This window comes from Phodopus roborovskii, unplaced genomic scaffold (assembly GCF_943737965.1).
Source record: "Phodopus roborovskii unplaced genomic scaffold, PHOROB, whole genome shotgun sequence".
NCBI classification, from domain to species: domain Eukaryota; kingdom Metazoa; phylum Chordata; class Mammalia; order Rodentia; family Cricetidae; genus Phodopus; species Phodopus roborovskii.
The window spans coordinates 147443-291621 of record NW_026126606.1 but is presented as its reverse complement, the minus strand read 5'-3'; the positions used below and the strand labels follow the sequence as shown (position 1 = coordinate 291621).

Genomic DNA, 144179 nt, shown 5'->3' with positions numbered 1-144179 from the left:
GAGGACGCTCAGGGCAGTGTGGAGTGGAACTCTCTGGCTTCTCTTCTCTTACCTCCTTCACACATCTCCACAATCCTTCTGGACCGAGAGGCTCCAGAGTGGAGACATAGGACTCTGCAGCCTGCTGCTCCCTCCTTCAGGCTTGTGGACTCTTCTGGCTCTCACAGGATGAGAATAAACCAGGGGCTGAATTGGGGGTGATGAGCCAGGTGGGCAACAGCTTCAGCACCATTTGAAGCATGGCTGGGGTGGAAGAGCCCTTGGAGACACTTCCCCAGCTTAGCATCTGAGGCCTGGCAGGAAGGAAGTTACCAGAGGGTGGGCAGGAATTTACTAGAGGGTGGGTACCTACATGATGGGTAGTCACAGCTGGACCATTAGGACCCTTCTGAGTGTTTTGGGACAAACGGCAGAGCCTTCCACCCCCACACCAGGACTTTAGGATCCCAATCCTGCCTCTGATCTTTAATGACCCCTGATCCTCCCAGCTGTACAGTGTTCTAGGCCCGGGTAGAGTTACCACTGCTGGGTCCTACTGTCACACAAAGGGTTTTCCCTCTGCCATGGACATCAGCAGGCAGCTTCTTTTCTTTCCAGCCATTGCCCAACATCTGTCCTTGTACATCTGTGTCACATACGTCAGCGACTCCTCATTACCTGTCAAAGCCATCCAATCCCCACAGATGACGACCTCAGACAACCTTGTTCCTGTCCTGGTTCTTCAGCGGCACTGACCTCTGGCCAGGCCTCATCACCCAACCTTGTCATTCAATTCCTGTGTTGAATTGCTCTTCTCTGACCAGGTGACCTTGTGGTGACCTTAACACACACACACACACACACACACACACACACACACACACACACACACAGGTTTTTTAAGATAGGTTGCTTTTTTTTTTTTTTTAGTCCTGGCTGTCAGCTCTGTAGACCAGGCTGACCTTGAATTCACAGAAATCCACTTGCCTCTGCTCCCTAAATGCTGGGATTATAGTGCACACCATCATCAACCAGTGAAGCTGGCTTTAATCTTAAACTCACTTCAGTCACTTGTGCTTATCTCTGACCCCAAATTACCCCCTTAAAAGTTGATGGAGAGGTCTGGAGAGATGTCTGCTTTTGCAGAGGACCTGAGTTGGGTTCCCAGCATCCTCACAGCAGTTCACAGTCACCTGTAACTTCAGCTCTGGGAGATCTGATGCCCTCTTCTGGCCTCCCTGGGTACCTACACATGCATGCATAGACACACAGCACAGAGATACATGTAAATGAAAATAAATCTTTTTGAAAAATTGATGGGAAAGAGAGGGAAGAAGGAGGAAGGGAGGAAAGGAGAGAGAGAGAGAGAATCAGAGATGCCAGATACTCCCAGGCATCGTTGAAGTCCAGTGACCCCAAGTCCAGCTCTTCCCATATCTTCTCTTCACACCTCACTTGATCTCTAAACCTAAAGGCCCCTGCACCATAACTCAGGTTACTTCTCATCCCATCTGTGTCTCCACCAGGAGGGACTCTTCCAGGACCATCCTTCCAGGCATCTAAAGGACCTCCATTTACTCTCAGACTACTCCAATGTCACGCCATGCTTCATACTAGACTAATTGTCTGTCCTGTCTCCTTGCCCATCCACCTTGGATTTGCCTTGCTCTTCGTCTACCCTAGTTCAGGCCTCTCTACTTCATGCTGTCCTGGATTCAGACCCACACTCCCTATAGAAATATCTCAACCATACAGGGTGCGCCAAGAGCCTATTCCCTAACCTTGAAGCCCCACACGGGTCACAGACATCCCCACCCTGACTTCCTACCCTTGAAACTCCACTGTGCTCAACCGGCCTCCTTCTTAGGACGTCCTTCTTGTGCCAATAGGTCCTCTTCATTCCTCAGAGCCCTTTTCTCCACAGCCCTGCTCCACCAGGCCAGCAAGCATGAACCTCTCTGTGTCCCCATCAGCCCCTGCTCCTCTATATCCAGACAGCAGAAGCACCAGGTTCCAAGGGCTCCCAGTGTGCCTGGGTCTCCCTAGCTACTTGTCCTCTTAGCTCTGGCCATCTGTCACACAGGGGTGAGCTGAGAGTCTGAGGGCCCAGAGTCTGTGGCCTAGGCTGTGGATGAAAATGGGGGTCCAGAGAGGGGTCAGACGGCAGGAAGAATTCCACCTTTCAAAATTAGGAGCCTGAGAATGTGGCCAAACCTGCCCGGGGCAGCAGTTAGCGTTCCAATTAATTAGCGAACACTGTCAAAGCACTTTGAACATGAAACACGCTATATAAACATTAAGTATTATTATTAAAAAGTAAGCAGTTCTCTAATATGCCAGGCTGGAAAGCCCCAGGCTGGTCTGAATAAAAATGAACAAATGCAGAAAATGAAGCAATTATAAGGTGATATTTGGGGATTTGGAGAGGCTGAGAACCCCAAGTAGCAGTGTTTTGTGCGGGGACTTGGTGGGCCTCTCCTTTTTTCCTTAGCTACTTCAGATGGAGGCCTGGCTCCTAGTCCCAGATGGATAGATGGATAGGTGGACAGACAGCAGGCAGACCATGAGGTAGTAGCCTCATGGTGGTGGTGATGAGGGCAAGAGTCAATGTCAAGACAAAACTCTGAGGCTGGCAGGCTGCTTGGGGCTTTTGTGGCTGTGTGTGGCTGTGCTCTGGGCTTGGGTTTCCCTGCACATGAAATTGAGGCTCTGACCCTCTTTTTAACCCTTTATCTGAAGAAGGTTTGGGGCAAATGCCAAGGAAGGTAGAGGGAGGAGGTACTGTGGAGGGAGCTAGGCTTCAATTCTGCCTGTCTTTATAATGAGGTGAGCCCAAATACTCCCACCAGGGAACCCCATGTCCCTCGCACAGAATTACCACAGCTAAGAAGTGCACAGGAGATTTAGAAGTACATGGGAAAGTGTGGGTCATCACACAGAAACACATTTCTGCATGTCGTCTTTCAAGCTCCAATACTGAAGCCATATCTGATCCCTTTATGTTCCAGTTTGACTGTACAGTCGGAAGGCAGGACCCAGGGTTGTGAGCCTGGGTGTAGCCACACCTCTGCTTGCAGAAAGATGGAAACCCCACCCTACCGCTCCCATGAATGCTATGGCAGGTGCTGGGGGTGAGGAGAAATACACAGTCCCCATATAGACAACCTTGACGGAGCTGAGGGCCTGAGAGGCTGACAAAGGTCCTTTTACAGTTTCTTACCCCAGGGCATGGTAACATACTCTAAGACCCTGGTCACATGCCAGTCTAAGAAAAGACAGGGACTGAGAAGTGTGAAGTCATGAGTCCCTGTCCTTATGTGGCAGTGGCAGAAACACAATTCCCTGGACTGGGTGAACCCACTCAGCTGACTCTGTGCCTCAGTTTATGTATCTGCAAAATGGATACTTTGGACTTTAGGCTGTTAGGGCTCTTACAGTCTCCTGACTCCGTACACGGTCAGCATAAATCTGGAATTTAGACATCGATGGCCAGAGCCTTGGCCTTCTAGCTTCCCTTCTGGTCAGAATCAGTTATTTGAAGTGTTCCTAGCTTATGAGGGTTCTGTGCTGGGTCTCCATTGATGGAGAAGAGGAAGGACACTGCTCCTGGTGATACTTCGCTGGAAGCCCTGTGCCTTCAGCAGTCCTGGGAGGTGGGAGCCCCTGTCCCACTGGTAAGGGCTAACAGGGAGGAACATGACTCCTAATCTGTCCCATAACCCATGGCACAGCTCACAGCAAGCTGGGCCTTTATATATTTGTTTGATTGTTTATACAGGGCATCACATAGCCCAGGATGGCCTCTGTGCCAAATACTTTTATGTCAACTTGACATAAAAGTCACCTGAAAGGAGGGAACCTTGTGGAGAACATGCCTCCATAAGGTCTGGCTGTAGGGATTTTTTCTTTCTCTCTCTCTATCTCAGTTTTGAGACAGGGTTTCTCTGTATAGCCCCAGCTGTCCTAAAACTCACTCTGTAGATCAGGCTGGCCTGGAACTCACAGAGATCTACCTGCCTCTGCCTCCTGAGTGTCAGGATTAAAGGCATGTGCTGCCACCACCCGGTTAAGACAAACAAATTTAAAAGAGGCAGAATAACCCTGCTAGCTCAGTTAGTAGAACATGAGACTCTTAAAACAGGCAAAATATTTGGACATAAATTCACAGACAAGTGGTTTCACATGCATAGTAGATGTTCAACACCATTAGTCATGGGAGAAATGTAAATGTAAACCCATGCTGAGGTGACACTCCACAAGCGATTTCAAAGATTTGCAATTCTAAACGTCTATTGGAGCTCAGAAAAACTTAACTCTTAACCCTTACTTTGGTAAGCAAAGACCTTGCAGTTACAGGACAGTAGAAGGCTCTGTGAGCAGCCACCAAACCATGGCTTAGTTGGTAGAGTATTTGCATTATCATGCACAAAGCCCTGGGTTCAAGCCCAAGAACTGAATAAAACTAGGTATGGGGACATGCTGTGTATTAATCAGCTTTATATTACTATAACAAATTCCTGAGATAATCAACTTAGAAGGAGAAAAAGCTGGGCTAGAGATGGCTCAGCATCAGATGAAAGCACCAACCACCAAGCCTGATGCCCTGAGTTTGATCCATGGGATCCTAATGATAGACCTAATGATAGTTACCATGGCAAGTGTGTGGGACACACATTTGTGCACACACAGAGACAATAAATAAATATAGTACTTTTTTTTTTTTTTAAGAAAGAGGAGAGAGAGGCTGGAGAGATGGTACAGTGGTTAAGAGCACTTACTGGTTTCTCTGTGTAACAGTTCTGGCTGTCCTGGAACTCACAGAGATCTGACTGCCTTTGCCTCCCACATGCTGGAATTAAAGGTATGCCACCACTGCCTGGCTAAAAAGATTGTGTGTGTGTGTGTGTGTGTGTGTGTGTGTGTGTATGTGTGTGTGTTTAAAGAAAATGTCAACATGAAAACCTCTGTTATATTTGGGTAATGGGGGTCATATATGATATCCTTTTTCCCCTTTCCCTCTGCATATTTTGGAGTAGACCTATCAGTTATTCATCTTTCTTCTCTCTCTCTCTCTCTCAAAATTTTTTGAGACAGGGTTTCTTTGTGTAGCCCTGACTGTCCTAGAACTCACTCTGTAGACCAGGCTGACCTCGGACTGAAGAAATCCACCTGCCTCTGCCTCCCGAGTGCTGGGATTACTGCCAGGCCTGCCCTGCCATTCCTAACCGTGGATACAGTTTGAGCCTGAAGTGTCCCAGGGGCTACATATACAGACTTAGCCCTCAGCTCCACACTATTAGCAGACAAAGACAACATGAAGATTGGGGCCTAGTTTGAGATTTAAATCCAGATGTGGGCCTGTCTCTTACTGTGTCTTCTTTTCCTCCTCCAGAAATAGTACACTTGTTTCTGTCATGTGTGGCTGCCTTGATGACCTCAAATCCCCAAAGCAGTCAAGGCCAAGTGATTGTAGGCCAAAAGGACCTTTTTCTTCTTGGAAGTTAATTATCTCAGGTATTTTATCACAGCAATGAAAAGCTGTAATACAGATAATTAAAAAACAGTAGTGTGTGTATATATATGCATGATTTTTGCATATATGTATATGCATGTGTGTATGTATGTGTGTATACATGTGTGTGCATGCGCATGTGCATGCAAGTGCGCGTGCAAGTGTGTGCATGTGCTTGTGTGTGGAGCAGGATGCAGGTGGGGTAAAGCTTGTTTGTTTGCTTTGGTTGAGGGGCTGTAATAGCCAAGTTTCCAACAGGATGCGTCTCTAACAGGAAAAGTAAGCCATCATCCCCTGTATCCCTGGTAGCAGCCCCTCTGCTGGCCTCCCTAGCCTTGGAGGCGGAAGAGTAACAGACCAGACATCCACATTTTTGACAAAGGCTGTCCCCAAAAATATCTCTGTCACTACAAAATTACTGCGTTACCGGTAGGGATGGGGACAGCTGGTGAATTTACAGTGGACAGAACCTTCAAAGTAAAGAGAGAGGCCTTGACTTTTTAGGAAAACATTTTTAAAACAAATACCATAAACCTGGTGTAATGGTACATGCCTGTAACTTCAGGAATTTGAGGCAGGTGGATTACGAGTTCAAAGACAGTCTGGGCTATATAGCTAGACCCTATCCTAATATTATACTGATTGTAGCTACTAAAGAAATAATTAGGCTGTTCAGTGGCACTTGTTAAAACACAGTCCTGTTCTGTGGGCACAGGAGCTATTGCAGAGGGTCCTCTAGGCTGGAGAGATGGGGGCTTAGCTTTGACCACAGCTGAGGTGTATGGAAATATACAACCGCAGACGTGCATGTGAGTCACACACAGAAATGTGTCAGACATAGAAGGATCCTGATTAAACAGACCTAACCAGATTCTCATCACAGGTGGGCCTAGGTGATCAGACATGCCCTGGGGATGTAGGTAAAGAATGATGACCCCATCAAGGTCCCATCAAGTGTGCTCAGAGTTCAAGGATAGAGAGTGTTGGCCCAGCAACTTATCAGAGGTCTTTACTAATCCTGGCTTTTATGAGGTAGTGCGCAGGTGGGCCTCGGAGAAGGGTCAGATCTAGGCTAAAGTTTGGTCCCACAAAGAACCTCTGTCATCAAGTCATCCAGGAGCTCATGTCAGAAATGGACAGCTCATTTTCATAAAAATCAGCTCACAGCTGAGACACAGACTGTTCCAGATGCTTCCCTGGCTCTCCCACCTTAATTCTCGAGTCTCTCTGAGGTTGACCTAACCTCTCCTCCAGCATCTCCTGGCACACATGTGAACTTGGCTATCTGAAAGTGTGGTGGGGGCTGGAATGATGGCTCAGCAGTTAAGAATGCTTGCTGCTCTCGCAGGAGGTTCTGTTCCCAGCACCCAAATGGTGACTCACAACCACCTGCAACTCCAGTTCCGGAGTTGGCCTGAAGTGGCTGTTACTGAAATACCTCTCCTTAGGGCTCAGTCTAGGTGCCCCACTGACCTGGCATGTGCCAGGGACGTGAAAGTCTGGGACCTGGAGGGCTCAGGTGATTTATATCAGGTGTCCTTGTTGTCTCACACAATAGAGGGAGGAGGCATAGAGTAGAGGTGCCGCCATGCTGAGTGGATGCTGGTAGAGGCCCCCAATTCTTTCCTGTGTCCTGGAAAGCCACTGCCAGGCCTGGAGGCTATTGTTGCACTGATAGCAACAGCATTGGACCAAGTGAGGCTGTCCCATCCACACTTGGCAATATTCTTCAAAGCCACCGTGAAACCAATAAGGAAGGAAATGGGGGTAGTGCCTACAAGTCTCCTAGACTTGCGGGCAACTGAACATTTGTTATCATGTTCTGCTGACAAATTTGAATGTTTGAATCCTAAAAAGAGCTGTGGCCGGGGTAGTGAATCACAGAAGGGACCTATTTATCTGAACAAAGCCACCCTTTAGACCACTGGAGTGGCATTTCTCCCACCAGGTGAAAAAGCACCTCAAAAATGTCAGGTAAGTTTCCACCACACACCACAGACCAGAGAAGAGGATTGTGACATTGAGCACAAACAGTCCCCGGGGTCTTGTGGCACTGAGCACAGTTGCTGGGGTCTCGCAACATTGTTCAAAACAAGAGTGGCAGGTAGATCCAGGCCTTGCTCGCCACTAAGCTTTTAAAGGGGTCAGGGTCTCCTCCAAAAGTGATGCTTGTAGTCTCTGCCTCATCTTCCACTGTGACAAGGAGCCACTGATTCAGCAGCATGAGCCACAAGGGGAGTCTCCACCACACCCTACTCCATGGGCTTGTTCTTCTCTGGGACAACCACAGCTACACACAAAGGCAGCCAGAAGTCTAAAAGGAGGGCTTCTAGCCAGCTAGGAAGAAAGTGGGCCACCAAGTGGCTTTGCCTGGGGGATCCTGCCAGCATCACCCCCTCTGGACTGTGAGACTTTTCTAACACAGAACCTTTGTGGCTTCCATTCTCCATCAAGGGGATGACCCTTATTGCATTGAGTTGTCATAAAGATGCGCCAGGATGACAATTATGGAGCCCAGGTATCTTTGGGAAGACAGGAGGCCTTTTTGGCAGTGGCTGCCATTGCACTGGTAATTAATGGGAGCTGACCAAGAGCCCACCTTCCAGAGCAGTGCAGAGACCGAGTGTGGGGCTTTGCTTTGGCCCAGCCCTCTTTGGAAATTTACATCTCTTGTGAAGCTCCATTGTGAAACATCAAAACTTCGATGTGGAAGAGAGAAAGACAAGGGCAGACTCTGAATCAACCGTCGTCAGGTGTCTGCCCTTCAGAGGCACCGGCAGAGGGTGGGCCCCATGACTCACCACAGCGTTCCTTTTACTTTTCCTAGTGACCAATCTGATTTCCCCATCACACTATGGTGATTCACGGCGTGCTGTTGTGGTTATGTAACTGGGGTGTTTTGATCTGTCGAGGTTGTCTCTATCTCTGTGCTTATGTCTCCTTTGAGATGCTTCAGGAACTCTCATGTTTTACACAACTTGGTCCATGGTAACAAAGTTGTTGAAATGTCTTTCCCTTGAAAACTGAAAAACCTGCTCCCTCCATCTCCAGGAATCGAGCAGCTGATGTTGGATGGAGCCCTGGGTTAGAGCCAGGAGATCCTCCACTAGGCCTGGCCTGTCTGCAGACACCATCTGTGCTCCCCGTCTTCCCTGACCTTGGGTCATCCATCTTCAGTGAAATGTTGGACTGTATCAAACCTAAGCTTTGACATGTAAACAGTTTCCAATATTGCAAACATTTCTCCAAGAGTCTGGAAAAGAGTTCCAGAGATAGGAAATTTTATGTTTTCCATCCAAATCAAAGGTAGACGTGGAGACTAAGTTCCCAGATAGACCAAGATAATGTAGTGGAGTGGAGGAAACAACAGATTTCTGCTAGAGTAATTAAAAATAAACTCCTCTAGGGGTGCAAACAGAGTGCCCGTCATTTCCTCCATTCCTTTTGTGCTATAAATGATGAACTGAAGACTCAAAATGCAGAGGTGCCTCCAAGTGTCATTCTGACCTTCGAATTCAATGACTTGGCCAGACCAGGGGTGGGCTACATAGAGCTGGCTACTGCACACACTCTTGCGTGACTCTTCCCCAACAGGAATGCATATCCCAAGGTTGGTCAAAGTATATTAATTCCTTGGGCACACCATTGAACCTCCATTTTGTAATGAAGGCTCAGCAAGATGTGCATTTTTTTTTTTTAATTTCTAGTCTGTGGCATTTACTAGGTTTCTTAAATTGACATCAGCATCTTTCATCTGCTCTGAAAAATTCTCACACATATTTGTCTTTTCCACAGCAGTATCACCCTCTTCCCTCTTGCTTATTTTTCCAGAGTGTAGTTAGGTGTGTTTAGACTATTCACTGTCTTTTTTTTTTTCCTTTCTAATCTACTTTCTTATGATTGTCATCTTTTGGGCTCACTACTCTATTGTTTGCATAGTTTCTTCTGGCCTATTTTCCAGTTCACCGATTCACTCTTTATCTATATCTAATCAGCTGCATTTGATTCAATGTTCAGTTATTACATTATTTGTTTATTTATTTGGTTTTTCAAGACAGGGTTTCTCTGTGTAGCTCTGGTTGTCCTGGAACTCACTCTGTAGACCAGTTTAGACTTGAACTCAAAGAAACCTACCTGTTTCTGTCTCCCAAATGCTAGAATTAAAGGTGTGTGCCACCACCACCTGGATATATATATATATTAAGCTCAGCTAGGTCACACATTTGTGGTCTCAGAACTCAGGAGGCTAAGGAAAGTCTTGAGTTTGAGGCTAGCCTGGACTCAGTGAGATCATGTCTAAACAAAACAAAAACAGCTCAGCTCTATTTTACTATCTTTTTAATCAGCTTTTCATAATTTTGTTACCTGAATATACTGTAAAGTTCATGCCCTATCTTTTCACATAACTATTTTAAATTTTGGTATCTCTGATTCTATTATGTGAATTGTGTGGGGCTCAGTCTCTTGTTTCTCCCTCTATATTCTTTCCACCTCATTTCCCTGTTATTTCAACAGGACTAGGTATGGTGATTGTGACACCTGTCACAACAGGAGAGCACTTGCTCCCACTGTGAGCCTGGGACTGATTCTACTCTAGGCTCTCCATCATGTAAACTTGCTTCTTAACATGTATAGGTTATTCAGGTGAAGTCAGCTCAGACGCCAATCTGCACAAGGGACAGTGCTTTGACCATCTTTCTACAATGACCTTTTCTTCTCATCCCCTTGGGTCAAAGAGATTGGGAGGATTTGCATCTGGCTCCTACTAAGCCTGGTTCTGGAATCCAGCGGTGTTCTGGCATAAGGGCCAGAAGGTCTTCTCGTCAGTCAGTGTCTCCTGGGTTAATTTTCTTTGTCCAAGCAAGAGGTGAATCTGCCAGTACACAAAGTCTTAGATACCATAAGGAGGCCAAGTTCCTCGAAATGAAATACACGACATTCTGTTCAAGTCATCAGACATGGAAGATGCTTGCTCAGATTAAATATCTCAGAACTATAAAAGCTTCAAGCCAAATCTAGAGGATTTGGGGGTTTTAGGGACACAAAATGAGTTGGTTAAAAATCTTTTCCCCTCTGAGTAGTAAAGTCTGGCAACTAGGAACTTAGTATTATATTAAAAGAAAAAGAAAAAGAAAAGTCTGGAACCCACTCCTCAAAGTAGTCCTCCACAAGCGCACTGTGGTATGTATACACACACACACACACACACACACACACACAACACACAACACACACACACACAAACTAATAAGGAAGCTCAGAGGAAATCAGAAGTGTGGGCTCAGAAATGTCCTTGGGAAGAGACAGGGGTTCTGGCCTCTTTCCTTCTTGTTTTGTTTATTGTTTGTGGGGTGTCTCATGTAGTCTATGCTGGCTTCCAACCCAAGGCTGACCTTGACTCTTGCCTCTACCTTCAAGGCCTGTTATCATCATGTCATAGCCAGCTTTCAGGTCTTTGTAATTGCCTCTTGTTGTCCCTGCACTTTCCATCTCATAGTCACAAAGTGCCCACTATACGCCATGTCCATGTTTAAGGTGGGACCTAAGAGTGCCAGTCACCTTATTGTTTTTCTTCAAGTATCCCAGCAGCAAACCCTTCTAAAGGTGTCTTGCTGTCCAAGATTGGAGTGTGCGACTGGCCCAGGCTATTTGGAATCCTGGGGAAATACAAAGCCCTTTACAAAGGGGATTCACATTGACAAAGTGAGTGTAGACTCATGCCAAGGTTAACCCGTACTGGGTACCTTATCGCTCTGACCGCAGTCAGGGTGATGATGGAAAGGAAGATGAAGAAACTAAGAGGCCACAGGGCACAGCCTATGGTTGGGAACTGGCTGAGTCTACTGCTCAGCCCCCAGTAAATGCAGCATGGGGTCAGCTGGCTCAGCCTAGCTTGCAGAGTCTGTCTGTCTCTGTCTCTCTCCAAAGGAGATTGCCCTAAAAAAGCTTCTGCTTGGATGCAGATGAAGGTATGTAGGCAAAGAAAGCATGAAGTTCCCAGACCAGGCCTCTGGGTGATGAAACCATCAGCTTTTCCTCTCTCTGTGCCAGAGAGGCGTCGGCAGTGATACTGGAGTGAGAGGAGCTTCCTCCCTGTGGGCAAAATCACACCCATATGGCACTTGCTCTCCAGCTGGACTAACAGATGGGGCGAGGTCCAAGAAGACATACCTGCCCTACTTTGATGGTGACTTCTGCTAGGCACCCCGTGCAGTCTTACCCTTCTAGGTAGAGAAAGCGCTTGGCCTGTCTTCTTCAAGATTAATGGCTGTGACTATGAAAATCAGTTTGGCAGTTCCTCAGGAATCTGAGACTTGATCTACCTATACCACTCTTGGGCATAAACAAATGTAACACACCTTTACACAGTCAAAGTTAATATTCTGTATCATAAAAAAGTAACATCTTTGCCTAATTAAAATAATATTCCACAACACACCCCACCCACTCATGAGACTCATCATTCTAATGCCACATCTCCTAATCCTTTCAAATAGTACCATTCCTTAGTGATTCAGTATTTACATCTACGAGCCTATGGGAGCCATTCTTATTCAAACCAACACAAATCGGTTACATCTTTTGATTGTGGCCAAAGGGTTCCATGGGACCTCCCAAAGAATACAGGTTATTGCCAAGGCTATTGGTTGCTTTTCACAAAATGATGGCAAGGCCCTACTTTCTGATGTTGTAGAATATGGAGAAGGTTGAGCTGATGCCCAAAATAGAAGCTTCATTTCTACTGACTAGAGTTCATGATGCTGGATGGAGCTCTGCATGCTATCGGAGGAGAAAGTAATTATCAGTACCACCCAGTAATAAAACCTGTGGCCTGAAATGTCAACCTGTCTGTAAGATGTCCCAGTGCAACCACGGTACAAACATTATGGGAGTAACCAATCATGTTCTGGTGGATTAAAGGTCCACTCTATGAGATAGAACCCATACCTGACACAGATAGGGGAAAGCCTACTACAACTATTTGGCTAAGAAACTGAAATACAATGATTCCTAGTGACATTGCTATGCCCATAGATCAGGGCATTACACAACCATCATCAGAGAAGCTGCTCCTTGAGGTAGATGGAAATTAGTTCAGAGACCCACAATTAGACATTGTACAGAGAGTGAGAGACTCGGCTATAAATGGGATGTCTTCTCCAAACCCCCTCAAAGCTTGGGGAGGGGAGGTCTATGCTGAAGAGGAGGTGGAAAGAGGGACGAGAGCTGGCAGATGACTACAAGGCAGCAGCATCTTCCAGACACAAAGGGACTGATGCACGTATGAATTCACAGAGCATGTGGCAGCACACACAGACCTGCAAGGCAGGTGGGGTTCCAGCACTGGGATGGGGAAGTAGACGCAGGGTCCCACCCCAACCAAGATGCTATTTGTAACTGATACCCTGCTGGCAAAGAGAAGATCAGTGTTCTCCAATGAAGATACAGCTCACTCGAACCTTGGCTACAACTGACTTGGGTTCCTCCGTGAAGGCTGCCAAACTCTGTGTGGACATCACTCTTTCATGGACTCTTCTGGCCATGCACTCTGGATACACCTGCAGCACCCTGTCCTTGGCCTTCATAGCACTAGCCATCCTTCAGGTTACTTCTTGATGACCCAGCTTTCCTCTTAGGGTGGTGCCCACACAAGGGCTGGAACTAAACCTCTCCTAGTCAGCACTGGGGGAGCAGAGTGGCCATGTCCACAGGAGCCTCGGATGCCTATTTGTTAAACAAATGGAGGAATGAAAAATCCAATTCCACTGTGTGGAAAAGGAGTTCACAGCCTAGGAAATAGCTCATGCTATAAAACAAACAAAAAAGAAAGATACATGGTGTAGGTAAGACATCAGCTGGTAAAGGTGTTTGTGGGAAAAAAGAAACAACCCACTCCTGCAAGTTGTCTTCTAACTGCCACATGTATACATACACACACACACACACACACACACACACACACACACACACACACAGAGAGAGAGAAACACACGCAGAAACACACATAGACACACACACACACACACACAGAGACACACAGGCACACACACGCACAGACACACACAGTGTAATAAAAATAAATAAAAAAGAAATTCACATAACTGAATGAAGGAGGGGGATAGATTTATATGAAATATGATACAAGTCTAGAAGAAACACCCACAGGAAAATACTGGGAGAAAAGAAGGATGGAAACACAATAAAACACTGTCCATATCAATTATGAGTTAACTACAAGAGAGTTAAATATGTAAACAATCTCTCATAATTGGGGCTGGAGAAACAGGGCAGTGGGAAAAAGTGCTTTTTGAGCAAGTGTGAGGACCCGAGTTCAGAACCCAGTGCTCTGGTAAAACTTCAGTTGTGGTTATACGTGCACCTGCAGCCACAGCCCTGTAAAGGGTACAGACAGGAGAGACACTGGAATTGCTAGTCTAGCTGCAGTGTCTGTCAGTAAAATACCCAGTCTCATAGGAACATGAGTGACATCCATAGAGCCAGACATCTCTGGTCCTCCTCAGGCATGTGTGCCTACACATACATGAACACTATATACCATATACACACATAATAAGTAATCTCTAATAATCCCCAAATTCTCTGTAACATGCTTCTTGACTTCAAAATAAACCAGGTGGTAGCCCATGCCCGTGATCCTAGTACTCAGGTGGTCAAAACAGGAGAAGGAAGGGTCAGGTTCAAGGTAATTCTCAGCAATGTGGTGGTTTCAGCCTGGGTTATGTAAGACCCCATCTCAAGAAAACAGAAGGCAGACAATAAAAAAATGTCCACGCATACAAGGTGCCTGTGGGGAAACTGAGCACCTGCCAGATGTGTGCTGGGCATAGTATGTCAGGTCAAGAAGATAGCAGCTCACAGCAAGCCCGTGTAGTGAAAGGCACTAAAGCTCTGGTAACAGAGAAACCCCAAGGGAGGGATCAGGTGTGGGAAGACCCAGGATGACAGCTGAGCAGGTGGGGCCAGGCAGGCAGAGGGCTCCATCTAACAGAGGGCCAGACCCAAGGCACCGTGGGATGGGAAGTAGCCAAGGCAAAGACCTTGGCATAGAGGCCCTGCAAAGAACAGAAACTGAGTTTGGAGTACTGAGGGAGTGGGGTGTTCAAGCCGGGTGGACACTTGTGGATCTGTGTTCTGTTTTGTTTTATTGAACTAGAATCTTGCCGTGTAGCCCAGGTTAGCCAAGAACCTTCAGTCCTCATGCTTCGGCCTCTGGATACTGAGGTTACAGTGGTGTGCCCCCACCCTTGGAACTGATGGATTCTGGTGTTGACTGAGCAGCTCTGTGGAGGAGGGATGGAGCCAGGTGGCCAGGGAAGAAGAGCTGCAGGCAACATTAAGAGGGCCAGAAAGATCCCCTCAAACCACAAAGGCAAGATTGGGAGGAACAGCTAACACTTGGCTGTAGCATGTAAGAGACAGGGGTAGCAATGACCTCATATCCAGGCTCAAGAGCAGCCATTTCTCGTGCAGGACATAAGAGAGGAGCTTGGTCCTGCGTATGGAGAGGTTGCAGTAGAGGGCCTTCAGGGAGTGTCCTCACCATAAGGGCTGAGGAGACTATAGACATAGATAGGGCTTGAGAGTCATCATGAGGTTCCCAAGCCTAATGTCATTTAGGATGGTGCAGGGCATAGCATGGCTAGGGACTGAACTCGAAGCTCAGGCACGGGGACACTGAAGATGGTGGAAGAGGAGGAATTAAGGATAAAGACAAGCAGGTGTGGCCCTGTGGGAAAACTGACTGGAGGTAACTAGGGTAGGTGAGGTGCAAGGCTGAGTCCAGACCTTGCTGTGTCTCTGGACTTTGGTTCATGGACCTCAGGCCTGTCAAACAGTGGCTTTGGCTAGGTGCTCACCAGGGCCTATTGGTCATCAGAGCTGTTGCTTTTGCCCCATTTATGAGTGAGTACCTCCTACATGCCTAGTACTGTGCAACCTTCGTATACACAGCCACCTGTGGATCACAGTCTTGTTGGGAGAGCATCTTTGTTCTGTCTTAAAAGTGTGTATGTGTGTGTGTGTGTGAGAGAGAGAGAGAGAGAGGGCCTTGTGTGAGTGGGAGAGTGTATGTAGTTTATGTATGTGAGTGTGTGTTTGTATATGCAGGTGTGTGCATGAGTTTGTGTGTGAGTGTGAGTGTGAATGAGTGTGTAAGAGTGTGAGAATGAGTGAGTGCGTGAGTGTGTGAGTGTGTGTATGTGTGTGAGTGAGTGTGAGTGTTGTGTTGAGTGTGTGAGAAAGTGTGAGTGTGTGTGAGAGAATGTGTATGTGTATGTGTGAGTGTATGTGTGAGTGTGTGTGAGTTTGTGTGTGAGTGTGTGAATGTGTGAGTGTGTGAGAATGAGTTGAGTGAGTGTGTGAGTGTGTGTGTGTGAGTAGGTGTGTGAGTCTGAGTGTTGTGTGTGTTAGTGTGTGAGAAAGTGAGTGTGTGTGAGAGAATGTGTATGGGGGTGTGAGTGTGTGTGTAAGTGTATGTGTGAGTGTGTATGAGAGTGTGAGTGTGTGAATTTGTGTGTGAGTGTGAGTGTGTGAGTGTATGTATGAGCGAGTGTGTGTGAGTGAGTATATGTGTGAGTGAGTGTGTGTGAGTTTGTTGTGTGAGTGTGAGTGTGAGTGTATGTGTGTGAGTGTGTGAGTTTGTGTGTGAGTGTGAGTATGTGTGAGAGTGTGAGTGTGTGAGTTTGTGTGTGAATGTGTGTGATTGTGTATGAGTGTATGTGTGAGTGAGTGTGTGAGTGTATGTGTGTGTGAGTGTGTGTGTATGACTGTATGTGAGTTTGTGTGTGAGTGTGTGTGAGAGTGTGAGTGTGTGAGTTTGTGTGTGATTGTGTATGAGTGTATGTGTGTGTGTGTGTGACTGTATGTGAGTTTGTGTGTGAGTGTGTGTGAGTGTGAGTGAGTATGTATGAGAGTGTGAGTGTGTGAGTTTGTGTGTGAGTGTGTGTGTGAGTGTATGTGAGTTTGTGTGTGTGAGTGTGTGAGTGTGTGTGTGTGACTGTATGTGAGTTTGTGTGTGAGTGTATGTGAGATTGTATGTGAGTTTGTGTGTGTGTGTGTGATTATGTATGAGTGTATGTGTGAGTGAGTGTGTGAGTGTATGTGTGTGTGAGTGTGTGTGTATGACTGTATGTGAGTTTGTGTGTGAGTGTGTGTGAGAGTGTGAGTGTGTGAGTTTGTGTGTGATTGTGTATGAGTGTATGTGTGTGTGTGTGTGTGACTGTATGTGAGTTTGTGTGTGAGTGTGTGTGAGTGTGAGTGAGTATGTATGAGAGTGTGAGTGTGTGAGTTTGTGTGTGAGTGTGTGTGTGAGTGTATGTGAGTTTGTGTGTGTGAGTGTGTGAGTGTGTGTGTGTGACTGTATGTGAGTTTGTGTGTGAGTGTATGTGAGATTGTATGTGAGTTTGTGTGTGTGTGTGTGATTGTGTATGAGTGTATGTGTGAGTGAGTGTGTGAGTGTATGTGTGTGTGTGTGTGTGACTGTATGTGAGTTTGTGTGTGAGTGTGTGTGTGAGTGTATGTGAGTTTGTGTGTGTGTGTGTGTGTGTGAGTGTGTGTGAGAGTGTGAGTGAGTTGGGGGGGAGAAAGAGTGAACATATGATGTCCAGGGCACTTGTGGCTCCAGTTCTTCCCTTCCCCAGCAGCCATGTTGAATCATGGGTACACAGAAGGGAATCTTCCTAGAAAATGGCTTGGGCCACCCTTTCACCCTCAATCTGCAAACACCATGCTCAAGGCCAGCTCTGTCTTGTTCCAGTCACAGAAAGTGAAGCACTAATATTCCTCCAATGGTGGCCGGGGTGGGTCCTGCAAAGGTGAGAGCCAATGGTCCAGGAGAATCCCAGGCAAGTGGCTCCAGGCAGGAGGTCCCAGGTAAATGGCTATTTTGAGGTCTGTCCCACATGGTGGTTATTTTTCCTTCAGAGCACTCACTGGAACGCACAAAGCATTGCATAGTCGAGCTGCCAGCTGGCTACGTACTCTATACTATGGCTTCTCTGAATCTTACAAGATGTTCCATGCTGGTATGAATGGGTCTCTGGGCCCATACAGACAGTGGCACACAGTTATCACCCACATTTGGACTGCAGGGTGCTGGGCCTGGCCCAGAGTCACATAGTGTGTCAGGATTCCAACCCACAGTAGTCCAAGGAGTGCGCCTCTCCCTCTGTCAGTCATGAGCTAATGTGACTCTGTCACATGCTCCTCACAGTGGCCCATCACTAACAATCCAAGTGGCAGGGCTGATGTGAGTTTGTGCCCACAGGACAAGAACACCAGCCTGTCCAAGTTTCTCAGGGGCGAGAGGGGAAACTGAGGCCCCAGTGTTCCAGAGACTCCTTATGCAGTATCTGCCATTGAGCCTCTGAACACATTTATTCATGCCTTTGCCCAAGGTACTGGGGATTTTTTCTCCCATCTCCTCCCTCATCTTCCATAGCCAGCCTGAGCACCTGCGGAATGCTGGTCATCCTGGGATGGGCTTGCAAAGCCCAGAGCTCTGTCAGAAGCCTCCTGGAGCCAAGCTGCCTCTGTTTGACAAGCAGGGGCCTGTCCCAAGAAGACACCCCTGTGTACAGTAGATGATACACAGTTGGGGCTGAGGCTATGGACAATGTTGGTGCAGCATTCACAGGCTGTCGAGCTGTGGGCCTTCCTCCTTCACCCCAGCTCCTCCAGGACTCAGGCTCCTAATTGGCCACCAGAGCCAAGTTCAGCTCCAAGGAAGGCCATGTCTGGCACAGACCTTTGAAGACACAGTTCCTCCTAAAACCTTGGAGAAGCCAATTACAGCGGCAGGAGCGTTAATCACTGTAATAAGAGTAATGAGCGGATTTATTATAGCTGACGATGGGATTTTTTTTTTCCTTGAGAAAGAAAAGAATTCACTGATATTAAAGCCTGATTTAAGTTTTGCTTTAAACCTCTGAGAAATGGCTCAGGTCTGGGCTTCGTCTCAAGAAGAGGAAGGCAGGTAAGACACAAAGCAAACAGAGGCAGCTTTGGTGACCTGGCTCTCTCCGTTGAGACTCTTGTCCTCAGAAGTGAAATTGATGGGTCACAGGAGACAGGGAGGTGCTGGGAGGAAGTGGGAAGAGCAGACATGGGGCCCCAGACTGGCAGTCACTGTGTGTGCCGGCTCCCGCTCCTCAGCACCCCCAAGCCTTGGCTTCTCCATCCATAGAATGGGGATAATAATACCAACGCTTCAGGGTTTGGAGGAAAATTAAATGAAGCTACATTACATTACGTTTAATTAAAGTATGTGTACATGTCTGGCAAGCAGGAGACAATCCATAATATTAGCAGCCTTTCCTAATAGCAGGGGTGCCCTGAGGAAGAGGTCCAGGGCTTTAAATGCTCACTGGAGAGAGAGAGAGAGAGAGAGAGAGAGAGAGAGAGAGAGAGAGGGAGGGAGGGAGGGAGGGAGGGAGGGAGGGAGGGAGGGAGGGAGGGAGGGAGAGAGAGAGCGCACACCACAGAACATGAGTGTGGAGGTCAGAGGACAACTTGTGACACCTGGTTCTCTCCTTCTACCAAGTGGGTTCCAGAGATCCATCTCAGGTGGCCAGGCTTGGTGGCAGGTGCTTTTCCTGCAGACCCATCTCACTGACCCAGTTTTTGGCTCTCGCCTGTAAAAGCCTAGAGGTAAACAGACCAGAGCTATTGCTGTTTGCACTGTCTCCTGGGACTGTTGTTCTGCCAAGATCAGCAGGAAGCTGCTACCTCATGGTCTCATGTGGCTGCCAGTCTCTAGCAGCCCATTTCCTACTAGCAGGAAGTAGTAAGGGGGGTGGTAGGGTTTCCAGCTCTCTTAGAAGGGATGGCCCAGTTGTTGGTCATGTGGTCCCACTGGTGTCAAGGCATTCTGAGGAGTGTTGTATCTATTCCTGTAGCCGTGTGTCCAGTTACACTTGAGGTCCTCTTGCTGAGGAAGAGTCTGACACTTCAGGAAAACAGGCTGCTTGGGCCCTGTGTGCATGTAACAGACTGCCACATGGGCTAATGGGACAATGGGCGAGGAGTTCCTATGAGCATCCGCCCCTCCAGGGGCTCAGCCATACTTTCCCTCTGTGTCCTAGGCTGGCCCACCTTCTGAAGGGTCTCCTCCCATGAGCCTCTGGCACTTCCAACTCTCTTGCCCAAGTCACAGGGGAGCAAAGCCAGCTAGCTCAGTGTGTGGGATTGGGGACAGAGGCATTCTGTTGTTGTTGTTGTTTACACTGATTACTTGGCAACAGGGTGAGCCAGACAGCATGGATGACTTCAACACTAACATTTAAATTAAAAAGTAAAAAATCAGCAATGCTGTTTTTAGATAATGTTCACTGACGTGAAGAAATTTAATCACTATTACCATGTTTTCTCTTATAGGTGATGTTATTCCAGATATGACAATTTTTTTTTTTTTTGGAGACATGGTTGTTTTACTATATAGGCTGGCTAGCCCAGAACTGCAACATAAACCAGGCTGGTCTCAAATTCACAGAGAGGTTCCTGCCTCTACCTCCTGAGTGCTAGGATTAAAGGTGTGTGGCACCAAGCCTGTCCCTGAAGTCACTTTCATACATTGTAAAGAATCTAAAGTAAAGATGGGCATCTTCCCTGGCCCTTCCCCTATGATCTGGAGGTATTTTCATGTTCTTCTCCCTCTTGATTTTCCAGGTTCCTCAGGATCCCAGGCTACTTCCACGGCCATAAAAATGACACAACTTATATAAACACCCCGGAGCACAGTGAGGCAGGTGGGCAGAGCCCTGAAGCCCCCATTTCTTCACCCAGGGTCACGTTTAGGTTTGGGACAAACACCTGGGAACTCAGCTGTTCCTTGTGTCAGTCAGAAAATGGAGAGCACAGCCACAGGTCACGGCAGGCTTAGAGTGTGGGCCGCTGGTTCTGAGCCACAGAAGAAACACTCTAAATGAGTCCTCAGCAGGCTGGGTATGACCCGGTGAGCAGCGCTTTTCTGTAGACCCTCACACTCCTCAGGCCTCTGCTTTCCCCTCCCCCTTGGCTTGAGGAGGTGTGGGTATCATCCCAAGGGAAGACAGAGCTCAAAGAAGCTAGCAAGGCAGACGGCAAGGGGCCAGAGAGCTGGGTTCTGGTCTCAGTTTCCAGCCTCAGTCATCCTAACTGGACCACAGAGAGTTGGGGGCCTTCACCTCCAGAGCTCTTAGACCAGAACCGCAAATATCCTCCACTTAGAACTCAGATCCACTGATGCACAGAACAGGTTCACTCTGAGGAGACCACTGAACTCTTCACCTCCCTCTCTCCAGAACAGCCACCGCCCCTACACATTTGCCTCACATTCCGCACACCTGGGCCTCTGTCATCGAGCTGTAAGAAAGGGCAAACTTTTGGAGTGTGGGGAGGTGGCCTCCTGTCGAGGCAGGTGAAGGGGTGGGAATGCACAAGGTGGCTGGAAAGGGTTCAGGAAAGAGACTGGGCACTCGGTCACCTCCCTCTCCCATTTCTTCCTCCTTCTTCTTTCTCCTTCCTCCTCCTCCTATTCGTGTGTGTGTGCGTGTGCGTGTGCGTGTGCGTGTGTGTGTGTGTGTGTGTGTGTGTGTGTGTGTGTGTGTGTGTATCAGGATCTCACTCTGTAACCCAGGCTGACTTCTTTCTTCCCCCTCTCCTCCCCTCCCCTCCTGCTCTCTCTCTCTTTTCCCACCTCAGTTACAGATGCTGTAGTTCACAACTCCCCCCCATCTTCCTCCTGCAGTGGAATTCTATTCTCCTCCCCAGTCCGGGCTGCCCCGGCTGCAGGCAGACCCTACTTCCTCAGTGCTGAAGCGGCATGCCTTCCTCATTGGACACTACCTGCCTTGTCTTTCAGGGCATCCTTCATGACAGCCCTCTAATTTACTCAAGTGCCCCACTCTCCTGTAATCACTGGCTGCCTCCCCACACAGGCTTCCAGGAGCCTTTCTGTCTCCACCTTCCTCACGTCCCTGCAGGGCCCTCACAGCTCCGCATCCCAGGCTCCAGCCATCACCGGTACCCACTCAGGCTGCTTCACTGGGTCCCGACTCTGCTTCCTCCATCATGTCAGCTCCTGACCCCATTGGATGAAGCTATTCGAGGAACCCAGTGGAGCCAGCAATTTTGTGCTCATAATTATGTGTTATTTTTCTTAAACAGGGCTTTGGAAACAGAATAAGCCTCAGGGCCCAGGAAACCTGGACCCACCCTGTCTCTTGCTCTGGCAACTGTTACCCAGCAGCTCCTGAGGCTGCACCCCATGTTAGTGTTCCTGCTAAGAGGCCAAATCTGGGAATCGGACCTTAGGATGATACAGGATATTTTGGGATATATATTTGAATTTGAGGGAGCCATTTTCAGTTCTTGCTGAGCCTGGAGCAGGGGTGGGTCTCAGAAAATTCAACAGCTCCTAAAGCTGTCCTAAGCCATTGGTTTTCTGGTTCTTATTTGGGATGTTCAGAGAATGAAATTCACAGACCTCAAGAAGAGTTTTAAAAATTCTCTGACAGATGCATAAGTTGAGGGCAGGGAGCATAGCTCTTTCGTAGCAGGAGTTGTTTCCCGTGCATGGGATGCCCTCAAGATGTTAATCTGGGGGCTGTTGGTAGGACTGTTGGCAGAAACTGGGGTGAAGCATGGAGGTGGTCAGTGCAGTTGGGGAACCAATGAGGTGTTCAGGTGCTTCCTCTCAGGGTTCACCAGGCCTTCACTGTGGCCTCCAGGCAGGAATGCGAGATAACGAGGAACCAGATCTCTCAGCATCCTGGCCTCCAGCAAGGACATTCCAGAGCTGCCCCTTTGGAGTTTCTTGCCCTACTTGGATCTGTCCAGATTTCTCCCCAGTACACACATGTACTCCACCCAAAGACAGGGCTCACTACCATCAATACTCAAAACCTCCACTTTCCAGGATGTGCCTTATATACCATCCACCACTCTACATTCCCATCCTAGCTCCCGAGGCATCTCACTGGCCAGCATCCAGGGGAGGTAACCTCTAAGCTCTACAGAGTCCCTGGATCACAAGAGTGTCATTCATGGAGGGCTCTTGGGACCACAACTGATAGTTACTAATTAGGTAACTCATGGTGGTCCTTAGAAAATCAAGCTAACCAGGAGCTTGGGGTGGGGATTGGTAACATCAGAAACCATTGCCAGGAATACATACTATGTCCAGGAAGAGTGCTAACCTTCCTGAAGATTCCCTATTGTGCAAGGGCCATCCAGGTACTGTTCGAAGCCACAGAAGGAACAGATAAGCTTGCCAGCTCAGGGGCTTCCCAGAGGTGGGGCCCACAAGGGTGTGGCTCCACCATAAAATGGAACAGGGGCAAAACCCAGCAGAGATGTTGTGCCTTGCAGGCATCACTGGGCACTTGGGAGAAAATAGAAGCAAAGATGCCATTTTCTTTTATTATCAGAAGCCGAGCCTTCTATTGGTGCTTGGCAGGAACCTAGCAGTGTGTCCCTCACCTACTGCAGCAGCTCCCCAGACATACAGAATGAGAGCACCACCCAAAGATGAGTACCCAGGTTCCGTGCCCTGAATTATTCCAACACCCTAACAGGGCCTGGTACCCCTGGCTTCCTCTGAATAAGTCCTGGCCTCCTCGTCAGGGACACCTGTGACCCCCTTGCCCCACACACTAAGACAGGCACTGTGGCCTCCTCCTGACCTTTCTCTTCCTCTGGGCCAGTCCCAGCATTCCTCATGACTTCACTCTTCCCCGGTAGCTTCCTGACCCTTGTTGGGACAACACAGGTCCTCGCTCCACTTTGACCTTGAGAGTTTAGCAACAGGCTTCACTTCCTCCGGGAAGTTTATCCTTGACCCTTTTCCCTATGACTCAAAACCAACGTAAAGCCACTTCCCTCCCCTGAGCTCCTCCAACCCCCAACTCTATTTGTATCCTGTGAGGGAATTTTGGATTTGCCCTTTGATGACTGAACTGTGGGCCTCTCAAGGGCAAGGGTGCTGTCATCCAACCTCGTGATTCCATCCGGGGCACGATCATGGGGTGGACAGACCCTGAGTCACCAACACTCAAGGACCCTCCATGATTCAGCCCCTTAACAAAGCAAGATTTACAAATGTTTATCAAATGGATTATGTCTAGTAACCTCTTGGCCACAGGTCAAGTTAACACTGCACGAAGAAGACTCAAACTCCCACCCACACCTGGCCCTTCGTATCCCCATGTGGCATTTATCTTCACATGTATCTATGGAGATATTGAATCATATTACCTAATTTTAACTAAAGCTACTAAAAATAAAGAAATAGAGTTGGCTTAGTGGGAAAAGGTGCCCACTGCCAAGCTTGATGACCCAAGTTCAATCTTCAGGACCCATTTGGCCAAGGGAAAGAGCCAACTCCCTAAGAGTTGTCTTCTGACCTCCTCAAGGGTGCCATGGCAAGGATCCTGGTGCATATGGGCAGGCACACACACATACACACACACACACACACACACACACGCATTTCTAAAAATAGAGAAATGGCTTTAAAACAATTTAATAGGTTCCAGTGAGATGGCTCAGTGGGTTAAAATGTTGGCATCAAAACCTTGGCAGCCTCCGTCTGCGCACTGTGGCACCAGTGCCCCCAAATCATGAAAACTAATCTAATCTGGGCATGTGGCTTAGTGGCTACTAAAATGATAGGCCAAATAATTGGGGGGGGTCCCAAAAGAAATAACCCCAGTATCCAAGCTCAAATGAACAATAGGTGCAGTTTAAGAAGGATTTCAGCAGCGGTGGTGTTGTGGTGGGGGGCTGGTAGTGATGGTGATGATGTGGTGTTGTTGTAATGTTGTGGCGGTGGTGGGCTGGTGGTAAGGGCGGTGGTGGGCTGGTGGTAAGGGTGGTGGTGGGGTGGTGGTAAGGGTGGTGGTGGTTGTGGTGGCGGTGGCTGGAGACTTGGCTCAGCAGTTAAGGGTGCTTGCTGCTCTCAGTGATCAGCAGCCACACGGTGGCTTATAACTGTCGTAACTGCAGCCCCAGGGGAGCCGGCCTCCTTTGTCACCAGGCATGCATGCAGTGTGCAGACAAAACACCCATACACATAAAACAAAACGAATTAACTTAAAAAACACAGAAACTCTTATAAAGGAAAACATTTAACTGGGGCTGACTTGTATGTAGTTCAGAGGTTTAGTGAATTGTCATGGCGGGGAGCATGGCAACATGCAGGCAGACATGGTGCTGAAGAAGGAGCTAAGAGCTCTACATCTGGATCTGCAGGCAGCAGGAGGTCACAATGACACACCAGCTAGGCTTGAGCTTCTAAGACCTCCAAGGCTATACCCCAGTGACATACTTCCTCCATCAAGGCCATGCCTTCCAACGGTGACACTCTCTATGAGCCTATGGAGCCATTTTCTTTCAACCTACCACACTGTGCAAACATGAGGGCTTGCGTTTGGTCCCCAGAACCTACATATGAGGCAGGCATAATTGTATGAGCCTATAAACCCATTGTTGAAGGACAGAGGCTGGTAGATTCTGGGGGCTTGAGGGCCAGCCATTCTATCTGAATGGCCGGCTTCAAGTTCAGTGAGAGACTCTGTCTCAGAGAGTAAGGTGGAGAGTGATTGAGGAAGTACTCCCTGATGTCAGCCTCTGGCCTCCATATTGCACTGGTGAGTGCACGTGCCTGCACATGTGTGTGTGTGTGTGCGTGCGCACACACACACACACACACACACACACACAAAATACATGAAATTTAATTAATTAAGAAATTAACAAATAAACTATACTATTGAAGGCTAGGGCTGTAGTTCAGTTGGTAGAATACTTGCCCTGGGTTTGATCCCCAGCGTCACATAGAACTGGTCATAGAACCCTATACTGGTAATCCCAAAACTCAGGAGACAGGGGGATCAGAAGTTCAGGGTCATCCCTGTGTATATAGCAAGTTTTGTTGCCAGTCTGGGCTACATGAAGTCCTGTCTTTGAAAAGAAACAACAGCAGCCTACTACTCAAAAAGGGACCGACCAGAGGCATGGGTTATTCAGGTGGAAAGTGCAGCACGCTGGGATAACTCCACACTGCAATTGGGGCTGACAAGATTTGCTTTTGTGTCTAGCCTCCGAGGATGGACAGGGAAAGGAAGTATTTTCTCAACTGCAATTGACCTCTCCAGGGAAAAACAACATGTTATTGAAATACTCAGAGCCGTTGAAGTGGCATTTGACCTGGAATTTAGAAAGAAAAAAAAGTCACGATCCAGTTACAGAGATAGGACAGGAATCCATGGCCTTGTCCCTAAGGCAGGGGGAAGGGGAGGACACATACTCCATGGGGCTGTCCCCATGATAAAAACAGGAACTTATGCAGACATGAGTTTTTCCAATGCTTTGAAAGGAGGGAAAGAGGGGATAAAATATTTTGTTCCACAAATTAACAAATGATCAGGGAATAGAACATTAAAAAGATTTAGTGAGTGTAAAACAAATAAACCAAAGATTAACCTGTGGTCTCACTGACCTTTCCTCTTATGTCAGCAGGTGTGGATAGAGGGCAGTTCCCTGGATTTTGAAAACACACACTCATACACACACATGCACACACACACATGTACACACACATATGAACACATGGGCATGTCCACACACATATGCGTACACATAAGACATGCACATTCATACAAACATGCATACACATATGTACAAACATGGATATACATACATATGTACACACATGCACACACACATACATACATGCACACATGGGCATGTACACACACACACATACACACTCACAGGCACGCAGGGGTTCCTTCAGGGAAAAGTGGTGGGCTCATCCTAAGAAAGTCACCATTGTCATGAGGCTACAGCTCAGCTCTGGCTTCAGTCTCTAACATCATAAAAATGTAAAAGCAGGGGAACGCAACTGTTCCATTTGTATCATTGAGCAGTTTGAAAACTGTTAAGAAACATTACAGTGCTGTGTAAACAATTAACAATCAGTATGCAGTAAGAAAAAAATCACATCTGCACACCTAAAAAACTTGAGACCAACAATGATGACAAACTGGGAAGCCTAATTCTGACTTAGTAGACAGCAGGTGGGTTTTCAACATGGCTACTGAAACTATAAAACCTGAAGCTGGCTATGGTGGTGCTCACCTTCAATCCCAGCACTTGGGAGATAGAGGCAGGTAGAGCTCTGTGAGTTCAAGGCCAGTCTGGTTTACAGAGTGAGTTCCAGGACAGCCAGGGTTATATACAGAGACTATCTGAAAACACACATTGGCATTGGAATGGGGGACTCTGGTCACATCCTAAATCTCAGTACTTGGTGCCGGGGCAGAGGCAGGTGGACTTCTGTGAGTTCAGGGCCAGTCTGTTTTACATAGTGGAACCTTGTCTAAAAAGGGTGAGGGGAGATGGAGGGAGGGAGAGAGGGAGGGAGGGAGGAAGGGAGAGAGGGAGAGCACACTCAAACCTCTCTGATTAAATTGCAAAAGTAAAAGTGATAATGGGGATGGTGGGATGTTAATTAGTCACATCTTTAAAGGAAACAACGGGTGAATTTAAACAGCAATTCAATCTAGTGGACAACTGAGCCCTTCCTCCTTCAGTTATCTGTATCTTCGATGGGTGTTTTTTGGCCACAAAGACCATTCAAACCAATCTGAAATGAACCAATAACTTAGAAGTAGACCTTTAGATCCTTAAGCAAATCACCAAAGCGGGGCATCTCGCTAAAGAAGGGACAATCCCAAGTGGCGGTGTCCCACTAATGGAACCACTAATGAAGACACACATTTATTATCAGATGGTTTTACAACTCAGACCTTTAAGTCCCTCCATTTTACTGTAACTTCATAAATAGACCAGAGCAATAACTCATGTTCACAGTTTACAATAAAGAAACACATATAAATGTTGTTCAAAGAGATTGTTTTCTGGCCCATAATAATTTCTATCACAATTTTTAAAAAATTCATTAATAATTTAGTGTGAGCATGTCTTTGATAGATACATGCAATGCGCACATGCAGTACCTATAGAGGTCAGAGGCAATTGTGAACCACTGTGCAGGTCCTAGGAAGCCAACCCAGGTCCCATGAAAAAGCATCAAGTGCTGTGAATGCCTGGGCCATCTCTCCAACCCCACGTCTGCTTTTTTGCAGAGTGATTTGACCTCTCTCCTCGGGGTTGGGGTAGGGACAGTTTCTCACTTCACTTTGAACTCGGGCCTCTTTGGAGCAGAAGAATGCAGTGGACCTAATACTATGTAGTTTCTAAGACCTGACTCCGAGTTAGTCAACCCACCCAACCAGTTAGCAAATACAGTGCTGGTTATCCATCCATCCATCCATCCATCCATCCATCCATCCATCCATCCATCCATCCATCCCTGCAAGCTGAGTCTACACGAGTAGAACATCTCAGATGCCCCAGTCTACAAATGACAGCAAGCTAAGCTGTCTTAGTCAGCTTCACCAGGCAGGAACCTGGAGGCAGGAGCTGATGCAGAGGCCAGGAAGGGGTGCTGTTTACTGGCTTGCTCAGCCTGCTTTCTTTCTTTCTCCCCCTTCTCTGCTCCCCACCCCATTCAAGACAGGGTTTCTCTGTGTAGCCCTGGCTGTCCTGGAACTCACTTTGTAGATCAGGCTTGAACTCACAAAGATCTGCCTGCCTCTGCCTCCAAAGTGCTGGATTAATGGCGTGGGCTGGCCTGCTTTCTTATAGAATCTAGGCCCATTAGCCCAGAGATGTCATCACCCACAATGGGCTAAGCCTTCTCACATCAATCACTCATAAAGAGAATGCCCTACAAGCTGGGTGTTGGTGGTAAGTGCCTTAAATAAATAAAAAAATCAAAACAAAACAAAAAAACCCCAAACAAACAAAAATGCCCTACAGGCTTGTTTACTGCTATATCTTACAGAGGCATTTTCTCAGTTGAGGTTCCCTTCTCTTTGATAACTTTAGCTTGTATCAAATTGACATAAAACTAGCCAGGACATAAGCCAACAAAACATGTGTGGTGGTTTGAAAGAAAATGGTCCCCAAAGGGAATGGCATTATTAAGAGGTGTGGCCTTGTTGTAGAAGGTGTGGTCTTCTTGGAGGAATCATTTCACTATGGAGGCGGGCCTTGAGGTCTCATATATGCTCAAGCCACACCCAGTGAGAAAGACTACTTCCTCTTGCCTACACAGGTGGTAGGACTCTCAGCTCTGGCACATGTCTGCCTACATGCCTTCATGTCTCACCATGATAACGGACTAAACCTCTGAAACTGTGAGCCACCTCAATTAAATGTTTTCCTTCATAAGAGCTGCCATGGCCATGGTGTCTCTTCACAGCAAGAGAAACCCTAAGACAACATGGCACCAAGGACTTTTCCTGCTGAGTGCTGCCCTGCAAAGCTGTGGTAGTTGAAACAGTGGCTATTCAAGGTGGTTTTCTGTACAAAGGCCTTAGTATGTAGCATTTAGCCTGTCAACAGATGTATGTGACACATGTAATTTATCACTACAGGCTCTCAATATGTAGCCTAGGTTGGCCTCAAACTCCCAGCCCCTCTGCCTCAACCTGTTGAGTGCTAAGATCACAGCCTACATCACCATGCTCCATGCTGTATATGAGTGTGTGGTGTGTAAGCATTACATATATTCCTGTAGTTGTGCAGTGTCATGGTCAACACCCATTTCTAGAACTTTCTCATCTTTATCTCATGCTGTATGCTTACTCAATACTGATTCCTCATTGCTCCTACTATCAGCCACTGAGAGCTGCTGCTTACCTTCTTGGTTGTATGCATCTGGCCACTCTAGGGACCTCAGACACCGGTTTGTCCTTCAGTGTCCCCTGATTTTTGCTTTGCCTAATGTAGCTCAAAGGGAAGCCCATGGTACATTTCTAAATATCCTTTTTTTTTTTCCTTCTTGGTTTTTCAAGACAGGGGTTCTCTGTGTAGCTTTGTAGACCAAGCTGGCCTTGAACTCAGAGATCCACCTGCTTCTGCCTCCTGAGTGCTGGGATTAAAGGCGTGAGCCACCACCGCCCAGCTGAATCTCCATTTTTTTTAAAGGCTAAATCATACCTCATTTTGTGTCAAATATGCTTGCTCAGTCACTGCCACAGCCTTTGCTGCTCTGGCCAGGCTGCACTATTGTCCCCACATGCCTGTTTCTGACCTTTGCTTACTCTATCTCTCTCTTCTGGAATGTTCTTCACCGTCTCAAGCAAGCCCCACTTATGTGTTACAGGTCAGCTCAGCCCCAGTTTCCTGCAGGAAGTATCCCCCTATGACAGCTATGTCCCCAAAGGGGCTTTCTCTGTCTTCTGGGGTTTGCATATGACTTCCATGTACACCTGCTTCCTAGCCAGGGGTCAGCTCCTGGGAGGAAACCTTGGTGTCACATTTTCATACCGCTGCTGGGAACACTATGAGGCCTTGCACACAGCAAATGGCTGATAAGTAAACATGAAGTGTAGGGATGGAATGATCTTAGTTTTAACACCCTAGTCAGTTTTGAGGCACACACAGTGCCTGCCAGCCCATTCAGCCATTCAGGACTATTGCAGCCTAGAGTGCATACGGTTCAGATTGGAGGACTAATGGGTATGAATTCAAATTCCTCCAGGGCCATTCAGTGACCATTTGGGCAATTGATAGAGACCCAGTAGGAAGACCAAGTATTTAGCTATTAGACCAACTTGGGTTAGGATAATGGCTAAGTCTATGTGTCAGCCTGACTAGACTAAGGGAGATTCAGATAGCTGGCTTAATATTTGTTTTGATGAATCATTGAGAGGTTCATTTTGTTTGATGAGCCACATGGCTGTCAAGTCCCATTCTCAGGGAGGACAATTGGTGGTCTAGGAGTTGCATGGGGTCCAGAAGTTACACTTGACTTGTTACTGAAAGTCTACCTCAAATGATGCTTTTTAGTGGCAGGGATACAGAATAAGTAAATAAACTTATTTATTTGTTTTGTTTTTTCGAGTCAGGCTTCTCTGTTTAACAGCCCTAGCTGTTTTAGAACCCACTCTATAGACCAGGCTGGTCTCAAACTCACAGAGATCTGCCTGCCTCTGCCTCCCGAGCGCTGGAATTTCCGTCACACACCACCATCATCTGGCACAAATAAAATTTTAAAAATATGAACAATGCTAATGTGTCCATAGAAAAATCCATGGCATCCTGACTTCCCCACCTTGAGCCCCAGCATTGGGAGGAGGAGGAGCCCCAGACAGGGTGAGATTCTAGCTGGAGGAGAAAAAACAGCCACCAGTTATTTCACCTTTAGACCTGAAGAAAAGTGGCCCTACGGCCCCCATAGATGGTGTCCTGTTTATTCCTGTCACTGTAAGGACAAGGGTCAGTGTCGTGCTACCCCAGGCATCCTTCAGCTTCCAGTGGCTAGCAGGATCTTATGTTGTGGCCATCCCACGTGAGGAGATCTACAGCACTGTGGGCTGTGCCTCTGTCTGACCTCAGCCCTTCCTTCCAGGAAGCCTTTCTTCTTCCCCTCTCCGGCCTGACATGCGGCCTCACTCATGATCCTTTGACATGAAACCAGGGCTCCATGCAGCAGCCCTCGGGCTTCCCATCCGGAAGATTAGATCTAAGAAGTGAGGTCATTTGGGCCTGAGCAGGACCAGCGGGGACTGGGTCAAAATGAGCTCTGCACCTCTCAAAGGGAGCCTGTTAGGAACTGCCCCAAAGCCATTTTCAGAAGGAAAAAGGAAGGATTGTTGGAGATGGCAGGAAGTCATGCAGGTTGTATCATTCGTCGGGTTTTAAAAGCATACATCAAGTCAAAAGAAAGCACTTATTATATGCTATATGCTACAAGGAGTGTAAGGAAAATATAAGACATTGTGTCTACAAGGAAAACCAGTCATGGATAGTGCTGTCACTTATATATTAGTGGTTAGGTCTGGCAGTCTCCAGGCAGAAAATTCCAGAGTAATGTCATCTCATGTTTAAGAGATTAGGATTGGCTGGGCAGTGGTGATGCACACCTTTAATCCAGCGCTTGGGAGGTAGAGGCAGGCGGATCTCAGTGAGTTCAAGGCCAGCCTGGTCTACAGAATGAGTTCTAGGATAGCCAGGGCTACACAGAGAAACCCTAGAGAGAGAGAGAGAGAGAGAGAGAGAGAGAGAGAGAGAGAGAGAGAGAGAGAGAGAGAGACTGAGTAGCTTAGTTGGCAGAGCAATCACACGCACGAAGCCTGGCTGGATGTCCACTTCATAAGGAACACGAGCTTCCACACATGGCATGCCTCACTTTGTCTCAGGTCTCCTTGCACACAGCACAGATATGGCATGCCTCACTTTGGTTCAGGTCCCTTTGTACACAACAGAGAGGTGGAGGCAGTGTTCCCTCAGGGTGTGTTGGGAGAATGGGAAGAGGATGGGGCCTAAGCTCTGTGAAGTGGCACATGCATACCACAGGGCACACGAGGGAAAGAGCGCCTGGCAGGCAGGCAGCTGGCAGTAGGCAGAAACTGATCTGTACTTGGGTCCATCCACAGGTCTAATGCAGAGTAGTGTGTGGAGCTCCACCACAGTGACTGTGGGAATCTCCTCCCTCACAGGCCCATACCTGTGTACAGGCACCGGTCCTCTCCTCATCTCCTCAGTTCATTTTAGCTTTGGCTTGCTCTTAGCACTCCTCTCCTGGCAAGGAGACACAGACAGCTTTGTGCTGGGGGGGGGGGCAAGGAAGGATTTCTCATTCCAATGTCACTCTAAGCCCAGTAGCAGAGAGATGGTTACCAGTGGCAAATGAGGCCTGTGTGCAGTTGTGAGGCCTTGAACAACAGCTCCTTCTGCATGGCAAGGGACAGGAACCCCTAGATAAGGGGAGGCTGCAGTGGTGGTGGTGGGGCATGCTGGATCAGGGCAACAGAGAGGGTGGATGGTGCCACTAAGAAGAGTGGCTAAGGACTAAGGGACTGGTCACTGCTCTCAAACACTGTGATTCATGGGCCATTTCTCCACGGGGACTTTTCTCACTCTGGCCCTGTCTGTTCTGCAACCCTCAAAACCCTAGGGGCTCACAAAAGTGCACACTGTTGCAGCACTGGGGAGTCCCACACCCTGAATGTCACCAGACCCCATAGCTCTCTGGGCTCTCCTAAAGGCGGGAGGGGTGCAGAAACCTTAATATGACTGCTGTAAGGTGGCCCCCAAGCATGGGGAGCTGCCATGGCTGTGGCGGGGCAGTCAGACTCTCGCTGCAGACTACACCTTCAGATGACCTGCCCAGGCTCTGTCGGCTTTTTCCATATTTACCCTCGAACTTTCCTTTAAACAATCAAGAGGAAATACTCTCAGCCCCAGATGGCCAGGATACACGTGTCTGTAGCTTTTTCCAGGGAGGGAGCTGCTAGGCCAGGGGTGCTGGTCACAGGAAGGAAACCTAGCCCTTGCCATCAAGGAAGCAATAATCCCACCTCACTTGCTTGAATGCCGAATGCAGTGTATCCTCTAGGCTCTGAAACAGTAACATGGCAGGCGGCAGGCTACATCTGCAAACCACACACGAGCCCTGAGCCCGCTGGGATACCCTTCTTCATGCACCAGTAAGCAAGCTCCTCAAATACCACTTGAGCACCCACAGACTCCCTCCCTTGCTGCCCAGGGAGTAGAGGGGGCTTTGGATTCCCTCTTTCTAAAACATTCTTTTTCAGCCTGATTTATAGGGTGGTACTTCAGCTTCACAGAATCTGTCCTTTTACTGCTGTTGAGGGACAGAGAAGGGACTATGAATACTGCAGGGACCTATAAGGGTGTGGACAGTGTAGAAACGTCCCTTCTGGAGCTCATGGTTCCCTTGAGTGAATTCAAGTGCTGTGATAGGGTCTCCTGATGGTTGGCTCACTGTCACCACTGTAAAGAATCACCACCAACAGATGGTTTGAACACAAGCTTAGGGTGCTAAGAGGCTAGTGGTCCTGTGTGGCAGGGCTGTCACCTTCTCAGGCCAAGAGGAAGGATCTGTCCCCAGGTCTCTCCCAGTATGGGCACCTTGCTGGCCATCTTTCACATGACCACTCACATCATGAATTTCTTGTACAGGTTTCTGCTACCATATCTACACGGTATCCTTGCGCGCGTGTGTGTGTGTGTGTGTGTGTGTGTGTGTGTGTGTGTGTGTGTGTGTGTATCCAAATTTCACTTCCTTTGGGAAACCAGTCATATGGGAATGTAGCTCACTTTTAATCACAGAATCATGATTTGATTGTCCTTGTAGAGATCCAATTGCTATGTAAGGTTATATTTGGAGATCCCAAGGGGACCTGAACTTCAATGTGTAAATTTTCAGTGGGTGGGAGATGGGACACAATTCAGCCCCTAGTTCCTATGTGGGGATCCCATGAAATAATTGGGATGTAGTTTTAACTCAGATTGTCAGGCTTGGTGACAAGCCCCTTTACCCACATCATAGGTAGCTGCCTGTGTGCTGTCAACCTCAGGTCACAGAAGCCTGTCCCCTGCAGAATGTCCCTTCAGTGCCCCAGCTCTAGGGACATTCTGCATTATCACTTTATGGGAGAACCTCTTGCCACCAGTCCCTATGCTTGTGACCCACTGGGGACACCCTGCTGAGCCAACTTCCTCGGTGGCTCAGCACCCCCCCCATCCTTTGGATGTGTTCTCAGAGGCGTTCTCAGTACAGGGGTAGGGTGGTTGTCCTCTGTGTCCACCTAAAGTGCTACTCAATGACACTGTGGTTGGAGCAAGAGCTGGATCACCAGACTATCCCCATGTAGGACTTAGCTCAGCCAGAAACTGTGGAGTCTCAATCTTGGCAGCATGAGGAAAGGTGAGCTTCCTCTGGGCTGCCACCAGCTGGCTGCAGTGGGAGGTCACCCCTCTGATACCCAACAGGGGGGCATGGAGAGAAACCTAGAGACCACACTCCAAGGTTGGCTTCATATGACTTTGAGTTGGGATGCTGAGCAGTGGGAGGGACAACAGTCACAATAGCCTGAAGAAAGAGCCCATTTCTCTCATGAAAACAGCCTGGAAGAAAACAGACGGAGCTGTGGAAGGGCTCCCATCCAGGACCCAGCTTAACTTCCAGGCATCACCTCACATGTGGTCAAGAAACTGAACATGGAACGTTGTGAAAACTCTGGCAATGGGAAAGGGTCTCTGAATATGCAATTACCAAAACTGAATTCAAATGCATAACAAATCCGATACATTTCTGCCAGCTTGTCTATGCTGTATCATGTGACTTCACTGCAGTCTTAGTTCAGAACATGCAACATGCAATTTGTGGGGTACATGATGTCATACTATATGACATCAGCATATGCTACCTGAGAACCTCAGTTCACTGTTCCCTGCTAGAATTTGCAGTGCTATTACTATTTTTAAACAAGGTCTCTCTGTAGCTTTGGAGCCTGTCCTGAAACTGACTCTATAGACCAGGCTGGCCTCGAACTCACAGAACTCCACCTCTGAAAACCTCTGTGGTTGTGCTGCCCGAAGCCTGCTGGAGTTACTAACAGTAAGGAGGATCTTGTTGAAGAAACACATTAATGCTTCAGCATGGCATTTTGTTTGTTTTTTGTTTTTCAAGATTTTCTTTCTCTGTTTAACAGTCCTGTCCTGGAGCTCACTTTGTAGAGCAGGCTGGCCTTGAACTCAGAGACTTGCCTGCCTCTGCCCCTTGAGCAGGATTAAAGGTTTGCTGCCACCATGTCTGGCTCTCTGTTCTTGCCACCACCACCACTGGCTCAGCTTCACTCTTTGTATCTTATTAACTCACTATCAGAGAGAGGCGGAAGGGGAAGGAAGGAGAGAGTGAGAGGTCACAAATGGGGACAGATTAAGAAGCCAGAAAGGTACTTGGAGACCCAGATTCCTTTCATCTCTGGGTTCTGCTCCATCCTACAGCAGTGATTCTCAACCCTCCTAATGCTGCAACCCTTTAATACAGTTCCTCATGTTATGGTGACCCCCAACCATAACATTATTTTTGTTGCTCCTTCATGACTGTAATTTTGCTAAGAACTGTAATGTAAATCTCTTTGTTTTCTTAGGTGAAATATCTGTAAATAATGTAAATATCTGATGGTCTTAGGCGACCCCTATGAAAGGGTTGTTCGATCCCAAAGGGGTCACAACCCCCAGGCTGAGAACCACTGTTATACAGACATGCTCTAATCTTCATAGCTCAAACTAGGTCAGTACACTTTTGGTTCACATCTCAGAAGAGAAAGAGGGAGGATGGGCAAGCCACATGGGCCCTGCAAAGTCATGCCCAGCTCCACTTGTTTGCCCAGCTATTTCTTCTATGGGATGAGAAAAGTTCCAGACAGTTAGATGTTACACCACACCTGACAGCATTGGGCACAGTCAGATGGGCGTGGTCCCCACCATTTGTCTTGTCACTGGCCACACAGAGAAACTGTCTCGAAGAACAAGGACAGCCAAGGCAAAACAGAGAAACCCTGACTTGAAAAACAAAAGAAAAACTTAACTCCAGGATCCCCACCCCTAAATGACCTGTTGCTCAGACTGCCCTAGACCATCCCAACCATTAAATACCACCTGTCAAGTAAACAAAGAAAACCACCTATAACAGCCAAAGATGGCTACACCTGTTAGGAAATGCCTCTAATAATAAGATCCTGTGGCCCCTACACTGGGGCTCCTGAGTCACATGACCGTTTGAGTCCATTTCCATTCTGTAGACTGTTTCTATGCTCAATTCTAATAAATCTGTACTTTCCATCCTGCTCTGTTCTCGTTGGACTGTTGAAATACAAAGAACCTGGACACTGCTCACGGGGGACGCTGGAGACTCCCTGTAGTAACACTAGGAGCAGGAAGTGGCTAAGAAGCCTTTTAGTCCATTCCCCACAAACCTGACTTCCTTTTGCAACTATAAATGCATGCACAAATAAAATACCAGAACAAGGGGACAGTGTCCAGAATATGTAAACAACTTCCATAAGGCAACAACAATAATAAAAATATGCCCCAACTGAAAATGGGCAAACTTGGGTAGTGGTTTCTTCTTCTGGTGGTTCCTATGTACCTGGAAAGATACTGAGAGGCAACAGGGAAATGCAAGTCAAAGAAATGGGAGGGGCCTAGAAGATGGCATGGTGGGTAATATAGCAGGCTTTTTAGTCAGACAGCACCCAAACTATGAAGACTTATTACTAATTATGAATGCTTAGCCTTAGTTTAGGCTTGTCCCACTAGCCATTATAACTTAATTTAACCTGTTTCTTTTCATCTACATTTTGCCTTGGGGCTTTTTACCTTTCTTTCAGCCTGTATGTCGAATTTTTCCTATTTCTTCCATGTCTGGATGGCTGGTGACTGCCTGGCTGGCCCCGGGTATCTCTCTCTCTTTCTCTCTCAAGTCTAGATTCTTCCTCCAACTTATTCTCTCTACCTAGCAGCCCTGCCTATTCCTCTACTGCTTTGCTATTGGTCGTTCAACTTTTTATTAGACCAATCAGGTGCTATAGGCAAGCAAAGCAACACATCTTTAATCACTATACAATGCAGCATAAACAAATGTAACACATCTTTGCCTAGTTAAACAAATGCAACATAAACAAATGTAACACACCTTTACATAGTTAAAGTAATATTCCACCACAGGATAAAGGTGCCTGCAGTCAAGCCTGATGACCTGAGTTTGATCCTCAAGACTCTCAGTGGAAAAAGAGAACCTATTCCTGCAAGGTGTCTCCTGACACACAGACATACACTCTAAATAAACTCTTTCTTTACAATGATGGAAAAAAATCTAGTAACTCCTCCCAAGGCTGAAAAGTGTTCACATCTGCACATTCTAACCAGAAGGAGGGAGCTAGACAAGTGTCCCCAACAACAGAGGAACAGATGGTGGTGTGCGTGCACTCAACAGGGTTATTACTCAGCCACAGGAAGGAGTGACATGCCACCATGCTACCACAGACATCAACCTTGAGCACAACACAGTGAAATGAACTAGACACAAAAGGTCAAGGGTCAAGACTGGATTGGTCCCATGAGATGAGGCAACTTCACAGTCAACAAGTAGGACAAAGGTCACCAGCAGTGGGGGGGATTAGAGGTCAAAGGGCACAGGGTATCAATTGGGCAGATGACTAAGCTTTGGAGGTGGATGGTGGGGATGCCACACAGCAGTGTGCATGTACTTATTGCCACTAAACTGCATCCTTAAAAACAGTTATAATGAGGGCTGGAGACACGGCTTTGCAGGTCTCCTGCAAAGAGAGGTTAAGAGAGGCTGTACTTCAGGAGTTCAGTTCTCATCATCCACATGGGGCAGCTTAGGACCACATCAAACTCCAGCTCCTGGAGATCCAGCACCTTCTTCTGACCTCCACAGGCACCTGCACACATGGCACACACACATATATTGACACACGGATATACACAAAAATATTTTTATTTATTTGTTTATTTTATTTAATTTATTATTTTACATGTCGATCCCAGTCCCCCCTCCCTCCCTTTTACCCTCTCTGCCCTCTCACATGCACTCTAAACACCCTCCCATCCCATCCCCCACCCCAATTCCATATGTAGGGGAATGCCATCCAGTTGGGGTCATGTAGATCTGACAGGTCATGTGAAGTAGGGACTAGGGCTTCTCTCCTGTCTCTAGATTAAGGCAGTTATCCCTCCATGGGGGATGTGTTCACAAGGTCCTTTTGTGCACCAGGGATACATCCTGGCTCCACTGTCTGAGGTCCCTTAGACTGCTCAGTCCTTCTGGCTGAGACCCATATTCAAGGGGCCTGAGTCAGTCCCATGCTGGCATCCCCGCTATCAGTCTGGGGGCACAAAATCTTTTAAGAAATGGTTAAAAAGGTCATTTGGCATGTACCCAAAGCAGTGACTAATTTGTCAACTTGATAGGATGTGGAGTCACCTAGGAGACTAACCTCTGACCTGTTTCTAGGTTGAAGTAATGAGGCAGGAAGACCCATCTTAACTGTGGGCTGCACCGTTACCTGGGTTCCAGTCCTGGACAAAGAAAAGGACAGAGAAAGCTGTCTAACTGCAAATACAATGTGTCCAGGGCCTCATGCCCTGTGCCTTCCCCACCATGCTGGACTGCAGTCCTGAACCACAGTTCACAAACCCCAACAAGCCCTTCCTCTCTCAAGTTGTTTTTGCTAGGGATTGTCACACATGTGGAGCCACTGAGCCTGGGCTTGCTTTCTAGACTCTGAAGGGAGCTGAGGTAGAATAGGAGGCAGCTGGCCACACTGCCTGGCTCCCCACTGTGCGGGAGATGGAGATGCAGCTCCTTCAGGCATTGACCTCATGCATGGAAACCACTTAAGAGTCAGGAGGGAAATTCAAGTTGAGTCATTATTGCAGGATGTGTACAGGCAGGGCAGGACCCCCAAACTTGGCAGCCTTGGAGGAAATGATTTTGTTTTTCGGCCTCCCTTGTCACCTAGACGCTCATCAGGGACAACTGTGTTTCCTATCTTAAGGCATTTCCAAATGGGGCCTGCTGGCCAGCACTTCCGAGCCCTTCTGCAAACATATCCGGGAGGAGCCAGCCATGCTCCAGCTCTGGGGCTCAAGGCTTCCAGATCTTCCACAGGAAAAGGCTGCAGCTGGCAGGAAGCCTGGGGTCTCCTATGTTGCTTTCTGGAGTTGGCCTGAGCTTAAAAAAAAAAAAAGTTCCAGAATGGAGAGGGCCACCCAGTCTCCAAAGGGTGCTCACTCCCAATGAAATGGAGACACCCAGGGGACCTGTTTGTGCTTACTTGGGCTTCAGCCTCTGGTTTTCTCTTCCAAGATGCCCAGAAACCCAGAGATCTGCTCATGGGTCCCCCACAAGTGCCCTGTAGCACAGAAAACCTACAACATGAGCAACAGGCTCAGCCAGTCTCGCTGTCCCATCTCATCCTTGCTCAAGGCCACAGATATCACATGCCCCGCCCCCCAGCCAGGGCAGGACCAGGAAGGATAAGGACAATATCCAGATGGGCATCTCATTATCCTCTCCTGACATATCCCCCGGTACCTTTTGTTCCCCTCAGCTAAATGCAAAGGCAAGCTTCAAACCTGCTCATTTTCTTAGAACAGTGTGAATGGTCATCATGGTCCTCAGGGCTATGCGGGTGACAGCACAGGGTGGGCAGTGGCAGTGTTGCTGATGGGATCACAGTGGTTACTGGGAATGGAAAGGGAGACCTTGTTCACACAGTTGGTAACACTCACCCAACTCAAGCAGGCTGATGGCTTTCCATGCAGGCCTTTTCAGGACCCTCAGTCCTCCCCAGGAGCTGCTCCTGGCCTTGCCCATTATCACTGTGGTCACCTAGTATCTATCCCATAACCAGGAGCCAAGCACAGAGTGTTCTTCCTGGAATCTGCCAGGAGCAGCTAAAGTGAGGGTTAAGTCATGTCTGCCAAGAGATGAGCTAAGATTTTAAAGCGATAACAAAGGACAGCAGCAGGAGATAGGCCACTCTGGAGGGCCATCCTATACTTTGAACGTGTGTCATCTCCCCCCCCCCCCAGAACTCCCAGCCTCAGGGCAGTGGGAGCAGATGGGGGTGCAGACCACAGTGCAGAGTCCTGGCCTCTCTTCATATGGTGCTATGCTTGGTGTCACTAAAGGCAATGACCCTGCTTGCTAGGCCAACCTGTAAGGATTCAGGCATACACTGGCCTGCCCCTGTCACCTGGCAGAATGCACTCAAGGCAGTACTCTGGTGAGCCCGGGGTTCCATGAGTACTAGTCAGCAGGCAGGTGTAAAGGACCCCTTTAAAAGTCAGACCCCTGCCCACTTAATGCTCTTTTGCTTTCTTTTTTGTCTTCCAGCTCTCCCCTCTCTCTCTCTCTCTCTCTCTTTCTCTCTCTCTCGCTTTCAGTTGACCACCAGCTACCCCCCTTTCTCTTCTCTCCACCAATAAACTCCATGTGGGCATGTTGAGGCTCGTGTTCGTGTTTCACTGGCGATAGCTGCAGCAAAAGAACATTTTGGTGCCGAGACCCGGGACAGTGCATTTTAATACCACCTGTTGACTATCAGCCTGGGACAGAATGGCACTGGCAGCCTCTAATGGTCTCTGTGCTTCAATGCTCACTGGACTCTGTAGAGTGAGTGCAGCAGAGGAGTTACATGGTGAGATGATCAAGCATGGACTGTCTTTGACTGTGACCTACTTGTCCAAAGGGACAGTCTGCATGCACCTTGTAAGTCCCATAGGAGCTCCAACAGTATATATCCATTCTTGTTTTAAGCTATTAATGATGCTGCTTTTCCCCACACTTGGGAAACCAACTACTCCAACCCGATTTCCCACATGGCTGCTGAAAACTTCTAAGAAGCTTACAAAAAGCTTCCTTGCCAGAGCAGAGTTTACTTTGGAATGGAACAACTTTCTTCTTTACCTTGAGCATCTTCTCTCTGCTCATGTTTTTCGAAGCTTTGAACACCACTGTTGGCAATTCTTTACTCAAATAATTTAGCCAGTTCTCCAAATTCTCCTTTGGTACTAGATCTGGTTTATTTAATACAAGTATCAGCCTTTTATGTCCACTTTGGACAACAGCTTCTTCTACTTGAGGACACCTGGAACCAAGAGGATCTCTGGCATCCAAAACCTCTAACACACCATCTGAGGCCTCAATCACCTTTTAAAGTTCTTCACAATGCGATTTCTTTGGATTCTGTTTGCCTGGTTTAGCTTTCTTGCTCTTTGGTTCTTCAAATTCCTGCTGGGGTCCCATATTAGATTGCTCATCATCAGGGTTAACTTCAAGTTTTCTTTTCCTTTCCTGCTCTTTTTGCCTATCAAGTTTCTGCTGCTGCTTTAGTTCTTCAAGCTGCTATTTCCTTAGTTTAGCCTTATGCAGGACAGCCTCTTTAAAGGGAGCACTATTTGGAACTCCAGGGTCTTCCTCAATTTTCGATGATGTTTTTGGAGCTTCTTTTGGATTTTATACTGCTTATGACAGGTCATATGTTTGCTTGCTTTCTTCAGCTTTGGCTGCTTCATGCTAACAGTGTACCCTTCAGAACAACACAACCCCTGAAGGGAAAATCATTCTTTTTCAGCAGAAGTATCTTCAGTGTATCTTAAGAGTGTCTGGCTCTTTCTCCCTGCCTGGTGGGCTCACAGTACTGGTGCAATCTACTGTAGGCTTGAGACTCTACCAGTGGCCTACTGAGCTGGTGCCACTGTGAAGGTTCCCCAGAGATCCTCCCCAGAGAAAGCCCACCCCACCCTGCTTCTTGGGCCTCCTCCTTTAGCCTCTATTTCTCCTCCTCTGCCCCAGGGTTCTGTGCTCAGTCAGTTCTCTCTGAAGCACAGCTTCCATGTGGGTCCTAGCCACACAAGGGACTTTACTGTCATTGTCCTGTCCAGTCCCAGAGGACTTGTCAGTTAGCCTCATCGCTTTCAGGTTGGTTTTTTTTTTTTTTTTTTTTTTTTCGATTGTTTGTTTTTTTGGCATAGCCACCTCATATACTGTGCCAGGCAATATCAAGCCCACCACTTAGCCAATTGGGCATAGCTCTGTCTACTCCACAGTGTAAGGACTCAGGCATTATGCTGGCCTGCCCCTGTCAAATGGCAGAATGCACTCAGTCAGTATTCTGGGTTCCATGAGTACTAGTCTGCAGTCTGCACATGGTGCAAAGGACCCCTCTAAAAGACAGACTCTGCCCACTTACGCTCTGTGCTTTCTGCTCTGATCATTCTGTTCTCTTTCTGCTCCTGTCTCCCTCTCTTTTCTGACCTCCCTGTCTCTTTACCTCTTTTCCCTTCCCTCCCCTTTCTAATAAAACTTCTCACTCAAGCTCTGTCTGCCTGGTGTGTTTGTCCCTACCCTTGGTCACCCTCACCAGCCATGGTCCCCCCCTTCCAGCTTTATCCTATCATTGGAAGAAAAGAACAACACACAATCCTTTTTTTTTTTTTTTTTCTTACTGGTGAAACCTGAGCTTCAGAATCGGTGACAATTCCTGACACCTAACATTTTCCTAAGGTGTAGTGGAAGTCTTTACCCATGCAGATCTGAGTCCCTAGGAGTGTGGCAGGTACAGACACACTGGGGGTCCCTCCCTCCTTCCAGTGAGCACCAGAGATGTGGCCAAGTTCCACATGTATGAGCCCAAGCAGTCTGCACAGCCCCACAGCTAAGGGCAAGCAGCCTCTGGAGCCTTCCCAGAGCAAAGCAGCATGCCTACTTGTGGGGAGTGCTCTGCCTGTGGGGAGTGCTCTGCCTGTGGAGAGAGCTCTGCCTGTGGTGAGTGCTCTGCCTGTGGGGAGTGCTCTGCCTGTGGGGAGTGCTCTGCTTTATGGAGAGTGCTCTGCCTGTGGTGAGTGCTCTGCTTGTGGAGAGTGCTCAGCTTGAGGCCAGTGCTCTGCTATTGACTGGTTTGTGATTACAGTTCTAGCCTTTGAGACTTGGGAGGAGTCTGCACTGCCACATTAAGTTCACGCACACAGAATTCATTCTGTAACGACAAGGTAGGAAAATCCCAGCCTTGACCACATCAGGATCTGAGTGGGAATGAACACTGGCTCTTCTTGATCTGTGACCCTGATCTCACTATTGTCCTTCATGTCACTAACTAGGAGGGAGGTCCTGTCATCCTCAGTCTTCTAACAATCAGTACCGATTCCCGAGTACTGGTTCCCAGACCTTCACTGCCACACCCAGACAATGCCAAAGTGCTGGTAACTGCTGAGGCCCGCAGTTTCCACTAGAGCCTACTGATCCAGACTAGTTCAAGGATCCTCAGTAAAGGGAGGACTCACTGTGTATGGGGCTCTTGCCTGGGCCAGCACAGGACCTGAGGAAAGGCAGGCAACAGGCCAGGTGTCTGGTCTTGTGATTTGAGGAAGCTGACACTCAGAGAATGTGAGTGTAAGCAACATATTGAGTTTTCTTGTTGGGAGCTATTTTCAGTCTTGGCCTTCTAAAGCTGATGGGGGTGTGCCATCTGCAGATGGCAGGGGTGGGTTGGGAGGGCTCTTACCCACCTCCATGGTGACACTGAAGGGTTTCCTGCGTAAGAGCGGTCCACAAAACTCACACTGGCTGCCTTTGTGTGGCTTTCACTGACTTCCTTTTATTTTATGTGATGTCAGAACTGAGCCACACCTCTAGCCTCCACCTTCCATACTAACACATTCCACTAATATCAACTGTGGATGCTACAGGGTCAACCACCTCAATCCAGCCTCCCTCCACCCCAGACTCTGTTACCAAAGTGCCACAGGGGTGACATAGGGTGACAATAGGGATGCTGCTGCAGTATTTGGGAAGGCAGGATAACACATCTGGCCTTGGCTGACTAGAGATGACCCTACAGGGCCATGAAGGGACCTGTGGCTCTTGGTTTGTGGAGGAGAAATGGGCCTTAGGCAAAGCTCTGAACCTCCTGTGACATACAAGGCCGGTGAGCTGGCTTGCTGTGGATGCCGTGAGTGACAACTGTTGCTGAACATGACTTGTGAGGTAGGTACTATCTATCACTAGTGCCATCCTTCAGGTGAGATGAAGGTCCAGACAGGAAAGAACTTTGTCTCAGGCCAGTGAATGGGTAAATGTCAGTTCCAACCTGACCAACACCAGATGAGATGTCATGTAAAACCACTTAGCTCCAGACTGGCCATGTCAGCGGAGCATGGCACATGTCAGTATGATGGGAAGTCTATGTGAACTGGACTGGGCCCTGGCCATACACTGACGAAAGTGACAGCTGTGACCAGTAGTGCTGGCCTCATCCAACCCATCGAAGGCTGGGTGGAACAGCGGTGTAGTGAGCGCCCTCCAGCTGGCACACTGGCCCTTTCTGCAGGCAGGGTGGGTCTGAAACTCCAGCTCTTTCTTCGTAGCTGTGGCCAGTGCACTGAAGCTTCTAACATTAGCTGCCCTGGATCTCCAGCTTGCAAACTACAGACCTTGGAGGCTTCTCAGTGTCTTTGCCATTCAGAGCACAGAGGTCACTGTGAACAGCAACAGTGGCTGTCATGGCATGAGTATCAGTAAGCAGTTGTGAGGCTCTACCCTCCCCCTCCCAACAAAAACTAGCAAGATGAAATTGACTCCTTACTATGCCTTTGAAACTCAAGTTTTTAAAACAAATCCATTGTCATGGTAACTCTCTTAAAACAAGATCCAACCTGGCTTGGAGAACCTGCAGGGTAATTACAATAGTGCTTTGTATTTAGCTCCACCTTTCTTCTGAGGATTTAATGGACCTCACTCATTAAGCTCCACAAACTCTCTCTGAAGTTTTCAGGGGACAGATACTATTAAACCCATTTTACAGATGCACATACCAAGGAACAGCAGGTTAAGTAGCTGTGCCACTAACTGGCAGCTTAGCCAGGAACAAGTCCAGGCCAGACCTAGGTCTCCTCTTGCTTCCTCTGTTGTCTTCACTAACAGACTCCATGCTAGCTTTGGAAAGCCCTCCATCATTAAAGGATTACAGTTTCTCACGGCCTGGTGTGAGGATCCAACTCAGTACAGACAGAAGGGAGAGCAGGGCCAGTGGCCGTGAGGTGTGGAAATGGGAAGATCTTCAGAGACCCTGATGTCCCAGGGGACAGCAAGCTGACATGGAGCCACGCCTGTCCTGGCCTAAATCCTCTCATCTGTCAGTCACAGTGGCTAACTCTCCATGCTCCCTCAGCACAGCAAAACTGGCCTTTACGTCTCTGCTGTGGCCCTGGGACCTCTACTCCACCCCTGGTCAACCCTGTCCCCTGGGACCCCCAGGTCAGCCCCACCCCCTGGGACCCAGACTAGAAGGGAAATTCTCAGAAACAGGCAACCACTGACCAAGCAATGCCGGCAGAACTGGAGGGATACAGGGGTTCCAACAGACAAACAGTGGCCACTGGGGGCGGGGGGGCAGAGAGAGGCAGGGGTGGCCCCCCGAGGGGGGACCCCTTCCAAGGTCACACTCATGCTGCAGAACTTGGGAGGGCTAGAGGAAAAGAAGGCTGCTTCAGGGCCCTGGGTCAGCCAGGTAGGTGTGTGAACAAAAGCTGGGTGTGAGCTGGGTGGGTGGGAGTGCTCACAGATAGGTTAATCCAACTGAACAGTGTTCCGGCCAGCTGGACTTGAAAAGCCCCTAAAGGCTTGGAGCTATACTTGCGTCCTGAATACCTAAGTGTACTCTCAGTGGCTGGAATAAAGGCTTTCATTGGGCTACAGACTAATCTGAGTGGTCTTCCCTGGTAGGTCCCCCACAGCAGCTTAACTAGATATCTGTGATGTGGCAGACACTGTTCTAGAGACAAAACAAACAAACATCCTCCCCAGCCCTTACTGAGTTGACTTTCTGGGAACAGGAGCCAACATTGGACAAGTTAACCTAGAACATTCATGGTGAGCAAGGTGCATGCTGCTGGGATCTGTTTCCTCAAAGCAGAAGAGAGGTGGCATCCACTAGGTGGGACAGGCTGGATCCTTCAACTGTCCTCCATTTTTTGTATATACTTGACATTTTCCATAGCAAGGCTTTAAATGTTTGTTTATTTATTAGTGTATGTGTGTGTGCACCTAAAAGATGACTTACTGAAGCTGGTTTCTTCTTCCACTCAGGAAGCCAGCGGGTGCCTCTACTCACTGAACCATCTCTGTGGCCCCACAGTAAGGTTTTAAAACCATATTTAAATGGGGCGTCATTTGTAATCTTGGCATGCTGGCACTGGAGTGTGACAATTTAAACAGAGAAGAATTGAACAGACAGGGAGAGAAAGTAACCTGAGAGGCTTAGGGGTTTCTGAGCTGAAGGAGTGGAACATGTAAGGGCTGAGAGAATGCCTGGAATGCTCTACAGAGAGGAAGGTCAGTGTGGTGACCGCAAATGAGGGACTCCGTGCCAGGCAAGGTTCCTTCGGGGACTCAGGGTGTTATGGACGCGAAGGGAGCCTCTGGGATTCTGAGAAGGGGGGGTTGGTTTGAACTAACCTTCCCAGAGCCTCTCAGCCCTGGGTCTGTGCTCTCTGAAGGCTGCCCCATGTCAGCATGTCCCTCTTGGCCAATCGTGTGTCTCTGAGCATGCCTTCCTCTCTCCAAAGACCACTGTTGCAATAATTTGAGAAAAAAAGATTAGGCACTGGGTCTAGGATACCAAAGCTTTGCCTGGGATCTGGAGAGGAGGATGTGTCACTCAGGAACCCTGGTCCCGTGCCCTGGTGCCCGGCTTTGGGGTGGCACTTCTCACACCAGCTCAGAAATGCTCCCCAAGATCAGCTGCTGGCAGGGGAGATCAAGGGCCATGTCCTAGGGCCGGTAACCAACAACGTAGGTTCAGTTTTGAATCTGACACGCGTCCTCCACAGGTCTCTAACTCTCCAGGCAGTGGCGCTATCTTGGAGGCTGGGTGCTTTTGGAGGTGGGGGCTAGCTGGCAGAAACCAGTCCCAGGTTCTCAGGCAAGCCCTTTAAGGCCTTGGCCCGGCCTGGATTCTGTTTCCTGACCTGGAGTGGTGTGAACAGTCCGCACATGCCACCACCCTCAGAAACCAAGAGCCAAATCCCTTAGGTTGTCCATCTTGAGTACTTTAGTGACAGCTGTACAAAATCAACTATAAACACAGAAAAATGGCAGAGTAGCACTCTCCGTAAGCACAAAAAACTTCACGACAGGGAAAGAAGGGTGCCCGGGCTCAGCCTGGGGAGGGGTCTGCTTTAAGGAGTTAACAGGTAGGACAGGGGTGGTTTCATGCACCACCAGGCAGCAAATTCTTGAGTTCACATCACGGGCTGAAGACACAAGAGGCCACGCTGAAAGAGGGACAGTGTGAGCAAGTCCATGACACTGATGGGGCGGGGTGTTCTTAGGCCATGTCCTTTCCACATCATCAGACTGTGCTAATTAAGTGTCCTACCTTGTGGACTTAACACAGGTGCAGTCCAGAGAGCTCCCTTTCACTTGTTCACACAACAAACTCCCAACTATGGAAGCGGAAGTGAATTTTTGAATTTTTCCTCAGGCAGGAAGGAGTCCTCCTCGGAGAAGTCGTGCACATCAACAGTCTCTCCTATAAGCATTTGCCCATCTCAGATAGAACCGAATCAGAAAATAACAACAAGATTCTGTGGCAAGTTAAAACAGCCAGCAACATTCATTTCTTATTTATTACCATTAACTTACACTCTTGATATAAAAATAGCTTAGAAAGTATACCGAAGGAATACAAAAGTAAGCAAGTAAACCTGCCAGCATAAACTCATGGACAGAAACAGGGCCAGCCAGCAGACACCAGGTAAATAGGAGCGGGACTTCGTTTGGCTCAGTCCTGAGAGGCAGAAGACACTGTGGGCAAGGACATTCTGGCTGGGCAGTGATGGTGCATCTTTAGTACCACTCAGGAGGCAGAGGCAGGTGGATCTCTGTGAGTCTGAGGTCAGCCTGGTCTACAGAGCGAGTTCCAGGACACCCAGGGCTGCAGAGAGAAACCCTGTCTCGAAAAACCAAAACCAAACAAAAAAAGACATTCTTGCAAACATGATAATCTCTTGCTTTCATTTCATGTAGATCTTTCTATTATTAGAAATGAGGCTGCTTTCCCTGGTCACCCCCAGAGAAGACAGTATTTAAGGGGGCAACAACTTAGAAGAAACACCCGGGGATTGCTGGGGCCCGGTCAGACCAGCAGGGCACATGCGTCTACCTGGAGGTTTAACTACCACGTTCCCTCGCCTGGTTTGATTCGCTTCTGAGAATCCCAGCCAAACACAGGCAGACTTCCCTCAGTGAAAGGGACGGCCTCTTCTGGGTCTGGACCTCAGGTGACCAGCAGACCTTCTCAGCTTTTTCCTCTCTTGGCGATGCAGTTTCTCAGCCTCCTGTTGCTTCTTTTGCTGTTCAGACTAAAAGACAGTGAGGTGAGTAGAGGAAAGGAAAGGAAAGGAAAAGGCCAGTGATCACCTGGAAACCTTCAGGACACAGCAAAGGACTGCCCAGTTATGGAGTCCGGGTTCAATGCCGCATAGCTCAGCATCCTGTTAATGCCTGCTGCTGGACAAAGGCCAATTTCCACTGTCAAAGGAGAAATTCTGAATTTCTGGGCCAGAGGAGATGCACACACACACACACACACACACACACACACACACACACACACACACACCAGCAGAGCACACAGGAGGTGACTCCGGGATGTCCTAAGGGAGAAGCAGCCACACAGCAGAGCAGCCTGAGCACACAGTAGGATGCTTTAGTGGCCAGAAAACCACTCAAGCCCACTCAGCTTGTACACCTCAACTGTGAATTCATTCACACAGACTTAAAATCAAACAAAAAACACCATATTTTATCAAAAAGTGTTATGACCCAAACCTGATGAACTCACTCATTAGGAGTAGTTCCAAAGAGCTTTTGGGTGCTGGGAAGGGAGAGAGCACAGATTAGTCCTGCCTTCCTGGAAAGAGCAGACTTCTCTTATTAACCCTTGCCAGGCTTGGCAGATGGCTCCAGGTTCACAGGTCTGGGGTGCCCCAGGCTGACTGATGGGGGATGGTCCCCACTGAGTTCTCATCCTCACTTCACTTGCCCACTTGAGAGGTGGGAGTGCTCCCCAGTGGCACCCCACTCTCAGCAGGCCAGCTGGACAGAGGAGCTATGGAGTATGAAAGCTATACCAGTGCTTGGTGGTGATGGGGTACTGGGTGGCTGCACAGGGGGAGGAAGGCCTGGCCCCACTGCTGCCCGTGGAGCTTTCGTGATAAAATGCAGTGTCTCCTTCTTGAAGAAACCACCCGAGTTTAAACTGGATGTGAGAAGGTGAGGGAAGGAAACCAACTGTCAATGCCAAAAAGAGCCCTTCTCCGCATCTCCAGGGCGCTCTGTTCCACTCTCTACCACTCCAGGTCCGTTTAGGACAATCAGTGTCTCCTGTGCACTTTTAGAGTAAGCCATGACTGGTGTGCTCTCCAACTTAGCATGGAAGCCGCCCAGTGCCCTACACCTAAGGCTCCCTTCCAAACTGAGTGGTGGTAGGGGATGGTGATGCAATCACATCCTCCTGGTTACTTCTCTGGTCATGGCCAGTGTGGGTTTTTAAAAATAAAAACATGACCTTAGGCTGCAGAGGTGGTGCAGTAGGTCAAGGTGCTTGCTACCTAGTCAGATGAGGAGCTGAGTTCGATCCCCTTGGCCCACATGGGGGAGAACTGATGACACATGCAGTCCTCTGACCTCCACACGCATGACATGGCACACTCACACACACACACACACACACACACACACACACACACACACACACACAAAAGATACAGATTGCATTTCTTTAGGTCCTGTTGGAAAATGATATGCTCAGGGTAGACAGACAGGATGCTGGGAGCTGTGAGGAAAGGGCTTTCTGAGTCTGTGGAAGTGTGGCCCTGTAGTTACAGCAGGCAGCAAGGGGAGCTGGGAGGAGGCCACTATTGTTCTGCAGACAAAGCTCGCACACAAAAGTCTATCATTAGCCTCCTTCCCCAAGGCTGCACTGCAGACCCTGCCACTGTGTCACCCACTCATCAAGATTTATGGGGCAATTAGGTCTTTTCTAAGTCAGCTGTTCCTCCTCCTCATACTTCCTGCCTGACTACCCTGCAGCAGCCCACAGCCCTGAAGGAGAAGGGGAGCACTAGTGTGGACAGTCTCCCTGTGAACCCTACCCACACTGCAGATAGCATATATGGGACAGCTCTATGATTCTGCCTCAATATAGCACATACGATAAACAGAATAAAAAGAAACTTCTATAAACAAATACAGACATTCTCTAAATATACATTTAACTTAACACTGATATAATTGAGAACATGCCAATCAAGTAATAAAACACACAAACCAAACATTAATTGATGGAGTATATTCTCCCAAATAGTTTCAAAGCCTGCACTTGATTCTGGGGGCACTTCAAGCAATTCTTGGGTACCTTCTCACGGTTTCATTTTACCACAAATTTATAAAGTGACATTTAACTTGGTGTCTTCTGATTTAAGAGTTCTGTGTTGTGTGGTGGTGGGAAATGACCAGGGCCTCTTGGCCAGTGTTCTCCCAGTAAGCTATCTCCCCAACTCTGAGGTGACAGGGTGGAGGGAGGTGGTGCAGACGGTGAACATACTAGAAAGCAATGGGGAAGTATTCCGTCGTAGAGTGCTGCCTGGCATGTGCACAGACCTGGAGGACCGACACTGAGCACCAAAAGGAAAGGAAAAGAGAAAAAGAGCGAGGGAAGGGCGAGAGTGTGCATGCCCCTTTCTGTCTGTGTTTTCCACCTTCACTTAAAGTGGACTCAGGGCCGCTTCTTGTCTTCCCCTTGCTCGGCTACCTGAGGCTATGGTTAGGCAACAAGAGTGGTGTTGCACTGCAGTGGGCCACGCAGGGCCAGGCGGGGCCACACAGAAAAACTGTGGGTTTGTTTCTAGAGGGTCCTGCTGGCAAAGGTGAGATAAAGCTGCGGCTAACAATAAGCCTCGTTAACACAAGTCAAATTCCGCTCATTTGATTTTGGAAAAGAGTCTAAAAATTCTGATAAATTACAGACTGACAGTTTTAGAAAACCATAAAACACACTGCTAAAGTGTGTTCCTGTGTGAAATACAGTTTCTCCTTCTATATTGCTAACAATTAAAGAAATATACACACTTAAAAAGAAAAACCAGGGTTGTAATGTTATGGCATGCAAGCGACATGTCAGTTCACAAAAGGAGTCACAGGTGAGGTCACGCTTTTTACTGGATGACTTTGTTGAGAGGACTAACTGGGAATGAGACAATTATTTTGGGGAGAAGAGACCATGTTTCATGTGTTAGCTAATGGCAGCTACTTAAGCAACTCGGTCCTCTCACAAAGTGCAAAGGCATTATCACTATGGCTAGCAAGAACTGCATCTTCAAGACAACTGATAACAGACTACCACTGGCTGAGAAAGCACCCTGGGAAATGGCTGTATTTGGGTGAGCCAGATGGGATTGTCATGAGGCATTACAGCTAGTTACTTCCTAGTGTTTTCCAGGTAGATACTGGGTGTGTTTATCCCTCAGTCAGGGAGCCACAAAAACCCAGTGGAACAGCAGGTTACCAAACAGGGCACCACATAATCACTAAAACTCCAGTCACTCTTCCTTGGCTGCCACCCAGCAGGGGCTCTGGGAGTCAATCACTAGAGCAGGGAACAGATCTTCCTCCAAGAGAGAAGCTTAGGAAAGTGGTCCCAAAGACAGACGTAAACCCACTGCTATCCCCGTGTGAATGAAAAAGTAACATTGGCAAACAACTCACCCTCTTCAGTGTAAATGTCAACTGCTTGCTGCCAACAGCAGTGTCCGATACATTCAATGTCCCGTGTTTTGCTTCAAGTTTCAAACGATCTTCAAGAGTTTTGCTGTAGGAGATTTAAAAGAATGACACATTAGGTACCTACCATACTTTGCTGGTCACATGAAGAAAATTCTTTCCTGCACACGGTGTAGCAGGACCCAGAGGAGGAGGCGGCTGCCCTCACACTATCATTCTCCACTGCAAAAGCAATGGCTGACAAAAACACCAATTAATCCAACACTCAAGGAATTAGACCTCAATGGTTGTACTTATGTTCCTGGATTGTACTTCAGAAGCTAAAACACAAGAAACAACGTTTCTGGTGTATGGTCTCCTGAGCTGGTCTATAGTGGTAGTGATGCTAATTCACTCTGTATGTAAACCAGTAAGGTAGGTGGACAAGCGGCCTCTACAAAGCAGTATGTGCAAATAGTTTTCAGCCCCAGAGGGTTGCTCTCACATGTCTGCTTTCCTAGTCTCAGCTGTAGGTAGTCCCCATCTTCTGCATGGACAGCTCAAATACAATCCATCTGTTCACATTGTCTGGGAACAGAAACAATTTGCACTTCAGGTAAATTCCTGTTTTGTGTTTTGTTTTCTTTGAGACAGGTTTTCTCCTGTCTATCCTGGAATACTCTGGGTAAATTGTACACAATTTCTTTTCACTGAGACATGGCTGGGATCTTAAGGTTTTAACATATTTTATTCCAGAGTTAAATCTCAATTCTCTGCTTGATCAGGTTTTCTAAACTATTCTAATCTCTTTATACAATGGGAATCTCTATTACTGTTGGCTGATCTATAATTAATTTTCCTCTTTGTAGCTAAAAATCCTTGTGATCTCCTGTGCTGGTGTGTGTGTGTGTGTGTGTGTGTGTGTGTGTGTGTGTGTGTGTGTGTACTGAGACAGACTTTTATTCAATAGTCCAAGCTGCTCCTAATGCTGGGCAAACCTGCTTCAGCCTCCCTAGTTACAAGATTATAGGTATGCACACCATGTCCTCAGCCTCCCTAGTTATGGGATTACAGGTATGTACCACCATATCCCAGTCTCCAGGACCAATACTACATTCAGATTCTGAAGCAATGATGCATAAAACTTAACCTGCAAATTACTGGAATGTTCTATCATAAATCAGAACATCTTGAGACCTCCCACCCCTGCAATACACACACACACACACACACACACACACACACACACACACACACACACACACACACACTGTTAACTTGTTTTAGAGGGAGAAAACTGAAGTAAGCCTAGATACATGCAGTATGCATCTGTTCACTGACTGCTTCAGAAAGGCTGCAGCACATGCACAGCCCTCCGAGGAGACCCAAGAACACCGAGGAGGGAACCAGAAAGGAAGAAAACAGTTTCCTTCACAATTCTGTTTCCTACTTTTCAAAACAAGCCAGGGCACAAAAACAAAACAAAGTGAAGGACACCCTCCCTTTCGCACCTTCCCTTCCCAAGGGACCCCACGGATGGACCACTAAGGTTAAAGTTGCTACTAAGAACCTGACAGAACAAACTAAAGGCAACTGTGTGACATCCACTCTACCCTGGAATGATCTTTGTGACTAATTATGGACTGGAACACTGCTCCAGAGGGAGCTACTACCTAGTGATGTTCCTCTGAGGCTTTGAAGCCGATGTTTGATGTTCACACCATGAGAAATTGATCTCACTTTATAACTCCGTGTAATGTGCTAAGCACACCTTCATTAGTCTGAGGCTAAGTGGCTAGCACAGAAGCTGGCTCTTTCCTAGGCGCTAATGTCATTAAGAAGCACTCTGAAAGCACTTGCCACCTTCAAAGTTCTTTACAGACTAACTAATTAATCCTTTCAACATCCCTGAGACAGGAGTATTTATCCTTTATAGATGGCAAAAGGGAGGTAAGTGTTAAATGACTCGCCCCGGGCCGTATACGGATGGAGTCTAAAGCCTGGGTTCCAGGGGAGGGAGTTTTGCATTTCAGGTGCGTTTCAGACCACACTTGATTTATGCACCTCTCTTCAGGAGACTTGTCCATCAAGTGTTCCCAGTGACAAGTTTCCACATGACAAACTGGAAGAAAGGAAAATCGAGTTTCACTTTTTTAAATAACTCAAATGAGGGGCAGGCTGAGTGCAGTGCGGCAAACTGTCCACCTAGGCAGATTCCTTAGCCTGCTCACCTTTGTTCTTTTTACAGCTCTAAAGGGTGAGCTTCAAAGTTAATAGGAACTCCGAACAGCTATGGAGCCAGAGACAAAGTGGGCCACAGAGAACCTTAATTTGTGAAGTAAAAGACTTTTCAAGTCAATTGTGGGAAATTACTACTCTTTTAAGAATGCCCCAACTTCCTCCACGCTAGAGCACATTACTGCTTTTCTCCCAGTGTCCTCTCCTCCTGCGCCTGTAAAAACTTGTTCTGTCTAGGTTGCTTGGAGAGGCGAGCTGAGTTTTAGGACAAGCCATGGCAGAAGATCAGAGACAGCTGGGGATGGTGTGCAGACTTCTACATTAAAGCAGGCTCGACTTCCCTCCCTTTGAACACCGGCTTGCTGAGTGTGGCTGGCACCCAGCAGGTCAGTGGGCTGCTTGAGTGTGACTGGTCAGACTTGTAGAACATCTGAGATAGGATGCAAAGAAGCACACAGGTAGGGGATGGACTGACTTCCTTTCTCACTTAGACCCCCTCTCCCCTCCCTATTTTAGGGCTGGGGTATATATGGCGGGGAGTGATGGTGCATGACACTTTCTAATTGGCACAATTATATATTTCAGGGGGAAAAAAGTAAGCAGGACAAGATAAGAAAAACATGGTAACTGCTAAAAGAAGACACAGAAATTAAGATTAGAAGTCAAGTGTCCCAGCTACCCAGGGTGGCACACTGAGGCCCCTCAGAAGAAGAACCTAAATGATTAGTAAGCATAGCTTAATATGAAAAAGAAAAATGGGCATAAACTACAAGGGGGAAAAAAAAAAAAAATCAAACGAGATATTCATTACTGCCCCAGGAAAGGAGAATGACACACTTCTTTGAGGTTTAAAACACACACATACTTTGTAATTTCTTTAATTAGCAACATTTAATTAAAAATCAGCTTCAACTTTAAAATCCCTTTACAGGGAGGGCAAGATGAAGAGCAGAAGGCAATGTAGAGGAGTGTCCCTCAGCTCAGAATCCAGGTATCCCCCACAAATATCTGCACATACACGGTGCACATGAATTCAGGCAAGCACATACACATACACACTGAAAAAGTAAGACTTAATAACTGACAAATCTCTGCCTTTCCTATAAGTTTATAAACACGCTTGATATTTCTAATTTGCAAATGGTGCTTCAAGGCTCCAGTTGGGGGTTGTGGGTCAATTAAAGAGCCAAAAATGTGATGCCTCGCCTCTCAGCAGACTCAGCACTCAAAAGTTGCTGCAGCTATGGGGAAGAAGGCACTCTGCTAAGGACAGCCTGACAGTATCTATATCACAAACAGTTTCTGATCCAGCATGTGCCACTGAGAACACATTCTGAAGAAATGCTTGTACATGAGTACATTCACAGCCGTGTGAAATGGAAAGGTGCAAACAACCTAGATACACACCAAGAGAAAAGGCTATGTAAAGAGCTACACACCCATCCTAAAGACTGTTATGCAGCCACAAAGTAGACATATGATACTCACAGCCAAGATTTCCAAGATTAACGGTTAAAAGAACAAGCCAAGCAGTATGACTGACATGACCTGTGTATGCTGAAGGTCCCCACAACAAGACAGTCACTAAGATCTACTACACTACCTATTGCAGATGAGGTCCTTAAAGGCAGAAACTACTTTAGAAAATCTTTGAATTCCCAGAACCAACTGAGCACCAACTCAAAGAACAATCACACAGTGGGCCAGAAGAACTATCCAGGAGCTACCTAGGGACTCCGTTTGGCTTCTGTTCCTCCATGTTGTGTCCTGAAGGTGTCCACTGCCCCACACACCTAAAGAGCCTATGTGGCTAGACCCCACCTGAGGCCAGCAAGCTGGATACACACCTTTCTGCCCTCCTGGTCCCTCAGCTCTGAGGATACACACCTGCCCTGTGAGGCTAGTCTCTTGACTTGGCCCTGCCCCATCACTAGCTGCTTCCTTACTAAACCCACTGTCAATCAACTCCCTTCTCTCACTGCTTTACTACCCACTTCCTGAGGTTGAGTTTCTCCTGTCTATAACACACTTACTCTCAAGCCTAAAAGACTGTCCCCACCAGGCTACTGACTATGACCTTTTCACCGCCAGATCTCAGGGATCAACTACCCTGGTTAAAATAGGTTTATGATCTCCTGAGGATTACCCAGTCCAGTGCAGTCAGGCACTGGGTTTGCGAAACAGTCCCAGAAAGTCTCCATCTGCCCACTGAACACCACCGACAAGACACAGACTCTAGAATTCGTATGCTGAGAACCCAGCTCCATACTTTAGTGTTAGATTTGCACCACATCACAGGGAATCTGCTAGACCCTTCAATGTCAGCTGGGTTGTTCCATTCTGCTTTGGGATTAAATTGGAAGCCAGCTCGGTGTTTGGTGTCCATTTCCCCCCTCCCCCACTCCAATGGTCTTTTGGGTAATAACCTGGCTTGGAATCTATCAGCTCTTCTTGCTTGGAAGCTTAGGCTGCATCTCTTCTAAAACTCTGAGTGTTTCCTCCGAAGTGGAGGCTCTCCCACACCACTATTGTAGAGCAGAGGCCTGTGCTATGGGTTCCAGTGTTTGTATTGTGAGGGAGAGACCGGTAGATCTGATGATGTTAATCTTAGCTGGATGGTTACCCATGGCTCTCCGGGGGCCTGGCAGGACTGTCCCCACCCCACCGAATGCTCAGCCTTACACCTTTCAAAAAACCAGTTCCAACGTGACACTCACAAAGACTTTCTTGAATTTTCCCTAAATTAAGCCCTTCTTTCTTCTGTCCCTCTCCCACACCTCTGTGACTCAGAAGCCATCTGCTAGGATAAGAGCAACACAGCCATGTGTCCTTCCTTCCTTCCTTCCTGTCCTCAGGGTCTAGGAAGGTCTTAGCTCACACCAGGCACTCCTTGGATGTTTGATGAATGGAGAGTGGGTGGGGAAGTTGATAAATGGGTGAATAACTCACAAATAGAGTTAGCTACATGCAAAGCATGACATCTGTATTGAAGGACACAGGCATTTATCTCAAACCTGCTGACTACTGACTGCATTTGCCTTCTGTCACAAAAATGATTTTCAGACTGGGCAAGTCCAGTGAGTACTTAAACACAACACATCCCATTTTGATGCTGTTGTTTCTGGATGGCCTTGTGGTGACTCAGGGAGTAAACATGAGGAGTCACTCCAGCTCTCTGAAGGGTAATGGTTCAATGCTTTATTAGACAACAGCAAGACCTGTAAGCTTTATTACACAACAGCAAGAGGGTTTGCTACATTAACCTGGTCAAGACTAGCATTCAATAAGCTGCTTTTGCCATGCCAGCAAACTCCAGTGGCTTAGTTCTTTACGTAGCAGGACTTTGCAGGCTCATGGAAACAACGCCACTTCCCCAGCTCGTTTCAAAATAAACGTTTAGCTCACTAAACATGTTTTACTACAGTGAGTTCATTCAGCTACTGCTTGTGTTTTATTTTTAAAAATTTAGCTTACCATATTTATTTAGTGTGTGGAGAGGGAGCATGTGTGATAGTCAAACAACTTATTACAATAGCCAATTCTGTCATTTCACTATGTAGAATAAGGGAACAAAGTCAGGTTGTCAGCAAGTGACAGAGCCACCTTGCCAGATCTGCTGTTTATTCTTGAATTAAAAAAAAAAAAAAAAAAAAAAAAAAAAAAAAAAAAATGTGTGTAATCTGTGTGAGTGTGTGTTGTGCATGGGGATATCCACAGAGGCTGGAGGAGGAGGGAACCAGATTTCACTAGAGCTGGAGTCACCTGGTTGTGGGCCTCCTGATGTCAAGGCAGAAATGAAACCAGGTCCTCTGAAAGGATAGCAAGCACTCTCTACCATGGAGACTTTCTCCAGCTCCATTAAATAAGAATTAAATAAAAACTTTTACAAATTAAAAAAAATGTATCTTATGTGTAGGAGTGTTTCATGTATACACATGTATGTGTACCATGTGCAGGTCTGTTTCTGTAATAGTCAGAAGACAGCTTCAGATTCCCTGGAACTGGCATTTCAGAAGGCTATGAACTATCATATTGATGCTGAGAACTATTGCAAAAACAACATGTGCTCTTAACAGCTGAGCCATCTCTTCAGCTCCTAAATACAAATTTTTATCCTGTTTGTTTTTTCCATTAATATCCAGCTCCAGCCCACAGGAAGAATGTTAGCAAGCTTAGTCACACTCCCACTCTAAGTGTGGCCTAATTCCAATGGTTATATTGAAAACAACCACTCCAGCTTCCTAACAGTAGTTACCAGGGAAACGAGCTTTTCTAAGTAGACTGTGAGGGAACTGACAGTCAATGTCTGCACTGAAACTGTACTCACTGAACACGATTGAAACTGCATCCACTGAACACGAACTCTCATTCCTTTCTCGAGCAGGCCCTGAAAGCCACCTCTCTTTCTGTCTCTAGAATTTGACTATCTATTGTTCTTTTCATCTTTCCATTCAGTTGCAAAGGCCTTATAATTTCGAGCAAATTTCTGAGTAGTTTTTTAATAATCAGGTAACTGAGATAGGGTAAACATGACCAAGAACCTTATGTGTGCTTGGCTCATTTGCCTATGTGTGTGTAGGTGCACATTCACATGTGTGCACATGGATGCAGAGGCTAGTACATTCAGTCACTCTGCACTTTACTTTTTAAGATTAATTAATTAATTAATTAATTTTGAGACAGGGTCTCTCCACATAGCCCTGGCTACCCTGGAATTTACTATGAGCCCAGCTTGGCCTTCAATTTGCAATCCCCCTGCCTCTGACTCTATCTATCTATCTATCTATCTATCTATCTATCTATCTATCTATCTATCTATCTATTTGGGGGGGGCAGGGTTTCTCTGTATTGTTTTGGAGCCTGTCTTGGAACTCGCTCTGTATAACTCACAGAGATCCCCCTGCCTCTGCCTCCTAAATGCTGGGATCAAAGGCCTGCACCACCAACATCCGTCTGCTTCTGCCTCCTTTAATCCCTCCTGGGATTAAAGGTTCATGCCACTAAACCTGGCTTCTGCTTTATCTTTTTGAGACTTGATCTCTTACTGAACTTGGTGTCTGCAGATTGACCTAGGATCTGTCTGTTCCCAGGCATGAACAATTGCATCCAGCTTTTTTGCATGGGTGCTGGGAATCGAATTCAGGCCCTTACACTGGAACAGCAAATGCTTTACCAACTAAGGAATTCCTCTAGCACTCAATCTGGCTGTTAAAAATTTCTGGTCTGGCAGTGGTGGCGCATGCCTTTAATTCCAGCACTTGGGAGGCAGAGGTAGGGTGGATCTGAGTTCAAGGTCAGCCTGGTCTACAGAGTGAGTTCCAGGACAGCCAGGACTGTTACACTGAGAAACCCTGTCTCAAAAAAACAAAACAAAACAAAACAGTTCCTGTTAGTCTATCATTCCAGGACTCAAAAGTGGGGAGGGGGGGGAGAGAGACAGGAGAATGGCAAGTTTAAGGCCATCCTGGGCTTCATTACAAAACCGTTTCAAAACAAACTAAAGCAGAGTTTCCCACCAAGATTGCGGCAGGGAATCCCCTACCTCGCGTCTGCACTCTCTCCTCTGGTACCCACCACCTAGAGGGGACAGGTGCCATTTCCAGGGCAGTGTGCAAGGAGGGAGGGAGAGCATGGCTGGAGCAGCATGGTGGCTGGTACTCACTTCATCAGTTTCTGCTTGGTGGCAGACTCTTTGAAGCTTCTGAACTCTTCTCCCGCTTTGATCTCATAGAACTGGGGTTTCAGGACTGTCTGCTGGTCCTCCTTCAGCTGCTCCTGCCGCTTCGCTCTTTCCTCCTGCTGCAGGAGTCTGCGCTGCTTCCTGACTTCTTCAACCCAGGCCTTCTCATCGTCTGAACTCTCCGAACTTTCCGCATCGCTGGGTTTTCCTTCCGGTTCTTCCTCTTCTTCCTGAAATTAAAAACAGCAAGTAGAGCTCTTCTCCCTGCCAAACACGACTCATTAGAGGCAGCAGCCCATCAGAGTCTGTGATAGCTGTTCCATCGCACATCAGAAGAAATGCCTTTAATTAATCAGATATACTCCAGGGTGAATGTCAAGCAATTAGCATGCAACTAATTACCTCTTGTGTACAATCAAAGGCTTTGTAATTCACAGAAACTGTACGTTAAAGAAGCAGTTATCTTACATCATCTGTCTCTGTGAAATGTCCTGTTTTCTTTCATTTGAGGTTCTTACATTTTACGTAAACAAACAGAATCATGTATGCACATATGACATGAGGGTAGAAGTACAACTGTCTAGTGGGACAAAGGGACTAACAACAGGGGTCTGTAAGGTGGGCAAACAACAAGAAGCCGCCCCCAGCTAAGTGTCAGGGCATGTTTTACACTCTTGGCTTGAAGCTCTCGCTGCTCTAAGAGTCTCAGATGCTTCTTCCTCTTCTCACTGATCCTCGAGACAAGCGGGTTCAGAAGCCGGAACTCTTCACTCTCTTCATCCACCTGGAAGTCGGGGTTCTCAAACATGACTTTAAATCGGTCATCCGTGAGGATATTCGGGAGGCTCTGCAGGAGACACAGGAGCACTTTAAGTCAGTGCCTAGTGAAATGTATCAGAAGGTGGCTTTACAACACTTCTCTATGATAAACCAACAAGCCACATAAGGCACAGACTAACATTATAAAATGTCCAAAACTTCCTTAGAACTGGTTTCTAGAACTTCCTACTGATTCTAGGTTTTACTTCTCACCAACAGAACAAATTCTATTGGCATGCTTAACAGGTGATTAATAATTCTTGGCCATTACATATAGTGACCTAACATCTTTTGAGCTAATTTTATGCTTAATATATAGGAAAGAATTTTCTTCAATTGCTATTTCTAGTGGAAAACAAACACAAACAACCCAACATTTTTCAAGGAAATACATAAAACTTTGGGGTATGGCTTTTGAAACACAGCTACCATATTAAACTAAAATAAGGAAACTTTCCAGCCTCATGCTCTACAACAGCAGGAGTTAGTTGTCAGCTTGGAAGTGTAGGGAGAGCTGGCAGTAGCAGTTTACTGACTTCAACTCAGTTACCTGGAAGCTGGGACACTTACATGCATAAAGGACAAAGTACAATCACCACATAATGAAGCTTTGGCTATTCAGATTCATTTACCATTGTAAATGGCAAGCTTCCTAACATGTACAAGTAAGCATGTCTGCTCATGATACAGATGATGGTTATCTCATGCTCAGGGCCCAGAAGGCAGAGGATAGCAGCCATCCAGGAACAATTATAAACCAGTGATGGCCTGGAACAGAGCTAGGACAGGCCAGCCTGCCTGAGATGCCTCTCGCTTTACAGAACAGACTTTAGTGGCCGATGTTCCACCTTCAAACTAAGTCCTGAATGTCACATTTGTGTGACAGAGCTAATAAAAATATGTCAAAGCACAAGACATGTGGAGGTATGGCCCATTTATTACTTGCACAAGACTCTGAATTGATAAGCTCTTAACTAAAATTCCAAGAGACACCAAGTTCAAAAGTCTTCCTTGAGTAAATATCATTTCTAAAATAGATCAAGGAAAGAAGGCTCCAGTTCTTGAGCCCAACTTCAAAGGGAAGGAAAAAACAATGTGTTTGCAACAAGGTACCCTATGAAAACCATTCAAAAATGTATGAGGGATGCTCTGAATGAATGAAAGGTAAATGTTCAGATGTATGAGGGATGCTCAGATGTATGAGGGATGCTCAGATGTATGAAGATACTCAGGAAAAGAAAAGTATTCTAATAGAAATATCCATGAGGGTATCCTGGGGACATGGCGTCTAGGAAGGGATTGGAAAGCCAAGTTGGTTTCAACAAATAGAAATTTGAAGAGAGGGGCTGGTTGGCTCAGTGGTTAAGAGCACTTGGCTACTTTGGCCAGCACTCATACTCGGCAGCTCACGGTAACTCTAGTTCCAGAGGAGCCAACATCTTCTGGCCTCTGTGAGCACTGCATGCTAATGGTGAATATGTACATTCAAGCCCACACTCATACACACAATGTAAACATTTTTAGTTAAAAAAGAAGAAATATGAAGAGAACATTTCAACTGACTGAGGAGTTGGGAATCCTATGACAACAGTATACCAGCAACTTGGAAAAGGCATCTTAAAAAAAAATAATAATAATAAAAGCAAACCAAGCCAGACTATGAAATTCTCACTACTCTCTGACGACTCTTCTGAAGGTCTAGGGGTGCCACTAATCAGAAAAAGAGGCAGGAAAAAAGGAAGAGAGGATGATAAACTGAAGAATGTGTTAGGGACTGCAGTAGACAAGGCAAACTTCCATAAGAGTGGCAGCAGCTGCTCATAGCACAGGGCTAAGAAACAAACTGGAGCCCCAAGGAAAACTCAAAGGCATTCCAGGACCTGAATTGGGCGATGGAAACCAAAGAGTGGGTTTGATGCCAGTCAGGGAACCATCACCATGAGACACATTTCTACAGAACTGAAAAGTAGGAGGATAAGATGAGATAAGGATTAAACATGGGGCTGGAAACAGCTCTTAGCTGTCCAGCCTGAGTGGGAATGATGAGTTTGGAGCATCAGGATGAGAGGTGTGACTAGAGCAAAGAGCAGGAAATAGTATTCATTTAAGACTAAGCGTGACACAGACACCATCCACATTCACAGACATTATCCACATTCTGAATGACACTGTTAGGTGTCTTGGGAGAAATAACTCACACAAGGGCTCAGAAGACAGGAGGGGGCTACCAGGTAAATTTTCAGGTCACCTGTAAATGTGGGAGAGGTGATATTGGTCATCAACCAATGTTTCAAGTCACAGCTATGTGCCCGTTTTTAGGTTAAAAAAAAAAGAATGAAAAAAATTGATACTTTGCTATATTTACCAAAGTTATTATATTTAAAATAACAGACTGTTAAATAGAATATATTGCTGGTATTTTAAAGATTTCCCCCTTAACTTACAATAAATAAATTATTCTGCCTAAAGACAAGTGTGCTTTAAATGAATTATTATAAAACAAAAACTCCTTTGACTTAGCTGTAAAAGTATTTCCCCTAGGGAATACTTGTCTAATTGCTTGTTTTCACATCTGTCTTAAAAGGGAAAAAAAAAAAAAAAAAAAAAAAAAAAAAGAATAAGATAGAAATGTTCTTGAAGTAGTTTACAAGTGTCTGGCTAGTGATCTTTGCAATAAGCACACATACACAGACACACACACACACACACACACACACACACACACCCAACACTTGCATCAGGGTTTGGAAAACACATGAAAACAGTGTTCAGCATGACCTCAGAGAATCACATTTGTAGATCTGAGCAGACACTTGGTATTACCGTGTCCCAATATAGAAACATACAAGGAATACCAGCTACCACACCTCTGCATTTTCCTGAAGCTCTCTAGTCCCCCACCCCAACTATGAACAAATAATTAAGAATATAATTTCCCTCCTAAGAGAACTCCCCCAACACCAAAGACCTAGGTTTCTAGGCTGAGTGACGTAGTAAGCAGCCATCAATCTACCTGGGCCAGCCTGCAGCCTGGAAGTGCACCCAGCATAGCACAGTGGTCATGAGAGCTCGCTGCCAGGACACTGCCTCCCTCTCCCATCACTGACTGTGGAGAGCACAGGCTAACAGAGTGAGGCTGCTGGTGAGAACCTGCGCTTTGGATTTACCCTCATGAGCCCTTACTGGGCACTCATCGGAGACTGGAAAGTATTCAGGTAGAAACTACATTCCTTCAGAAACCCAGGGTTCTTCTGATTCTTTGTCCAACATAGAGGAGGACAAGAAACAGAACAGGAAGGCCCGGAGGTTTGAAGGTGGTAAGCCTTTAGAAAGGAGTTCTTCAGGAACGCAGACACATCTGGTCCACACAGACTCGCAGTGATGTACAGACTTGTACATGCAGATGTACAGGCAAGGGCTGATGGGTGCTAACCACTCTGGATAGTTCCTAACTCCAGGGGAAATCAAAGTCATTCGAGGTGGCTCGGCTACCAGAATTTGTATAGGTACAATACTGTAAACTCCCAATTCGGACTTAACAAAAATTACTAGCCAGCTGCAGTAGGAAGGAAAAAGTCAAGAAGCAGCATGAAGGGCAACAGTGGGAAAGAGTTTTATACCAAAATAATGAGCTATAAAGGTAGAAGTGTGAGTCCCCACACAGGGCAGGAAGGGAAGATGACGGGAGGTGAGGGGTGATGGCCAACCCTCCCAGAAGGCCCAAAGAAACATCTAGTTTTAAGTGTTCATATTGCTGAGACAAAAAAGAAACACACAAATTGTAATTGGTAATTGAAAAAAAAACTTTAAATGATAAAATTCTAATGTTAAAACTATCTGATATAACCCAGTATGTTTGCACATAGTCAATGTGAATTATCACTTTAATATAAAGCTGCTTGTGCATATAGGAAGCTCAATTTGTGTTTGTTGAAAGGTAATCATAACTACAGCACCAAGTTCTAAGTTCCAAGAGCATCAGATAGTGCTGACCTACATACACTACATGGTAGGCCACTTCCAATGTGTGTTCAACATCAAGTAGGGTAACAGCTTATTAGACTCATTACATTATCAGTGGGAGCAGTTTTCACAGGAGCAGATGCTGCAGAGCTCTGTCAGGAGCTTCCTCCCTGTCAGGAACTCACTCCCTGCCAGGAGCTCTGAAGACTCCTGCTTACAGGCACAGGCAGAGTTGATGGTCTGCAGTAACATGCAACTCTTTCAAGCATTCTTTACTGATTGGGGGAGGAGGGAGTTCTTCCCTTAATCTGTGAGCAATTTGGTTTGAAGTAAAACCATTAGATGATAAATTCTATAACTTAATCTAAGAAGAGAATTTTAGGAGATCACGTATTTCAAAAATGAGACCGAACACCAGCGATGGGACCTGATTTAAGTTGATAAGAAGTCAATCCAGTCATTTTATTACAACAGTTTCTTTCCTAGAAGAATTTGGTGGGCAGTGATGTAGCTATAAAGACGGAACTGCTCTAAAGAGCCAGGAAGAGATACAGCAGGTGACAGAAGAATATAACATTTTACAATCTTTTCCCTCTCTGAATCCAGCACCAATGGTAAAGCCCAGCATCAGCCCTTAAGACAGAGTGTAATGTACTCTACATAAAAGGGCACCCTATGATTTAAAGAATTTACTTAAAGAATGCAATAGGCCAGGATAAAAGTCTGCCGGAGGAGGCAGCAAAATGGAACAGTGAAGCTGAGGTAGCATTTAACCACAACCAGTGCTCAAGACAGCTGCAAGTAAGAACCTGGTTTCTGAGGAAGGCAGAGAAACCAGAGCACAGCGGGGCTTATCAGCTTGCATTCATCCAGGTGGTCGGAGAGCAGAGAGAAAAGAATAAGCAATCAGACAAGAAGCCCCAGGAGTCCCCAAAGCGCGGCCCATGGCCACAAGGTCCGGCCCTCTATCCCATGACCCAGGCAGATGTGGGCAGGGCTGGGGTTGGGGCAGTGTGTGTGTGTGTGTGTGTGTGTGTGTGTGTGAGAATATACACTACACTGGTTCCCTGCCTGTCTGCTCTCAGCAGGAGAGGAAGCAGGACTTCGAAGGACTCCAGAGTCATTAGGAATCTGTAAAAAGGAGGCACATGTCTGTCCCCACCTTGGGACAATACGAAGACTGTGTCTACTTTTGTATTTTCTGTCTGGTCCCTTGTCTACTGCCACCTCAGAAAAGGCAGGCAGGTAGCAGGTACTTGTCAGCACATACCTCCCATAATGCTGTGTCAAAAAACGAAAAGCAGTTACTTCTAGAATTAAAAAATTGACGACCCAGAAAATTCTACAAAATCATACAGATCGAGAGGATCAAATTTTCACTTTTATCCTCAGAACATCTGCAACCAATTGGCCAGGCCATCGAGGGTGTACATAGCTGAAAGGTGTCACTTTAAAGAAGTCATGTGTATGCTATTCCACGACCTAATGAGGAGTGCCCGGAACACAGCGGCACTGGACACAAGGCTGGTGGTCCAAAAAGTGCTTGGTTCTGAGAGTGGTGCTGAGTGCAGCCGTACTGATGTGGGGTGTCTGTCACTGACCACACCGTGGGACACAGATGCACCACTGAGGTTCAGAGCTCAGGGGGGCTAACGGCAACACCAGCTTCCGCTGCCCCATGCAGATGACCCTGACCAACAGGAGCAAACTGTTCCTCAGCTAGAAGAGGAGGCGGCACAGATGTAAGTGTAGCATAAAAATAAATGCTGATTAAAGTCAAAGAGACAACAACAAAAACCCAGTCAGAAAAGAAAAAAGCAACAGCTGTTTAGAAACAAAAGGATTAAGAAAATTGTAACACAGAATAGGTAGCCATTTAATAATGTGAGAAAATAACACTGTTGTCTTCTACAACCATGGTAACATTTCAGCATACATATGCCACTCCGGAAAATACCACATGTAACTTTAAGAGGACTAAGATAGGAGGAAATGTGCCCCATACTAAGGCTTCCCCTGTATGCAAATTATAGGGAGTGGCTTTCAACTTTACATTTCCCCCCTATTTTCTAAACTTGCCACACTAAGCATATTTTATCTCAAAAGCAAGGGTGGAGGAACCCCAACAATAAAAAGATATTCATTATTACCCATTAGCTGCAAAGCAATTTACTGGTGTTTTGTCTGCCTTAGGACATCTTACCTTAGCTTTCTTTTTCAGTGTGGACTTCTGTTTCTCCTCTTCCTCTTCAATTAATTTAAGAGCCAGTTCTTTGTTAACTTTGGGCAGTTTCTGGTAAAGAGGGAAAACGATGCACTGAGACACTGAGATGAACACATTTAACACTAAGGACTAGTAGTTCTGTGAGTAATCTAAGTCACAAAGGATGCTTCATTCTTATTTCTTACTTTAGCATCCCAGGGTAGGAAAGAATGACAGAAGGAATAAACAGCAGATGGGTCAAAAGGCATGGAAGGAATTGTGAGTGGGCCTGTTGCTGGGAAGCTAGCCACAGACGACAAGGGATCCCTGGGATTGTAGTCACCTTCCCCACCCTCTGCCACAATTGTGGGACCCTCTGAAATGCTCATGGCACTGCTTCTTGCTCCCTAAAGGGTGAATTCTTAATGACAATTCGGAACTTGCCCTCTTCCACATAGTGTTCCATTTAATGTACTAAGTAAAATGTAATTCTGGCAGGCACACACCTCCTCCTGCTAAAACACACACTCACAGTGTCTCTGCTATTATTGATTCTGAACAACTGTGGAAAATGGAAGAGTATTACCTCATTTCAGGAAAAGTCACCACTCCTTTGGTTATTGGGGCTGTATGGATATCACATCCACATTTTAAACCAATGTTCATTTATAAATATTTTATTATTCAGTGATTTGGCTCAATGGATGGGATGCCAGAGAGCCAGGAAAGCAGGGAGAGGCAACAGGAAGCTCCTCCCTGTCTGCTCATGGTCTGGCTGGAATCGCCCAATAGCAGTTCTTTGTCATGAGAAAGCAGGTGGCCCCAGCTGTGGTGGTGGACACCAGCCTACTGCCCCTTCTTAGGAATTAGGGTCCTTCCTCCCTGGAACACTTCTTTCTTGAGGCCTGGACCTAAAATGGCAGGGCTTCCTGCAGTTAGAACCCTTCTTATTCCCATCTCGGTGATTCTGTCTTTCGGGGCTCTACTGCCTGGTAGACAGTTACGTACACTAAATCCTCTCCATCAACACAACAGATGCCGCTTGTTTCCTGAGTCTCTACTGGGCATCCCAGGACGCAGGAACCGGAGAACCAAGCACACCAGGAGACATCTGTCAAACTGATAATCGCAGGTGTTCTTAGTGTGCTCACAGCAGCTGCTGTAGATCATCGCCCAGTGTCTCAGCCTTCCGTTAAGATCAAGGCTGTATTATTCCCAACACTTGACTACCCTCCCTTATGAGAAAGTATACCAAGAAAGCAAAAGATGTGAACTGAGAGACAGAGAACCATGGACACGATGGCTGACTTCTTAACTATTCCCTCTGGTAAGTTCAATGATGACTAGAATCTTTACCTTTAACTGGACTCTCTGTGCACGCGTTTCTTCTATCTTCTGTCGAATTCTATCCTTCCTATATTCTTCATATGCAAATGGATTTACCATCAATTTCACCTTTTCGGAGCAAAAGAGTTAAATGAATGAGGATTACTATTTACTGGCATGTTTACACCATACACCATGACTACTGTGCCAAACAAAGTGGATCCCTTACAGCACAGAAGTATGCTTCATGAGGACATAAGCAGGGCAGAAGCAGCTACGGATGGTTTAGCATTGCCTGAAATGCCTGCAGCCTGTATTTACCTTGTGGTAGAGTCTGATGTCCATGAAGAATCCATGCATATATGCCCGGAGAAAAGGTGATCCAATGAGATGTGTGAGCCCTGCCAAAGTTCACCAGAGGAGGGTATGACTTCCTTCATTAAAATTTAAGTTTTTCTTCCTTTCTTTTTAGCCTTTATTTCTATTTAATGTGTTTGGGTGTTTGCCTGCATGTCTGTCTGTCTGTCTGTGCACCACGTGCATGCGGTGCCTGTAGAGACCAGAAGAGGGTGTTGGAGTTTCAGAATACTGTGAGTAGCCAGGTGGGTGCTGGGAATTACTTAACTACTGAGCCACCTTTCCAGTCATTAAAGAAAGCTTAAGTTTTTCTTAGACACAATTTAATTGTGATACAGTTTCCCTTTAGAGTAAAATATTTAAGGACTAGAACTGTTAAATCTTGACTATCGATGGGGAAGATTTGAGTATTTCTATTAATACCGTTTTCAGTGTCTTAAACATCTTAAGTGTAAAAATGATGGAAAAGTCTTTATGAACTATGACTATGGTAAAGAAGATTGCTTGTAACAGTGGTTCTTGGGTTTGGTCTGTCCTGTAACACTCTATGTAGAACAGGCTGGCCTCCAACTCATAGAGACCTACCTGCCTCTGCCTTCTGTGTACGGGGATTAAAGGCGTGTGCCACCTTTAGGGCTGAAGCAGTTTGATGTGGAAGCGGTCAGTATGCTGGGAATCAGCAGTAGGTTGACCAGAATATAAACTGTTAAGTAGGGATGGGAAGCAAAGCTGAAGCAGTGTTGTCAGCATTTCCAGAGACAAAGGATAATGCAGAGGCCTGGTCTTCCCAAACACAAACAGCTGACAAACCTAACTCACGTACATTAACACCTATGCTATTGGGCTGGGGCACAGGTTAGATGAAGCCCTTGTCTAGCATGCGCAAGGCTCTGAGGTCAACCTCAGTATCACAAAGACCTATTATCAGTGCCAGGCATGGTAACATAGGACTCTAGCACTCAGGGGTGGGGGTGGGGTGGGTGGGGACAGGGGAAAGGCTACCACAGGAAGGTGAAGACTTTAAGGCCAGCCTAGGCTACAGAGATAGACTGTACAAAGATCTACATTATGCACACAAAGTTTCAGTGTGGACTAAGGAGCTCACTATCAGTATTCGGGATCCTTCTCTTATGTAGGCTTTTCCTAACAGATTACATTTAGGACAAGAATACAGGCCTGTAAGACAGAGGATCAAGTAAAGCAACTGCCATTCACACCGGATGACCCAAGTTCAACTCTGGAACCCACATCAACGTAGAAGGATAGAACCAACTCCATAAAGTTGTCCTCTGGCCTCCACATGCATACTACAAAACACACCATGTGTAGTACAAAACACACACAAGTGTAGTAATAACAACAAAAAATGCAGGGCAGGAACATATAAAGTGTACACACATTTAGCAAACACATAAGAACTCTGTGCTAAGTCACAGAAATTAGTTCTTTTAAAAACATGTTTTTAATTAAGTGTGTATGTATCTGTATGGGCGCTTGTATAGCCCAGAAAAGGGTGTAGAATCTACTGGAGCTTAGGTGACTGGTGGCAATGAGCTGCTTGATGTGGGTGTGGGAACCCAGCTTGAGCCCTCTGCAAGAATATTATGTGTCTGTAACTACTGATCCATCTCTCTACTCTCTAGAAATTATTTAGGTGCAAATACTCAGAGAGAGAGAGGAAAAAAAAAAAAAAACAAACATGGATATTATGACAAGACTCATCTTCAAAGGAAACCATGTGTGATACATTAAATGCAGCTTTGGTAAACAAGCAAGTCTCTCCGTTTCGTTTCCTTCTCGGTGGTGCCAAAGACTAAACCAAGAAGGGTCCTGTGAATGCTAGGCAAGCTCTCTACTGCTGACACACAACTCTAGCCAGTCTTCCTTTTATTCTGAGATAATGTCTCACTAGGTATCCCAAGCCAGGCTTGGAACTTGTAACCCTCCTGCCTCAGTCTCTCCAGTGAGTGGGATACAGGCATGTGCTGCCTGGCTATTTCACTACTGCTCTGAGCAACACATGACTTTGACTCCCATATTTAGACCTCAAGATCAGACTGGAGAAAACCATGTAGCAGTTTAAAGCAGCATGCATTTTGGAACAACAATAACAACAACAAAGAAGACAAAATTAAACTTAGGGTGCTCTTTCACTGTCACTTTAAGAGTTAATCAGAGAATACCTCCTAGAGTTGAATATATTAGTGAAATTATAAGGATGGACTTTTTCACTGGAGCCTTAACAGAGAGAACTGAACTGTAATGATATGTAAAAACACACAACTTTATGTATGTGTATGGATGTGCTTAGCACCTAAATTTTCCTCAGAAAATTTCCTCTGATTAATTACCAAAATATAGATATATTTGCTAATGATGTCATGTGGAAGGTGTTTAGGGAACTGGTTGGGGGGGGGGGTCTTGCTCTTTTGATTGATCTCACTACCCAGTGAGTACACCCAGTCGAATGCTACAAAATCTAAACACTTTGATACAAAATAAATCTCTCTGCAAAGTCAGATGTACACTACAGTGATGGAAAGCTGTGAATCCCTAATTTAAAAATCCAGGCCTGAAACCTGAAACACTGGATTGTCAAGTCAGTGCTCAGGACGCTCTGACCTTTGGAGCACTTCAGATTGCAGGCTGGAACGTTCAGCCTGCATGTCTACAGAGCCAGTTCCAGGACAGTCTGGTCTACAGATCGAGTTCCAGGACAGCCAGGGCTACAGAACGAAACCCCGCCTCAATGAACAAAACAGAACAAACATGCAAAAGTCTTTTCTATTGGAAGATTTGAATCCTAAATTTTGGATTAGGTTCTTTATGACTAAATCTGAAATATGCAAGAACCACCTGGTTACAGTCTTCAAGATTTCAAAGTTATTACACTTCCATTTATCAAACTCTCACAGCCATGCTCTACTCTCTGGACAGGCCATCAGTGTGCTAAAAGGAAGCCTCTCCCAGTTATGGCTCAGTGTCAGCCAGTTGAACTTACCTAAGCCTTTTTTCTGAGCAGAGATTACAAATTTGGTCATTTAGAGTATTTTTGATATATGATTTGACGGAAACAGGACATTTGGGAAGTCAGACAAAAACAGCTCAGTCGATTCTAATGCTCAAAACTCCTAAATTGGAAATAAGACAATTTCATAATTATTTTATCACATTTTACCTAAGTTTTCAAGGTCTTTCTTGGTGACAAATTTGTAGTCATCATACACCGTGCTCTCCGGATTCTCTTCTAATTCTTCTGTCAAGTTGTCCAGGAAGGAACACCATCTGGGAGCAGGACCCAAAACCTGCAGGCAGGGTGCATAATTAAAGGTCACTATGTCACCCATAACACCTCATTGCCAGGGCTCTTTAATCACAGTTGTATTTGTTTCAATCAGAAAAATGCAGCTCAATATTTGTAAACACGGCAGAAAATATAATAGAAAAGGAATCAACAAAGTAGAAGAATGTAGGCTTGAAAGGGAAAAGTGCAAAGGTATTATGTTGTTACATTAGAACTGTCAAAACACAGACCAGCAAGTCAGATACTTTATAATAACTTCTACTCATTTACCTATATGCCCATCACTGAAAACAGTGCTAGAACTCTACAATATATATTTAGCACCAGGATTTTAAAAAGCTTGTCAACCACAACAAGCAAAAGCCTAAGGTAAGAATTACTTCCTCTCAAGATTTTTCACTACTTGATAATCCTATCTTAATTTTATGTGACCCAATTAAGCAGCATCAAAGTACTTAGCCCACACAAGAATGAGGATCTCAGTTTGATCCTCAGAACCCGTGTTAAAAAAACAAAACAAAAAATCCCAAACCTAGGTGTGGTAGCATATGTTCACAAGTCCAGCATTGGGGAGATGGAGAAGGCAGATCCCTGGGGCTCAATGGCTGGCTAGCAGAGCCTAATCACAGGGCTCCAAGCCAATGACAAATGAGTCTTTAAAAAAAAAAAAAAAGATAATGGCACTTGAGGATTTATATCTGCAGTTGACCTCTGGCCTTTACACATATGCACACACATGGTATTCACCCCTCCCACACACAGAAACATACAATACAAACACTGTAACAACTGTTGACCTGTAAGAGATTTTAAGAAAACCAAATATAGTTCTAGCCAGTCTAAAACAATCCTTAGTATACAAAGAATGTTGCATATAATTAGAACCTACATGTTTTTGTTTTGTTTTGTTTTTCATACAGACTCCGTCCCACCTGACCTAAAGTAAAAAGCTAACAGGCAGCCCAGGGAAAGGCTGGGAGACTGAGCAGAGCTTATGGCAAGCTAATGCAACCAACGTGCCCCACTCCTCCCTACAGTACCACTGTGACTGCAGGTAGCATTTTACTGTTGACAGAGTCTTCCTCGGCACCATGCCACACCCACTGAGGCTCATTCCCTGGGGTTACTACAGACAAGGGAACCTGGGGTCAGCACAATGGAACTTCCAATGACAACTTACCTGTTTACTTCAGCAGTAATTACACAGGGGGGGAAAACCAAAATCATTAAGTTAGGAACTCAAGTTTTTGAGAAGGTAGAGGAAGAGGCACAGCAAAGAAGAAGGGCCCTTGCTAACCCTTCTTCAATTAAAGGGGAAAAGGCCCCAGTGCAGTGTCGCAGAGGCTATGGGGCTGAGAACATGAAAACCAAATCTTTATTTATGGCTGTGAGCCTAGCCTTTAATGGCTGAACTATCTCTCCAGCCCAAAAACCAGTAGCTGCAAACCTGAAGGAACAAAGCTTTCCCAGCAACCCTTTCTTCTTTCAGACAGGAGAGAAGTGCTCTACTGTCACTCTCCTGTAACAGAAGGCCATGAGGCCCCAAATACAGAGAGTCCTAAGACCCTCGTCAGCTTTCTTCCTTTCTTCCTTCCTTCCTTCCTTCCTTCCTTCCTTCCTTCCTTCCTTCCTTCCTTCCTTCCTTTCTTTCTTTTCTTTTTTGTTTTCTGAGACAGGGTTTCTCTGTGGCTTTGGAGCCTGTCCTGGAACTCGCTCTGTAGACCAGGCTGGCCTTGAACTCACAGAGATCCGTCTGCTTCTGCCTCCCAAGTGCTGGGATCAAAGGCGCATGTCACCACCACCCAGCTTGTCAATTTTCTTTATGCTGAAGTCTCAGCACGTAGGACCACCTTCCAGGCTGTAGGTGCTTTATAAATATGGGACGAAGCATGTACAGACTTTTACACACCACATGGTTACACTTTAAAATGCCTTGCAAAGCCATTTCCAAATGGTCTCTTTTTCTTACTTAGATGAAAACGTGTGTCTTATAAAACTATCAGATGTAGGATCACTTGCTGATGAACATCACATCTGTTCTGACTGTGGTGCATGGGACTCTTGGTGTCACCAGGAGACCAGTTCCAAGTCTCCAACCTATAGCAAAACGTGTGGGGAGGGGACCGATGAAGCAGGCACTGCTTATGCTTGTAAACTACAAGTGCCCTCCTGTATGTTCTAAATCACAGTAAGTGACCACTGAGCAGATGTGTGGGCATGGTTTCAACCCCATTACTGCAAATGGCCATCTATAGATTATTTACGAAAGTAATACTATATTTATTTACTTATTTATTTTGGTTTCTCTGTGTAAAAGCTCTGTCTTGGAACTATCTTTGTAATCAGGTTGGCCTCAAATTCAGATTTGCCTGCCTCTGCCTCACAAGTCCTGGGATTAAAGGCGTGTGGCACCATGCTCGGTGTAATGCTTTTAAAAAAGTTCTGGTGTATGGGGTGGAGCTGGAGAGTGCTTATTGCTCCTGCAGAGGACTTGGGTACAGTTCAAGTCAGATGGTTCACAACTGCCTGCAACTCCAGTCACCGGGGCCTATCAGCCCTCTTCTAGTCTCCTCAGACTCCTCCATGGATGTGGTACACATAAACTCATGCAGGAACAAACACATACACATTTAAAAAATCATTTTAAAAGCTAATATGATATAAGTGCAGGCAGGTGGTGGTGATGCACACCTTTAGGTCCAGTGTTCAGGAGGCAGAGGCAGGTGGATTTCTGAGTTCAAGACCAGATTGGTCTGCAAAGCAAATTCTAGGATAGCCAGGGCTACACAGAGAAACCTTATCTCGAGAACAAGCAAATAATTATGTTGTAAATAATTATTATATTGCCTAGGGCAAAGTGACCCCCAAACCCTTCTCTCCAAAGCCCAAGTGTTACATAACCAAGACTGAAACAGTCCATTTTGAAGGGAAGTTCTCAAAAGAGCTTCAGGAAGTCCCTGAAACTGACTGGATTCACTAGGCCCCTCCCTCCCTGTCAGAGCAAGCTATAGACTCTGAGAGTACCTCTGACAAGGTAAGGTGCAAAGATGACTCTGAAACTAGACAGCTGCCTGGAAGCAGCAGAAGCCAGCTGTACAGCCCAAAAAGGCTTAGACCAACTGAGACATCTGGGAAGGACACTCTCCAACCTGGTGAGCTGCCTGTAAGCTCTGCAGTGTGCTCTGGGTTCCAGCTTAGTGATTGTCACCTGTGCTGGAGTGGGCTTTGGTAATGCAGTTGTCTTTTGAGGAATTTCTGCTCTTATAAATAACCCCTCACCCATATTCCTATAAGTAACCTCAGTAAAACTCATGGTTCACCAAGCCAGACTTTGGTGGTTGTCAGTTCTCTATCTGGGGTGAGTAGATGGTGTGTTGTGTCCGCAAGAAAAGTTCATCACAGAACAGCACAACTGTATAGCCCATTAAGAATGTCTACAGAAGAATCATATTAATTCATACCCCCTATCTGGAGAAAATAAAGATAATACAGTGCCTCATCAATGTCAATCTAGGTCAGGCTTGCAGTCTAAGGAGTCAGGTCAGTTACAATAAAGAAAAAAGGGGTTTTATAATTTTTTTAAATATAATAATTATAGGTAAGAAAGAGATGATGACACTGTACTACAACATAAATATACATTCTAAACACAGCTTCATGTAGTAAATATAGATCAAACTTAGCTAAGCATAATACACATATTGTGCATTTTTTCATATTAATTTTTAAGCTTGTACAGCACGATTCTTTAGGGAGAGAACAGATTTTTGTATTTCCTCCTACAGCTTACTACATGTTGGCTCCACAGCCCACCATCACCGGCATTTGTATTCAATTCTGACAGCTGAGGCTTAATAATGAGCGATCACAGACTAGGTGAGCCAAAGGGAGGGGCTGTCTTCAAGCATGTAATTGCATTTGCAGCATAATGAGCTGCCTAATTGCACATCCAAGTTTACATGCATTAGCCTGAGTAATTATGAGTCATTCAAAGGTGTACCGCTCTGCTGTAGCCTTTGTCCCCTGTTCCTAAAACTCAGGTTAACATCACTGTGATTTAATCTCAGTGCTTAAGACTTACTTTATTTTATTTCTTGGGAACAAGTTTAGCCCAGGCTGGCCTCAACTCATAATAATCATAAAGATGACCTTGAATTCCTAATCATCCTACCTTTGCCTCTCAAGTGCTAGAATCACAAATGTGTGCTATCTCACAACAAGGCTTTCTTTTAAAAGGGGGAAACATTATCTTCTACGATTTAACTTTAATTTGGTTTAGAAGCGCAATTTAGAATGAAATAGTAAGAAATAAGGCCAAGTGAAGCAACAGACCATGTTTATGTGCTCCCCCCCCCATCAGCTGTCAAGGCCCAGATAGTCTATGCACAGCTCTGAAGGTACAAATGAGCACTGGGCAGCATGTCTATATTCAAGAGTCACGGGAGACTGGACATCCTAGGCAAACAGTTAAGCCAAAACTAATAGCAATATTAAGAACTTCAAGGAGCTTTCAGCTAGTGATTGTAGCTCCTAACACCTCGTTAAAATGACAGTAAATATAAAAAGGACTGAACTGTGAAGGACAGAAGAGGCTGAAGTGGCTTTGGAGAGTACGCTTGCTCTGCAAGAGCATGTTCAAGGCGGCAGCAATGAGAAGGGGGCAGAGATAGTCCCTCACAGTGCATCTGGGGCAGAAGGAAGCACACGCTGGGGCTAGTAAGTGCCTAATTCCCACACCTCTGAGGAGACCAGAGGATGTAACTCTGGAGGAGAACCCTGAGCTGCACCACATGACTGTGGGGTTGAAACGAGAGCTGGTCTAGATGTCAGGGCCATTCCTAGTCCCTTGAATGGCGGACGCCCAGCATGCACACTTATGCTTCTGCCTCAGAGAGAACCCAGACTGTCCTCTGTGGAAAGCCAAAGGGTCCAGAAGGTCCTTGGGCATTGGTATCTGGAAACTGGTTCAAAGAGTCAACAGGAAAACTTCCAGGGACAAAACAAGGTGCAGGGGGATTCCCCAGGCAGCATCCACAACCTAACTCTCACAACATCTACAGGAAGCATCCACAGCCTCACACTCACAGCATCTAAAGGCAGCATCTACAGCCTCACTCTCACAGTATCTACAGGCAGCATCCACAGCCTCACTTTCATGGGACCTACAGGCAGAATCCACAGCCTCACTTTCATGGGACCTACGGCGCCCCCCCCCCCCTTCCCAGGATCTACAGGCAGCATCCACAGCCTCACTCTCACAGCATCTACAGGCAGCATCCACAGCCTCACTCCAGCATCTACAGGCAGCATCCACAGCCTCACTTTCATGGGATCTACAGGCAGAATCCACAGCCTCACTTTCACGGGATCTACAGGCAGCATCCACAGCCTCACTCTCACAGCATCTACAGGCAGCATCCACAACCTCACTCTCACAGCATCAACAGGCAGCATCCACAGCCACACTCACACAGCATCTACAGGCAGCATCCACAGCCATCACTCTTACACAAGAATGGACTGCTAAAGATGTCCAAGACCATCAAGAGAAACATCTTCCACTGTAGAGAAAGAGAGTAAAGCTAAGCAGAAACCCTGCCGCCCCCCAGCCTAAATCCTGTTAAGACAATAGATGAAGAAACGGTTACACTGTGAACAGGCACTGTGGGGAACACGGGAGGAGAAATGTGATGAGGAAGAAGAGGTAGACGGCCACCCTTAACTGAACTGACTGCATGGAGACCCAAACAGAGAGACTGCAGAGTCCTTCTGGCTACAACTGCTTGTCTTGTGTGAGGTCAGCAAAAAGACCTGCCTGGTACAGCCCAAAGGGGTCTTCTTGCAGGCCATCGCAAGCCTCCTCTTTCACTGAGTGGGACAGAAGCCATCAGAGGTGCTGGCACAGGACTGACAGGATCTGACTTGCTTTACAAGATCCCTCTGATAGAGGTTGGGAGACTTGCTGGTTCCAGGCATTTAAAGAAATCTCTGTTCAGTCATTAACCAACAATTAAGCAAGGCAAACAGACTTCTGGGGCTCTGTATAACAAAGAGACCAGACTTTATGGTTAGTCAGGAGCCTTACCACACAAGCAACAAGGAACTTGGTGTGGGGAGTACAGGTCCCTAATTCCACATTCTCTTTAAAGTTTCTAGTTTTCAACAACAATAACAACAAAATGACAAGACACGGGAGTACAGGACACACTGTGTTTGCTGGAGATGGGAGAACAGGAACAGTTTCCTGCGTGAAGTCATAAAGACACTCAGCGACTGACAAACAGGGGGTGGTACGCGTTGTACACACAGAATGAACTAAATCCATCACTCAGCAGGAAGTAACTTTCTAATACACACCACAGCATAGGTGGAGCCTGAAAACAGGTAGAAACCAAACATCCATTATATGAAGTGTTCAGAAATAGCGTATAGTGACAGGAGACAAATGACCCGTGGGACTGAGGGGAGAGAGGAGAGAAATGGCAAGGGGCTTCCTTTTTGTTTGATATACCCTTGAATTAGATAGTGGTGACAACTCTAGGATGCTGAATATACAGAAGCCACTAGATTACATATACCCTTAAAAGGCAAACACTAGAGTTCTTAACCAAGTTGTTAACTCTAATTAAGGGGGCTGGAGAGCTGGCTCAGAGGTTAGGAGCACTGGCTGCTCTTCCAGAGGTTCTGAGTTCAATTCCCAGAAACCATATGGTGGCTCATGACCATCTGTCATGAAGTGGTGCACACTTCTGCCTTCAGGTATACAAGCAGGCAGAACACTGTATGTAAATAAATAAATCTTAAAAAAAAAAAAAAAAAAAAAAAACCCTAATTAAGGATCACATGGTGCATGTAACTAGAAGACCGTCCTGGAACATTCTTGCATTTCTGATGGGGATATTCTCTAGGATTTGGGCAAGCTGGCCTGTCCAGGACCCCATTCTGAGGTCTGCCCCTGGTAATTAGATCCAGTAAAACATTTCCAGTAGGGATCTCAGAGTGTGTGCCAAGAGTACTGAAACACCTTCTACCTTAAGAGTTTGGCTTTGTGGGACTTGTATTTGCATCAATCTTTAAATCTTTTTATTTGTTTTCAAATTTTGGCACTAAATTTGGTGGGGAACAGCAAGTTGGTTCTAGGGACCAACTTCCAGGAGCCATTCCTGGTAAAGCTGAGCCACAGAGGCCAGAAAGCCCCAAGAACTTTCAAAGTCCCCACCCCATCCCTGGGAAGACTGCCTGGAGAGACACTGCTTCCCAGCTCAAGGAGGGTGTTAAAAAGCATCCACTGAAGGCTGTTCTACCAGGGCATTAAGAATCTGGAACCAAACAGCATTTTGAAGGTGAGCTCAGGGAGGACCAGATGCTCCTGCTAAACTAGAAACGTGCGGAAGCAAAGTGACACTCCAGTGAACCCCTCATTTACGTGAATAAATAGAGCTCATCAAGTCATCTGTCTCAGATATTTTAGACAAATGTAGAGCCAGGCACGGCAGCACATGCCTTTAGTCCCAGCACTCAGGAGTGACCTGCACTCAGGAGGCAGTGGGAAGGAGAGGTCTGTGAGGCTGAGGCCAGCCCAGTTTACACATAAGGGTAAATAGAAACCTTGTCTCAAATAACAAAAGAAGAGAGAGATTCAGAGAGAGAGAGATTCAAACCTAACTCATGAAGTAAAAATGAAACGTATTACATCTCTTTCTGCTTTACATTTTAAAAAATGACATATAGTTTAAAATTTTTTAAGTGTGTGTGTGTGTGTGTGTGTGTGTGTGTGTGTGTGTGTGTGTGTGTGTTTCTGTGCATGGGATTGCATGGGGGCTAGAAGCAAGTCCCTGGAGCTGGAGTTACAGGTGGTTGTGAGCCACCCAACCAAACTCAGCCTCTGGAAGAGCAGTATGGCATTTAATTGCTGAACCATCTCTCTAGCCCCCACAAATAGTGTATTAAATATCATGAAAACCTCCTCAGCTTCCATTTTCCTTCAACACTGATTGAAAAAACAAACAAGGAAGAGGGCAATGTTAACACAGTCTCATTCTTCAAAGTCCACTGTTAGCTGGATGAGATGAACAGATTTTTAAAGGTCCCCCATACACTTTTTCCTGAGGAGCCCGGCCTTGCATCTCAGCTCCAAAACACAATCTGATGTTTGTATCATACTGCTCTTGAATTCCAGAGGTTTCCTAGAGTTCACACCCAGAGCCTGCAGTAACAAGAAGCTGAGCGACATCCTCTGCTTGAAACCTTTTCCTCTTACATCTTCCGGTGGATTGGGAGGCACCAGGCCAGCCTCACCCCTGCAGAACAGAGTTATCCCTTTGATCATGCACCTGGAAGTGTGCACTCCCCCAAGATCTTGCTTTGTCCTTTCGTTCTGCCAAGAATCACAGATGGTTTAGTATGCTGGCCTTGGTTGTCAGCACACCAGTTCTTCCTTTCTCCCTGACTTCCTTGCCAGCAAAGGATATGTTAATAAGCTTTCGGCACTGTCTCTGTGCTTTCCAAATTCATTCTGGAGTCTGTAAAACCACGGGTACTACACACACACACACACACACACACACACACACACACACCCTTGGGAAGGAAGAACAAAACTATTAAATATTCTATAACACTTTCTCAAAGTTGCACATTTTAACAGTGCTACACTAGGAAGGTCAAAAAGCCTTTCCCCCACTTAGTGGTTACTTGTTACCTCCAGGGGGACATGCATGGTGGCCAGGAAATACTGAAGATGGCATTGCAAACCCAGCAAAAGACTTCCATGTTCTTCAAATAAAGTGAAGGCGAAATGGAAATAAACCAACCAACAAACAACAACAATCTGGGCCCAGTGGGGTATAATGTGGCTGATCTCTATGGCACCAGAGAGGCCTTAAACACTCATACTTTCCTCAGGTTAATCGAGACATCCACACCTGACTGTATTAGGCGTCTGAAGACAGGGAGTGTGTGTGTGCAGGCCGTGGAAAGGGAAGAGCATGTGTTCTAATAATCTCTCTTAGTTATGTCTCAAGCTAGATCCCAGGCACCATGCAAAATCAACCATTATGACCATAAAGATTTGCTTTATGTTAAAAACCCAAAACGACAGCAGCAGCACCTCACAATCAACTCTTACACTCAGAATAAAAGGAAAGAGAGGAAGGAGGAGGATGAGGAAGGAGGGTGGGAGACAGGCAGTGGGGAGGGAAAAGGGAAAGGGGGAGAGAGACACTGGGCCGAAAAGGAACTATGCAATTTGGTGGAACCAGCTGTTCTGGGCGAAGCAAAGACTTTTAGCCCAGGATGCTTAGTACCAGGGCAAAAGGAAATGTGCAATAAGGAAGAGGGCCCAACAGACCCAGGGAGAAGTCCACTCTATAAGCTATCACAGACCTGCCAGGGCCTCTCCGGATGTATAGCATCCTTTAGGGAAGGTTTACAAAAGAAACTTCATCTGACTTGAATTGTCATTTATGATGATCAAAGCTAAGTAGTCTAAATTAAGTGGCTTAATGGCAGAGCTGGTCTCTGGGATATTTAAGGTTGCACCATGAAATATTCCAACATGGTCACTACTAGCCACATGTGGCTACTTAAGGAAAAACTAAAACTAAGACACAATTTAAAAGCTCAGTCCTTTAGGAACCCTAATCACATCCCAGGTAACCCTGGGCACAGTAAGGTCTGGGGCACCCTGAATACAGTATAGAGCAGGGCGCCCTGGATAACAGTATGGACCAGGACACCCTGAGTACAGTATGGAGCAGGGCACCCTGGGTAACAATATGGAGCAGGGCACCCAGGGTATGGAGCAGGGTACACTGGGTAACAGTATGGAGCAGGGCACCTAGGGTACAGGACCAGGGCAAAACACAAAGCGTGTGCGCATGCGCACGCGCACACACACACACACACACACACACACACACACACACACACACACACAGAGAGAGAGAGAGAGAGAGAGAGAGAGAGAGAGAGAGAGAGAGAGAGGGAGAGGGAGAGAGTGTACTGAGAAGGAACGTTGGCAGGCATCCCACGGTGGGGCTGAGTAAAGAGCGTCCATAGTCATAATGACTAGCCTTTTGTCACAGCAAATACGCAAAAAACTGGTCAGCAGGTGTAAAACTGTTGCACATCCATGCAACAGACTTTGACAGACAGAAATAAGCTAGTAAGCCACAAGAAGGGGTTCAGGAAACCTAAATGCAAATCAATTGGGAAAAGACTATTAAACAACTGTGTAGTGGATGGCTGCTGTATATTCTAGAAAAAAAGGCAAAACTACGAAGACAATGAAGACGTCTGGGGCTCCTGGGGACCTGCAAGACTGAGGGAAGGAGGAACAGATGGAGCACACGGTTTTTAATAGGACACCCTCATGGTAACCAATGACACCGTACATTTGTGAAAAATCTACCAATGCACCCAAGTGTGGACATGGGCTGATGGTGTTGAGTCAGGGAGGCAGATGTGAGAATGGTGTCTCTCTCATTGCTCTGCTGTGAGCTAGAAACCTGTCCAGAAACTAGTGATGACCAGATGAAGAAGGGCATAGATCATGGACAGACAGACATGCGAGAAATAGGGAAGGCACAGTGATCTTGCCTTCAAGAATACCGTCCTGTTCTATAAGAGAATAACACTGTATAAAGCTGGGTGTAGAGGTGTGCACCTTAGTCTCCACTACTTAGGAGGTTGAGACAGGAGGATCACTTCAGAGCTGGAGTTTAAAGTCAGCCTGGGCAACACAACCGAGATGTTATCTCAAAACAAAGAAAGCAGTGGACAGAGTGTTCAAGGTCAGTCAGCCAACCCAGCAAGACCCTGCCTTAAAATAATAATCATTAATAAATAAAAATAAAAAAGCAAAGCCACACAAAGCTGCACTCTCATAGAGACAAATCTTAGGAAAGGGGCCTAGAAGGAAGATTTGCTGGGACTGGACACACGGATAGAAGGACAGACAGTACAAATAAATCCCACAGCTCTCTCACTTTGTTCTGTATAAGCCCAAATTTCTCTATCATTCAGCTGTGCCACTGGCCCTCCACCTTCTATTTTTAAGAAAAGAAAACACGGTTATTGGGCACATTAATCAAAAACACTACCGATTTCAGTCCGACGTCCTCAGACAGTGAATCCAATCACTGGGCAGACACTGCACTCTATGTCTATCTACCGTCTAAGTGACTTCACTCACAGGACGGCAGATGATGGAGGGCAAAACAGCTCACAGGCATGGCCCTGGGTGTCATCATATTGAAACCAAGAGGTCATTCATTTCAAGAATGAACAGCATGGCATGTACCCCACTTAAGCAAAAAAAAAAAAAAAAAAAAAAAAAGAATATCTGATACATTAACATAATATGGCACATGCCATAAGTCTATCAAATACTTCCACTTATAAATTACATGTTAGCCCAATCAGAACTGAAGTGTGGCAGAACTGAAAAATGTGGCAGGATGCTTAGAGAATTGCTTCCTGGTCTCCACACATTAATGCCTTAGATATGTCTGCTATGTTTGTGGCCCAATAATTGCGATGGGAAGTGGAGAGGGCTTCCTCTGCTAAGAAAAATGTCACAGATACTGTCACTGCCCAAGTGTTTAGATTAGAACAGGAAGCTCTGCTTCCTCTGTGTAAAGTTGAAAACAGAGCACACACTGCCACCTAACACCAAGTGTTACTTCTTACTTCACAGTTATAAACACAGATGGATAACAGCACCAAACAAGAGCACTGTCTTGGACCAAATTCACTTCCAAGAGAAAACCATGAACGTGAGCTAGCGAGGAAATACAAAAGAACACTTCTCTGCTTTTGCTAGCTGGAAAAGTTAGTGAAAATATTTAGAACTTGGACTCCTACTCTTCACTAGCCTAGAAGTGCTGTTTACTGGCGCCTCCCATTTGTCCTCCCAAATCTTCCCACATACCTGGCTTTACCTGTATACTTTCCTTGGAGGTTAAAATTCAGCAGATGGCCCTTTATATTTACTAGACAGCAAGTCATCTGAAAACTACCCATCTCTCAAGACAAATCTGAACTCAAATGAAAGTGAATCATCATGTTTTCCCATTCAAACTTGCCTTCTCTTTGCTCTGATAGCTCTGACGCGTCTGTCCCTCACATGGTCAGAGAGCTCTTCCTGTATACTCAGTGATGGAGGATTTCTTTAGTCCAGTACACTGGTGTTTTCCTCAACTCACACATGCTGTCTTTAAGAATTCATACTTTAAGAAAACATGCTTTCTAAACTTCCTTCTGATTGTTCACCAATCCACAAATACCAGAAATGCTTCTCAATGCCCACTAGGGATTTCGGGAGAACCCCTCACTGCTCCATCTTGTCACACATCCCATGCACGTGCAGTCTCTAAGGCTCTTGGGTTTCAGCAGCTGAACAAAGCCCTCCACTGTTTTGTACAGATGTAGTTGCTAGGTCTTCCTTGCCCATGCTGAACTGAATCTTATAAATCTTCCCCCTGTCTATTATAGCCATTAAATTCAATGTTTCTTAGCTTTAATTCTATTGGTTTAAACTCAGGGGCAGGAGAGATGGCTCAGCAGTTAAGAGTACCAGCTGCCCAAAGGACCGGGTTCAATTCCCACCCAGGACCCACATGCCATTTCACAACTCTCTGTAACTCCAGTCCCAAGGGATGTGGCATCTTCACACACATACATACAGGCAAAAACCAAATGTACAAAAAATAAATAAACAAATCTTTAAAAATGTAAACTTGTATCCAGACAGTGGGTTTTAAAGTCAAGCAACTACAATCAAGTGGAACATGAAAATTAATCTGAAATGTCATGGGTAATGTGGTGGTAGCATATGCCTGTAATCCCAACACATGGAAGCTAGAGGCAGGAGGATCTAGAGCTGGCCAGTATGGGAAGACCCTGTCTCACAAAGAACAAGCTCATCCTGGTAGCACAGGCCTACTGTGCCAGCCACTTGGCTGCCTGAGGCAGGAGGATCTCGAGATTAAGCCCAGTCTGGATTATAGTTTCAGTTCATAGCTGGCCTGGACACTTAGCAGGAACATAGCTCAAAAATAAAACATAGGAAAAGGACCGGAGCTACAGCTCAGCAGTTAACAGGCTTCTTAGCATATGTGAGAGCTTAAGTTCCATGCCCAGTATCACAAACACAAACAAACTTTTAAAAATCTTTGGAGCATTCCCTCATGGAACAACACTACACAAGCAGATGACTTGTGTCCAGTGATGAGTCATGTCAAAAACCCCGTTATCTGAAATGACCAGGGGCCCTCTCTGTGTGATGTCACCATGAGAATGTGGGGAGACAACAGTATTTTCCCTGGTCTTGCTGCTCATCTCAACCACAGAACACAACAGAAATAACTGCACAGCTATTTTCTCCAAGTTCCCAATGATGCTGTGTCACTAGCACCATCCAGGATGCAAAAGAGAAGGAAACTAGGAATCAGCTGAATACTCTCTGCTGAAAATGTTCTCCCAGTTAAGGTTAGACCGAGACAGATGCCCAGGGAGCAGCAAGAGACAGCCTCTATCTGCTCAGAAGGCGAGTGCCTGCTCTGGCTCCCAACTCTCACCCTGACCAGAAAACAGGTTTGGCAAGGAAATTGACTCAGTGGCCAGGCCAGTAGTCACTGAGCTCTACCTGATTCTAAAATCTCAGCTCCTTCCCTTGAGTGATACAGATTAAGGAAACCACCCCTAGATCCAGCTAGCAAATGGTTATCTGACCTTGAACAAACAAGCTGGAGCCTCAGCTATAAATCAAGGAGCTGGCTCAGGGACCTCAAACAGTCCTTCCTGCTCTCTGTTCTGGGCTTCAAAAGCTTCCTCCTCCCTTCAAAGTGCACTAGACCCACCTGTAAAGGGGGGCGGGGGGTACTTCAGCAGCTGCCTGTCTGCCTTGTCCTGTCTTGTACATCCTCTGCTTGCTGGCACAATGCCTATGGCACTACTTCCCCAAACCAAGGGACTCTGTTGCTACTAGTCCTGTAAAATAGCAATTCTGACAAAATTACTTCTGTTACCATGTCCAACAGTCCCCTAATTCAATGAGCCTTTTATAGGAAAACGTCATCAATCATTTCCACAATATGCATGCACACTAATACAGTGACAGCAGTTTCAGCACACACTACTGTGCCAGTGGCAGCTCATCTGGAAAGCTCTCTGGAGTATTAAGCCTATGTTGATGGCAGTGAGCTGCATCAAATACACAGAGCCCATCAGGCAGACTGAACCCCAGATCTTAGGAAGGAGACTGAATAGCACTTCCAGCAACTCCAAGGAATAGCACAGAGCCACATACAAAGAAAAGTCTTTCACATATGTACCACAGTGGCAACTGTGCCCTGAACACAAAACAACTTTTGCAGAAACTTCAATCAACAGAGAGCAAAGGCTACAAATCCTTTCAGACAAAAGCAAAACTACATATCCTTACAGACAGCAAAAGCTACATATCCTCACAGACAGCAAAAGCTACAAATCCTTTCAGACAAAAGCAAAATACATATTCTTACAGAGAGCAAAAACTACATATCCTTTCAAACAGCAAAAACTACATATTCTTATAGACAGCAAAAACTACATATCCTTACAGACAGCAAAAGCTATATATCCTTTCAGACAACAGCAAAAACTACAAATTCTTACAGATGATAGCAAAAGCTACATATCCTTATGAACAACAGCAAAGGTTACATATCCTTACAGACAACAAAAGTCACATAGCCTTGGCTCTCAGTTTCCTTTTGTAGTTTCATAAGAAAAGTGCAGGTGTCCATGCCAGAGGAGCCGCAGGTGGCAAATGAAGTTCAGGTGTCAGCTCACCAGGAGGCAAATCCGTACTGGGTGAATCTTGGATAGGCAAGTCCCCTGACCATAGGCCCTAGAATGACTTTTGTTTCCGCTGTGCCTGCACGTGTCGGCCACTGGCATCTGGCATGGTGTGAATGTGTGTAGGGAGATCCCCACTGCCTGTTTATCTCATGAAAACATCCCGTTCTACTGGGCATTTTTACCCGTGGATTATTATAAAGATGACTTCTTCCTAAGCTTTTAATTGATAGTATGGTTAATTTAAACAGAGTTTTGATGATAAAAACAAAACAAGGAATTGTCACAGAGCTAGAACACATGAGTTTCTATTGAGGAGCCACACAGACTGTGGCTTAGGTTAAGCACTGAGTCCCCACTAGCCCAACTAGTTTAAATTTTTTTTTAACCTTAATTTTGGGAGATGTGTTCACAGGTTTCACAGTGCATCACAGCTGACACAAAGCTTTGAAAATAACTAAGTTAGACTAAGATGCTTTTGTGAAAAAGCTTTGAGGTGAAAACCCAAGTGACAATCTAAAGTTTTAGAAAGGCACACAGTTGAGTGAGGAACTCTAAGGTTAGGGGCAAGAACAAAGTAGCCCAATTATTATTAGCTGACATGCAGACATGCCTTTCTTGCTAGGATCGGTTGATGACCAAAGGTGGTGATTAATTCTTTGTACTCATTTCTGCCCTCAAATCTCCTGATATAAAAAAAAAAAAAACTATTGATAAGTGGCTATGCACCCTAAAGAATTAAAGTAGAGCTAACTGATTCTTTCTTTTTATAATTTTCTTTATTTAATATTTTTTTTCTTATTTTACATAAGATCCCTCTTCCTCTAGTTCCCAGTTCCCTCTCCTTCCAATCCTCCCATGCCTCCCACAGACCACCCCCCATCCACTCCACAGGGAGGGTGAAGCCTTCATGAGGGATCATCAAAATCTGTCAAGTTATTTGGAGTAGGGTCTAGCCCCTTCCCCATGTCTCTAGGTTAAGGGAGTATCCATCCATGGAATGGGCTCCTGAAGTCCGTTCATGCACTAGGGATACATCCTGGTTCCACTGTCAGAGGTCCCTTAGAATGCCCAGGCCTCCTAACTGACACCCACATTCAGGGAATCTGGGTTGATCCTATGCTGGTTTCCCATCTATCGTCTGGGATCCATGAGCTCCCCCTTGTTCAGGTCAGCTGTTTCTGTGGGTTTCTCCAGCCTGTTCTTGACTCTTTGATTCTTTTTCATGTATAAAATTTTAGGTCTCTGATTCCTTTAAAATTCCCTTTCAAGATGAGTAATGAAGTGATTGGTCTAGTAAGACCTAGCTGAGAAGAATACCTTGCTTGCTTACACTCTGTTAATCTATAACAAGCTGCTTGGGTATGAATGTACATGGATTCTTGGGGATAATTTGTTTTTCAATATGTAAAACGTTTAATCATGTAAGGGAAATGGAAAACATGATGGTTTTTTACTTGTATTCATTGTAATAATTCACTTGAAAAATAGAATGTAACCACATTGTAATTTCTAAACTGCCTAAAAGATTTTGTTCAGGTACATAAGCTGTAGAAGAAAAATAAAGACAGAGAATAAGGAAGAAAAACGATACAGTGGGAAGGAAAACATCAAGAAAGAGAGAATTAGGAGGAAAACATTGAGAAGGTAAACATCAAGAGAAACAGAAGGGCCATTTCTGGATAGAGATAAGAAAAGAGAACAGAGAACACAGAATCAGGATAAAACAGAAGAATAAAGAAAAGGTCTGAAGGAAACCATCAAGAGTGTGAGTGTCTTCTTCCTTTACCCCCTCAAATAAAGTCACAGTTCAGCTACTCTGTGGATTTCCCTTTGAGCCCTGTGCTGCTGCAGGCTGGCCCCCCAGGCAGTGGAAGAAAAGGGTTGAATCAATCTGTTTTACAAATAGAGTCACCATCAAATCTCTGGAATAGAGTCTTCTCTGTAGAAATCTGTTGGCACCTCCAAACATAGGCACTACATCACCTGAAGCTACTCCAAGATTGATCAGATCGTACCAAATGTGCTCCCAGCATGCCTGATCAGATCTTACCAAATGTGCCTCTGGTGCACAAGAGCCCAGCTGCTCAGACCATGGGAAGTGTGCTCTGACAGAGGCTCCATCATCTCTGTACTCCAGTAACACTAGCAGAAGAACACTAGTGCAAAATGTCAATCTGATCTAGAGACAGCTAAAGCGCTGCAAACCATCCTTGTCAAAATATACAGCCACTGTCTAGAGCTCCCAACATCTGGTTGTCAGACTTCTCACGTGTCTGTTGTTCATGGATTCAACACAGAAGATCCACAGTGAGACAAAACTGCTTTGGGTGCTGGGGAGAAGAAACAAGTTCCCTTCACCCCATGTTTTATGTGCAGGGAAAAGACACACAGAGAAACACACACAAAGAAACACACATAGAGAAACAGGTAAGTAAGCACAGTGGGGTAGTGAGGCCACAAAGGCCACGTGGTCTGTTCACAGTCACTCATCTGTGCTCAGTGAGATTGCTGGAGTGCATTGCTTTCTAACAAAGCTTTGCTTACAAAAGCATCAGGGAGAGAGCAGGTGCTCACTAGATCCCTTTCAAGATGATCTGACCCCAGTGTGATGGGATCCATTCTGTAACTGGGATGCAGGTAGCCAGAAGCAACACCAATGACTGCCGAGGCTGTCTGGTGGCCAGTCAGCTCTCCCACCACACCTCTGAAAAAGCTTCTTATGTGCCTGCACATTTCCATTGGCGTAACTTGACCCATGTGAACTTCCACCTCCCCAGACTTCGCCTAGGATCTGATTATGAAACATACCTGTTCCCTTGCTTAATTAGGAGGTTGTTAAATTTTCCAAGGGTTTTTTTTTTTTTTTTTTTTTTTTGGTACTATCTCTGGGCAAGGGTCAACCCCACAGACTTTTGAACAATTATTCTTGAATAGTTCTGGAGGTCTCTTGGAGATGCTCTACAGACAGACGTGGGTAAATGTCCCCTAAAATGCCCCTTACTCAGGCTGGTCCAGGCTCCATGCACCTTGGCTCCCACAGGTGACTACAAGGAAGCAGCAGATCTTGGCTCTGTTCCAATTTTCATTTTTCTGTTTAGACTGCTGGGGATGTACAGTGGCAGAGCGCTTGCCAGCATGTACAAGGCCCTATGTCCAGTCCCCAGGTGTCCCAGTTTGCTTTGTATTGCTGTGATAAACACCATGACTGAAAGCAACTGGGAGAGGACAGGGTTAATCACAGCTGAACACGGAGGGAAGACAGGGAGGATTCAAGAGAAGCAGGGGCAGGACCTTGGAGAAAGGCTTTTTACAGGCTTGCTGTTCAAGGCTTGCTTGGTTACCTTTCTTCCCTCCTCCCTCTATCTTTCCCTCTCTTCCTTTCTTTCTGAGACAAGGTCTCACCATGTAGCACTCTCCAGCTTAGAACTCGCCATGGAAACAACACTGGCTTTGAATTCAGAGACCCACCTGCCTGCTTCTGCCTCCCAAGTGCTGGGATGAAAGGTATGTGCCACCATGCCTGCTTTCTTACCCCATCCAGGAGTACCTGCTTGATGGAGCACTACCCACAGTGGGCTGGACCCTCCAACATCAACAATTAATTAAGAAAATGCCTTGCCTATGGGAAAATCTAATAAAGGCAATAAACAAATCCTTCAATCGAGGTTCCCTCTTCCTAAGTCACTCTAGCTGGTGTCAAGACAACAGAAACTAACCAGCTCACCAGAAGCCACCACCCAAACAGAAAACAATGTCCTCTCTAATAACTTCATGTTTGGGTTTTGGCTGGCTCGGCTGGCAATCTGGTCTGGCCAATTTGGTGATTCTTGTAAGTAGAAATGGCTTTACCAAGATCTATTCTGAGCAGGGTGAGACGGGACAGAGACTCTGGTCTCTAGCCTTTTTTTGCCTGTCATACATAACATGGAAAACTGTACAAGCAGTCACAACATCATCCTGAGCAAACAAATTATCTACTGGACCAGTCTTAAGCAGATTATAGGACTGATTTATGGTTGTCTCACTTGTATTTTTACTGTTAAAGTCAATCTAGTTGTACGGGAAACAGACTGCAAAGCCAGCTATGGCAGTGCACACACATAATCCTAGAATACTGGCAGCTGAGGTAAGGACAACTGCAAGTTCACAGCCAGCCTGCACAATAAAAGGAAGACTCTGTCTTTTTTTTTAAAACAGACTGAACATGGGACAAAGAAGAAACAAGGGTTAAGAGGCCAAGATGATGACTCTAGGAGAGCCTGTGGGAGCCAAGCACAGGCAAGGGCTGCTGCTGAGGTTCTGTGTGGACTCATGGTAGAGTTAAAACGTCCAAGGGCAAGCAATGAGGGGACACATGTCAGGTGAAGACAAAGCAAGAGAGAAAGTCTGGCCACAAAGCACTGGGGATGCAGACAGAAAGGCAGGCTCTGAGTCAAACACTCATAGGGCCTTGAGAGGAAGGAAAGAGAGCCAAGGCCCAGACACTGGGACACACTGGGAGATAGAGGCAGCAGACACGGCCCCACGGAAATGTTGTGGTCCACATACTACATAAAGCTACATGGAGACATGGTCACCATGGAGAAAGACTAATGTGCACTAATGTGACACGTGTGCTGAAGAGAAAGGGAACTGGACTGTCTGTACGTCTGGCTGTCCAGGAAGAGCAGAGGCTAGACTGCTGGCCACACTCCTGCTGTTTTATCCAAGCACTGTGGACCAATGTCACAGCATTTATGATAGGGTTGCTGCTTAGGGTTCGGTATGGAAGGTGATGCTCAGACTCGGGTATCTCTTTTAGATAAGTAAAGGATATGGTTGGGAAGGATATGGTTAAGATGGGATATAGGTAGATTAACTTATCTTCTTGTGAATTATCTTAGCAATTATTAGTTATATACAACTTACATTGTTATAGATTCTTATATGTTGTAACTTATGTAAAATTAAGTTTGTATTCCTTTCTCGGATAATTTGTATATTATGTCATATTTTGTAAGGTATTCTTTCTCTTTACGATGTTTTGTGCACAAATATCTTCATCATATTCTATGTATGTATTCTTTTACATATGTTCAAGACATTTTGTATATTGATACAATTTAGGATATTTTTTATCATGTTGCACTATATAGTTCTATCTCTGGTCAAGATATTCCAATTCTACCTCTGTTTTAGAGATTTACATATATAGTTATATTGCTGAAATCATTGTTCTTGCTAAATTATTTTGGGAATTTCCAGCCAATTGTACAGCTATGTTCCTGAGTATTACAGATTATCTTCACCAATGTTTCTTATACCTATGAGATTAGTCAGACATAGATGTTTGATCTTCAAACACTTATAGACCTACAGAACATGGCATTTAAATGTTTTAATATTAGCACTCTGTTGACATGAGACACTATTGCTCCTGACAGCACCACACGAGTTATTCCTGAGAATATGTTGGGCACTGATGTCACTCCTTCTAGAGTCCATCCTCTCCTCGGCTAATGGCCTCTTGGGCAAAGAACTGACCCCACATCGACCATTGACTTTGGACATACTGCCCTACTGTGCTTGCAGGAGACAGACATAGAAGACTGTTAAACCTTGCCAAGTCAGGGTAAGACAGACTTTCTACCTCCCTGCTTCTGTGTTGGTCAGTCAGATACTCTAGACCTTAGCCAAAGATGGTTGACTGTCCAGATAGCCTGCTGTTTCTGTCTTCACTGCACTTTTTGGAAGCTGCTCGCCTACACTTCCTGCCTACCCTAGTATTGTTATCTTCCTTCTCAGGTCTTTGATGAGATTGAAGATTAGACTGTCACAATTATTGTTCTCTCTTCCTAGATAGACATATTAGGTACAAGACTTAAACTTTCCAGCTTAGGACAACTCTATAGTAATCTCTGTTATGCTCTCACCCTAGGACTGGATATGTAGTTCTTGCCATTTGCTCTTGTCACCTCACTGGCAATAGGTCTTATTTTTCCTTCTCCTAAGCATACTTGATATTTACTGTCTTTATATATAGTTTTATATCTAAGCCTAAATCTTTTCTTTAGACTAAAAGGAGAGTTGTAGTGAGATATCCATCCTGTCTGCACCTGTTGCACTGACCACGCCCAACTGGGGCATGGGGACAGGTGTGGGTACGACCTGTGGGGACTACGTATGGGGTCCTGGACCCCAGATCACACTCTTACTTCCTGGTTGGAGACAGACAGCTTTCAGAGGCATCCTTGGAACGGGAACCTTGCGGCAGTCATCTGTTTTTGGTGTAAGTGATTTCTCCCCAAATAAACATCCATCAGCCTATTGTTTCCCAGATTCTTATTTTCCACACAATACCCAGGTTTGTGCTATGGTCATAGACAAAAATCAAACCTCAGGCCTTAGAACCTTGAAAGTGGAGATACTATTTTAAAATATTTGTATAACATCTATAAGAGGGACACTGGTTAATATTTATGTATGACACAGACTGAGACAAGGTTCTGCTGTTGAGCACCCAGCTCTTCTATGTGCCAAGTCAGTTCTGCTCAAGTTCAAATGACATTTACCAGAGACAGAAGTGCTAGTGCAGGTTAGCCAGTAGTCTTTAAATGAGTTGCATACTTCATTACTATTAGTGACTGTGTGTATGTGTGCGTGTGTAAGTGCACAGACATAAAGAATAGAGGGCAATGCCAGGAACACATTTGCCGCTCTCCACCTTGCTTTTTTAGAGTCTCTCAGTGAACCTTGGGTTTCTAGTTGAACTGGCTAGCCAAGCCTTTGGAATCTGCCTGTCTCTGCAGCCCAGCACTAGGATTACAGGTGCACACCAGTGCACTTGGCATTTACACAGATGCTAAGAGTCCAGACTTTGGTCCTTGTAAGAATGCAAGCAAGTGCACAGCAAGTATGGCCCGCTGAGCCATCTCCCTAGCATCCCTACCCCTTCCTTCAAGCTTTTAACTCTGCCCTATTTGTAGGGCCTAGGTATTCCAGAAAATACCTTCCAATTTTTAAACTAAATAGTGTTAAAATATTTACTCAGTACATTTTGCTGATGTGATAAGCAATCAAAGATATAGGGAGTATAGAACACGTTTTTTTTTTTTTCTAATAAACTGTTTTGAAATAAAGTAACTGTCAAGATTAAAAGGTAGGTTAAGTGGAATTTCATATAATCTTTATAACAGCTTAAATTTATTTCATACAAAATTGAAAATACATACCTTTAATTAACTGAGTTATTTTTGTTTTCTAAATCAAATAGCTTTCAAAACAAGCAATACATCTTCTTCTGATATGATATACATCCAGTATGGGACATGCACCTAACTTGGGACTCAGGGGCTCCTAGTTGCAGAGCCCAGAGCCTGCAAAGCCAGCAACTGTGCTGTACACAGAGGCTTGGAAGTCAGGGGCATGCCCACTGTAGTACCAGCCTCAGGGCTGGGCTCTGAGGTGGGTGTCACAGAGTACTTAGATTGCCTCTGGAGTCTACAGTTGCCAACGGTGTTTACTCTGCAGGACTAACCCAACACTGAGCCACCCTGCAGAGGAGAACCAGTCTGAATAGCTGTCCTTGTCCTGTTTCTGGAACTACTGACACATAAGATGCTGAAGCAAGCGAGGAAACAACAGAACAGAACTCCCCTGAGAGAGGACAAAGGAAAGGACTGGGAAAGTGTGGTGGAGATGAGGGGAAACCCATTTGGTCTCAAAGGATTAGCATGGGTAAGTGTGCGGGGGGCTAATGTCAGAAACTGTTAGTTTGGAGAGTCCAAGTATTCAGAAAGATGGTGTCAGCTGGAAGGGCAAGAAGGAGCATGCTGACAGAACAGCATGCTGCTTTCTCTGCAGCACAGCGTGCAGGGAGTGGGGACGGCTGTGCTCATTTATAAGACGTTCTCACAAATCACACGTCAGACCTCCAAAACTTGGCAGCAGCCACGGCCTAACAAACACCTCTCTGGTTCTCTAGGCCTCAAACGAGCCTTTGAGCCCTAACTTAAGTTTGATATTAATCTTCTGGCAAATAGCAAGTTTTCAGCCCTGGGGCTTGTACTTTGCTCTGAAGGAGCAGTGAAAAGAGCAGGTGCCAAGTAAAGTCAAACGGTGCAAGAGTAGCAGGGCAGACAGGGGTCAGCAAGGAAAGCAGAGGACAAGCTGCAGCTTGGTGCTCAGCCTAGCAAGACCTCTGTGCAAACTGGTGCTACATGTGCCACCTGAACTGAGAACACGGCACAGCTGCCTGTCAATCTCAGCTCCTGAGCTGAAACTCAGGGGCCTTGTGATTTAGGACAGCGGCTTCTCATCGTTCCGCTACCATCAGCCCCTCTTGCTCTTGTGTTCAAAGTCCCCATTACTTGTAACAACTACACACACACACACACACACACACACACACACACACACACAGTCAGCTTGGTGCCTGACACATGGTTTATTCAACAACACAAACACAGGAAGATGGGTGAACCCATGGGAACAAGGAACTGGTGTCTGTGAGGCTGGGCAGGAGGAGTGGATGACAATGCAGGAAAAGCAACAGCTTCCTGTTTGAACAGCCTCACTTTATCATCACTCAGAACAAACACTACATACAGAATGCTGCGGCATCAATTCCCCAAGACACAGAACTCAGCAGCAGGTGGAGTGATCACAACTAAGCCACACACAGCTGAGCTACTCCAAGGGAGATTTCCATGACTAACGGCCCACAGCAGCTCGAGTCCAATGATCTCAGATCCTCCCATCTGCAAGGCCCATCACTCCCTTCTCCCGCAAACCCCGGAATGGCTAATGCCAGCTCTACACGAAGGCTGACTTCCTAAGAGAACATACTCCCTTTCTCTCCTTCTATAGACTAAAGGGTAAAACGTGGAAACTCCTGGTGCAGAAGAACAATTCTTTAAGGATGACGACATCACAATAGATTATGAACTATATGTCATCACTGATAATCCTTGCCATCTAAGATGGCCTCTCTCATGTAGGACTTATTTGTGAAAGAAACCAACCACAGTGAGGTAACTGGCACAGCACCAGACTCTTAGTTTTGATTTAGACCTCAGCTTAGTCAGTAGCTGAAAGTTCTAGATTCGGAAATACTTCACAGAAAAACAAACAACAAAGCATGTCTGAGACTACTAGTTTTCTCAAGCCTGTGGTAAGAAGGCACAAAACAATTTGCAAGGCAGAATGCTGAGACATTTACTAGGCTGCAGAGCACTCTGTGTCTACAGTGAGTCTGTGGACAGCCACACAGAGCCCAGAGGCTGTCAACATAACCAGTCACACATGGACTCTGCCTGCTACTGTTGGCTCTTACCGGAATGTAGTAGATGCCCATCTTGGGGGCCTCATTGGCAGTGAGAAGCATTCCTAAAAACAAACACAATGAAAAGTCAAAAACATGACAAGAAGTACCCTTTTCTACTTGTTTACATTTTGAAAGGTCTGAGTTGCCAGTACCTACAAGCTGCCTTTCTAGGCGCAGGACCTCAGCCATAGGATAGCTGACTCCCTACCTGTGAATTTCATGGGCTAAGGCCATGAGCAGGTTCCATAGAGACTCTCAGCTCTACATAAGACCTGGCACATTTCCAGCTTCATGCATAAGATGCACAGTAGGAGAATAATAATGGAGAGAAGAAGGTGCCCTTCTTGGAGTAAGGACTCAAGGAAGCAAAAGATCCTAGCATCAGCATTTTTTCATTGAACTACACAGCCGACTGGAGATCAAAATGACTAAGGGAATATTATATAGAGCGTGTCAAGGCGGGGAAAAATGGCTCAGTGGTTAAAAGCACTTTTTGCTCTTTCAGAAAGCCAAGTTCAGTTCCCAGCACACATGGTTCCAGAGGATCTGACGCCCTCTTCTGACTACTCTAGGAACTAAGCATACATGTGGTACACACATACATTCAGGCAAAACACATGTCAGAGTGCCACAATCATCTTTGGGAACTTTAAAAGAATGAACCACTAGAGAGGTCAACTTAGTCTCCATGGCATCCCTGTTGTAAGAAAGCAAATCCAGGCTGGAGGGCAGCTTTGTCATTCAACAAAGGATTCCCTAGAACTCTAGCAAACCAAGATCTATCACTTGTAGGCATTTAGCTACTTTGTGTCAAGTGCTAGCAAGTACCCCCAAGTTTTCTGCATCACCTCTAAGGTGGCAAGATGTACTACAGTCACACCTCTCATGACTACACATGAACACAGCCATCATCTTCTCGGTCCTCTACAAGGTAATGCATGATCCTTGACAAGCTCTAATATGGTCTCAGTGAGCATGGGACTCTTTAAAATAAACATCACCGGCCCATATAATGTGGAACGTGAAAACTCCACTCAAAACAGATAAAACAAATAGGTTTCTTACGTTATCAAATAAACCATTAAATAGTCTAAATACCACCAACAAAAAGAAAACCAAACCTGCCATCTGTGTATAGCTACAAATGCACCTTCCTCAGCCTGCTTTCTGTTTCTAATATGATGTCAAACTAAACAGCAACAGTGATCCCAAGAGCAGAACAAGGACCATAGGGTTAATGTAGCCACTTTCTCTAATGAGCAATAATGGTCCTTGTGAGGAGACTAGAATTAGGGACAGTGTTTCCACTCAATTCCTCAAAAATGTTGCTGTTTATGGTTCCCAAGAGAAACAAAACTGTTCAGAGGGAGAAAAGACATCAGCATCTGGAGTCAAAGACATTTTCCTCCGATGTGAGTGGTGGCAGAGATCTGACAAAACTGTGCATGTACACACATAAACACACACACACACACACACACACACACACACACACACACACACGGACACACACGGACACATACACTCGGTGTATATAAGAACTCATCTGGGAGTACTTCAGGGAAAGGGTTCACCACACTTAAGATACAAATCCAGAAACTGTTCTATAGCAGTGCTACTCAGGGTGAGCTCCCTGGGCCATCTGCAACCTGCTGCCAGGCTGGAGGAAAAAGTAGAGAAAATGAAAGGAACTTTAAAAAGCTGTAGGCAGCTTAACACAGCAGTGTCAAAAAAGAACAAAGCAAAACCAAAGGGCAGTGTTATCCCCAGTGTTATCATTTTGCTAGCAATTCATCTTCACTGTACTGTATAAAAGTACAAATGTGCACAGGGTCAAAGGTGAAAAGCACAGGAAGAAAGGAAGGCAGGCAAGTGGGCTGGCTAGCCAACTGGACAGCTATGTTAGTGAAACACACAGCTTCATGCACACTGTGAACGGGTCAGGGCAGACACTCTGGGAAGAGGGGCAGCAGAGACACAGCTGCCTGATCAGCTTTCTCACTGACAGAGGGAACGTAAGCTCAATGAGTGAGGCTCCATGAGCAAATGCCCCAGTGTCTATGTGCCACACCATGCTCTGCTGGAGGGTGCTGGGGAGACAGATGGCGACTTGGAGGTGAGAAAGCTGAGGGTTATAATGGGCAGAACTAAGCCTAAGGCGGATCTTTCTCGAGTCCAAGGATCACCTTCTTCTCTTTCTACCAATGGCTCTAAACCTCTCTAATCCTGCCTTTACAGGCCAGGGTGGGACTCAGACACAAGCCATCAAGGCATGCACACCAGGTCCCACAGCTGGGCTGCCTGATGGTGCCCTGACCTGTGCAGAATGGCTGTTCAACACATGGAAGCTGTGCAAGGGGCTGCCTGAGTAGCCAGATAAGGACCAGGAAATGAACCACGAAGGCAAAATCATTTCTCAATACTCAGAGCTGCCTTGCAAATAGAAAAACATTACTATAAAGTGTCATGCTTAGGCTTTAATTACTCCAAAAATGAATATGTGGACATATGAAAAGGGGCTTTTAGCTTTTCTAAACTATGATTAAGAACCTGGTGATGAAGACCACAGTGACCACAGCACAGAGTAGAGGGAAGAACAAGTTTGGTAAAGCAAGGGCAGAACACAGCCTCCGAGCACAGCAAGGAGCCCAAGGCAGCAGGCTGAGGCCAGCACCTGACTGCACCATGGTCTGGTGAAACAATTACTGGCCTGCCTGGTACACACCTAACCGTTTTGCCTCTTGTAAGTCATCTGACAGAAAAAGCCGTCTCTCATCCAAACCACACATGGTAAAGGAGATTCCCCAAACTTATCCTCTCCACATGGGTGACCTGCTGGAAGGAAATCTGACAGGCAGAGCCTGCAGTCTGGTGTGAGGCTTGTCTGTGGTTCTTCTTTCTTGGTTTCTCTAAAGACAGGGTTCCTCTGTAGCCATGCTATCCTGGAACTAGGTCTGTACACCAGGGTAACCTCAAACTCAGGTATTCATCTGCCTCTGCTTCCCAGGTGCTGAGATTAAAGGTATATGCCACCGTACCCGTCTTGTCCTAAGCACACTCCATCGAGCCAATGGCCTTCACTAAGTTCTGTCAACTTGGGGACCTCACTGCTAAGGCCAATCAATCAATCAATCAATCAATCAATCAATTAATTATTCACAATCAATCAATCAATCCTTCACTGCTACTCTAAGTACAGGACAGGATAATAAGCAAGCTAAATGACACCCAGAGGAGCAACCACATATATCCAAGGGACAGAAATTCTACCACAAGTTTGGCCTGACCTTACAAATGAAGAGGGGTTTAAAGTGGTTGTGGTGGGTGGTATACTCTGGAGCAAAGGTCCTTTATCACTCTCTGCCACCCTTTCAGACTGTCCCATCCCCGCCAGCCTCTCTCCTCCCCACTCCCCCTCACTGACCTGCCTCTGTAGCCCAGAATCCACATTAGGTCATTCCATTACCTCACCTAGGACCTCAGCGCCTTCCTCTCACCTCTGCATAAGTCACTTCACATCCATCCGCATCCACCATTCTTACAGATGACATGCGAATCACCCACCTCCCTTCCCTAACAGCATATAACTGGAGTCACTTTCAGAAGACTCTAGCCAAGGCCAGGCCATATACCAGCCAGGCAAGTAACCCTGGTAGACTACACAACTGCTATGACCTCTCATGGAGCCCACTGTGACACTGCCTGCCTACAGCCCCAGTACCCAGAAGGAAAAGCCCGAGTCTGAAAGCAGGCTGGGCCACAAGTTGTACTTCAGGGGAGCTGCTGAAACACATAGGGAGACTCACACGCTACACACAAAAAAAAAATAAACTCAAAAGCTAGACAGAGAAAAACAAATTGTGGGTCACTGACTACATAGGCTATAGTAAGTAAGTGACAACCTTCCATTTCTGCACACAGACTGAAAATGGCAGCGAGTCTGCTCTTCCTTCCAGGCCCAAGCTGCAAGCACAGATTGCCTCAGATTCTACCCATGGTCACAACGCCAGTGCTTCTCTACTGTGTCCAACCCTGTCAAGTCCTCCGTTGACTTTCTCTCCATCGCTCTTAACAGAATGGTTCCTACCATGTACAGTGTCACGCATCCCGTGGTGACCACACCCACTGCTTCAATGATCCATTTGCAAACTTGTCTAAGAGCATTCTCTCAGCACACCTGCTTACCCAGAGACCACCTATGCTATAGTGCATCAGGTGCTGACCAGTGGTCAGTGCAGGGCCTGCCACATCAGTTATGCTATGGTGTACCAGGTAGATTTGGATGTTGGCCTGTGGCAAACAGACACTAGGCCTCTCCTGTCACTGCTTAATACGTAGATGTCAAATGAGCTTGCTACCTCAACTCAGAACACGACTTCCCAGGCACTGCAGTTCAAGCCAGCCCAGCTTCATCTGTGTGGGCCTTCTGGTGACAGATGGAGCTCAAGCACTCAGGTCACTTTAGCCCTGCCATAGCCCTCCTAGTTAGTCTTCTGATGCTGTGTTCTCTCTCGGTGAATCACCTCACCCACAAAGCCATTCTCATCTCCTTCAATAAATGTCCCTGACAGCCTCCTGTGCCTGCCCTCTGAGGCTCTGGCTTGGTACTATTGCCACGAGCACCATGAGACATTCCTGTCAGCAGAACTCTGTGTGCCTGTCCTCAGAGGACATGGCCTGAGATGGGGAGGGTTCTCACCCTCTCAGACCGCATTGGGATCTGCTCTGAATGTGTTCCTGGATTCTGAAACCCATCATATAATTTTCTGAGCAGTACGTGATGCAAAATATCCCAAAACCTTTATAACCATCAGTATTACCGGGTGACTGCAGCCTCCTCCAAATCCCTAACCTCAATTTCCCCATGCTATTACTAATCACATAAAAGAATACACCAAAACAGCTCTTCACCTGCCGCCTACCCGCATTTTGTTACCAGTTTCTACTCATAGCTAGGCGGGCCGAGCACTGAGTCATGAAGAGTGCCCCTTTCTGAATCATCCTCACCACTTCCTGCTCTTCCCTCTTCCAAGTGCATGAAAACTCAGGAACTGTCCTGACCAGGCCAAATGTGAGTTTAGGAAGCAAATACAGCTTAAAACTCCAACACAAGAACTGAGTACCTACCTGAGTTGGGATACAGGCAAACGTCATTCAGGTCATGTTCTGGCTCCAATGAAGTAAATATTTTCCCCTAAAACAGCAAGCACACACGAATCACTGGGATCATCAAAGACAGCTTTTTAGCAATGGTAACATAAGGAAAATAAAATAGAGACACAACCCACCTAGTGCTACACAAAAGAAATAACCCAACTGAAAGAACTCATACTGAAAAATCCTATTTGTCTTATTGGCATATCAGATATTCTCATTTTAGAAATGAAGAAACTGTGGCACAGTCAAGCTCTTCAAAACAAAACAGAAGACTAAATGTCTGAGAGAAGCAGGTGCACAGCAGATGACAAGAGTTAGAGGTGAACTGTGTAGCAGTAAAGAACAGGGAATCCTGTGAATACAAAGTACCAGTCACCACCACACTTCCAAGGCTAAAACATCCTACCCTACTACTATTCAAACTTAAGAGAAGGGGCCGCACAGTGGTGGCACATGCCTTTAATCCAAGCACTCTGGAGGCAGAGGCAGGTGGATCTTTGTGGGTTCGAGGCCAGCATGGTCTACAGAGCTGATTCCAGAAGAGCTAGGACTACACAGAGAAACCCTGTCTGGAAAAAAGCCCCCCCCCCAAAAAAACGTGGGGTGGTGGTGGAGAAAAATACCCAGAAGGGGGTAGGCGTGGAGAAGACAAGGAGAAAGATAAACAAGGAAAGCAGGTCACACAGAGCCAGGTAATCTGTTAGTCAAGAGGAAGCATTTAGTCTTAAGAAACAAAAAGTGCCAAAATAAAAATTGATTGCTGTAATTAAGGCATGATGTCTTCAAGTGGGGATGCTGACAAGTTGTGCCAGCTCCTGCAGCCATAAGTCATGTCCAGAAGACTGACAGCAGGATGTGGTACTGCCAGGGCAGAGGTGGGCGGAGCTGAAGCCCAGGCAGGATGGTTATTTCATGGTTCATGAAACACAGTAGCCAAGTTCTTGCTCATCAGGGCAGTAAAACTCGCCCAGCTATCTCCCACTCAAGTGGGAAGGGGAGGGCAAGGAAAAGAAAGAGATCAAAACCTTGATGTCATGGAGTACACAGAACAACAGAGACAACAGCGATAAAAGGCTGTCACAGAACCCTGGAGCACAGGGGTCTGCAAGGACATATCCAGACTGAATTGTCACTAGCTTAAGCAGGATGGAAGCCCGGTCAAGGGAACACGTTCTTTACAGTCTCTTGGAAGTTTTCAGAAATAAGAATCAGCTGTAGCACATAGCTATAATCCCAGCATTCAGAAAGCAGACGTAGGATGGCGAGTTTGAGGCTGGCCCGAGTTCCATAATGAGTTCCAGGCATAGTGAGACTACCTCTAAATAAAATGTATACACAATTAAAAACAATCAGCACTCTATCCAGTTAAATCATTTTTCCATTAGTCAGGATTGCAAGAAAAACTATCGTCTAAGATATCCCAGTTCCCCCAAGAACCCTCAAACCCCTCAAACTCAAATTCTACACAGCAGAAAACATAATCAATACCCCTGAAAACACCAGGGTAATATTTCTAAGAATTCAGAAATGCTGTAAGCTGGTCCACTTCTCTCAAGTCACTGGAATGGCTACATCTCAAGAGCTGTGAACACCATGATGGAGCCAGAGAATACAGAAAGCAAGGTCATCACTTCTGGACACAAAAATGCAAAACTTAAAAATACAATCTTCAGACTTATTTTCATGTGTATGAGTGTTAACCTGAATGTATGACTATGCAACAGTGCTTGGGGGTTCCAGAAGAGAGGGCGTCTGACTCTCTGGGACTGAAGTTACAGAAAGCTATGAGCTGTCATGTGGATGTGAGGAATTGAACCTGGGCCCTCTGGAAGAGCAGCTGGTACTCATAACCACTGACCCATCTCTCTAGCTCCAAAAATGCAAAATTTAAAAAACCTAAAGTACTGGCTAGAAAAGCCGGAGTGACCGGTAGCTGGACTGTGACTGAGCCGCTGGTATCCCTCTGCCCCAAACACACAAAGCAGGTGCCCATAGGACCCAGCACCTGCCCTAGGCAGTGAGTGCAAGAGGGCAGCTCCTGCCCAGTGCCATCTCAGGATTGTTTTTAAAGGAACACTTTTGGGCCTATAGAATTAGTGTATATATTGAAAACAGGCTCCGGTCAGCTTTGCTGGAACACAGATGTGCCCTGCCCTAAAGTGGAACCTGCTGGTTCTCAGATTCAGCACCCTTTCTAAAGGCCTCCAAAACACAACGGGAAAAAAAGAGGCACTGGGACGAGTCGAGGAAAACGGGAAGCACCATCAACAGGAAGTACGTACCGAGTTCCTGTTCCACATTTTGACAATTCTGGAGTCTGAAGACAAGACCAAATCTAATGAGTTCTGGAAATGAACTGACTTAATGGGCAGCCCGTACTGGTGATCCTTAACTAGCAATGGCTTGTCCGAGCGGAGATCGTACAGCAACACCTAAAAGAGAAAAGAGTTAATTCTAGTCAAACAAGCAATTTTCAAAACAACACATTTAAGAGTAGGAATACTGGGAGCTGACTCAGATAGGAGAGTGCTAACCCAACAGGTACAGAGCTCCCAGTTCACTCCCCAGCATGGTAAAAAGCAAGCATGGTGGCACATGCCAGTAACCTCAGCACCAAGGACATGGAGGCAAGAGAATCGGGAATTCAAGGTCATTCTTGGCTACATATGGAGTTTGAAGCCAACCTGGGCTACAGAAAAAGGGCTCAAAAATAAAAAAATAAATAAATAAATAAACAAATAAATCCTAAAATTTAATGAGTACCACACATTTCATTACCTTCTATGAACTCAACAAACACATTTACTCAGAGCTTAACAGTCAGCCCCCCCAGAGTACAGTTTTAGTACTTTAACCCCAGCAGTAGTTTTTAGGTACCCTGATTTGATAATTACTGATCTACACTAAGAAAGGAACAGAAGTGTTTCACTTGCTAATTAGCAAATCTGCATGATGGCAGAGGACACAGCAGGTGCTGCTGAATGAGTAGCCTGACAGAGAATGCAGCCAGTGCATTCCTCAGTAGGAGAGGGCCTGGCAGGTCCACATAGAAGACAGTGGCAAGGCTACAATTTGGGGAGACTCTCTTCTGACTTCCATCATTAGAGCCAGGGAAGCCCAGAAAGCTGGGTTTTACCATCTCAGGTAACAGGTCCCCTCTGGCCCTGGATCACAGGCAGTAAATCTCTTACAGGATATCTCTAATCTCTTTGTGGTCAGACAACTTACAAGGGAGCGTGTGGAAGGAAGGAAAGGCTTGGGACAGACTGGAAAGATGAAGGCAAGTTCTGTGGACACTGTAGGAACTATGTGGGGGAAAAGGCACCTTGAGTTGGCGTGGTGGTGCATGTCTTTAATATCAGCACTAGGGAGGCAGAGCCAGGTAGATCTCTGTGAGTTCAAGGCTAGCCTCGTCAGACAGCCAGGGTTGTTACAGAGAAACATCTTGGGAAAAAAATCTCTCTCTCTCTCTCTCTCTCTCTCTCTCTCTCTCTCTCTCTCTCTCTCTCTCTCTCTCTCTCATACACACGCGCACACACACACACACACACACACACACACACACACAAGTCTGAGGTCTACCCCACTTCAATTCCAGTTCCAAAGGATTTAGACCAATCTCCCCAAGTACTAGAAGGGTCTAGCTTTCTGGAACATTCTCTCCACTCTGGTTAAAAGAAAACAGCCTCACTCTCTATTATAGTATGTGTCTCCCAATACATATCCAAAACACTGGCTTACATGCGAAGTTTCTACCTCAAAGATATTTACCTGTCCTGTGGATGTTCCAACTGCCATGGTCAAGGCGCCATTGAACTTCAATGCAGAGATGGTGGGCAAGCTGTTTATACTGAAAGGCAAATGTTTGTTCTCTGTGACTATGTGATCAAACCTTTTATTAAACAACAGGCTCATCATTTACCTTCCCTTCAAATCTGACAAGGAAAATCACATCTCCAACTATGTGTTTATAGTCTAACTGTATCAAAACTTCTATAATAAAATAAAAAGACACTTCATATGCAAATGTAATCCCCTAACCCACCTTTTTATCTTCCGTCTGTTCAGATAATGGAAGACTGTTTTTAGAAACATCTTTGTGTGTGTGAAAGTGCATGCTCAAGTATACATGCTCATGTACATGAGCCAGAGATCAACATCAGTTATCTTGCTCAACTTTTAAATAGGGTATCTGGTAATTCTGGAGCTTTCTAGTCAGGAACATCCACGGATCTTCCCATTTGTGCTTCTCCAGCTCTGGGATTACATGTGTGTGGCTGTTGTCACAGGCTTACATGAATACTGGGATCTGAACTAAGTGATGCCTTGTACAGCTAGCAAGCACTTCAAATAAGCCATCTTCCCCAGTCCCCAAACATCCCCATCTTTACTTGGGGAAACAACTTATCTTGGCACATGGGTATGCTTACTTCTGATGCAAAACCAACTTCATTGAGGCAAAGTGAGATGGATGAACGTTCACTGCTCTTGCAGAGAACCCAAGTTCAAGTCCCAGCACCCACCCACGTCAGGTGGCTCACAACCTATAACTTTAGCTCTAGGGGATCTGACACCTTTGACCTCTGCAGGCACCTGCACTCGTAGGCACATACACATATACCCATAATTTAAAACTTTTTAAAATATGAAATAGGTCAATTTTATCCATCTAAAATAAGAGAAGTAACCAACAGCTGGCCGTGGTGATACACTCCTGTAACCATAGCACTCAGGAGGCTGAAGTAGAGCTTTACAGTGAGATCACATCTCACAAAAAGAAGTGGCCAGCAGCTCTGCTTTCAGTGATCATGGACCTCATGTGGCTGGCCACGACTCCAGGTCAGGCCGATGCCCAGAGCATCATCAAGCCTCTTCTGCCTGGAGGTGCGCTGAGCAGTGGCTGGAAAGGAAGTCTCTGGTCCACAAAGATTCTGTCATCTACTCTTCAAAATGAACTTTTAGAATAATTTTTCATACAGAAGTATTTCCTTACTTCAAGGTTTACTTTATAATGCCATTTTATCACTTTCTCAGGTAAATGAATCCTTCAGTAATTGTACAGTTTATGTAATGAGAACTTTGGTCTACCACCGCCTCCTTCTGGGGGTATTGCTAATAAATAGCAAATTCAATGACTTATGCACATTTATTTGCTAGTCACTTTATGTAACTGTTGTATTAGTTCTTCCTGGTATTCAGGTGAGTCTACAGACTTCCTTAGGCAGAAACATCAATCACCCATGAAAAAGACCAACAGCCTCCCCTGTCCAGTGTTTATATCTTCTTCACCTTCTACAGTTTATTAAGTAACAGAAGTGACAGGCAAGCTACAAGGGTTGTAGGAGAAACATAAAGCTAAATATAAAAAATATAACATAGGGGCTAGAGAGACGGGTCAGTGGTTAAGAACACTGGCTGCTCTTCTAGAGGACCAAGTTTCTATTTCCCAGAACCCAGATAGTGGCTCATAACCATCCATAACTCCAAAGGATCCAACACTCTCTTCTGGCCTTCAAGTACAGATACACACACACACACACACACACACACACACACACACAAAGAGAGAGAGAGAGAGAGAGAGAGAGAGAGAGAGATCTTTATAGAAATGATAAAATACAGTAAGATCCTTTGAAACTTAGCAGAAAAAAAAAACCTATTTTTAATATTTTGGCATACCTGTTTGTTTTTCCCATGACTATCCACACACAAGGTCATTGTCCTTTTTGTAAACAGGTGACAAAAATGTAATGAAATTCTACGCCAACTGTGATTTTCCTTTACCAATGAAAGGTGCATCTGAAAATGTGTATTTATAGGCCCTTTCCTACATGAACACACTTCTGAAACAAAGGCTGAACACTGTGCTTGCCACACCTCAACAGCTGAAAATGCCTTACCTCTAAAGGACAAAAGAATTCAGTACAGAATGTGAGTCAATTTTTTTTTTTATTAAGTTTTTTCCAAAACAAGGCTTCTCCGTGTAACAACTCTGACTGTTCTGGGAGTCAATTTTATTTTTAAAAATTACTTGCATATTTTAGCCAGATGTGATGGCCCATGCCTTTAATCCCAGTACTGGGGAGGCAGTGAATTTCCCAATTCAAGGCTTATAGAGTGAGTTCCAGGACAGCCAGACAGCCAGATATGTTACACAAAGAAACCCTATCTTGGTAAACAAACAAACAAAAAAGACCAGAGTTAAATTACTTTATTTTCATAGCTCTCCTACTAGATTGTCTAGTATCACATCTCCTATAGTCACTGCTTCTTATTTGAAGTAAATAGGCTTAAGATATATTATCAGTGACTCCTACAGATCTGTTTACTCTAAAAATTTATTGTTTAACACATAGAGTAAGATTTATATATTTAGGAAGATATGTCTTTCTAATTCTGCTCTTCCTAGTTTGTTTTCCAGGGAAACTACAGCACTGTGAATTGAATCTGCAGCCTTGCACACTCCACAGCCTTGCACATTCAAAGGTACTGCATACTCCCACTGAACTACATCAGCTGAGTCATTTTTAATATTTTTAGATCAAAGATATTCCATATAAACAGATTTTTCAAAGGAATTATGAACACCCACCCTAAAGGTAGGAAAACTTTGCAATAATTTAAGGGGTGCTTGATGTCTCTGCAGCCTGTGACCATCAGACACTCCACTCTCCCACATGGCACGCTCTGGCATGAGCATGTACTGGGGAAGCAGACAACAGTGAATACTGTGAGCCCAGAGGAAACCATTTCTGAACTGACTGCAGCAGACAAGCAGCAGGCAAGGATCTGTTTGAGGGTGGGTGATCTGCCTATACACCCCACAGCATACACTGGGCAGAGGTACCAACCTGTGAAGCCAGCCCACACAAAGATGCTTTCCTCTGACTTAATTCAATCCACTATTATGTTACAGGTTTTCTCTCTCCAAGAATTAGACCAACAAGAACAAGAAAAAAAAGTCACCACTTGCTTTCCTCCACCAGGGCATTCAAACACATTCCAGCCTGCTAACAGTAGTAAGGGGTCCTACCCAATCACAGATCCTACAGAACTGAAATATCAGTTCTCAACCTGCTCTGTGTAGTGTTGAAGAGAGGCCATCTGCCTGGCTTGCCTGCAGCTTTACAGAAAGAACTTTTAGTTACAACAGTCACAGACACTGGTGTCAGATGTGAGTCACAAAGAGTTCCATCCTCTAGCAGTTAACGTCACACTGACATGCTGACTTAAATCAGAAGGCTGATTGACAGACTGCAATTGATTGTTACTTACTCTGAATCTGCTGTGACGCTATTTAACGCACAGTCCAACACTCCGACTCTTTTTCTTACTCTTGGATCCCAGCATTCCACTCGACCCTGAACAAAGGAAAAATGAATTTTAAGTGAAAGCTGCTGCTAGAAAAATTTCAAACATTTACCAAAAATAAGATTTATTGCCACCAATTTCACGAAGCATCGATGCTGTTTTTACCCTATAATCTTGGTACTGTCCTGTTTCACAGTGAGGTGACTTACTTTCATAATTAGGAAACTAGCAATGAAAAAGTCCTAGCTATGCACACGAACCTTGGATTGGCTCCTATGGACAGAAGGAGCAATGAAGACATTGTATTTTATACAAATCATCTTATCAATGCGAAATTTCTTAGTAATAATAAAAGTATTTCAACTTTATGAAAAAGGTCTTCATGGTTTTGTCTGTCTGAATAAGGACCTAACTGCTGTCCAGGACAGCTCATCTTCCTGGGCTCAAATGATCCTCCTGTGCCAGCCTCCTGAGTAGCTAAGGCAATAGGATAGATGAGTCTTTACTTTAATCTGTATTATTTTGTACTCTTTTTTTGGCTTTTTGAGATGAGGACTTATATAGCCAAGATTAGCTTGGCAGTCACTATGTAGCCAAGGATAGCTTCAACTTCCGACTCTCCAATATCCAGTCAGTGCTGGGGTGTGATCTACCATGCTTGGCTTGAGCCACTTTTAAAAAATCATTTATTTATTTTATTTTATGTGCATTGGTGTTTTGCCTACATGTACATGAACATGCTGGATCCCCTGGAACTAGAGTTGCAGACAGTTGGAAGCTGCCATGTGGGTGCTGGGAAATAAACCTCTGGAAGAACAGTCAGTGCTCTTAACCTCTGAGCCATCTTTTCAGCCCCCTGAATCCTTACTTTTAAGAATTACACTTTAAATATTTAGGCATAAAATGTCACAACATCCATGACTTATTTTCAAATGGCTCAGAAAACATTTTTAAAATGTAATATTTTTATATTATATTAAGGGGGGAGGGTGTAGAATGCCATCCCTGAACCTTTTCAACATTTCTTCTTGGGTTTTTTTTTTTGTTGTTGTTGTTATTGTTCTTTTTGTTTTGTTTTATTATTTTAAGACAGAGTTTCTCTGTATATCCCTGGCTGTCTTGGAACTCAGGACATAGAGCAGGCTGGCCTCAGACTCACAGAGATCCGCCTGTCTCTGCCTCCTGAGTGTTGGGATTATAGGCATACACTACCACTACCTGTTTTCAACATTTCTAAAGGTATAAATTTTTTTTTCTGAAATATAAATGCTGAGAATTGATTAATTATTGGCTTGCCTAATTGACTGGCCTCACAATGCTAGGGAGATCTCTATTTTTAATTACATACATGTGTTATAGGTATATAACACTGTGTATAGGTATGAGCCTGTGGGTACATATGCCCAAAGAGACCAGAAGACGGCGCCAGATTCCCTGAGAGCCTGAGTCACAGGCAGTTGTGAGCTGCCCTACATGGGAGGAGGTAGAAATCAAATTTGGGTCCTCTACAAAAGCCATACACACTTCTAACAGTTGAACCATTTCTCCAGCCCCAAGAAATTCATTTTTGAATGAAAATAGAACTGAAGGCCTGGTCAGATGACTCAGTGGGTAAGGGAACTTGCCACCAAGCCTGACAGCCTGAGTTTAATCCCCAGGACACACAGGACACATACAGAAGAAGAAAATTAACTCCACTAAGTTGCCTTCTTATCTCTACATAAGCACTGTGGCAAGCATGCATATGTTCACACAAAATACACACATACACAAATGTAAAAACAGTTTCAAAGAAAAAAATGGAAGTGCAAACAAATGAAAACACATCTACAGAAACAAAGTCAGCAGCTGCTAACCTCTATAGTTCCTGTGGCGAACAAGCCATGTGCGGCATTTATGTCACAAACATTGTTCTCCCTGAAACAGGAAAGAAGTGTTAGAGAGCATCTGGTTCAGGGAAGAGGCACCCAATGAATCCTCTAAGTCTGTAGCCCACCCAAACACTGTAGACAGACAACACGCAGGCTCTCACCTACATGAAATCCATCAAGCAGGGCTTGGCTCAGTCACTAGAGCCCCCGATACTCAAGGTGACACTACCTGCCAGGAGGCCCTCCCTCTGAAATACTATTCCACCATGAGAAGAAAGGCCCTTCTATTGCCTCCAAGGCAATGCTGCATTAAGAACACAGGCCATCACTATGGTGATCGCAAGACCTGGGAGTGCAAACAAAGCCTCATTTTCTCACTCACTGAAGTGAATTTTGACCTACCTCAATGAGTTATTGTGAGGATTAAATTAAAGGACAAAATGTTCAACAGTATCTAGAGTATAAAGGAGACTTAATAAATAACAGAGGTTATGAACAAGAAATTAGGCAGCTGAAGAGGAGGTAATTTTTTTATTATGCAATAATGTATTATAAAGTTACCTTTTTTTTTTTAATTAAAAGCATTTTAAACCATCTTGCCAGTTTAGAAGTTTTACCACTCCATGTTCCCCTCTCCAAATCCTCTCATAGAGACAAGACAAAGTTAGTCATAAGTACAGATGGGTAGGAGTCCAGCTTCCCTGCCTACCTAGCTGCAGGGCCCTGCACAGGCCACCTATCCTAATGCAGCTGCAGGGCCCTGCACAGGCCACCTATCCCAATGCATGGAGACAGAACAGGCTCTGCCAGAACCAGCTGTCACTCAAAGTTGAATTCAAAAAAGAAAAGCACAGGTGAAACAATGCATGGGTGAAAACTTAATACTACAACTAAAAATAATAAACAGCATTTTAAAAGTCAGTCAGAAGTTGTTAAGACAGGGTCTCTCTATATTGCCGTGACTGGTTTTAAACTTGCTATATAGAGCAGGCTGGCCTGGAACTCAGAGATCTACCAATTCTGCCTCCTGAGTGCTAGGATTAAATGATAAGTCTTTTCATATGCAAGCTTAAACTTGTAAGGTATCATATGATCTCAGCAAATCTTTTTATTAACAACAGAAAACCCTGATTCCTTCACTTATTTATCTGCTGAGCAACAAACCTAGGGCCCTGTGTACACTGAGTACACAAGGTGGACTGATGGTATTGGGAAAAAGGGAGAAGAAATTGAACACCCTTCAGTTCTGATTAAAAACATGCTATCCCATTAAATGACAGCCCAGTATTGAATGCAACAATGTCATTTGATGACAACATGAGCCTCTGGCTCCATCTCCTGGGCAAAATCAATGCAGCAACACAACTGAAATACTCACGCAGCATCTGTTTGGAGAGGATTCAGGTACCGCCCTTGCTCTAAATTTAATCTGTACACTTCAGAGCTGCAAGGAACAAAGATAATCTGTGAGTAAATATAAACTTCAGAAGCACATACGTGAAGCCATCACACCGTAAGCCATTACTTCTCTCTGAGAAGCTGATAAAAACCTTACTCTAAATATATTCACTTTGCTTTTTAAGAATTTGCCAAGTTTTGGTGGTAGAGAGCTAAGACTCTTGCAGGGAACCCCCTCAGATTGCTCACAACCACCTGCCACTCCAGCTCCAGGGGAATCTCCCTCCACAGCTCAGCATTGGGGTTATTGGCCTGCACTGCCATGCCTAGCTTTATATTACAGAGAGGAACTGAACTCAGGGCCCCATGCTTGCACAGAAAGAAACTGACTCATTGAGCCATGTCCCCAGCCCCCTAAATAGTTTTTAGCCCAAGTCCCCAACTACATATGACATAAATGACAAAATACTGAATAAGCTTAAAGCAGGTACTATAAACTTGGGAAGTAAACAAAAACTTGAGGAACAAAAAGAAAAACAGACAATGGTATCTTGTAAACTGCAGTAACGTGGCCACCCTGTGAGGCTTGTGTAGGTTCCTGCTTAAACATTCAACAAGCACATATTCTAAAGTCAGGCCTTTAAAAAAGATCTTAGTAAGCAAAATAGCAGGTGCTAAAACATTACAGTAACACCACATACTAAACACCAAGTATCAACACATAGACTACTGGATTTTTGTTTGGTTTTGTTTGGTTTGGTTTTGGTTTTGGTTTTTTGCTAATCCCCTTTTCTAAGATGGATTCCTTTCACAGTAATGACACATCACTTTCTCTATTAAGGACACATAAACAGATAAAGTCTACAAACAATCTGAGTGAAGCTTGCTGTGTGAGAGGTGGGAAGAAGAAAGATATTGATCAATACCTTGCACCAACAAAGTAGAGGTCACAGGACGGGTAGTGATAAGAGAAGTCTCTGCCGAACTTGGGAATTCTGGTTTTGTAGTAAAAGCCTGATTGTGAGTGAAATTCAATGTATCTGTCATTATGCAAGAAGACGATCTGAAAAGAAAATAATCAAAGTTTGCTTAACTTTCAGCATCACCAAAACTACCAGGCAAGAAAACCTTGAATCTCCCCACCTCACTCTAAGCGTTCATATACACAGGCCTGTGTGCATACTCACAATGAGCACACTACAGAGGTGTGCATAAGGCCTGCATAGTGTCAAAATGCGAATCTATCAATACTAGAGAAGATGAGGTATAAAATCATACTAAACATCCAGGATAAACAGCTACTACAGCTGAAATGTTAAACTGTATCTCGTGTTTGGAGGAAGTAAAGCCAGAGGGAAGCCATGCCAGGTATGAAATTCAACTCTCTCTCTTCCAACATGACATCTGGCATTGTTTTGTTGAACTGGTTTTAACTGGTGAATATCTAAATGGCATCATGACACTTTATATTTCCATTTTAAATTAAGTAAGGGCTTCCCTGACAATTTATAAGTACTGAAAATGACCACAGAGCTGAAAGATGGACCAATGATAATAGGAAAAGAGGAGAAAGAAGTGTTTCACCACACTCAGAACTGTCCTAGCACAACTACACACTCTCTCTGGGTTATGAGAACTGAACAAACTGATGGCTTCCTTATCTCATATAAATAAGGAGATGAAGGCAACCTGGCAAACATGCCTAGGCTAACCTTAGCCATCAGAAACACAGATAGAGGGGCTGGAGAGATGGCTCAGAGGTTAAGAGCATTGACTGCTCTTCCAGAGGTCCTGAGTTCAATTCCCAGCAACCACATGGTGGCTCACAACCATCTATCATGAGATCTGGTGCCCTTTTCTGGCATGCGGGGATACATGCAGACAGAACACTGTATATGTAATAAAAAAAAAAAAGAAAGAAAGAAAGAAAGAAAGACAGATAGAGACTATCAGATGTCTGACAAAGCCAAGTTCTTTAGAAAAAGGTTGAGGCCCCATGATGCTAAGAACCAACTTGACATTAGCCGATCAAAGACGCTCTCTCCCAATGTTGTTTTAAAAGATACTATACATCATACATGCACCTGGCCAAAAATCGATAGAAAATGATAAATTAGCTATTACTACATAGTAATTTTAATTAAACACTGAAAATATTACAGAAATATTTATTAGGAAAATAAGTTCCAGGGCTGCAGGGATGGCTCAGAAGTTGAGAGCACTTGCTGCTCTTGCAAAGGACCTGAGTTCAGATTCCAGCACCCAAGCAACAGTTTCCAACCACCTGGGGAAATCTGATGCCTTCTTCTGACCTCCAAGGGCAACTGCACACATGTGGCATTCATTCACATAGAGACACACACACACACACACACACACACACACACACACACACACACACACACACACAAATAAGAATAAAAAGTAAATACCTTTGAATAGTCATCAGATAAAATCTCAAAGGTGACGACTGGAAAATAGTAATAGAAAAAAGAAACCACATTACCATCAAGAGGTCTAACAAAAACACAAGCTTCTTTCAAGGATTCTAATTGGTTTTAACTGGGGAATAACTTTACACAAATGCTGTGCTTGTCCCACCTCTATACAAACCAAGAAGAAAATTCCCACTAGAATTTTTTTTATAGAACTAAGGAAATTTACAAACTATGATTCCTAAAAATGTTTGCACTGCTTTAATGACACGTTCTAAACAGTTTTTAAGACTTCCAAACAGAAACTAAAGAGTGGCCTCTAGAACACTGCTTTAGCTGGGTGTTGGTGGCGCAGGCCTTTATCCTAGCACTTGGAAGGCAGAGGCAGGTGGATCTCTGTGAGTTTGAGACCAGCCTGGTCTACAGAGCTAAAGAGCGAGTTCCAGGACAGGCTCCAGAGCTACAGAGAAACCATGTCTTGAAAAAACAAAAAACAAGAAAGAACCCTGCGTTAAAAAAGGTAATAGTCTGGGAAGTCATGTGCTGGTTCATGCCTTGGGAGAAAGAGGAAGGTGGATCTCTGTGAGTTTGAGGCCAGCTTGGTCTACATAAAGAGTTCCCAATCAGCCATGGCTGCAGAGAGAAACTCTGTCTCAAAACAAAAAGAAAAAGAGGCAACAGTAGTTTTGCCTACACAAAGTTTACTCCAGGGGCTGGAGGGATGGCTCAGCTGGTAAGGGTACTGACTGTTCTTCCAAAGGACCTGGGTTTTATTACCAGCACCCACATGGCAGCTAATAGCTGTCCAAAATCTGATCTAACACCCTCACACAGACATACATGCAGGCAAAATACCAAAATGCACATAAAATAAAAATAAACTTTAAAGTTTACCTCCAAACAAACAGAGTAAACAGTTATAAATGGCACACACAGTTCCCAGAAGCAAAGGGTGGGACCACACACTATATCCCACTAACATCTTTCCCCTTGACCCTAAACACTAGACTAACTGATAAAATACAGAAGATTGTGACATGTGAGCATCCACAAATTGCACTTTAGCGATTGCTGCTGTGTCTGTACTTATCTCCCAACCATTGCTATGCGGCAGACTTTAGCTGTACAGAGTTGGCATCATAAGCATGGTGTTACAGTCATCACCTCTGGTCTCTGAACTCACTTCTTTGTGTAACAGGTTTTAGGGGTATTTGGTGCCAAGTGTGACAGCCTGAGTTCGATCCTGGAACCCACGTGGTGGAGGGAGAGAACCCCACCGTATAGCACACTTTGGGAGCCTGTTGCTGGTGCTGCAGCTCTGCTCAACACTGTGTGCTTCCTGATTCCTGGCGTGGGTTTGCCATGCTTATTTAGGCCTTGCTCTATCAGTGGACTGTTACGAGCAGTTTGCCCGCCAGCCTGGTCCCACAGCTGTGTCAGCCCCAAATAACACACAGAGATGCTATATTAGAGATAAAGATGTTGACCTGTTACTAGTGTTTCTTATTGGCTAGCTCTGTTAAATTTTAACCCATTTCTATTCATCTAAAGTGTTTCCACATGATCTTATCTTACCAGAGAGAGGGTCCAGACCTCTTCTCTCTCAGGTCTCTACATCTTGACTCTCCTACATCTCCCAGAATCCTCCTTGTCTCATAGTCCCACCTATCTTGCTTTCCTATTGGCCAACAATGCTTTATTCATTAACCAATAAAGAAACATATTTACAGAATGCTATCTTCTATCAGTGGACAGATCAATGAGGTCCTCTGCTTTTACTTTCTGGCCATGTGACAAAAGTTGCAGTGGACATTCTTCCTACTGCTTGTGTGCTTTGTGGAAGGTGAAATACAATTTCAAAGTGGTCTTCCATTACATACCTTACAGGTACTGAAATTATCAGGGCGGTTGTATCAGTTTATTTATGACCCACCGAGGGTAGCCCTGTGCATAGTACAGCCAAGGGTCCAGCCAGTGTGGGTTACAGCCTGGTAAGTGCAGCACCGTATTTAACTACTTAATCTACAGCAACCAGAACCCATCACACAACCTGTTTCCATTTTACAAAGCAGCATGAAGACAAATATAAAAAGCTGTCTGAGCTCACAGTTAGCCTCTTACCTTCCGAATCCAAGCACCTTTCAAACTTCAATGATAACTGATAGGTGTCATAACACCGAACCCGAGGTTTATAAGTTCCTATAAAAAAAAAAAAATTAATATGATGCAAAACCTAAGGATACATGTTTCACAGTCACTCCCTACCTACAGAACTGGTGTATGTCCTTTCTGTCCTGAGGTAAGATAGTTGTCATCAAATCAAAGAAAGGGCTATAATAGCATCCCCACACAAGCATCCCAGACAAGCATCCCATGCTTGCAATGAGGAAAAACAAAGATCAATTTTTTAAAAGCAAAGTGGGACATTATAGGAAAAAAAGAGGAAATCCTGTTTTCTAGCATGCATCAAAACCTAGAATTTTATTTAAAAATGAAAACTCTAAAATGTACCCAGCACAGTAATGCATGCCCATTATCCCAGCAGTTAGGAGGTGGAGGCAGAAGACACAAGCTTAGGCCAGAGATGTCATCCTGCCTCCTAAAGCAGCAGCAGCAGCCCCTCACAGAGCAGAGCAGCATGAGCCTTTGGGCCCACTATTGGATGATGGTATTAGGAAAAGCTATTTGTGCAGGGGCTTTGCTGCAGCTGTGTTTGTTTTCCTTTATATGTCTGCATCTCCAAGAGCAAATTTTACCCAAAGTATTTTAGCTGCAAGTCCTAGGAGAGTAACAAAAATTGAGGCAGTGGCAGGGCCAGAGAGGAAAGGACTAGCACTACAGAAGTGATCAGACAGCAAGTCCACTGCCTCTACAAGTTCCAAAGGAAAGGTCAGAGAGGACTCTGCAACCAACCACACTGTCCCATGACAGCCACTAGATGCATATGTAGCTCTTTAAATTAAAAGCAATTGAAACCAAACCTTCAGCGGTGGCCCATGTCTTAGAACCCAGTACTTGGGAGGCAGAGGCAAGCGGATCTCTCTGAGTTCCAGGCCAGCCTGGTCTACAGAGCTAGTTCCAGGACAGGCTCCAAAGCTACACAGAAAAAGCCTGTCTTGGAAAAACTAAAAGAACAAAACAAACAAACAAAAAAACAAAGCTGCTATTCTGTGACCCACTCTGAAAACTCATCAAAAAAAAAAAAAAAAAAAAAAAAAAATTATGTATCGGGCTGGGCATCGGTGGCTCACACCTTTAATCCCAGCACTAGGGAGGCAGAGGCAGGCAGATCTCTGAGAGTTTGAGAGGCCAGTCTGGCCAGACAGAGAAACCCTGTCTTGAAAAAAAAAAAGTGTGTGTATATATATATGTATGTGTGTGTGTGTGTATATATAGATAGATAGATAGATAGATAAACATAGTAAACTATTCAAGACACAATCTAGGTCGCAAGTAAACAGATGCTCATTTAATTCTTGAGTGTTTCTATGAGTCTGAAAATGTTTATAAGAAAATGTTGGGGTAATCAAAGAGGGTGACCCCTTCTACTAGAGCATTTCCTATTATGGATGGAGCACAAGCAAACCGTAACATCAAAGAAGCTTACCTGTCGCTAAAATGTACTGTCCATCTTTCGACACCTTGATAGTGGTACACACAGTGGGCATTTCAAAATCCTGAATGAGTTCAATTCTCCTACGAACATCTACAAAGAGAGAAGGGGGTAAACTTCTCAGCATGGGATCAGGGGAGGACAGAACATGAAGGAGAGGCATAGTTACAACCTGAAGGCTCCCAGCCCTGACAACAAAGCCATCACACCCACCTGGCTTTCTTATTAGCTCCTCCCTGTTAATAGTTTGGATCTGAAATGCCCAGGCTGTTACACAGAGAAAGCCTGTCTCAAAAAACCCTAAAAGAAATTAACAGAGTCCATGGTAATTCTCACCTGTGAGCTCCTGCCCTCTTTGGTGAAGAGGGCCCAGGCTACAGGAAGACCTAGCACAGCCTCTGTGAGCCACACTACTAACACTCACTCTCACAAATTAGACATCTTTTCTACCAGCTTAAGAATCCTGACCGGCTGCTATATGAATATGACTACTGTAAAGACTGCTTATCTATGATGTGCTTATGCTTTGTCTATGAAACCTAAATATTAGGATTAGAAGAAGGCCTGGGGGGTGTGGCCCTGTGGTAGATCGCATGCTTACCCTGTGTGAGGCCCTGGGTTCAATCCATGGCACCATAAAGAACAAAAGATTCAAAGACTGAACCACTTGCATTGCTAGACACCTATTAGTCCTGAGCAGGTCAGCGAACAGTTCCTTCCCATAAATAATCTGAATTTATCTTGTTACACAAGAGCACACTGGAGGGGGGGGGTCAGATAAAATCCAAATCTGTAAGCTCTGAATAGCCTTTGTTTCCTCAGGAGTTAAAAGTCTCATTTTCTACCAACTTTAGTACTATATAAAGTCCACTCTTCCAAGAAGCTTGCCAAAAGATCTCAATCTCACAGCCAGAAACCTCCCTGTGCTCAATTTTTAGAGACTCGGTTAAATGAAATCTACAAGAAGATAAGTTTCCTCTCATCTACAGCACCTGAACTGGAAAACATGTAATGGAAATAAAGTGATCAAAGTCGGTTAAGTGAAAAACCAATCTCATTGTTTACACTCAGACATTTTACACATGCAGTTCTTCTCTTTATATATATAAAAAAAAAGTTTATCATCTCTATTGCAACACTGAGAGATTCAACTAACAGATAAAGACTCTGACACACTAGGAACAAAGCAGTTACAGAACTGTTGGGAAAGACAGCCCTCTTTGGGCCTCTTGTGTTTCTTCGCATCTTGCTTAGTGTGGTAGTCCGACAAAATTCTAGTCATTTTTAGCGCAGCCATGTCTCCAGGTTACTGGCAGCTGAGAAATCTGACAGATGAGTTCACAGAAGGGCAGGCCTGTTTACTATCTGCTAGCAAAGCAGTGGTCTTCCCACCTTGGGGCTCCTCTCTGAAACACAGACCCACTGAGTGCATGCCTCTTCTAAGCTATGCTTAAGCACTCCCAAGAGACCCAAGAGGCAACTGGACAAACACGCTGAAGGTCGTACTGTCTGTGCATTGTGGTGAGTACTGAAGTGTCTCTGACCCAGGAACCTTAATGCCATCCATGAAACCAGGAGGGGCTAATGTGTTAGCTTGAAAGGGAGGTGAAACTAAGTCCCACACCACCAGCAAGACAATAACATCCAAGAGAGAAGGTTAGAAAGCTTATTCTCCACACTCCACACTGGGAAGCCAGACAGCTGAGGACACACACTGTTACATGGGCCGCTGACAGCTGGAGCAGGGGAGCACGGTGAATACTCACCCACATCCTTCTTCTGCAGTGCTCTCTTCTTCCTGTCAGACAGCCACTAGGAGAAAACAGACCTGTGCTTTAAAATGCACCCCAGCTGTTCCCTGCTTGGAAAATAATAAAGTTCATTTTATAAAATGCAAGCTTACAAGGAATAATAAAATGGAAAGTGGGACTTTAGCTTCTTTCTTCTTTATTACTTTTTCTTTTTGAGACAGGACTTCTCTATATTGCTTTGGAGCCTGTCCTGGAACTCACTCTGTAGACCAGGCTGTTCTCGAATTCACAGAGATCCGCCTGCCTCTGCCTCCTGAGTGCTGGGATCAAAGGCATGCACCACCACTGCCCAGCAAGAGTCCCATTTTCAATGCTAGCATATTTTCTGAATTTTTAAAGATACGTTTACACATACTAAACAAATGTTTTGTACAGCTGTTTTATAAAGCATAAAAAAGAACAGAACTAATTGTCTAAGCTAAGAGAATCTAGAGGCTCTCAATGATGGGCTTTAGTTACTATACAGAGTGGGTGTCCCCCATGCATGTGCATGTTCTGTATGTCGAGACAGAGTCACACTATGCAGCTCTGAACCTTACAAACTCACAATCTTCTGGTCTAGGCTTCCCACTGGGAAGGACCCTTTGTTGTCTCTTTGTTGACTAAAATCTATTTCTTACAAAGACTAAGAATAGACACATGACTGGCCTGGTAGACGACCCTGGATAAGAAGTGATGCTTTTTACTCATGCATTCATGAAAAGCAGGTAGCAATGATCAGTGATATTGAGTGACTGGGTCTCTACTTGGGCAATTTTACTACCCAGAAAGCTTACAACAATACTTGAAGATTTAGTCTACCATCACAAGTGATCAGTGTAACCCTGGTAGGTACTGGGTATGGACCACAGACACTGGCAAACAGCCTATAAGACAACACCAGTAACAAGGAATTGTACAGCTCAAAATGTCAATAAATTCAAAGTTAAGAGCCTCAAAGAAACAAAAAGGATAGTATATGCTATTTTCTTGTTTGATTGGGTTTTCTGTTGTTGTTTGTTTGTTTGTTTGTTTTTGTTTTCCAAGACAGGGTTTCTCTGTTTAACAGTTCTGGCTGTCCTGGAACTCACAGAGATCCACCTGCCTCTGCATCCCAAACGCTGGGACCAAAGGCATGCACCACCACATCCTGGATACATACTACTTCTCAAGGGGCAAAGCCAATGTACTATTCTTAATAGACATGGCAGAATAATCTTTAAGAGAGCCTGGGGGGTGGACCAGAGCTTTCCTTCTCTCTGTGCGGTGAGTTGCTACTTACTCCCTGTGGCTATATTGCTCTGATTGCATTTCAGGCAATTAAAGGGTGGAGAATCGTTTCTAGACAGCATGTTCTCACATGAACCTAAGACAAGCAGAACAAGGCTGTCTTAAGGTTTCTATGCTGTGATAAAACACGATGACCAAAGCAACTTGGGAACAAACTTATTTCAGCTGCACTTCCACATCACGGAAGTCAAACAGGGCAGGGACCTGGAGGCAGGAGCTGAAGCAGAGGCAGTGGAGTGGAGCTGCTTACTAGCCTGCTTTCTTATAGCATCCAGGACCACCAGCCTAGGGATGACACCACCCACAATGAGCTGAGCTCTCCCCATCAATCACCAATTAAGAAAACGCCCTACTGAGAGACCTCACGGAGGCATTTCCTCAACTGAGGCTCCCTCCTTCTCAGATAACTCCGGCTTGTGTCAGACATTGGAAAATTAAAGATCCATGATTAGGGCAATGAGAGGGGCGAAGGCGACGACCAAGGGATGAGGACTCACCTCAGGGAGGGACTTGCCGCAGCTGAGGCTGTAAATCTTCACCTCGTTGAGGCTCGAGACCTGCATCGCGGCGCGGAGCAGCCGGGGCCCGGCAAGCAGTCACAAGATCGCGTGCCACTCGCGTACTTCGGCATCCGAATCCCAGGTGCACCGGCGCGGCGTGCCGGGGCTGGCGCGCGCTGATGACGCACTTCCAGATGCCGGAACGTGCACGCTCATTTGTACTCCCGGAGGGTTGAGGCGCTGAAGCAAAGCGGATCCGGTCTGCAGAGACGTGCGGTGGCTGTGGGGTCGGGAAAAAAATGAAATAAAAACTAAAGTGAAAAGGAAAGTCGTGCGAGAAAGCGTGAGGGGAGGGAGTAAGTTGAGTCCGATAGCCTATGAATCAGGTACGTGACAGTAATAACAGCAGTTAGTTAACATTTATAGAAAGCTGGCAGGTTGTGCTGCGCTTTCAGGACGGGCTCTCTGTTGGGCTTTCTGAGGACTCGGGCGACTTCATTACCGAAGAGGCTGGCTGCCAGGGAGGGCCCTCTCCAGGCTTTCTCTGTCCTCTTCCCGCTAAATACGTTCTGAAAAGGGGAATGTTGGAGAGAAAGGAAGGTTAAATAATGCCTTCTCCAGAGTCCAGAGAAACCACCACCAAGTCCTTCTGGCTCCACCGAGACTTTCGGTAGACGAAGCCACTTAACCTCTCCTCAATATCCCTCGGGTCCACATCTCGGCCAGGCTGGGTTGCTTTCTTCTCCATTTGTCTTTGAGTCGTCGCTCACTAGTACCTGTTGACTTCGAGAAGGCTTGTGCACTCGGTCTGCCTTTTCTTTCTAGGCAAAGCGGATTTATACAAATGCTATTAACAACAAATTTTGTTTGTTTTTGTTTTTTCCTGACTGGCGCGTTTTTATGAGCAAAAACAGTTATTTAAAACACCCTGCAAGGTCGATAGTGTTGAGCCCAAAAGTAAAGCTATGTTTTCTTTCTAAACTTGGCTGTTTTTTCTTCAGACACTATGGTTTCTATGAGACGGTGGTCCATTTGAAGATAATGAAATAAATTTACTTATTTGAAATTGTGTGTATATGTATGTATGTGCACAAGGATGTAGGTGCCTACCCAAGTCACTGGATCCCATGGAGGTGAAGTTACCTCTGGAAGAGCAGTAGATGCTTTTAACCACTGAACCATTTCTCCAACCCCTAAAACTGTTTTGTTTGTTTGTTTTTTGTTATTTTGAGACAGGATTTCTCTGTGTAGCCTTGGCTGTCCTGGAACAGGCTTGTCTCAAACTCACAGAGCTCCATCTGCCTCTGCCTCATGAGTGCTGAGATCACAGGTGTGCACCACCACCGCCCAGAAAATACTATCATTTTTAAAGAACCTAAAAATCATTATTCCTGCAGGAAATGCCTCTCCTTTAATGTGTTTGTCACCATGTTCCCTCTCTCTCACCTGTTTATTACTGTACACCACTGTAAATGTAATATATAAATATTTAAAAAAAAGTCTCTGACCCTCTATATGTCACCCAGTTTCAACAATCTTCTCATCACCTTACCTTCTTTGCCTTACTGGATATTTTGAGGCAAACTTAATGGTAATTAACATCAAGGATTGTAGTTCTCTAACCATCTCCCTCATCTATAGTCAATGACCTCTCCATGGCCCTTGTCTGAGCCATAATTGGTTACAGAACCCTTTTAGTAAATACTTGATGAAATGAAACAGTTGAGCACTCTGACTGCTGTTATGAAGCACCTCAGGCTGGGTAGCTTATAAACAACAGAAATTTCTCACAATTCTGAAGGCAATGAAGTCCAAGACCAAGATACCCTCCGGCTCCAGAGGGGCTGATTTCCCTCTCCAGAGTTTTCTCGGTGATAAGTGAGACACATGGGAGATAATGGGCTTCCCCAAACCTACTTTATAAGAACACCAGTGACACCATAAGGACCCCACCCTCAACCAGCCATCCGCCACTATGGTTTGAATATGAGGTATCACACTCCCTAAAATGTTCATGTGTTGAATACTCTGCTCTGATCCCCAGCTGAGGGTGATATTGAGAAGCGATTGAATCATACAGCTCCAGCTTGACCAATAGATAGCTGAATAGGTTCTTAACAGTTGGGACTTGGGCAGTGAAATGGTTCAACAGGTAATGGCCCTTGCACCAAGCCAGGTGACCTAAGATTGAACCCCAGGACCCATGAGGTCAAGGAGAGAGATGATTCCTGCAAGGTGTTCTCTGACATCCAGACACATGTTCACCCACACAAAGTAAATAAAATACAAAGATTTTTTTTTAAGATTTTTTTTTTTAATTTTAATATGGAGCCTGCTTGGGGAAGTAGGTCACTGGAGGCATACCTTTGGAGGCTCTCTCTTCCTCTACCTTCTTTTTCTCTGTCCATATCTCTCTACCTGGCACCTGGAGGCACACATCCTCCTGGACTACAAGTTCCTGCCACTATGGTGGTCAGCCTCACCACAGTCCTGAAGCCCATGGAAGCCTGCCAGCCATGGACTGACTCCTCCGAAAATATGAAGCAGTGTAAACCTGTACTCTTTTCACGTAGCTTTCTTAGGTATTTTGATGAATAGCAGAAAGCCTACTGGCTATCCCCTCCAAGACTCCTCCCCCTAATACCATCACCTTGAGGGGTGTGGTTTCAACATGGATTTGGGGGAAGAGACAGAACACGGCACTCCTTGCTGGTCCCCAGCGCACACACAAAAAGAAGAGAAAAAAGTCCTGACCCAAAGTCCTTCAATGTTGTACACTTCAGCTTTTGTTGTTGAGACTGCACAGCTCTACGAAGATGATTTCTTACTTCAGACACACCCACTTGTCTTTAACAAGAACATGCAATTGAGAGTCAGCAGCCGCACACAGGAGAACACAGGTTTTGCTTAAACATGAGCAGTCTCTGCACCCTCACAGCCCAACCTATTTACTCCACAGCCTTCTGCTGAGGCATTAGCTGGATTCAAGCGTGTGGCTGCTCCAGCGCTTGCAGCTTCTTGTTTAACCGGGCACCCAGTCCTCAGGTAGCAGTGAACTTGGATGGAAGGCTGTGTTACACGCCTCTCTGGAGACTCAGAGCACAGACTCCTGAGCTATACTGCTTGAGTTTCACTGCTGGCTCTACTTTGTGCTGCTGAATAATGAGAACCCCTGCCTCTGGTTCCTCCTTTGAAAAAACAAGGCTTGTAATAGGGCCTACTGCAGCTGGCTGTTGTGAAAGTTAAGGTGTTTATGCTTGGAATCACTGATTTCAGAGTGTCACTCAGACCTGCTGGCCTTGCACTCCCAGATACCCACCTGCCTCTGCCTCCTGAATACTGGGATTAAAAGCACGACAGACTTGAGCTGTTCAGTTGGAGAATCCTTTGACCAAGGGCCATAGAAATAGCTCAGAGGGTAAAGGTTCTCGATGCTAAGCCTAACAACCTAAGTTTGATCCCCAGGTGCAAGGAGCAGAAAGAATCCTTTGACTAAAGACGGTTAGATATTCACTGAAAACAAGCACAAGTACATCTGTGAACTACAGTCTGACTACAAGACTGCTGTGCAAGATGCTTTTCCCAACCCCATCATTGAGATGAAATCGATGCCTGGCATTTTTTACCACATTTGAATTGGTTTCCTCACAACTGGCAGAGCCTTACCACAGAGAGTCATGATTGTTCTGCATAGTCCAGAAAATGATCTGTAATAGCCATACTTTGGATTTGAATGAGTAAGTTTATTAAATATAAAGCATGCAAAAGTAAAAGAATAGCAAGTAGCAGGCAGAAGCAGCAGATAAAGGAGAAAACATCTTCAAATCGGGTATTCAGAACACCTGACAGAGGTGACTGGAGCAGCCCAATTGGGAGAACAAACTGTCATGTTTGTGCTTTAACAAACACCCAGAAGTCAAGTAGGGATTTAGACGCAGTCAGCTGGACTTCCCCCACTGAACTCGCCATTGGATGTGCTCTGGGCCTCTTTTCACTGCAGATGAGATAGACACTTTATCTTGTAGCTGTTCTCAGCCATAAAAATTCTTTAAAAATATTTTTAAGCTATGGTTGTTATTGTGTATAAGTGTGTGCATGTGAATGCCCATAACGGCTAGAGGTGGTGGATCTTGCAGGCCTGGAGCTACAGGCAGTTGTGAGCTGCCTAACATGGGTGCTAGGTATCAATCCCATGTCTGCAAGAGCAATTTTTGTACTTAATCGCTGAGCCCTCTCTCCAGCCTGATGCAATGTTTTTAATTCTCTTACGTGTTTGTGTTTTTCTCTTCTACACCTTCACAGAGTCAGGAGACCAGCCTGACCCAGGACAGGAAGTTTTGGTGGAGACAAGGGAGGGCTTCCTTGCTCACAGAGTCAACTTTGAACAGGTGTAAACAGGTTGGCAGTTTATTAGTGTAATGTACATAACTTTGGTACATCACCACCATTTAACTCTGGTGGTCAGAGCTTAGTAACTGGACCAATTGTGAATGTTTAACTTAACAAGCCTAATCATAGTGAACAGGTTATGACACAAGACAAAAGACACAGAATGGAAATCATTTCCTGGATGATTTGGTCAGGCAGAGATGATAACAGGGGCCTACACATGGCTTAACACTTCTCCTGCCACTACTCCTGGAAAGAGTGATGATGGCAAGTGATCATGAAAAGGCATGTTTAAGAAAAGAAATAAAGATATCTCAAAACCAGGGGCTGGAGAGATGGCTCAGCGGTTAAAAACACTAGCTGGTCTTCCAGAGGTCCTGAGTTCAGTTCCCAACAGCTGCACTACAAACCAGCCATCTGGTAAACACCTGCACCTCTGGTTCCTGGGGATCCAAAACCTTCTCCTGATCTCTTTGTGCTCAAAGACCTGTCTTACTGCACAAACAGATACACATGCATTCACAAAGATACATATGTAAATAAAAAAATTGAAATCAGATGTATCAACACTGGGAGAAAATATTCACAAAATACATATCTAACAAAAGACTACTATTTGGGCCCTATGAAGAGGTTCCAGCTGGGCATGATAGTATACCCCTGTAATCCCAACCCCGGGGAGGATAAGGCAAGAAGATACTGAGTCCAAGGCCAGCCTAGTCTACCAAGTGAGTTCTAAGAGAGCTAGGTATACACAGAGAAACCTTGTTTGAGAAAGAGAAAGGGAGGAGAGAAAAGAATGGAGGGAGGGAGGGAAAAAAGAAGTTTTGATGACACAGACCCATAACCCTAACTATTTAGGAGGCTGGAGAAGGAGAATTGCAAGTTTGAGGCCAAACTGATATATATCACGAGTCCAAGGCCATCTTAGGTAACCTTGGGAGATACTGCCTCAATATTGAAAAAAATAAAAATGTCTGTAATTGGTGGCAGAATACTTGCCCTATATGGGGTCAATCTCCAGGACTGTAAAGAAGAATAAATAGATCTTATAAAGACAAAACCAAACAGAACTCCTGGTACTCAATAAAGATAAAATAATCTAATAAAATAACGTCAGTATATTTATAGCCAATAAAAACATGCAAATGTCTTCTATATGAGTAGTCATTGGGAGATTAGGAAGCTAACCCACAACAAGATACATAAATATCTGGTTGGCTAAAATTAAAAAAATTGGGCCAGTGAGAGGACTCAGTGGGTAAAAGCATTTGCGGCCAAAACCAACAATCTAGGTTCAATCCCTAGAACCCACATAAAAGACATAGCTACTGGGAAACGCTGTCTGGGAAAACAAAAGTAGAAAGAGAACTGACTCCAAAATGTGTCTTCTAACATTCCACAATACAGTGGCATGCATGTCCCTCCTTGCACGCCCATGCGCACACATACACACACACACACACACAATACATGCACACATCACATACACATTACACACAACAGTAATAACATTAAATTAAATATTTTTAAATTCAGGAAGGTACTGTTCTCTTGTTTGCTTATTGCAATGCTAGGGCTCAAATCCAGGGCTTTGGTCTGCCATAATAGCTCCTGTCTATAATGTCACCTGACATAATAGCTCCTGTCTGTAATATCAGCACTTAGGAAGCTGAGGCAAGGGTTAGGAATTCAAGGTCATCCTCTGCTGGAAAACACTTTAAAGGCTAGCCCAGCCTATCTGAGACCCTGTCTCAAACAAAACAGGGCCACAGAGAAGAGATGGCTCAGTGGTTAAGACCACTTGCTGCTCTTGAGGAGGACCCAGGTTAGATTCCCAGCACCTACATGGAGGTTCACAATTGTCCTTAAATCCAGTTTCAGGGTTTCCAGCACCTTCTTTTGGCATGCAGTATGCATGTATGCATGTAGGCAGAACACTCAACACATAAAAAATAAACCAGTTTTTAAAACACACACAATTGCAGGAAGCCACTGTTCCATGGTTGCATGATAAGATCAAACCCAGGGCCTCAGCCTGGCATGATGACTCATGCCTGTAATCCCAGTACTTAGCAAATGGTAGGCAAGAAGGTCAGGAGTCCCAGAAATGGTTGTGTTCAAGTCAGAAATGTTCCCTGTGACAGGCTCAGGGTTTGAACATAGTCCCTGGCTTGTGACATTGGTTTTGAAGCTTTAAGGGGTGTGGACTGTAGCTCCTGCAGCCTGGGCTTTAAAAGTTGCCCTTGGCTCTAGTCAGACTGGGACTTGCACCTGGTTCTTATCAGCTTTTTAAACTTTCTGGTCTCACACAAGTAAGAAACCTTGGGGACTGGCTCAGTGGCTAGGAACACTTGTTGATCTTGCAGGGGACCAAGTTTGGTTTCCAGAATCTACATGATGGCCCACAACCCTCTGTGACTCCAGTTCCAGGGGATCTGTCACCCTCTTCTGGTCTCCTCAGGCACTTGCATGCATGTGCTTCACAGACATCGATGCAGGCAAAGCCCCAGACACATTAAAGAATAAAATAAAGATAATTGAAAAGTAAGACGCCTCCCACACTGATTTCCACTACCACCCAGGCATGCCACCATGCCTTCCACACAAAATAGACTAAATCTCTGAAATTGTGAGTCTTCCTCTGTCCTTTTAAATTTGTCTTAAGTATGTGGTAACCACTGAATTACATCCATAAATTTTGCTCTTTGATGGTGTGTATGCATGTATTTACTGCCTCTCCCATCAAGAAGTCAGTCCCAAGGTCAAGGCCTGTGTTGCCAATAACTGTGTTCCCACAGTCTCAGTGCTGACCCAAAGCAAGTGTGCAGCATGTATTTGCTGAATGCATGAATAGCCAAGTGGTCAAAGGAAAGGGACAGCTAGGGAAAGGTCCTGTGCCAAGAATGGAGTCAGTTGGCCCAGCAGTGTGGCTCTTTCCGGCTTGGCTGAGATGCAGGAGGAAAGCACTAAATAAGAGGCCTTCACTGGACCAAGGCAGGGTGACTGGCAGAGTAGATGCATGGAGTCCATGTACTGAGAGTGTTCCAGCCAGCCAGGGCTCAGGACCAGCTGTAAGGGACGAGCAGAAGGCTACAGGGTAAGGGGAGGTGCAGAGGCAGGCAAGACAGAGGTGGGAGGGGCAACAGGTGGTGAGAGTGGGTTACTGGGACTCAAGATTTCAGAGGTGGAGCAGTTTCATCTGATGACGAGGCACAGGGTGTGGCCACAGGAGTGGGCATCTGGAGGGACAGGAGGAGAAGGTCCTTGGAGGAATGCAGCTCAGATGCAGGGGTGGGGTGTTGTCCATGGGAGCACTCAGCCTCCCCTTCTTGGGTTGGAGGAAAACAATTGATCACTGCACAGGATGAGTGACTGGATGGAAACATTTCCTCCATTCATTAACCATTCCTTCCTCCAGAAAACACGTATTGTTTTTATTAACTTCAGCCCACAGTGAAGCAGGCAGCCATGGGTCTATTCTGCGTGAATTCCCTGAGGACCTGTCTTCTTAGACACACATTGTGACTTTCTCTCATCCCTTCCTAGTGGGAACAGAGTGGGTAAAAAGATGACAGGATTCTTGCCAAGTAGGGGCTTCTGCCCAGGCATGGATGAAATCATGGTGGTCTGGTTAAGAGGTGAGAAGGGGCCAGGATGTGCTGTCTCCACAGTTCCCCCACAGTGCCTCAGGCAAGGGCCTCACCGGGAAGCAAAGGCAGATGGTAGAGTGGAGTTTGCCCACCTTGGAGGTTGGTCCAAGGAGCTCTGGTCTTGGTACGGCACCCTAGGAAGAAGGAGGGTGAGGAAGCAGAGTAGGGGAAAGCAGGGATAACTGGAAAGCAGACAACCAGACAGGCCTAGGGACCAAACATCCCCAAGCACCCTCCATGTCTTCGCAAATGAAGACATAGGACTTCAGGTCAGGCCCAGCCTCATAGCAAACACCTTTTATTCCCTCAGGAGAACTTGCCCTCTCTCACGGAGGTCACAGAAGTCTGTGTTGCCTGTTGGTGCTTCAAACAGCCACCGACCCACATCCCAGGATAGAATAAGAAAACTGTTGCTGTTCCATGACTTCAACCAACCTCCCTCCCTTTCCCCCTCCTTCCCATCTTCCCCTTGTACTTGTAAACAAACCTGGAATTCTATGTGTGCTAGGTAAGAGCATTCTGCCTCTGAGCTATCTCTCTAGCTCTCTTTCACAAATAATTTCAGAAATTTGTTTTCTTTATTTTGTTTCATGGAGTTTTTATTTGTTTTTGAGACCAGATTTTCCTCTGTAGCTCTGGCTGGTCTTGAACTCTACACAACCCTCCTACCTCAGCCTCCTGTGTGCTGGGATTTGCAGTTATAAATGGGTTTCTTTCTAGCATCTGAATCCAAAATTCCCTGTTATCACAGTTTCCATTTCCCAAAAGGACACTCCTGAAAATTGATGCTGTGCTAAAGGGAGAGATGCTGTGGTTCATTGCATTGTACCACATTCACGAACCAGGGTGCCATTCTGCTAAATGACTTAACAGAGAGATGTTGCTCCCATTAGTAAGATACTTGCAGGTGACTGCAGCAATTCTGAAAGGGGTAGAAACTTCTCTAAGGTGCCAGTGAGAGGCTGGAGAGGTGACTCTGTCCATAAAGTGCTTACTCTGCATCTTAGAAAGCTACTCTCTGTAGCCCATGCCTGTAATCCCAGCCCTGGGGAGGCAGAAACAGAGGTGCTCTGGGGCTTCATAGCCCATCAGTCCAGCTGCCTTGGCCAGCTCCAGATTTCCAGAGACGACCTCAAGGGAAGGTGGAGAGCAATCAAGGACACCTGACATTGACATCTGCCCTCCACACAAATGGATGCCACATTGAGCATACAGAGAGATTTGCAAGGAACAGCCTTATCCAGCCCCTAAGGAACTGCCTAAGTTGACCTCCCAAGGTGCCAGGATAAGGGGGTGTGGCCTCCCCCTCAGTGGAATAGAAGGACAAGGATGACAGGACCTGCCACCTCCTCCCCACCCATAGTTCTTGGCCTCTGTCCATAGATTCCCTCCCACTGCACCTTGGCCAGGTGGATGTCTCCTTCCATCAGGCCAGGTGGAACACCCACGGTGTGAGGCTTTCTGAAAAGCCTTCTCCCTGCCAACACCAGGGCACAGGGACAATTCAGAAACAGGATTGGGAGGAGCTGTGTGGCACTCAGAGCTGACCTCAGGGAGAGGGCTGGGAACTGAACAGCAGGGTTCCAGTGAACAGGCTTCGACATCTTCATGGTGGCCAGCTGCTCTCTAAAAATGTTGACCACAGTGTTGTGACCAGCAAGCAGGGTTAAGTATTTGAGAATTTGACATTCCTGACCTCTGGCTATTAATCGTAGTATGTTCCCAGAATCTTTGTTCCAGCAATCTTTGTCAGTGTCATAGGGTTTCTGTTGCTGTGATGAAACACCAAGACCAAAAGCAAGTTGGGGAGGCTCACACTTCCACATTGCTATTCATTGGTGAAGGAAGTTGGGACAGGAGCTCCAGCAGGGCAGGAACCTGGAGGCAGGAGCTGATGCAGTGGCCATGGAGGGTGCTCCTTACTGGCTTGCTTTCCATGACTTGCTTAGCTTGCTTTCTTACAGAACCCAGGACTACCAGCCCAGGGATGGTTCCACACTGTAATGGGCTGGGCCCTCCCTCATTGATCACTAATTGTGAAAACGCCCTATAGCCAGATCTCATGGAGGCATTTTCTCAATTGAGGTTTCCTCCTTTCAGACAATTCTAACAGCTTGTGTCAAGTTGACATAAATCCAGCCAGCACAGTCAGCCATTGGTAAATCAAAGGCATAACATTAGGGCAATGAGTAATATGTATTTGTTAAGTTATTAATCATATATTTATTAAATTATTAAATATTGCAATGTTCAGCAAAATCAGGACAAGAATTTATTCACTAAGCAAACATATACTGGTTACCAGCTTGGTGTCAGGCATGGGGATGCCCTACTTAGGTAAGACAGAGATCAGTGGCCCCGTGGTTCCCACTGCACTCTCTCACTACCTTATTTCCTGGAGCTAAGTCAGCAAGCCCCAAGCAACTCTCCTATGCACCTCAGCACTGTGGTTACAGATGTGCAGCCACACCTGGCTTTCTACATGGGTACTGGAGATTCGAACTCATTCTAATAGACCCACCAAGACTTCTCCTCAGCCCCCAATAAAAATTTCTGAATGAAGTTCTTTTTATCTTTCTTCCATTTGGGAGTTGTGAGGTTACACTGAAACCATGTCCCAATTCAAAGTCACAAGTATTTATTTGTATACTTTCTGTAATAGTTGTATTATTACACTCTAACAATTCAGTTTATTATTGTATTGACAGACAGCTGGGGCTGGAGAAGAGGCAAAGTGTACATGAAGAGAGCAGGGGGCATGAAAGGATGGGAATGGAATGGACTAGAGAAATTCTGTGTAATTTGTTAATGAACTATATCAAAGCCTGGATATAATCCCAAATCAAAAGCTTAAAGGAGATGAGTGAATATAGAGTTATGGCCCCTTGGCCACAGGCAGCTTGCCTGATAGCAATGTGAGACAAGAAAATGGGCGTATTGCCCCAAGGCTGGCTACTTGCCCAGCCACGAGCAAAGCAAATTAGGATAATATGCTGGGGAAGACCTAGAAATGAAGGCAAGAGACAGGTGACTGCCAAAGGAAGGATGAACTTGGGTCCTACTTGGTCTGGGATTAGTAGTGGAAATAGTGTCTGTGGCTTCCTGCAATGGCCTCAAAGTGGAGAGGGAGGCCACCAGTGTGTAGGGTGCTTGCTCTGCACACAACAGGACTTGAACTTGAATCCCGGCACCCATGTGGAAAACCAAGCATGGCTATATCTACCTACGGTAACTGTAGGGAAGTAGAGATAGGCAGATCTCAAGAACTCCCTGACCAGCCTCACTGACACAGTGAGAGACCATATCAAAGTCATAATCTGCTGAATGACAAAGGAAGGCATCCAATGTCCCGCTCTGCTTTCTGCCTGAATATGCAACACTCACATGAACCACATACACACATCATGCACACAGAACATACAGAAAAGAAAGACAAAGCTGTGGGTTGGAGAGTGGGGACAGGAAAGAAAACAGGAAGTCTCTTAGCTCTTTTTACTGAGAATGGAGGAACAGATAATTAGCTGTGACGTGAAGGCTCCAGCAGCTCTGACCTTGCTTACCATTGCCCACAGAAATGGTCCTTGTTAACCATACTCACCTTGTTTTTCTTTCTTTTTCCATGCTATTTATTTATTTATTTATTTATTATACTGACTGATACTTTTGAGATGGGGTATGGCTTTCTTTACCTCAGGACTCAGATCTTGAAGACAGAAACCTCCTGTCTTCACTATGGTCCTCCAGGGTCTAGTTAACCTTCCAAGTGAAGGCCATCAAAGATAGTTGAAGTGGCTGAATTGGTGAATGACAGGAAAGCATTGTGTTTACACCAGGGCTGACCCAGGATCCCCAAGCGAAGAGAGGAAAGAAAGGAAGGTGTGAGTGAAACAAGAGGAGGAAAAAACCAAGGAGGGGGGGGAGCTCAAGACAGTGCATGCTAAGAGCTCACACTCATTGCTGAGTGTGCATGGCTCCTTCATTTCCTTTAGTTCCTGGGGAAAAGGTTAGGGGGCAGCTCATTGGTTACTGAACAAAAACAAGGGAATCAGGGAGGACTTATTTTGATTTGTGGTTTCAGGGGTAGAGCAGAGAAACCTACATCATGGCAGTCTCACCAATGTCCTGGGTGCTTTTCAAGATTCTCAAGATGACATTGAGATCAACTGGTCCTTTTGTCAGCCTGACATCCAAATGTAGCTGTTTATAGCATTCCACTGTGATCTTCCCCAAAGCCATGTATCTGCCTTGTAATGCAAACTATTCAGTTCATCTCCAAGAATGCCCATAATCTTTACAGCTCCAACATTACTCAAAAGCCCAAGTCCAGGGCTGGCTCAGCTAAGAAAGGCACTTGCCACCACACCTGACAACCAGAGTTTGATCCCTAGAACCCACATGGTAGGAAGGAGAGTTGTCCTCTGATCCCCATACACATGGTACAAGAATGTCCACATTCATACAAACACATAAAATAGAAAAACAAACAGCAACAAAACCAGCCAAATGAAGTCCAAAGTCTTCCCCGAGTCTCAAGGCAAAATTGGCATTAAACCTCTGTACAAATGTTGGGCGGTGGTGGCATACGCCTTGAATCCCAGCACTCTGAAGGCAGAGGCAGGGGCATCTCAGTGAGTTTGAGACAAGCCTTGTCTACAAAGTGAGTTCCAGGACAAAAAAGTCTTATACAGAGAAACCCTGTCTAGAAAAAAAAAAACAAAAAAACAAAAAGCGAAACCCAAAACTTGCATACTCCCAAAATACAATAGGGCAACATAAACATCCCCATCACAAGAAGAATGAGACACAAGAAGGAACCCTAGAGAAAGACCAAAACTTGAAAAACAATGTTAACTAGTGCAGCTCCATGTCCCACCCTACTAGGCCACATGGTGTCATGATGTGACTTCTGATTCCAGCCATGTGGTCTTCCCTTCAAACAGGATCAAGTCATTCCCTGTGGTTTTATTGGCCAGTTGTCCTTTGTTCCTGGGATTCCTGGCATTTCCAAGCCTCCATTTCAGCTTAGGCTTCACATCCACAGTTATACTCTTGGGGACTGTCTGTAGAATCCTGACTGTCACATGCTGCCTGGCCTTCAAGCCTTCCTTTGAAAAAGAGTTAGAAGTCTCCATGACCTCATAACTCATGAATTTTGCATGTTTGTAAAATAAGCATTATGTGGAGGTAAAAGAGTCTGCCAGGCTTCCTTTGGACCTTGACTAGAGTTTCCTTTGAGTGCATGAGAGGCTAAGCCTTGGGAAACACTCCCACAGGTGGCCCAGTGTGAGCAGGACCCCTGGACCTCCCAGCCCAGAATCTTTGTTTTATAACCATGAGCCTGCAATATGTGGGGTCTAATGCAGTACTTCTTGAGGTGCCCTCAAAGTGTCAAATTGTCTCAATGCAAATTCATTGGTTGCTTTCTCTTTTTTTAAGGATTTATTTATTTATTTATTTGTTTGTTTATTTATTTATTTATTAATTATGTAGTATTGTGCCTGCATGTCTGCCTGAAGGCCAGAAGAGGGCACCATATCTCATTACAGATGGTTGTGAGCCATCATGTGGTTGCTTGGAATTGAACTCAGGGCCTCTGGGAGAGCAGTCAGTGCTCTTAAATGCGGAGCCATCTCTCCAGCCCCTCATTAGTTTCTTTTTAAAGGTCCTAATTTCTTTTTTCTTTTTTTGTTTTTACAAAACAGGGTCACTCTGTGGTTTCTAGAGGCTATCCTGGAACTAGGTCTTGTAGACCAGGCTGGTCTTGAACTCACAGAGATCCATAAAGGCTCTAATTTCTTTCACAACCATGCCCTCCTTGTCTATAACTTCATCCTTTTTTTTTTTTTAAGTCAAACTGCTAGTTTTTAAAACACTTATTTGCTTAGTGTGTGTGTGTGTGTGTGTGTGTGTGTGTGTGTGTGTGTATGTGAATGTCTCACTGTGCATGTATGGAGGTCAGAAGACAACAAGTGGCAATAAATTCTCTCCTTCCATCCTTCCATCATGTGATTCCTGAGGATTACCCTAGTCATTACACTTGGCAGTGAACACCTTTAGCCAGTGAGCCATCCTGCCAGCCTCTGACTGCAGTTTTAAAATCTTTTTGTTCCTGGACTGGAGAGAGATTTTAGTAAACTCACAACTGCCTATACCTCCAGGTGTAGGTTATCCGACATCCTCTTCCAACCTCTGGGAGTCTCAAATTCATTCTCTGAATTTGATGCCAGCCTGGTCTATAAAGCAAGTTCCAGAATAGGCTCCAAAGCTACACCCAGAAACCCTGTGTCAAGAAAACAAACAAACAAACAAACAAATCTGTCAGAATGTGACATGAGTGGACTCTGTTCTGTTCCTAATGGAGTAGTCATTGCTATATGAACCTTCATGAACCTTCCCTTTACCATCCATGCTATCTTCTGAGGTGCCAACCACTTAGATGCTTGTAGTATTTCAGGGTCTCTATCCTGCACCTCCTAAGCTTTCCAAGTTCCCACTTCAGATAGCTCCAAAGGCTCAAGAACCAAATGGGTAAGTTCAGTCACAGCAACTACCCCTTTCTGGCTACTGATTTTCTTTCTTATGTCTGCATGTCTGTCACTAGAGTGCTGGGAACACTATAAAGGGAGAGAAGGGTTTGTTTTTTGTTGGTTTTTTTTGTTGTTGTTGTTTGTTTTTTGACAATTTCAGAAGTTTCAGTCCATCATGGTAGAGAAGGTGTGTCCATAGAAACAGTCATATCTTGGCATCCAGTTAAGAGAAAAGGAAAAATACAGGAAGGGACTGAGCAAGATTATAGCCCCCAAGGGAATGCCCAGCAAGGACCTAAATCCTTCATAGGTCCCACTTCATGTCCCAACAATGACATTGAATTATGAATCCATCATTAGGTCTACTTGTCTCTGGACACTTCACCATAGCAGTGTGCTTCACTAATGTCCTAGATATCCCAAATCCAATCAAGCTGACAGTTAAGAATAAAGATAGGGTCTGGAAAGATGGCTTAATGGTTAAAACCATACATTGATTAAAGGTGGGTGTGGTAGCACATGCCTTTGACCCCAGTACTTGGGAAGCAGAAGCAGGCAGATCTCTATAAGTTCAAGGTGGGTCTAGTTTTCATAGTGAATTTTAGGATATCTGGGGCTCTACAGAGACTCTGTCTCAAAACAAACAGAAAAGAATGTACTCCATTTGTAGATGTCCTAAGCTTAGTTCCCAGCACCCATATTTGTTTGCTTACAGCCACCTGACACTGTATCTTCAGCCAGATCCGACGCCCTCTTTTGGCCTTCACAGGTATCTGCATTCTTGTGCACATACCCATATACACAGACACATACATATACAGTTAAGTTAAATAATTAAAAAAAAAAAAAAAAGAAGAAGAAGAAGTACTAGGGGCTGGAGAGAGGGCTCAACTGGCTGCTCTTCCAGAGGACCCAGGTTCAATTCCCAGCACCCACATGGCAGCTCAGCATGTCTGTAACTATAGTTCTGGGGCTTCTGACATAGACATACATTCAGGCAAAACATCAATGAACATAAACATTTTTTTAAGTACTAGCCAGACAGTGGTGGCACACACCTTTAATCCCAGCTCGCTGGAGGCAGAGTAGGCAGATCTCTGTGAATTCAGTCTGGTCTACAAAGTGAGTTCCAGGGCAGTCAGGGGTGTTAGACAGAAACTCTGTCTCGAAAAACAAAACAAAGTACTGGTAATAGATAGGTGCTTATTATCTTCTATACTTTAGAGCCCACTTCAAAAGTCCACTAAAGTCTAGAACATTAGTGAGTGTGTATAAAAACTGGCACATAATTGCAGACAGACCAAGTAACTTGTTCTTTACAAGGCCAGAGAGGGATATTTTAGCTCTTTCTTGTGTATGGGGGGGGGTTAGTTTTTCAAGACATAGTTTTTCTGTGTAGCCCTGGCTGTCTTGGAACTCACTCACTTTATAGATCAGGCTGGCCTAGAGCTCAGAGATCCCTCTGCCTCAGCCTCCTAAGTGCTGGGATTAGAGGCGTGTACCACCACTGCCCTGCATATTTTAGCTCTTGTAAAACAACAGGAACTTGGAAGTAGAAGGATGAATTTCAGGACCCAGGTGACCTGCCATCTATGCTCCATCTCAGAGAGAGCCCTTAATCTCCTTGAGCCTGTTTCCTCATCTGTGAAATGAGGATCAGGGCATTTCTTGAATATTTATACCTCATTTTTATGCAGGTATCAATCCTACCGGGTGTTCAGCGTTCATAGGGTAGAGAGTTGGGGCTGCTCACTATCCTGTTACGGAGCCTGATCTGCTCTAGTCTGGAAAGCTGGACTATTCCTGCATGCCTCAAACATGAGGGAGGAAAACAAGATAGGTGGGGAACTGCATGGAGGAGCCCACTGGCGCCTGGGAAAAGAAGTCACAAGACTCCAACAAAAAGTGACATTGGGCCTGGGGATATGGCTCAGTGGCAAAAGTGAGTCTCCAAGTTCAGTCCCCAGTACTGGAGGAAGAGACGAGGTGTCATGGTGGCCCACACCTTTAATTCTAGTACCAGGGAGGCAGAGGCAGGAGGCAACCTGGTGAACATAGTGAGTTCAAAGCCAACTGGAGCTACATAGTGAGCCCCCCCCCATCTCAAAACAACAAAATGAGACAACAACAAATGACACCGATATGTGATGTCTTTCCTAAAATCAAAAGAGGTTTTGGCTGAAAGATAAACTAGAAAGCAATGTTGAGCCCTTGTGCTTTCCCAACCATGGCCACAGCGTGTCACATGAAACATGTAAACCACTGCTGGGTTCATAAGGGTGTACAAGAATGATCACTGAGGGAACTGTGACTCAGGTGTTCTTGCTAGAAATACGATTCTCACAGTCCCCATAGTAGGCAGAAAATGTGGGCGTCACCAAACTCCCTTTTCAAGTGGGAAATCTGAACGGCAGCGTGGGTAAGCACTTTATCCAATTGTCTGATTCCAAAGCCTGAGATCTTGCACCAGATCCATAATTGTGGGTCCAGTTCTTCCCCACGCCCCCCACCAAAGAGTGGACAAGAAGAACCTTCCTAAAGTTCTTAGTAAAACCCAGAAGAGCCCACAAGCCCCGAAAGACACAGTCCTGTCTGTGTTTATAAAGTACATCCTCTGATCTCAGATGCCTGTCTGCACAAGGAAATAAAGAAGTCCTCAGGCCTGCCATCTGGGAGTGGCCAGAGAACAACAGGCTAAATAGGCCAGCCTTGTCCTTCTGGTTCCCGAACCTGAAGGGACTGTTCGATCTTGCACAGTTCTTGCTGGCTCAGTGCATGATCCTTGCCAACATTTCAGGAATATCTCACCAAAGCCAAATTCATAGCAGGCTGGAGGTGATCAAGGTGGGCCCGAACTTGGTTAACATATTGAACAACCTAGGAATGCACAGGAAGCCGCAGGGCTCAAAAAGCCCATGCTCTTCATTATTTGCATACTGGGGAGTGTTGTCAAAGCCGTGGCCATGGACTGCCAGTGCTTTAGTAGGGAAAAGAGGCCATGGCAGGCATAGAAGAAAAACACTTTGCTCTAACTAAACTCTTTGTGAAACAAAGGAGCAAGACCCACTCTCAACTGGCTTCTAATTTCTCTGTTAAAGTGATAGGAGAACTAATGGATCCTAGCGTTTCTCCTTAAGAACCACAAGTCCCACTGTTGGGCAAGATTCACCCCACCACCACACACACTAAGTTCTCTGACAACTCAAAGCCTCAAGACTCACACACCCCCTCCATAGATATAAGTTTTCTGACAAGATGCTTTATTTGCTTTGAAGTCTGATTCAAGGCAGGGTCCCCAGCACTTGGGAGGCAGAGGCAGGCTAATCTCAGTGAGTCCAAGGTCAGCCTGGTGTACAAAGTTAGTTTCGGGATAGCCAGGGCTGTTACACAGAGAAACCCTTCTAAGAGATTCATATAAAGTCCCTCACAGAACTGGGAAGGGACAAGTCCCCCAGAGCTCAGGTGAAGTGGGGGAGGACAGCGAATGGAGAGAGAAGTAGGAGAAAATGAGGGGGAGGAGAGGAAGGCATGTGCGACCAGGAGGATTGAGCCTGGTTAGGAATGGAAGATAGGAAAGAGAGAGAGAGACAGAGACAGAGATAGAGAAAGAGAACATAAAAGAGGGAGCCAATATTGGTTTGAAGATAAAGTTAAACACAAAGAAATGTCGAGAGAACTACAAGACTGCTCCCAACTAACAATCTCAGCTTCCGTGGAAAGGCTATCATAAATGCCCTTCCCGGAGAGTGAGATCAACAACTAACTTCTCCATGGAGCCCTCAACTAATGCCTGTTGAAAATAGGAGCAAACACCCATACATAAACACTGAGTCGAACTAGAACCCAGAAGCAGATGGAGAGGACAAGACAATGTGGTAGAAGCACATAGAGACAGCTTACCTGAACAAGGAGGAGCTAACGGCCACTAGACTGATAGCTGGGAAGCCAGCAGGGGACTGACTCAGGCCCCCCTGAATATGGGTCTCAGCCAGAAGGTCTGAGCAGTCTAAGAGACCTCAGACAGTGGAGCCAGGATGTATCCCTGGTGCACAAAAAGACTTTGCAAACATATCCCCCATGGAGGGATAACTGCCTTATTCTAGAGACAGGAGAGAAGCCCTAGTCCCTACTTCACATGACCTGTCAGATCTACATGACCCCAACTGGATGGCATTCCCCTACATATGGAATTGTGGTGGGGGGATGGGAGGGGAGGGTGTTTAGAGTGCATGTGAGAGGGCAGAGAGGGTAAAGGGAGGGAAGGAGGGAGGGAGGGCTGGAGAGGAGGGAGGGAGGGAGAGGGAACTGGGATTGACATGTAAAATAATAAATTAAAAAAAATGCTTTGACTCCAAAAATTTAACTTGAAAAACAAGTTACTGGGGAAAAGGATTTCTATTTTTGTTTCCACAGAAAATGAAAAGATGTGGATTCCTTCCAGACTAATATGGTTTGATCACGCCAGACCGCCTGAAACAGAGTACAAGCTGATCCTACATTCAAAACAGCTGGACAAAACAGCCCTACAGACTACAGCTAGGATATCTGAATCTTCTTCGAATCCCCCAAGACAGCGCCCCTTACCAGCAGGAAGTAGTTTGGAAAGAACAACGCCCAAATTCCCAAATATTGTGTATAAATGTTTGTTTTCATTTAATTGGACTTTGTTATATAAAATTAAATAAAAAATTATAAAAAAAAAAACAAAAAACAAAAAAACCAAAACAGACAGAGAGAAAGAAATCTGCCTCATCCCGAGTTGTTGTGAGTGATGACTCTGATTGTCCTTCGCTGATAAGATACATATGGTAATTTGTTAAGCCTTAAAAAGACAATCAACAAGGCTCATGCCCTAGCTCAATCTAGGCCTGTCTTGCAAGCCAGAGGACCTGAGCTTAATTCCCAGAACATATAAAAAAGAAAGGAAGGGAAAGAGGGATGGAGGGAGAGAAGAAGAAAGGAAAAAAGAAAGAAGCCTATTGAGATGTCACACTTTTGTAATCTCAGCACTGGGCAGGTGGAGAAGGATCCTGAGGGCTCCCTAACCAGGTGGCCTAGCTGAATCAGTGATGAGTCTACCTCAGAAACCAAAGTGGATGGCACCTGAAGATGACATCCAAGATATCTTTGGTCTCTGTGAATACAATACCTGTATATCCATGAGAATGCCCCTTACACACACACACATACACACACACACACACACACACACACAGCAAGATGCTAGACTTTAAGTACAACATATAAACTTAATCATATAAATTGTCTACATTTGCATATATGAATATGTATTAAAACTAACAGAATTTATATGTTAACGGTGACTTTTGTAGGAGAAACTATGGATCGCCAGCCTACCCAAGCCACAATTGCCCTGCCCCTGGTGCCCAGGCCAGCCCGCCATGCACAGCAGGTACTTCCTCTGTAAACCATGCTGCCAAGCCTGCCTCAAGGTCCAGAGAGGCTAACCCAGAAACACTTGACCAGAGACACCAATGAGGTAAGGACATGCAGCAGAGTCAGCCGCCTGAGCCAATGGGACCTTGGAAGCGGGTACAAAGGCAGCTCTAACTTCTTCATAAACGAGTATGCAGCACGCTCTGCTACTTACTGACTTCAGGTGCCTGAGTGGTTGGTGCTGCATCTTCTCACCCTCTCCTCTAAGGGGTGTCCAATCAGAGTAACCCATAACATCTGGAGCCTAGATGCGGGGCTCGTGGATCCCGTGCTGCCATGGGTCTTCGGCCCTGCTTGAACCAGGGTGGTTTTTTATTTGTTTTCTGTCACCGCAGCTGTTTTTTGTTTCGGCCCTAATCTTTGCTTTTTGTTGCTGGTGGTGCATCTGCGGATCTTACGTCAGTGCACTTTTTCTATCTGTGCCCATTCGGGCTCCTCTTCACGGCTCACAGTGCGGTTCAGCGTCCCCTCTTCGGTGACTTGTTCGGTGAGTTGGCCCCTAAGTGTTTCATGTCCTTGATCCTCACGAAGGTGAGCATGGGGATCCTCTTTCTTTTCTGTCTTTTCCTTTGTGTGGGTCTGGTACCAAGTCAGACACACTTGCTATGTTTGTTCAAATTTGTCTGCTGTAGACTTTGTTCTTGTCTTATGTCTCCTGCCGTTAAGAGAATGGGGAACTTACCCTCCCACTGTAAGGGACCTCGGGTGAGGGCATTAAAATCAATATTGGTTACCAGGGGCCTTAAGGTTAAGAAGGCTGCTCTGCAGAATTTTGGGGATGAAGCTGTGGTGCTGGGTCCCTGGATTTCTCCCAAAAACATGTGAGAGAGCCTGACCTCTGGATTTGTGTGCTCTTTCTTGCCCAAAAGTGTGAGGTTATCTCAGGAGTAAACCTCTTTTTTTCCTATGCTTTGATTGGGGTTATTGTCTTATTAGTAATCATTCTCTTTAAGTGTTTCCTCCACATTCCAGGTTCTCCTGGTATTTTGACACCCAGAACATGGCCCTCATTAGGAGGTCTCTTGAGCCTAACTCACAGAAACTCCTGAGACATAGTGTGAGAGGCGTTCCTCCCACCAGGGCTTGCTTCCCAGAGATAGCATACTTCGAGGGCCGGTAGTCAATGACAAGTTAAGGACCTGCAAGGCAGGCCAACTAAGACAGACATGGTCCATGCTGGATGCTATCTGAAGGGGGGACAACAAGGCCGAAGCTAGAACTTCCACTTCTGCAGGACTAACTTCCTTAGTAAAGGAGTCTGCAGCACACTCTGCTATTCACTGACTCCCCCCCCCCAGTGCCTGAGTGGTTGGTGCTGTCTTCTCAGCCCCTCCCCCAAGGGGTGTCCTAGTAGGGTAACCTGTAACAGATTTTCACACACAGGACTATAGAGTATTTTTAGCAGATTGTGTGTGTGTGTGTGTGTGTGTGTGTGTGTGTGTGTTTAGAGACAGGGTCATGTTACATAGCCCGGTCAGACCTGAAATTTGCTATCCTGCTGCCTAAACCACCTTGCCCAACATCCAAATCTTTATAATAAGCCCAGAAATGTCTTTGTAAGTAGAAGAAAGATTACATAGAAAAAGTCAAGTTGCCCTCAACAGCACCAGGTATCTCTATTGTAAAGGTTTTTTTTTTTGAGAGGGGGAGGGGGATTGTTTTTGTTTTAGATACAGGGTTTCTCTGGAGCTTCTGAGCCTGTCCTGGAAGGGTATCTCCATTGTAAATGTAGATGTTGAACAAGAAATTGACAGTAGGGCTGGAGAGATGGGCCCGTGGTGCGGAGCGCCTGTTACTCTTCCAGAAGACCCAGGTCCAACTCCCAGCACCTCATGTGTAACGCCTTAAAGCCAAGGGCACTGCGTGTGAGTGTTACAAACATGCCTGCGAGTAAAACATCCGTACATAGAAAATGAAAGCAAATAAATCTTAAAAAGAAATTGGCTGGATGGTTGATGACACAAGCTTTTAATCCCAGAATTCCGGAGACAGAGGCAGGAGAATCCCAGTGAGTTCAAGGCCTGCCTGGTCTACAAAGCAAGTTCCAGGACAGCTAGGAGTGTTACACAGAGTAACAAAACAAACAAGACAAACAAAAACCAAAAAGAACTTGACAGTAGAAGGCTAGGAGTTCAGACTTTGAGTGGAAAGCTGTGGAAGAAGGCACAGAGCTCATCAGTCCTTTGTGGTTTTCTCCATCAGGCTTCCCGGAGTTACCTGACATTAAAATTGTATTTATACATGTATACATAGATGTGTCCCTAAGGTGGGGTCTCACTGTGAAGTCCAGGGTGATCTGTAACTCAAAATCCCCGTGTCTCAGACTCTCAAGCACTAGGGTCACAGCTGTGCACTTCCATAGTCGGTTTGAATGACTTATGGATTTATTTATTTTGAAATACTGGGAGTTAAAACCAGGGCCACAGATGTACCATGAAAGTGTCCTGCCACCTCACAATGCCCCAGCATGTCTTTGTGCTTAAATAACAAACAACCTTGAGGAAATGAGATTTATAGAAGAATGGTGTCATAAAGCGAGGTCAAAGACACTTCTGAACACTCCACCATGGTCTTGGTGAAGCTAACAATAGAAGGCAGAAGAATGTTGGCTGGAATGGATTACATGGGTTCAAGCGATGTCCTGTAGGCTGGCTGCCAAGTGTGAGGGTACACTCTTTAGATCACCAGCTTGAGTTCCAGATGCAGCCATTCACTGAAGTCCTTTGGGTTTCCCTGCCCTTGTCTGTCAGTGTGATCTCTCCCAGGTCTATCGTTGGTTTCTGTGGCCTGGAAAAATCAATGGAACTGAGGCTGAGACCACCAGTGTTCAAGCAGGTTGCTCCTTTCCCGGACTAGGTGCTCAGCCTCCGTGTGCACATGTGCACACAGCCTTTCCTGGTCCTTCTGTTTCAGGTGTCCTCCCTCAGGACGTGTTGCAAGACTGACTAATGTGCAGCAGTGTCTCAACACAGCGATGTGCACCCCAGGTGCTGGGATCACCAGCGCCTCAAAGCATGGA

At 45.5% G+C, this 144179-nt stretch overlaps 1 protein-coding gene and 1 pseudogene across 1 annotated transcript; both read right to left on the bottom strand.

Annotated features, from left to right (window-relative positions):
* Window positions 1-40432: 40432 nt before the first annotated feature.
* LOC127237602 (guanine nucleotide-binding protein-like 3) lies at window positions 40433-41485 on the bottom strand (annotated as a pseudogene).
* A 6099-nt stretch (window positions 41486-47584) lies between these two features.
* Nol10 (nucleolar protein 10) lies at window positions 47585-121266 on the bottom strand. Its single transcript, XM_051205944.1, has 21 exons — window positions 121132-121266; window positions 119321-119366; window positions 117549-117647; window positions 116063-116140; window positions 113939-113976; window positions 112433-112569; window positions 111487-111552; window positions 110094-110154; window positions 108202-108287; window positions 104698-104776; window positions 103209-103358; window positions 100897-100963; window positions 95779-95831; window positions 71496-71622; window positions 68282-68361; window positions 67991-68089; window positions 66635-66724; window positions 60320-60496; window positions 59632-59879; window positions 51738-51840; window positions 47585-48331 (listed from the first exon to the last, which is right to left on the bottom strand). The coding sequence occupies exons 1-21, from the start codon at window positions 121195-121197 to the stop codon at window positions 48212-48214; spliced, it is 2070 nt and encodes a 689-aa protein (XP_051061901.1). The 5' UTR covers window positions 121198-121266; the 3' UTR covers window positions 47585-48211.
* Window positions 121267-144179: the final 22913 nt, after the last annotated feature.

Excerpts from the sequence above, each read along its gene's own strand:
- Nol10 (XM_051205944.1), bottom strand. The coding sequence starts at position 121,197 with ATGCAGGTCTCGAGCCTCAACGAGGTGAAGATTTACAGCCTCAGCTGC. Across the intron at positions 119,367-121,131 it reads GCGGCAAGTCCCTCCCTGAG|TGGCTGTCTGACAGGAAGAA; the intron begins GTGAGTCCTCAT and ends GTTTTCTCCTAG. Across the intron at positions 112,570-113,938 it reads TATCTGATGACTATTCAAAG|ATCGTCTTCTTGCATAATGA; the intron begins GTATTTACTTTT and ends TTTTCTTTTCAG.